General features: G+C 34.8%; 8 protein-coding genes, 1 long non-coding RNA gene, 3 other non-coding genes, 1 pseudogene and 6 gene segments (V, D, J or C); 12 read left to right on the top strand and 7 right to left on the bottom strand.

Annotated features, from left to right (window-relative positions):
• The window catches only part of LOC127180857 (SH3 and multiple ankyrin repeat domains protein 1), a 62,118-nt gene extending 54,680 nt beyond the window's left edge, over positions 1–7,438 (top strand). The window contains exons 25-27 of the mRNA XM_051135180.1: positions 1–2,160; positions 4,328–5,431; positions 6,268–7,438. The exon at positions 1–2,160 is cut by the window's left edge and continues 542 nt beyond it. Coding sequence (XP_050991137.1) covers positions 1–2,160; positions 4,328–5,431; positions 6,268–6,349 — 3,346 coding nt within the window. The 3' untranslated portion in view covers positions 6,350–7,438. The remainder of the gene's footprint in view (positions 2,161–4,327; positions 5,432–6,267) is intronic.
• Positions 7,439–8,777: 1,339 nt separating this feature from the next.
• zgc:91999 (uncharacterized protein LOC445104 homolog) lies at positions 8,778–23,023 on the top strand. The gene is made up of 10 exons (XM_051135807.1): positions 8,778–8,941; positions 12,414–12,482; positions 13,596–13,752; positions 14,097–14,332; positions 16,248–16,403; positions 16,474–16,649; positions 17,749–17,869; positions 18,054–18,127; positions 22,489–22,568; positions 22,651–23,023. The coding sequence occupies exons 2-10, from the start codon at positions 12,426–12,428 to the stop codon at positions 22,761–22,763; spliced, it is 1,170 nt and encodes a 389-aa protein (XP_050991764.1). The 5' UTR covers positions 8,778–8,941; positions 12,414–12,425; the 3' UTR covers positions 22,764–23,023.
• Positions 23,024–30,147: 7,124 nt separating this feature from the next.
• lrrc4bb (leucine rich repeat containing 4Bb) lies at positions 30,148–36,942 on the top strand. Of its 2 annotated transcripts, none has more exons than XM_051135585.1 (5): positions 30,148–30,615; positions 30,715–30,791; positions 33,428–33,558; positions 33,666–33,936; positions 34,515–36,942. In XM_051135585.1, exons 4-5 carry the CDS (start codon positions 33,694–33,696, stop codon positions 36,444–36,446), a joined length of 2,175 nt encoding a protein of 724 aa, XP_050991542.1. In that variant the 5' UTR covers positions 30,148–30,615; positions 30,715–30,791; positions 33,428–33,558; positions 33,666–33,693; the 3' UTR covers positions 36,447–36,942. The 2 variants fall into 2 exon arrangements, with proteins under 2 accessions (XP_050991542.1, XP_050991543.1); XM_051135586.1 differs by having other exon boundaries at positions 33,428–33,567.
• A 7,563-nt stretch (positions 36,943–44,505) lies between these two features.
• mybpc2b (myosin binding protein Cb) lies at positions 44,506–76,531 on the bottom strand. Of its 2 annotated transcripts, XM_051134940.1 has the most exons (29): positions 76,392–76,524; positions 65,059–65,073; positions 64,921–64,938; positions 64,323–64,382; positions 64,061–64,209; positions 63,369–63,486; positions 63,220–63,268; positions 62,901–62,960; positions 62,650–62,816; positions 62,433–62,565; positions 62,013–62,137; positions 60,330–60,435; positions 59,517–59,686; positions 59,238–59,403; positions 59,049–59,155; positions 58,940–58,969; positions 58,498–58,640; positions 56,831–56,990; positions 56,427–56,531; positions 56,103–56,291; positions 55,893–56,027; positions 54,251–54,418; positions 54,078–54,166; positions 53,801–53,996; positions 51,880–52,019; positions 51,410–51,569; positions 49,372–49,508; positions 49,041–49,227; positions 44,506–45,082 (listed from the first exon to the last, which is right to left on the bottom strand). In XM_051134940.1, the coding sequence occupies exons 1-29, from the start codon at positions 76,408–76,410 to the stop codon at positions 45,057–45,059; spliced, it is 3,327 nt and encodes a 1,108-aa protein (XP_050990897.1). In that variant the 5' UTR covers positions 76,411–76,524; the 3' UTR covers positions 44,506–45,056. The 2 variants fall into 2 exon arrangements, with proteins under 2 accessions (XP_050990897.1, XP_050990898.1); XM_051134941.1 differs by lacking the exon at positions 64,921–64,938 and having other exon boundaries at positions 76,392–76,531.
• A 3,781-nt stretch (positions 76,532–80,312) lies between these two features.
• Positions 80,313–80,384, top strand: trnaw-cca (transfer RNA tryptophan (anticodon CCA)). The gene has a single exon. It is a non-coding gene; the product is annotated as a tRNA-Trp (tRNA).
• Positions 80,385–80,681: 297 nt separating this feature from the next.
• Positions 80,682–80,753, top strand: trnaw-cca (transfer RNA tryptophan (anticodon CCA)). The gene has a single exon. It is a non-coding gene; the product is annotated as a tRNA-Trp (tRNA).
• A 163-nt stretch (positions 80,754–80,916) lies between these two features.
• trnay-gua (transfer RNA tyrosine (anticodon GUA)) lies at positions 80,917–81,003 on the bottom strand. The gene is given in 2 exon segments: positions 80,917–80,952; positions 80,967–81,003. It is a non-coding gene; the product is annotated as a tRNA-Tyr (tRNA).
• Positions 81,004–90,476: 9,473 nt separating this feature from the next.
• On the top strand, positions 90,477–94,473 carry LOC127181091 (tripartite motif-containing protein 16-like protein). The gene is made up of 5 exons (XM_051135606.1): positions 90,477–90,599; positions 91,945–91,971; positions 92,070–92,132; positions 92,208–92,347; positions 93,402–94,473. The coding sequence occupies exons 1-5, from the start codon at positions 90,554–90,556 to the stop codon at positions 93,816–93,818; spliced, it is 693 nt and encodes a 230-aa protein (XP_050991563.1). The 5' UTR covers positions 90,477–90,553; the 3' UTR covers positions 93,819–94,473.
• Positions 94,474–98,550: 4,077 nt separating this feature from the next.
• LOC127181131 (immunoglobulin kappa variable 3-15-like) lies at positions 98,551–99,272 on the bottom strand. The segment is given in 2 exon segments: positions 98,551–99,089; positions 99,187–99,272. Coding segments are annotated over 2 exon segments (405 nt in total).
• A 308-nt stretch (positions 99,273–99,580) lies between these two features.
• Positions 99,581–100,728, top strand: LOC127180556 (Ig lambda chain C region-like). The segment is given in 3 exon segments: positions 99,581–99,610; positions 99,652–99,715; positions 100,221–100,728. Coding segments are annotated over 3 exon segments (411 nt in total).
• Positions 100,729–101,988: 1,260 nt separating this feature from the next.
• On the bottom strand, positions 101,989–102,570 carry LOC127181134 (immunoglobulin kappa variable 4-1-like; annotated as a pseudogene).
• Positions 102,571–106,296: 3,726 nt separating this feature from the next.
• On the bottom strand, positions 106,297–106,936 carry LOC127181135 (Ig kappa chain V region S211-like). The segment is given in 3 exon segments: positions 106,297–106,533; positions 106,571–106,685; positions 106,772–106,936. Coding segments are annotated over 3 exon segments (372 nt in total).
• A 242-nt stretch (positions 106,937–107,178) lies between these two features.
• Positions 107,179–108,833, top strand: LOC127181136 (uncharacterized). The gene is made up of 2 exons (XR_007829734.1): positions 107,179–107,523; positions 108,397–108,833. It is a non-coding gene; the product is annotated as an uncharacterized LOC127181136 (long non-coding RNA).
• Positions 108,834–111,520: 2,687 nt separating this feature from the next.
• On the top strand, positions 111,521–113,031 carry LOC127180555 (Ig lambda chain C region-like). The segment is given in 3 exon segments: positions 111,521–111,526; positions 111,615–111,666; positions 112,523–113,031. Coding segments are annotated over 3 exon segments (375 nt in total).
• A 317-nt stretch (positions 113,032–113,348) lies between these two features.
• Positions 113,349–113,952, bottom strand: LOC127181133 (Ig kappa chain V region 3368-like). The segment is given in 2 exon segments: positions 113,349–113,683; positions 113,771–113,952. Coding segments are annotated over 2 exon segments (378 nt in total).
• Positions 113,953–114,398: 446 nt separating this feature from the next.
• On the bottom strand, positions 114,399–115,600 carry LOC127180979 (immunoglobulin kappa variable 1-8-like). The segment is given in 2 exon segments: positions 114,399–115,326; positions 115,429–115,600. Coding segments are annotated over 2 exon segments (384 nt in total).
• A 9,724-nt stretch (positions 115,601–125,324) lies between these two features.
• Positions 125,325–129,878, top strand: LOC127180616 (integumentary mucin C.1-like). The gene is made up of 2 exons (XM_051134777.1): positions 125,325–125,651; positions 129,139–129,878. The coding sequence occupies exons 1-2, from the start codon at positions 125,621–125,623 to the stop codon at positions 129,864–129,866; spliced, it is 759 nt and encodes a 252-aa protein (XP_050990734.1). The 5' UTR covers positions 125,325–125,620; the 3' UTR covers positions 129,867–129,878.
• Positions 129,879–130,258: 380 nt separating this feature from the next.
• Positions 130,259–139,128, top strand: LOC127180554 (receptor-type tyrosine-protein phosphatase eta-like). Its single transcript, XM_051134683.1, has 10 exons — positions 130,259–130,269; positions 130,320–130,843; positions 131,816–132,100; positions 132,190–132,447; positions 133,532–133,891; positions 137,070–137,321; positions 137,431–137,697; positions 137,815–137,912; positions 138,208–138,275; positions 138,374–139,128. The coding sequence occupies exons 1-10, from the start codon at positions 130,259–130,261 to the stop codon at positions 138,387–138,389; spliced, it is 2,139 nt and encodes a 712-aa protein (XP_050990640.1). The 3' UTR covers positions 138,390–139,128.
• A 4,449-nt stretch (positions 139,129–143,577) lies between these two features.
• Positions 143,578–144,179, top strand: part of LOC127180614 (receptor-type tyrosine-protein phosphatase eta-like) — a 14,103-nt gene continuing 13,501 nt past the window's right edge. For both annotated transcript variants that reach the window (XM_051134774.1, XM_051134775.1), the window contains exons 1-2: positions 143,578–143,625; positions 143,731–143,816. In XM_051134774.1, coding sequence (XP_050990731.1) covers positions 143,786–143,816 — 31 coding nt within the window. In that variant the 5' untranslated portion in view covers positions 143,578–143,625; positions 143,731–143,785. The remainder of the gene's footprint in view (positions 143,626–143,730; positions 143,817–144,179) is intronic.

Raw genomic sequence — 144,179 nt, 5'->3', positions numbered from 1 at the left:
ATTGGAGGCCAACACCTCGGCTCGTTTGCGCTCTTCTAAGTCTATCGATGAGGGATTGATCTCCGGTGATGCCTTAAGCATGCCGCCTGCGTTTGGGTTGCCACAATACGCATCAGCTACACCTCATCAAGCCACTACCTTCATCCACCCATTGACGGGGAAGGTTCTAGACCCAACAAGCCCACTTGGACTCGCTCTGGCAGCACGTGAGCGTGCGCTGAAAGATGACCGGCGTACACGTAGAGAGGAACGCCACTTCGGGCGGCAGCTGTCCAGCACTGGAGCCTTTCCGTCCGCCGTCTCCCCTGCAAACCAAAAACCTGTTCCTCCATTCTATATTTACCAGTCACACACCTCTCTCTATCTTAGTGGTGCCTCTCCAACAACAAGTGGGCCTGTCCCACAGAGTCGCCCCCAGTCGCCTCGAATGCTTCGGTTGAGTGGTGGTGGGACGGGAAGCTTGGAATGGAGTGAACAGAATGTTGTGGACAGAGAGGAAAGAGGAGCACCAAAGGTGCGGTTTACAGAAAATCAAGCCGGTCAGTACCAGGCCCACCTTCAGGACAGAGACAACAGAGCCAATCAGTACCACACTTACATGCGGGACCGAGAAAGGGAAGGGCACAAGCGGATACCGCCCAAGCCTCCTCCCCGCAGGCCTTCATTTATAGGTAAGGAGAATGAACTTGGCACATCTGACAAAAATCCCACCAGTAATTCCCAGGATGATAGGGGAGGACATAAGATGGGAGAAGGTGGGATAGAAAAGGAGGGAGAGAAAGATGCAAAGAGAGGGCAGAATCTAGGGGTTGGAGAGGGTGGCGATGTGATGATGCTTCCACCCCCTGCTCCATCTGTGGATGTGGACGACGAGTTTGTGTTTGCAGAGCCCCTACCTCCCCCTATACAGTTTGCAAACGGAATAGAAATAGACACCCATGGAACAACAGAATATAATCAACAACAACAACAGAAGGAGCTGTCAGGATCTCAGCCACCCAAGGAGCAACAGTCTCTGCAAACGCTGTCCAAACCCCCGCAAGACACCATGTCCTTAGCAGACAACACGCAAGCTGACTCACAGCAGACACCCGTCCATCCTTCTGCTGTGGTTCATCCATTTCTTTTCCCACCATCTCCTCTAATCCCCCCTCCACAGCTGTGTCCCAAAATACCTCCCGCGAACCCGCCCCAGTCCCAACCCTCAAGCTATTCCCAGCACCCAAACACCAGTCAACCCCAACCTTTACCCTCGCCACAAGCGGGAGACTCTGCCGCTTCTAGTCTTACATCTTACGACAGTGAGGTGGCCAATCTGACCCAGTCTGCTCTTTCCCCATCTCTTCCGTCTCCTCAGATATTCCCTTCAACGAGTTCCCCTTCCGCCTCAACCGCCTCATCTGACCCTATGTCCTTACATCGGCCTCTCCCGCTTTTCTACCCGCAGCAAGGCCACGCTAACATTTCTATGTCATACTCCACTGTGGCTGCGACTGCAGCTGTAATGACTGTCACCACAACAATGCCTTTGGAAAGTACATCAGTTATCACAGGTGACAGACTTCCTCCGGCACTTAAAGGGCGTGACTGGTCAGAAGCTGTGGTCGATTCTGGAATCGAAGAACTGGATAGTCACAGCAGCAGCGATCACCACATGGAAAACTTTGGAGAAAGAAGAGAACATGAAGGCAGCCGGGAGAAGGAGAGGGGAGGAGGGCGTAGAGAAAGCATGGAGAGTGGAATAGTAGGGGACGGATTAAAAGGAGACCGAAGAGTGTCCCTGGATTTGTCTCTTTCACACACCGATAAATTCGCTCAAAAACCACACAAACCGCACATACATAGATCGAAACCGCCAAACCCGCCACTTGCAAAAACACACACTCAGAATATGTCAAAATATCACGTGCACACAGAAAACGGACGACCCGGACCGCTACAGCGGCAGGTTAGCACCGCTCCCAACATGTACAGGTCAAGGGAAGAGGACGAGCAGGAACAGGGAAGAGGAGGCGACGCTGCAGTGAAGATGCCAACGTTTATGGATCGTCGTCTCAACTCGCCTCTCTCCAATGTGAAGGCCAGCATCATAAATGAACTCAGCAGTAAACTACAACAGCTCGGTGGCTGGCAGAGTCAGGCACCGCCGTCAAATCATAGGTGAGACATCTTGTGAAAATAAAAAGACACTTATGTTCTTACTGATATATAGTACAGTTGCAAGAAAAAGTTTGTGAACCTTTCAAGAATTATATGAATTTATGCATTCTCCAACTGTATTTCAAATGGAGTGTAGGTAATCTCTCTCTCTCTCTATTTATATATATATATATATATATATATAGTATATAGTATATAGTATATAGTATTTTCTAGTACTAGTATGTTTACCAACAAATTTTTTTTTTTATTTCTATCTTTTCCTGTAGTGTTTCAGTAGGAAATATCATTTCACATTTGACAGACAGACTTGAATAAATCCTGAAGTGATTGACTAAATCCCCAACATCCTCAAGACACTTCAAGAAACCATAATGCAAAGCTACAGTACTGTGAAATGTTTTTAGGCACTTGTATAAATATGTATAAATAATGTCATAAATAGATTTTATCTACCAGTTAATTAATCAACTAAATCAAATCAACATTTGATGAGACCATCCTTTGCATTTAAAACAGCTTTTGTCCGAGGTACAATTAAGCATAGTTTTTCAGGTAGCTTTGCAGGTAGGTTTCTTGAAGCGTCTTGCTACAGTTCTTCTGGATTTAGTCTGTCTCAGTTTTTTCTGAATTTTTATGGAATCCCAGACAGATGGATGATGATCAGATCTCCGTATGGAGCACTGGCTGTTGTCAGACTCCTTGTGCATACAATAATCTCAATAAACACACTACAGCAAAAGATAGAAATAACTGACCTTAAACCATTTTTTGTTGGTGAAAATAGTGGTCTATATACAGCGCGTGCATCATTATTAGGCACATTGATATTCTGGTCATATTTTTTTTTCCAAGCACATTTTACCAATTCCAAACCACATCAATCTTAATATCTACTATTAATTTTGTATTTAATCATTTATAAGTGATAGATAATTGTCCATGAAGGCTGGAAGTTAAAAATTTCTTATATTCAGGTGTGCATAATTATTAGGCATGGTTTCGTTTACAGATAAAATGAGCCAAAAAAAGAGATTTAACTCAAGACTGAAACATCAAAAAATTATTAAACGCCTATGAGAAGGATGCAATACTAATGCAATAATACTCTTGAGGGACTAGCACCACATCCTGTTGTACCACTCTTTTAAGAATTTATCTTCAAGAATCTGGCAGTAAGTTTTGGGAGTTAATTTTTGGTCCATCCGCTCTGCTGAAAAGTCTGTCTTAACGAGATAACCTAAAAATGAATTATAGTAATGATAAATTCTTGAAAGAGTGGTACAAGAAGATGTGGTGCTGGCCTTTCAGGAGTCACTCTCTACGTATCTGTCTATAAAGCCTATAAAAAATAGCCTTCATGTATTTCACAACATTTCAGCATGTTATTCTTATGAAGTGAGGGTAATTTTTTAGGATTTTTTTACCCAAGCAAAGTCTCCTGACACATTGCACTTCTGGAGACTCCAGGTACTGTAGGTTGCCGTTTTTTCAAAAATTGTGGCACTGGAGACTAAATGGTTCCTGATGGTTTCACACCTAATTCTTTGCCTTAATTCCTAAGTCTTTTGCAGTTAACATGTGTCTTTTCTTCTCCACCTGTTTTTTTTTTTTTTTTTACTGTGCTGACCCAATGAGCATTTTGCTGTCCAGTTGTCATGCCCCAACATTGCAATTTATATATTGCATTAGTTTTGAATATTTCTCGTGGGGATTTAATAATTTTTGACTTTCAGTCTGAGTTTAATCTCTTTTTTTTGGCTTATTTTATCTATAAAAGATTATAGAATATAAGACGTTTTTCACTTCCAGCCTTCGTGGACAATTATATATCACTTACAAAAGATTAATAAAAAATTAGTAGTAGTTATTAAGATTGATGTGGTTGAAATTGGTAAAATGTGCTATCTATCTATCTATCTATCTATCTATCTATCTATCTATCTATCTGTCTATATAATCTTATCCTGTTTGTGCTATAGACATGAATGACACCTCAAACCCAAAAAGTTAAATTCTCATAATATATATTTTTAGGAACCGCATAGCAATCCCTAGCAAATACTCACAACACTTTTTCTCCTCTAATTTTATAGCCGTTTTTCTGATTTAAATGGGCAATACTGTTATTTTTCTGCTTTACACACTTTCATTTACTCGTTCACAGGTTTCCAGGCGATCCCTCTGGCTGTGCGCCTCTCCTCCCTGCTTCTGCGGCGTCTCTCCAGCGCTCCTTCTCTCCAAACCTTCCCCCTAACTCTCTAACATCCAACTGCCCCACTATGGCTCTGAACCCTAACCCAGTACCTTCATCTCCTCTTCCCGTAACGTCTCTAACCCCAGCGTTAACCCCGACCCCGTTACCTCTCACCCCAACCCCGGCTCCACCTCCTCTCAAAGACTGGACGCCGTCCAATTCTCCCATTTCTTTTCCACATGGGATTTTATCCCCTCCGTCGCTGCCCCACGCCCCCCTCTCTCCTCTTTCCCTGGCTCATGCACCCCTCTCTCCTCCATCGTTACCTCATCCTCCCATCTCCCCGATTTCTCTCTCTCACGCACCTCTTTCTCCTTCCTCTGTTTCTCATCCACCTCTTTCTCCATCCTACTCCCCCTATCCCTTGTCTCCAAAACATCGCTCAAAGTATCGCGGTAAAGTGTCAGAGTTTCAATTCTCCGGACCGGAATTGCGCCGTTCCGAATCTCATTCGTACACCCAGCGTCGGCGAGCGCCCAGTCCCCTCATTTCCTGCTCGGACCATCCGCAACCTGGACCTCCACGTCCATCCTCGCTCCCTCTCTTTCCGTCTACGCCGCTCTACGGCTCTCCGTATGAAATACAACCCCCTTTAACGCCCCCGTTGGGAGTCGCCCATCAATATTCAGACCAGTTTTTCCCCCAAACTTCTCCTCTCTTCCCGCTCCCGTCACCTGTGGCTCCTCCCAACCCCGCGCTGGTCTCCAGCTCTCTCTCTCCTACCAACTTCCTGTCCGGAGGCTCCTCCCCCTCTTGTATGAGCTACCCGCCTTTAACTCCTCCTCCACCCAATCAGCCTTTTGTGTCTAAGCCCCTCCCCTACTGGAGCAAATATGACGTTGCTGATTGGCTGACTTACCTGAATCTGGCAGAGCACCGGGAGCGCTTTCTCGACAACGAGATTGACGGCTCCCACCTGCCGTCTCTGACAAAAGAGGACTTCCTGGATCTGGGCGTGAGTCGGGTCGGACACCGCATGAACATTGAGCGTGCGCTTAAGAGACTTACAGACAGGTGAGATAGAAAGAGGAGGGGAAATTTAGACGAGGGCCTGACGAACAAGCAAAAGAACATCAGAAAGCAAAGTAGACAGAAGTAGTGAGGGGGCCGTTTATATTTGTTTTCTAAAAATGGTCCACCATTTCATAAAAATTTAGCTCTGCATGGATAATTCTGCCTGCAGCTTTACTCAACAATGAATAAATATCCTGCCCTTGATGTTTTTGTATGCTTTAGATGATGTTTATTAAAAGAAGTTTAGTTAAGGAAGACTTCATTTGATCACAAAACCCATTTCCTCTTTAGGTCATGTATGCGTATTTTATTTTGCACTGCCAGTCAGAGGTTTGGACATGTCTATTTATTCTTTATTATTAACATTTTCCACATTTCAGAATTAAAGCATGTTAAATCCCAGTTTTATGACACTACCTGAAGGAGTTCATGTCTCATGTCCTTTCATTTTGTAGTTTTAGAAATGTAAATGCACAAGCCTTTAGATCAAAAAGATCAGGAGGATTCAGTCGTGTGACCAAACCCTTTGACTAGTAGTGTATATTATAACATAAACGCATTAAGTTACGATTTTTCATATTCCATGTAAGACCACAAAAATCATCTAATCAGTCGAATTACAGCTCATTCCTTTCATTAAACATGGCATTTATTTGTATTCGCACAACTGACACGTGCCCTGTAATTACATACTGCTCATTTATATAACCTTAATTGCTTTTGAATGCCAAATTCATTCGAATTCATTTTAGTTTGTAGATGATCTTGAGCACTTTGGTTTCTTACCTCATGCTCTGCCTCCTTTCTGTTTCTTTCCCCCCTTCCATGTTTTCTAGGCTCTCCTCTGCTTTCTCTGTCTCCACTGTTTCTTCTGAAGGGCAGAACGAACGCATGAGAGATGAGGCGACTCAGAGCTAGAGGAGAGAATTAGAGAGAACCAGTTAGAGGATAGAAAGAGAGAATGGGGTTAGACAAAAAGCACTTGGGATGAGAGGGAAAGACTTCCACTCAAGGACAGAGGTGGGAATGATTGCAATGGAGAAGCGCTATGAAATATTCGAACACTCGCGGAGTGAACGATAAGGTCATCATGAGCAAATGTTTGTCGTCTCAGCTGAAGCCGGACGGCCAAACGTCTTCAGGCAATCAGAGACAGAGAGAATGTACTTCTTTCATTGTTTTTTGGGATGACGAGATCAAGAGGTGTATTGAATTTTAGTAATATGATATTATTATATTAATACAAATGAGGCTACTGTGCATATTTTAGCATCTTGACGTGCAGGCTTTAATTCATCTGATAATATGATGATTAAAGTCAACATGAAACCTGAATGATCCCTTTTACTTTTTAATACACACTTTTAATGCTTATCGAATAGAATTTGCCAGTGACAGTTTTCACCATCCAGTCGATTTGCAATCAAGTCCTGCCGTACATTTTTAGCTTTTAGCATCCTCAGATACATTGGATTTATGAAAGTAAAATGGGTTGCAGACTTCCATGTTGACTTTAAGCAGTAAAAGAAGTCATCATAATGCCAATAATAACCATATAAGGATTAAGTATGTAAGCGTTTTAATACCGTAAGCAGAATCAGTCTTCCAAAGATCAGAACACAATGAAAGAACCCATCGTTTATATTGCTTAAGTGCGCTCTTGTTAACCTACACAAACACGCACGCATGCACACTAACACAGACTCTGTGTTTATGCGTGTGTGTGTGTGTGTATGTGTGTTTTGTTATGGCGGTGGTGGTTGTTTTATAGGAGTAAAGCGTAACTCCATTTCATTTGAAAATATATTTAAGGAAATAGGAACAAAGGAAATATATATATATATATGTATGTATGTGTGAGTGTGTGTATGGAAATGTATGCAGAATTAAAGTATATATATATATAAATATCAGATATTTCTATTGTTCTGTACAATAATTGATGAATATGATGATACATAAGCTCTGCTTAAGAGGTTTGAATAAATTATTCTCTTGTTGAATTTATTCTCATCTCTTTTTGACCAAAATTTTTGCAGCTTTTTAAAGACTGTTTTTACTGTATGCTTTACTAGTTCACCCAAAACGGCCATCCAATATGTCGTTGAGTTTGTTTCTACATTAGATTTGGAGAAATGACGCATTGCATCACTTGCTCACCAATGGATACTCTACAGTGAATGGGTGCCGTCAGAATGAACAGCTGATAAAAACATCATCATAATACATAAGTGATCCACACCACTCCAGTCCATCAGTTAACATCTTATGAAGCTGAAAGCTGCATGTTTCTAAGAAACAAATCCGTCCTTAAGACGTTTTTAACTTAAAACCGTTGCTTCTGACTAAAATACGAGTCCATAATTCATAATACCACCTCCTCCAGTGAAAATGTCCATCTCCTTTTGCCTATCACCATCACATTTAGAGCTTTTTGGTGCTTGATCTGAGCAAATTTCTCTCCTGGTTCAGACCAGACGGCCTTTTTGTTATTATGGATTATAGACTCGTATTTTAACTGGAAGCAATAGTTTGAAGTTAAAATCTTAACAATGGATTTATTTCCTACAAACAGACAGTTTTTCACTTTTCAAGATGTTAACTGATGGATAGGAGTGGTGTGGATTACTTGTGGATTATTGTGATGTTTTTATCAGCTGTTGGGACTGTCATTCTGACGGCACCCATTCACTAAGCAAGTGATGGAATGCTACATTTCTCTGTTCAAATGAAGAAACAAACTTATCTACATCTTGGATGAACTAATCTCTCTTTTTTTTTTTAGCAAATATTCATTTTTGGTTGAACTATTCCTTTAATTGTATGCTTGAACACTTCCATGAAGGTACGACCAACCATGAAGGTGAGTAAATAATGACTTTTTCATTTTAGGATGAGCTATTCCTTAAACTCCCACAGGCCACGATTGCCTGCGTATGATGCAGTAGAGATCACATGACACTGGCCACTGTCCTGCTGCTGTTGCCGAGGTGATGAACTCTGATAATAAACAATCGTCAACATTCACGTTACTATACTAAGTTGAGTGCTTAAACACGTCATATGTTTTGATTATAGAAATGTTAAACTGCATTATGTTAATAGTAGGCTATTTTTTGTTTACTTTTGAACTTACAAACTTGCTCTGTGAACACTGATACAGTACATACTAATTGCTTCACATGTTGGCAGTTTTTCGCTCTGAGCTGTGATTGGCAGTGAGCTGAAATAACTCTCACATTCTACAACACACTTAAATTTCACACCTGACAACTCATTTGCACTGAGATGAGAGAGAATGTCTCTGTGTGTGTGTTTGTGTGTGTGTGTGTGAGAGAGAGAGAGAGTGAGAGAAGGAAAACACACTTGCATGTACATATGCACCTCCGCAACAGCTGACTGAGTGCACAGACACGGAGGAACGACAGACAGACATGGGAGAGAAGTGAGAGAAACTGAAGGAAGGCAGAACAAGCCAAAGAGGCAAAGAAAAAAGCCTTGGAGTGACAGGTCAGTTTTGCTTTTTATTTTGCTATTCAGTTTGACTTGCGTTCAGAAAGTGTGTATGAAAAAAGTATATTTTTAGGTGCTGCAATATCATTTTTATTGTTTGAAAACACTTTTTGCACCCCACTTAGACTTACTGGTTGTACTGACACAATGTATTTTTTAAAAAACAAATAGATTGTTCATTATCAGTTATTATGATAAAATTAGCATGCATAAATTAGAAAACTAAAAGTTTTGATGTCAACTATCCATATAGTATGAAGAGTGTTACCCTGATTGATTGGATAGTGTTGTATGTGAATTAGTTTTACAAACGAAGGAAATTAGCAATTAATAAGTTAAGCAACTTTGGCACATGTAGTCATGGCATTTTGCATGCACAACTTTGCAAAAATAAATAGCTTTATAGTGTATATTTAGCTCACACAGAGAGCTTAATCAATAAATCAGTGCTCAAATAACCTGTAGAAATGTTATCCATTATGTTTTTGGACTTTATTAAAAATGTATTAATATTCATAGTAACAAAAATGCTATATTTTTTGAGGTTTATGAGTTTATTTTTGATATATGTAATTTTAATTATGTTTTTATTCCCATGCGATTCGTTTATATTTTAGGGATTGTAATTGTGATGTTGTATGTATTGAATATAATATGTTTCATGGTCAGAAATTAACAGTATTAGTCATTTACCATATGTGACCCTGGACCACAAAACAAGTCGTAAGTAGCACAGGTATATTTGTAGCAACAGCCAACAATACACTGAATGGGTCAAAATGATCAATTTTTCTTTTATGCCAAAAATCATTAGGATATTAAGTAAAGATCATGTTCCATGAAGATATTTTGTACATTTCTACCGTAAAAATATCAAAACGTAATTTTTGATTAGTAATATGCATTGCTAAGAACTTCATTTGGACAACTTTAAAGGTGATTTTCTCTTTTTTTTTTCTCTCTCTTTTTTTTTTTTTTTTTTTTTTTTTTTTGCACCCTCAGATTACAGATTTTCAAATAGTTGTATCTCAGCCAAATATTGCCCTATCCTAATAAACCATACATCAGTGGAAAGCTTATTTATTCAGCTTTCACTGTCAAAAAAATGACCCTTATGACTGGTTTTGTGATCCGTGGTCACATATATAAATTTATGGGCAAAAATTATGGTTCTCTACAATTTCAAAATATTTGATTCTAGGTTGTATTTATGAGTTTTCGGTTCATGATTCATACTTAAATAAATAAATAAAAGGTACATCCGTATTTGCCCCTTACATGCCTTATTTACCCCTAAATAGTAAATATTAGTACCTTAATGGTACAACAGTACTTTAAAACTACATATTAGCTTTTGTACTTTATAGTGGCACCCCAATGACAGCTTAGTACCTTTTTTCTAAGAGTGTTGTAAGTATTTGACAAAGTGTTAGAACAACACATGCTCTCATAAATAAAAAATCACTTTCAGGGAGCAAATATCAGCCATCAAAAGTACATTTCTGACTCTGTTATGTATTTTGCACAGAGTGTGTGTGTTATAAAGCGTGTGTGTAAGACGACCCACCAGCTCGTGTTTATTTGGAGTCTCTCGGCTGCTGGATGGAATTCTGGGGTGGGGGTGAATTCTATTTCTGATCCCGGATTCCAGTAGCATCACACACATACACAGACACACACATAGACACGCCCTTACAGTACGCTCATAAACATGCGCATTAATACATGCAGATACAATGACGTCCATTAATTATTTCACCTAGTTTGCATGATTTTGCGTAATTCTTATGAACACTATCACCTTTAGTTTCTGGATTTCTGTCAGTGTTAATCATGTCAATTGACAGCACATTTCACAGATGTTTAACATCAGAAGTGTCTATATCCAGTTGCAGTCTTGCATGCAACGAGTCCCCAGAGTGATTCACACAGACAGTTGCATGCTCTGGATTACGGCCAGAAACTCACCCAGGACATTTTTATAGCCGGACATTTTTTTTAAGCAGTGCAAATACGTGATTTAGGCATAAGTCATATTATGCAAAAATAAATGTGTGTAGTCTTAATAGCGGCTGTCATCATATCATTTGAAATGACCACACTTTTACAGCCCAAAAATTTGTAGAGCTATTTAGGTCTGTTTTAATTGCAGGGATTTGTGGACTACAGTTTGACTCTTTAGGGATTTTTATCAAACAGGCTGCAGGACTTGTTGCTGTTGTCATTTACTATTTTGCATCCTGTTGCCAAGTGTTTAGGCATTAAACCACAGCAGGTGCAATTCCTCATCTTTTTAGTCTTTGTTACCTTGTGAAAAAGAAGTGTGTTTATTGTACCTGATGAGCACTTATAGTGCAATTCAAATTGAAATTGTAAAGTACTGTGCTTGCAGGTGCACTTTGTAAAGTTTTACTTTAAAGTACACCTTATATAAATATATTTTAATAGTTTTTCATGTTTTAAAGACACACTTATTTTGATATGTTGACTAATAAAGCACAAGAGCCTGATTATAGGTATCACCGATATTTGCTAAATTTCAACATTGTTATAAATCCATTTTAAATCAATGATATACAAGCTTCAGTTGCATTAAAATATTTAAGTTTACAATAAACACTTGTCAGTACATTCAGCAGTACACTTTAACTATATTTACAAGACATTATGTTATAAAAATTACATATAAAGATGCGCTTATATCCTACTTGAGCGTGTACAGAATAACTGTAATGCATTTGCAAATTACATGCAATTAAGTTTTCGCACTGTTTTAAAGCATGTCATTTTTATAAGCATACTCTTTTTATAAGTATGCTGAAGTGTGCTTCAGTTTTCACAAGGGTATTCATCTGTTTAGATTGTGAAGTCTCCTTTTTAAGTAACATGACTAAAATTTTGGCTATTGTTATACGGCACAAGGCCAAACAAAGAAAGTAGCTTGTCAGGTGAAGTGTTTTCTTTTCAAGAGCATCTACATTTGTTAGTGCTGTTTGCCAAGTCTAGCATCACTAACACTATTGCTCATAGTAATTTGAACAAACGCTGCAGATTTGAACAATCCTGCAGTATGTCAAAATGAAAAGATGTAAACATCCGGCCTGGGGTAACGCAAATGTGCAGAAGGTTCAAAAGCTTGTGAAACGCTGCAGCCGAAAGGCCGTCTGTTTGCCGTGAAGCCTCTTGGAGGATTGTGGGAACAAATGAGCAAACAAACCCAGATGCCCCTGAATAAATGTCACTCGACGTGTCAAGACGGGTTCTGAATGGTTCGGGGGGTGACGAGAAGTAAAAGTAGGGCAACAGCGGCTTGAGGCTGGTGCAACAAGCAGAAACTGGACTTGACGGACAACTTTGGATGTTTACTGATGTATTGAGTAGTGCACTGCATTTATAGTCAATGAAATGAAGCATGCAGATCCCTCCTTTCTTACATGTAATCAGTCTGGTTTAACTGTCTCTTTTGCAGCCAGCTGCAACCATGGCGGACTCTCCAACGGGCCCACCTGAGGATATCAACAAAATCAGCTTCTGGATGGTAAGATTAAGGCCGTTTCAAAGCCTAGTGAGCTGCTTTGCTGTCTGTTCCCTACATACAACCTCAAAAGTGACTGATCTGGAATGCACTATAGGCTTGCTTCACAGGTTAAGATTACCAAATATATAATAACTCAATTTAATTAATGAATTAATAATTTATGAATTATATAACTACACTGTAAAAAAACAATTTTTTTGTTTAGTCAACTCAAATATCTATTTTAAGTTGACTAAACTTATTTGAGCTGACTGAACTTAAAAGTTTAAGGCAGCAGGGTAACAAATTATTTTAAGTTGACTCAACAAATTGTGTTTTTTTTTTTTTACAGTGTACTATAACTGTATATATTATGGAAGCCCGTTTCCACCACTGAATAAAAACTAAATAAGGTAGTTGCGACTTTTTATCTCACGATTCTGCCTTTTTTTCTCGCTATTTTGAGTTAACATCTCGCAAGTCTCACTTTTTTTCTCAGAATTGTGAGATGTAAACGCACAATTACGAGTTCTAAAGTCAGAATTGCGGGATATAAAAAAAGTCTGTATCCATACTGACTTTTTTTCTCCGAATTATGAGATACAAACTGGCAATTGCGAGTTATAAAGTCCAATTCTGAGGAGAAAAAAGACTGATATGTTCACAGAACTGTGAGTTTAAATCTCACAATTCGGACTTCTTAACTCTTAAAGGTTAAAGTTAACAACAAAACTATTATATTCAATGCTATTTATTTTCAGATATAAAAATCACATTCAAATAAAACCATTTCCAATTGCACAACTCACTTGCACATATGGTAGTTTTCATTTAAAAAAAACTTTGCAACATTAACACTGTTATTGAACTCAGTTAAAACAACTGATGCTCAATTAAACTCAGACACAATTATCTGTAGAGCTAATTTACAGCTGAAATTGAATTTCACAATTGATTAATTTTACAATATTTTTGTTATTTTTCTGTTTATTACTGTGAAGCTGCTTTGAATTGATCTGTATTGTATAAACGCTATATAAAAAATGCAACTTGACTTGGAACTGAGCAAAAATACTATATGTAGTTCAGCATTTACATGAAAATAAAATAATTTTCCATATTCTTGTCTGTTAGCCAGGAAATTACATGCGGACGGTACAGAGGACATCAGAGTCGTACCAGGCTTGTAAAGACATCATCGCATGTATGAAGGACCGGGCTCATGTGGAGCGACAGTACGCCCGTCAGCTGACCGAGTGGAGCAACAAGTGGAAATCAGTCACTGAGACTCGTGAGTGTCAAAAAACGTATCCTCAATACCTCATTCTGAGTTTTTACACTGACCAGCGGCATTAAACATTACCACATTAGCACTGAGTAGCTCCGCCCACATTTTAATCTCATTGGTCCAAAATGCTGCTCCACATAGTGTTTTTAGAGGCATCTCATTATGGAAGCTCTTTTCCGCCACTGAATAAAATTTTTATCTCACAATTCTGACTTTTTTGCAAAGTTGCTCTTTTACATACAACTCATATTTGCTGGCTGTCAAGTGCAGTTGTGGTTGTGTTCAGTGTAATGTAATTGAATAAAAGTCTGTAACTGAGCTGATTTTCACTGCTGCATGTCTCCCAGGGCCGCTGTACGGGTCTCTCATGCGGACCTGGCAGTGCTTTTTCTCGTCCACCGAGCGTCTGTCTACCCTTCACACGTCAATCTCCCAGTCTCTGGTTTCTGAAGATGGAGAGCGCATTCACTCGTGGCAGAAGGAGACGTTCCCGCGGAAAATGTTCTGCGGATTCAAAGAGTCGCATGACCTCGCGGTGGCTTTCTCACGCGCTCAGAGGCCATGGGAGAAACGATTAAAGAAGGTGATAGTAGACATACACCGACGGTGATTTAATCGCTGGTTAATAGGTGTTAATCAACTGTACTGTTTTCATTACTATTATTATATTAAAGGAAAACTCTACAGGAAACACCACTGGACAGTTCTGAAATTTAACTTCAGAAATACACATTTAAAGGTGCAGTGTGCAATTTCTGAGAAACGCTGTTGAAAGTGGATTGGGATGAGCACCAAAACACACTTCTAGCCAATCAGCAGTAAGAGGCGTGTCCAATCATGATGGGGGAGGTGCCTGTTGCATGTTTGGACATTTGGTGGCGGAGCTATTAAGATAGTGGGTGTGGCCATTTTGGTTAGGGGTGTGTTTTAGTTATTTCAAATATCAAGAAATCATTTACTGCACCTTTAAGTTTTCATTTTTATTATCTTATCTGTTTGCATCTGTAGATTGCAATTTATTTATTAAATATTTATGCATATATTAATTTTTTTTTTTTTTCCTAGACAGAAATATTAAAGTATCTATATTTTTTTAAATTTTACAGAGGGGTTTGTTTGTTCATGTAATATTCGCTTGTAACATTTGTAACATTTTTACATTTTATTTTTACAGATACATGTAACATTTTATTTCTAAAAGCATGATACAAAAAAGTTTATGGAGTGATACAAAATAGATTCTCCAAAATCCCCACTTTAAAAACTGTAATATGTCAACAAAAATCAGAATTTAAAAATAAGAATTTTGAACCTGGTTTTATACAATGCACAGATTTTTGATCTGGAAATGTATGCAAATAATTTGTGCATATTTAATTAAATAATCCATCACTGGCATATTTAAACATAACATTTAAGAAAACTTATCTATATAGATATATCTATATTAGGGCTGTCAAACAATGAATTGCGATTAATTGCATGCAAAATAAATGTTTGTGTTTATATAATGTTTTTTTATGCATGCAATTAATCTTGATTAATTGTTTTACAGCCCTATATATATATATATATAATAAGTTGTAAATAAACTAAATTTTTTTTAACAATAAAATATTATTATTATTATTATATTTTTTTCTGGCTTTCTACTTTAAGGTGAGACACTGCAGGCAAAAATGCTGTTTTTTCATGCACCTGTCAAGTTTGAGATTTTGGGCTTTTTGGTGTTTCATAAAGTGTTTTTTCAGACTAGTGGAAGGAAAGCATCCAAACGACACTGTTAAGTGTCACAGTTAAGTGTTATAGCACTTTATCTATTTGTGTCAATAAATTTCAATTACAATGCATATTTTTAAAGGCTGTTTCCTCAAAATGAGTTTTTTCACCTACACTGAGTCATAAATCTCCACTTCAGTAGCACTTACACACACCAAACTTTACGTTTATATTCCTGTCTATATCCTGAAGGTTTTTACAAAGGGATTGGTTCATATATAATTTGCTTGATTTTATACAACATTTTATTATATAATATATTATATAATTGTATTAAATAATGCATCATTTGCATATTTAAACTTAACATTTTAGAAAACTTGTAATACAAAAAATGTTTGCAATTATAAGCAATCAACCAACAGCTGGGTAAGTAAGGTGATAACTATTAGTTAATTTTTGCACCTACAGTGTCTCGCCTTTAATTTAATTCTTTAACTCGCCTTTTCAGTTCTTAATTTTTACTTCAGTGTGTTACCTGCCATTTTTTGTAATTAAATGTGAAATTTACCAGTGGTTTCTCTGTGAAAAATAGTTTCTAAACCCTTTTTTTTATTATTATTATAATATAAAATACATTGGAAACTTCAATGAGAAACTTTAAGAGAGAATATAAAATAGTATTTCCAGTGCATAACATTCAGCAGCATAACTGAGAGCTGAACAGAATATGAAAAGCACTACATGATACTAAAAATAAATCTTTGTGTCTCCATTAGCTGGAAAAGGCTCGTGCGGCGTATCATAAGTCATGTCAGAGAGAGCAGAGCGCTCAGGAAAAAGAGAATCAAGCCAAACACAACGCCAAACTGAGTGAGAGCAAACTGTCCAAGATCCAGCAGGCCAGAGAGAAAGCCACGCAGGAGCGCAGCAAGGTCAGTCAGCAGTCAGGCTTCATAAAGAAACACACTTACTTAGACTTAATGAATTTATGTGTTTTTGCAGGCACGTGATCGTTACGAGAAGGTTCTAGAGGATGTCACTGGATTCGCGCCACGATACATGGAAGAAATGGAGTCTGTGTTTGACCAGTCACAGGAGGAGGAGAGGAAGAGGATCAGCTTCCTGAAGCAGGCCTTCCTGTCCATTCACAGACACCTTGACATTACCAACAACGAGAGGTTTAAAACCCAAACAAGCATTTGATTCAAATATTATGTCAGCAGCCTTATAAAGGTCATGTAGACCTTTACAATTGCACTTCATATGACATGAAAGCATTTAGTACATTTTGAAAGAAAACAAAATATTTGTTAGTGTTGTTGTTTTCAGCTATTTCAACTGCAGTAGATGATATGTGTACATATAGAGGGTTATTATAGTTACTAAAACCATAAGACTTCATTACTTTGAGTAAAATAAGCATTAAAGGAGAAGTCTATAAGCTACATTTTAGTAAATCATTACTCCAGTCCTCAGTGTCATGATCCTTTAGAAATCATTTTAATATGGCGATATTTAAAACCTTTGAGTACATTTTTTAGGATTCTTTGATGAATAGAAAGATCCAAAGATCAGCATTTATCTGAAATAAAAACCTTGGAGAAATTATAGAAATTAATACTTTTATTTAGCTAGGATGCTTGAAATTGATAAAAAGTGATGAAAATGACATTTATGTTGTTACAAAAGATTTCTGTTACAGATAAATGCTATTCCTCCGAATTCATCAAAGAAACTTGACAAAATTCTACATAATAATAATTCATGTTTTTTAAGCAGCAAATCCAAATATTAGAATGATTTCTGAAGGATCATGTGACTGGAGTGATGATGCTAAAAATTCAGCTTTTTAATCAAAGAAATAAATTGCATTTTAAAATATATTCAAATAGAAAACATTTATTTTAAATAGTAAAAAAAAATTAAAATTTGACTGTTTTTGCTGAACTTTACATCAAATAAATGCAGGCTTGGTGAGCAGAAGAGACTTTAAAAAAAAACATTACAAATCTTACTGTTCAAAAACTTTTTGACTGGTAGCGTAGTACTAAAACTTAAAGTCAAATTGAAAACAGAAAATGTAAAAATAAAATTATTTTGTCTAATTCAAAATATTACCAGTATGTATTCTTAAGATGCAAACAGCAACATGCAAAGATGCAAGTTTGCTGGAAAAGCATAATTAAAAAAAATCTAAATTTTAGTTTTGAACATTTTTATTAGCTGCAGTTTTGTTTACTGTCATGTCTTTTTATGTGTATTGTGTGTGTGTTTCAGTATTAAAGCAGTGTACAGTGAGCTGCATCACACACTCATGTCCATCAGTGAGCCGGATGATCTCCGCTGGTGGAAGAACAACCATGGGCCGGGCATGCCGACGGACTGGCCCAAAATAGAGGTGCGTGCGTGCGATCATATGCATTGAGATATTATGAGCAAAACTATCCTTATTGCATTTTTGTGCCACAAAGAGTCGTAATTTAGTGTTGCTCTGAGCTTTAAAAAAAACTACACAACCCATTTGTTGCATTTGTGTGTTTTTGTTTTGTAATCTCGGCTGTGTGTGTTTGTTTTTGGTGCAGGAATGGCACCCACCAATTAAAAAGCAGAAACCAGGAAAGAAACCAAAAACACACAGAGGAACTGAGGAGAAAACGTAAGCTCGCACACATGCAATAAAGTGCTTATACATGTATATTAAGACACAAATTTTTTTCATGCACGAATTTGTTTTTGATCTTTAAACTTTTTTTGAACTATATCAATGTATTTTACTTCCGTAAATTGTCTGCTTCCAGACTAGTGAAAGAAAACATCCAAAATACACTTTTAAGTGTTGATTTCTATTTGCATCTATAGATTCCAATTACAATACGTACTGTATATTTAAAGTCAGAAATCTCCACTTATATACACCAGGCTTTAGTTTTATTCCTCCTCATGCTCTGAATGTTTTGACACAGGGGTGATTTATACTTTTTATCCCTAAAAACAGTGTAAACTCATTGTTTTCTGGCTGTTGATATTATTTTCTGATTTATGAAGTGATAAAAACAGATCCTGAACACTAAGTGAAACAGAATTTTAAACCTGGCTCTGAAAATGCATGCACATTTGTGCATATTTAATTAGATAATGGCTATTTAAATTTGAGAAAACTTGTAATACAAAGTAATTGCATTAATGTATGTGATTAATCAAGTGGAAAAGTGTACATATTAGTTAAAACGTCTGTCCTATTCACCTGTTTTTGCACACAAAGTGCTCTATTTAAATGTCAAAGGTAATATTAATTAAATCAAGTTAATTAGAAAATAATTAGAAGGAATCAGATTAGGAAATGAAATGTGTAAGTATTGAGCAGCGGCTCAATTAGAGCGGCGAGTCTCTTCGGGTTTCCTTCTGTCGGCGTCTCGGCTGAGCTGATTGAGGCTGGATGAGGACTGATTGTGAGCTGCAGTCACAGAGGTGAAGTGTGTCATTTGACAAAATGTGCCGTCTACGCCGTTCAGTCCTGTGGCGTGTGATGCAGACCTTTATTTCCACTCTGATGAATGACCTGGAGGTGATTTCATCTGGACTAGGCAGAGAGGTTGTTGCACAAAATGCATTAAAAATGCAAAGTTAGAACATTGGTTTCTGTTTCTTTAGCATACTACTGTTTAAAATGCTTACTGCATAATGCATGCTTGTTTTAAAAATAGTAGGCAGTATTCAGTGCATGTTGGAACAGTCTATGAATAGTGCAGTCTTTTTTTTTGTAACATTAGTTAATAAATTTGTTCATATTTGTTAATATGAATCAAAATGTAGTCAATGTTAGCTCAGGTCCATTAAAAATATTGATATATACTACTTATAATAAAATACAGAACTATATTATACATTTACCCACATCTGAATTTAATGCAGAATCAATCAATCAATCACTTGATTAATTAAAGTAAATACAAAAAGGAATCAGTTAAAATTAATAAGAAATGTAACTGCATTTACAATTACATATAATCACTTATATATGTATGGTTAATATTTATGTATGAGTTTAATGTACATAGTGTATGTCGAAAGGTTAATAAAGATTAAGATTAATAAATCCTTTAGAAATAATTTTTATTGTTTATGTTAACGAATGTCAACAAATAGAGCTTTGCTGAAACAATAATGTTTAGAAGGAAATATTTAATTATTTTATATTAATAATAATAATATTTGTTTATATTTTCATTTATTTATTTAATATTTGTATTTATTTATATTAAAAATAATGTTTAGATTCTAAAAATCGAATTGAATACTCCATTGTAAGCATTATTATTATTATTTAATTATATTTATTTATTTTATATTTTTATTAATTTATTATTTATTTATATTTCCATTTATTTATTTATGATGTACTATTGTATATATTTTATTATTTATTTATTTATGTTATGATTTATTTATTTTATATTTATTTATTTATTTTATATGTTCATTTGTTTATTTATATGTTTGTTTATTTATTTTAGATTTTATTTGTTTATTTGCTGGAATTTCAGCACTAAAAAATGGTATCTAAATTAAAAGGCTTTATTCAAAAAGTCAAAAGTATAATTTCATATCATTGAATTTACCTAAATACATGAATTTATACCAACAAAACTCATTTTAATGAGTTTAAATCAAGTTAGATCAGGTAGAAATAGTTCTTTAACAATTGTAGGTTACATTCATCTTTGGGTTTCAATTATTATTATTATTATTAAATTAGATTTATTTTATATTTTTGTTAATTTATTATTTATTTATATTTTCATTTATTTATTTATGTGCTGGAATTTCAGCACTAAAAATAGTATCTGAATTAAAAGGCTTTATTTAAAAAGTCAAAAGTATAATTTCATATCATTTAATTTACCTAAATACATGAATTTATACCAGCCAAACTCATTTTAATGAGTTTAAATCAAGTTAAATCAGGTGGAAATTAGGTTAACAATTGTAGGTTACATTCATCTTTGGGTTTCAGACCTGTCTAGTTTATGTATTTTGTTTCAGCTCATTGCCCTGTTGCAAAACAGAATATTTTAAATCTGAGTGCTTTTGTGTTTTTCCTCCAAGTTTCACTAATTAATGAGTTTTGTAGAGATGCATGTATAAAACATGTTTCTTCCACTGCCGTGTTCATTGTGATGCTGGGACGGTTTTCTGACGATCTTTACCGCATAATCATGAAGGCCCAAAGTTGGTTTAGTTGTCTTCCTCCGGCGTGTTTCTGGTTGAGCTCCAGGTGTGATCTCTTCCAGTGTTTTTCTGTTGTCTGGCGCGGTTTAAGGCCTGTAACTGCTTTAGGCATCATGGACTTCCTTAAAACAGTTTCTCTTACACGGACACTTGGTTTTGGAGGACAGCCAGTCCTGGACAGATTCACATTCGTGAATGTCACCTTTTTAATGAAGGTCTAAACTGTGCTTCAAGGTATAGTCAATGCCAGCGGCTGTAAGTGGTTTTTAGTGGGTTGAATGAACGCTGTTGAGGAAGAACTAATCAGGGTTTGTGAGGGTTTTGTTTGATGCATTTTTAGTAGCAAGAAAAACAAGTTTCCTGGTTCTCAGGTGTTTCTGCTGATCGAAAAACCCTCCGGTGTCTCCACTAGAGCGCCAAGAGATATATATATATAGATAGATAGATAGAGATATATAAACATAGTTTATTAAAACATTAAATAGTAAATTAGGAAATTAAAAGTAATTTTAAAACTATAATGTAATATGAAAATATGTAATTTTTATAACTAAAAAAAGAAAATGCCCAGATGCATTTACATAATAAGCATTTTAATTATATTTTGAGGTCAGATGTGTTTAATTGTTACAAAAATAAAGTTGGAGTAATTTTTGATTTAAATTCTATTTACACCTTCATACACATATTGACATTGCAGTGTTGTTGTTTTGACTGAAACTAAAACAATTAAAAAGTAATTTTATCTAACTGAAATTAAAAAAAAATATATATATACATATAAACAAAATAAAAATAGAAATATATAGCTTGGAAAACAAAAAATTTTAGTAGGTTTTTTTTTTTTTTTTTAGAATAATAAAAAAGTAGTAAAAGTCTATACTATATATTAGTTGTCCAGGTTCATGCTTTTTTAATGTAACATTTATATTTTATTCAAAGTTTATTTCAGTTAACAACATTTTTAAATTAATTTATTTATACACAATTTTATTTAATTTTTAATTTTTTTTTTTGGAAAAAAAGTGTCTTTTGCTCACCAAGGCTGCATTTATTTTCCCAAAAATACGTAAAACAGTAATATTCTGAAATATTATTAAAATTCAAAATAGCTGTATTTTATTTATATATATTTAAAAATAAAATTTATTCTTGGGATGCAAATCTGAATTTTCAGCATCATTACTGCAGCCTTCAGTGTCACATGATCCTTCACAAATCATTCCTGAAATCTTTAGAAACATTATACTCTCACTTTTAATCAATTTAATGCATCCTTGCTGAATAAAAGTAATGGTTTCTTACAAAAATAATTTTTAAAAATCTTACCAACCTTTTTAAATGTTAGATATAATGTAAAGTAAATATGTTAATTCCTGAATATGCAAATATGCTTCTGCTTTTTTATTTGTGTATAAATAAATTATTTTTTAAAAACTGTTAATTGAAATAAAGCTTGAATAAAATATAGATATTACATGGAAAAACATAAACGTAGAAAACTAATATGAACATTTTTGGTTTTATTTTAATTAAGCATTTTTTAACCAACTGAACTAGTAACTATTTAACTAAAACTCTGAAATAAAGCTGAAATAAAATATAAATATTAGATGGAAACAAATGTAGAAAATGTTCAAACTTTAAAAAAATTAAATATGTATATATTTAAAGATAATGCAAAGAATAATAAATATTATAATAGTATATAAATAATACAACTCTTTTTGCATGCATCAGGATTTAAGCAGAAGTGTAATCTCCTCAGATGTGTCTGTTCTGGCGCAGGGTGATGATCGGAGGAGTGCGTGTTCGAGCGCTGTACAACTACACTGGAGAGGAGCCTGATGAACTCTCCTTCAAAGCAGGTGATCATGTGGAGCTTCTGCAGTTCACCTGTAACCCTGAGTGTGGAGCTGTGGAGCTAACAGGTGTGAATCTGTCTCACAGGTGAGGAGTTCCTCAAGGTGGAGGAAGAGGACGATCAGGGCTGGTGCTGGGGCGTGAAGGAGGGCGGAGTCGAGGGGTTTTATCCGGCCAATTACGTGCTGCCTGTCAAATGATGTCATCAATCATCAATGTCATTGCATTAGAAATCACCAAGAGCTTTTCTCACAACTAACTTTTTCACTTTTCTTTAACTTTTTCAAAAACATCTATTGGTTTATCATTTAATAAAAAATATTTTCCTTTAAAATTGTTTAAGTTACACTTAGTTTGATATTTTATCTAATGCAATGACATAAAAGATTTTTACAACTACAACCGGTGTTTCAACAGACCAAACTGAAAATAAAACATGAATTCTCTTTCATGAATCAAACCTTTAGCTCTTTTTTTAATAATATAGGATGTCATTCATTTTAATTAACACATTTTTCCCTCCTGTGCTTTTGGAAAACTTCCAAGAGAGCAGCAAATGATTCAAGCTGAGTCAAGAAACGCCCTCTTTGTAATTTATATATTGCCTAATGAGGGGTTGTACAAAAACCAGTAGGAGCTTGTTAGAAAGATTACGGAGCACTGGAGAAACAGCTTCCATTATCATCGGAGCCAAATCCATATTATAGTTCACCTAGAGAAATCAGCACCTGGACTGTAAATAATGTTTCTGTGCACTGACCATTTGATTATCAACTCTGACACACAATACCGCAGCGTCCAGGACCCGAACCGGCAAAGGAGGAATTTTAACAGGTATCTGGATAAACAACAAGGAGCAGGTGCGTAACTATAGCAACCAGTCATTAATCCTGGAATGACAGGGACCTCTGGTGGTGGATCCGAAATCACATCTCTCCATCTGTTTTAATGCTGTTTTCCACTCGAGAGAAGACGCAAAGCTTGTCTGTTTAACTGTATGCATGAGATATTATTTCGAATATTTCATGCATTTGAAAAATACGTAGTTCAGTTACACTGCCATTCAAAAGCATGGGGTCGGAAAGATTTTAAAGTATTTTTTTTTTTGAGAAAAAAACTGTTCTGCTCACCAAGGCTGCATTTATTTGACCAAAAATACAGTAAAAACAGTAATATTCTGAAATATTATTACAATTCAGAATAACTGCTTTGTTTTTGAATATATTTTAAATTTTAATTTATTCCTGGGATGCAAAGCATCATTACTCCAGTCTTCAATGTCACACGATCCTCCGAAAATCATTCCAGAATTTTTAGAGACATTATAAATGTCTTTACTCTCACTTGTAATCAGTTTAATGCATCCTTGCTTTATAAGTATTAATTTCTTCCAATGAAATAAAATAAAATTTTACAGACCACAAACCTTTAACTATTAGTGTTTAAAAATGTTCATTCATGATGCTAGTTTACTTCTACATTTTATTTGTATGTGTATAAATATATTATTAAATCTGCAACTTTTAAAAAAATACACAATTTTGAGGCATCATTAATTCACTAACAGACTGCTTTTAATTGCAAATCATTTATTAGTCTCATGTAGCAGCATTAACCACAGCATTCACCAACCACAACGATGAAATGGCTAATAGTTTGCATCTGCACTCACGTACTTGTGTCGAATATGTTCCTGGCCTTACACTATGGAGTAAAAGTTCATAATATGGCTAGTAATGAGAAAGTTTTGAGCATCTAGCTAAATTCATTATTAGCCTACTTAACGGCTATGTTAAATCTCTTCTGAACCATTTGAAATGAGAAATAGTATATTTTGAGATTATTTTCAACATATTATGATTTAGGATACATTCATTCTAGTGCTGTCAAACGATTAATCGTGATTAATTGCATCCAAAATAAAAGTTTTTATTTAAAAAATACATATTTGCACAATATTACATGTATATATTTATAAATATATTCAATATATAAACTTATTTTTCATAAATACATGCATGCATGTTTAATAGTCCTGTCAAAAAATTAATTGTGATTAATCGCATTAAAATTTAACGCTTTTATTTATATAACACATGTTTGCACAATATTACATGTATGTATTTATATTTATATAATTTATATAATATATGAACATATTCAATATGTAAACTTATTTTTCATAAATATATACATGCATGTGTTTAATAGTGCTGTCAAGTGGTTAATCGCAATTAATCGCATCTAAATTAAGTTATTTACATAATACATATTTGCACAATATTACATGTATATATTTATATTCATATCATTTATATAATATATAAATATTTAATATATAAACTTATTTTTCATAAATATATGCATACATGTGTTTCAAACGATTAATCGTGATTTATTGCATCCAAATTAAACGTTTTAGTTTACATAAGGTATGTGTATGTACTGTGTATATTTATATATATAAACATATTTAATATGTAAACATAACATATTTTCCTTAAATATATACATGCATGTGGGTGTATTTATATATACATAATAAATGTACACAGTACACACACATACATTGTGTAAACAAAAACTTTTATTTTGGATCTGATTAATCGCGATTAATCGTTTGACAGCACTATAAATATACACAGTACACACACATTTTATATAAACAAAAACGTATTTTGGATGTGATTAATCATGATTAATCGTTTGACAGCACAAAACAAAAACTTTTATTTTGGATATGATTAATCGTGAATAATCGTTTGACAGCACTATAAATATACACAGTACACACATATTATATAAACAAAAACTTGTTTTGGATGTGGTTAATCGTGATTAATCGTTTGACAGCACGAAACAAAAACTTATTTTGGATATGACAAATTGTGATTAATCGTTTGACAGCACTTTAAATATACACAGTATACGCACATATTATATAAACAAAAACTTTTATTTTGAATGTGAATAATCGTTTGACAGCACTATAAATATAAACAGTACACACACATATTTTATAAACAAAAACTTATTTTGGATTTGATTAATCATGATTAATCGTTTGACAGCATGAAACAAAAACTTTTATTTTGGATCTGATTAATCGTGATTAATCGTTTGACAGCACTATAAATATACATAGTACATGCACATATAAACAAAAACTTTTATTTTGAACGCGATTAATGGTGATTAATCATTTGACAGCACTGAACATAAAAATACACAATACACACATAGCCTATTATGTAAACAAAAACGTTTATTTTGGATGTGATTAACAGCACTAATAAATACATAATAAATATACACAGTACACATACATATTATGTAAAGAAAAACTTTTATTTTGGATCCAATTAATTGCAATTAATGGATTGACAGATTATTTAAGACGTGAAGGAAGTCAACTGGCTGGGATGAACAAACTGGTTTGTAATTTTGATATAATTTTTTACAGCAATAAGATGTGCAAAACAGGTTCTGGAGATAATAATGCTTAATAATACCAGTGCCAAACTAAGCTAAACATGTCCGTATGTAGCAGGCCATCGCGTTGGTATTAGTAACAGAAGCACATCGCGTTTCGGTGAGGGAGATACAGAGAACTCATTCACAACACACAAACACAGTCCTCCACATGAACGCACATACATACATGAAACCCACATCAGCAGCCTCAGTGAGAAGAAAACATACACGATACGCCTCAAGATATTGGCGTACAAATGCACGGGAAGAAAAATGAACACGCGGAAATACTGAGGAACACATCTGCGTGGCCGTGACATTGTGAGAGCAGAAACCCGACGCACGACAGATGCGTAAAAAACGTCAACAGAACTGATGACACAGCTCAAGTTTGGCCTTAAACGAGAGGGAGTGATGTAGACCACGCAGAACGGGGGAGTCTTTTATTGTTTGTTTGTTTATATTTGTGTGCACGCATCTGTGCGTGTTGTACGGAACGAGTGAGGTGAGGGAAGGCAGAATATCCACTGCACCACTGTGTGACTGGATTCTTAATGGGAGGGGGATGGAGAGAAAGAGAGAGAGAGAGAGAGAGAGGTAGATGGCTTATCATTAAGTCATAATACATACTGGAGGACACAAGTGTGTGGGACGCAGACAGAGTTCAACATAGAACCGGAGGAGAGATCAAACAGGGCCGCTAATATGAACTAACTACCACAAGCATGTTCAACATGCAGGCCAAGCACCATTACGACAGTTGAAGACGCCCTGTTTATTCATTAATTCATTTACTGAGAGAATCAGCATTACTAGCGGTCATCAAACTTTAGTAGGGACCACAAAGCTACCACCAAAAAGAAAAAGCTTACTGAAATTTTAATTTTAAAATAAATTGGTGTTTGAAACTGAGCTTCCATAGCAAAAACATACCTGTGAGTGTTTTTAGGCCTGCCTGTGTGAATTCAAATTATGCATTTTGCATTCCTGGCAGTGTTTTAAATAAACTAAATGAATTAATAACATACATATTGTGTCCTCTATTAAGGCATAGTTCACCCAAACAAGAACATTTCCTGAATATGTACTCACCCTCAGGGCATCCAAGATGCCGATGAGTTTGTTTCCTCATCAGATTTGGAGAAATGTAGCATCCTGTCACTTGCTCACAAATGGATGCTCTGCAGTGGATGGGTGCTGTCAGAATGAGAGTCCAAACAGCTGATAAAAACTGCACAATAATCCACAAGTAATCCACACTACTCCAATCTATCAGTTAACGTCTTGAGAAGAGGAAAGCTACATGTTTCTAAGAAATAAATCCATCATTAAGATGTTTTAAGGGGTATGAGTCCATACCCTGCTGAAAAATCCAGCATGCTGGTATAGTGCTGATCTAGGCTGGTTTATGCTGGTATATTGCTGGTCCAGGCTGGTTTATGCTGGTATAGTGCTAGTTTGTGGTCCATGCTGGTTTATGCTGGTATAGTCCTGGTCCAGGCTTGTCTATGGCGGTAAAATGCTGGTCCAGGCTGGTTTATGCTGGTATAGTGCAAGTTTGTGCTGGTCCAGGCTGGTTTATGCTGGTATATTGCTGGTCCAGACTGGTTTATACTGGCATAGTGCTGGTCCAGGCTGGTTTATGCTGGTATAGCGCTGGTGCAGACTGGTTTATGCTGGTATAGTGCTAGTTTGTGCTGGTATAGTGCTGGTCCAGGCTGGTTTATGCTGGTATAGTGCTGGTATAGTGCTGGTCCAGACTGGTTTATGTTGGTATAGTGCTAGTTAGTGCTGGTATAGTGCTGGTCTAGCTGGTGGACCAGCATATCCATGCTGTTCTCAAGCAAAATGGAGCTGGTGATGCTGGTTCACCAGCATGGTCTTGCAGGATTGAGTTTCAGTAGGCCAGTTATCTGTATGCAAGTAGTATTTTGGGGACAAAAATGTAAACAGCAATGTGTTTTTCTTTATTAAATCATTTATTTAAATGATTTTGGAAAATTGTGTTGGTCTTTAACTACAAACACAAACCATTTTCAAAAAAAATGTGATGCGTAACACATACACAAGTTTTGTTGTGGTCTTGCTGGGATTATACCAGCACCCAAAACACAACAAATGCTGGTCCACCAGCACACCGGCATCCCAAGCTGGTCCCAGCATGTAAAACATACCTTATGCTAGTCCACCGGCACACCTGCTTACCATGCTGGGGACCAGCAAAACAGCATCCCATGGGACCAGCATAAACCAGTCTGGACTAACACTATACCGGCAACAAAGTAGCACTATACCAGCATAAAACAGCCTGGACCAATACTATACCAGCACTATACCATCATAAACCAGTCTGGACCAGCACTATACCAGCATAAATCAGCCTGGACCAGCACTATACCAGCACTAACTAGCACTATACCATCATAAACCAGTCTGGACCAGCACTATATCAGCATAAACCAGCCTGGACCAGTACTATACCAGCACTAACTAGCACTATACCATCATAAACCAGTCTGGACCAGCACTATATCAGCATAAACCAGCACTATATCAGCATAAAAAATCAGCCTGGACCAGTACTATACCAGCACTATACCATCATAAACCAGTCTGGACCAGCACTATGCCAGCATAAACCAGCCTGGACCAGCACTATACCAGCACTAACTAGCACTATACCATCATAAACCAGTCTGGACCAGCACTATATCAGCATAAACCAGCCTGGACAAGTACCATACCAGCACTAACTAGCACTATACCATCATAAACTAGTCTGGACCAGCACTATACCAGCATAAACCAGCCTGGACCAGCACTAATTAGCACTATACCAGCAACCACCATCCCATGCCAGCACATAAAACATACCTTATGCTGGTGACCAGCCATGCTGGATTTTTCAGCAGGGTAAATCCAGTGAAAACGTCCATCTTCCGTTGTCTCTCACATCAAAATCCACCAGCATATTTGTTTAGAGCTGTTTTGGCATGTAAACAATGCTTGATCTGTGCAGACTTCTCTCCTAATTCAGATGAGGCATCGTTTTCACTGGACAAAGCAATATTATGGACTTTAAAATGTCTTAATGATATATTTGTTTCTTACAAACACACTTTTGGCTTCACAAGATGTTAATTGATGTACTGGAGTGGTGTGGATTACTTGCATTTCTCCAAATCTGATGAAGAACCAAGAAAGAAAATGACCAGTTTTTATGTCTGTCCACAGGCGGGACCTTCACAGACCCCTGATTGAAAACCCTGGAGCTGAACTTTGAACAAGTAACTTAAATAACTTACTCCATCATGGTTGTCATCTCTGGCAAACATTTAGTGTCTATTACAAACATATAGATATCAATTAACAAATATAAATGTTGTTTATATGTAGCTCAAGATACAAAACTAGCAATTTAAACATCATTTAGATAAGTGCTTTTCGAAGGGTGGATCGTTATGGAGCCTAAAATTAATTTGTATTTCATGTCAAAATGCTGTTACTTACTAAAGCCATTTTGTGAACTAAATATTCATCCAATGAAAGTGAAATTTATTATATTCTGGATCACAAAATTCATTTAGCCCACAAAGTCCAATGGCCGGGTCACTCTTAACAGGTTGCTACATCAGTGTCATGGGTTCGATTCCTACAGAATGCATGAAAAACAGTGTGCACCTTGAAATGCAATGCAAATCGCTTCAGATGAAAGCATCTCCCAGATGCATACATGTCATGTAAAATACAATAGAGTTGCTAACTCTGAATCATAAAATGCCTATAATCATTCACACATTCAAACACTGTTTTGTTGCAGATATTAGCTGTTATTTGGTAGAATCAACCCAATTTCACTGGAAATGTAACGTTGTCAGTTTCATATTTGTTTGATTTTTAGGAAAAATGTATGCATGAAAGTCCACCGTGAAACCAAAACCGACTGACATTTAGTTGTCATTTAATCATTTATTTTGTTTAGGCACTTCAAGTTAATACTAACAATTTTCAAAACGCAAAAGCAGCTCAGAAGCACTGGTTTAGACAACCAGCTTTGCCATTTTAAACACACATGTTAAGCTTCAGTAGGTGTAGAATTAGAATCTCCAAGCCTGAGTGAGGTGCCGAGATGAAACCGAGGATGAATTCACGGACTGATGTGTGAATGCATGGATGTATGGAAACAGGCTACAGCAGGTGTGTTTTGTGCATGTCTCAGTGGTCCGTTCTTCAGCTGGTCGCTGTATTCAGGACCGTCGCTACGGACTTTACGTAAGATGTTGCGCTGGGTGCAGCATCCGTCCCTCTGTACGGCCACGACGCACACGATCTGCCTGCATACACTTAGAAAAATGCGCCAGTAGGTTTGTGCGCCTCATACCCCGGATAATCAAATTACATTCGATTTTCACACTTTACAGCGAGCGATTGCATCGTTTTTGTTCCAGCGGTGGTATGATCTGTTAACTATATATTCACCGTGTCCGCGCACACTGACGCGCGCCGGATCTGTGAGAGACGCCGAATCAACGGGGGGAAAAATCATTAGAAGAAGATCCGTCGAGGAGAAAGGAAAAGGTACGATATGCATTTGATCTGATGCACGATATCGAATGATGTCAAATGGATTAGCAGCTTCATGCTGAATGATTGACGGACGTTGATTTGATTTAATAGGTTTCCACATGGTTATGATGTGTATGATTCATTAGAAGAGGATCCGGATGATGTGATGGATGCATGAGAGGAGAACGGTAAGATCTTTCATTCAGCGTTCGTTTTATTTATTTATTTGCTATTCCGTTTGTTTATTTATTTATTTCGATCTTTATTTATAGAAATGAATCTGGCCGTTTGGAACACATCGACGATGTAAATGACGGCTCGACTCGATTTGCATTTTTCTTTCTCATTATCCGTGAATTACACAGACACCCGTGTGCCATTTTGTTGCGCGTCTTCGAGCGAGCGAGCCTGTGTGTGTGTGTGTGTGTCTGTGTGTGTGTCGGGGCCTCACTTGTGTATTTCACGCGCGTACGACGGTCTCCGTTAAGACGCCGCAGTCACTAACGCATTCAGATGCACCGATTTTCTCTCATATAAGAGCAAGAGACCCACTGCGGACTCTGTCCGTCATGATGGAGATCGCCGCATCTGATGTCTTATGAAGGTTAATTAATAATCAATACAACGGCTTATGAAACAGACGTTTAATTTGTGCATTCGACTCGTTTTCTTTGGCCTGTGGCTGCTTTTAACGAAGCCGTAGTGCAAACAGAGCGCCGCCACCCAACCGGATTCCGACACCCAGCATCTGCAAATCAATTTAGCGTTGTCATGGTTACAGTGAAGCTGCACCACCGCACCTGTGACACACACACGCACACACACATACACTCACACAAACGAGATGCGCCTGCGTGTGATGGACAAAGATGTTAAAGCCATATTATGACACGATGTTATATTAAAATCTTATTTTGAAATGGTAAGATTTTCTTGCGTTACTTTGAAATAGATGATTCCTGTTTATACGCACAATCATACTCTGGTTTTACTCAGTAGGTGTTCTGTTATCAGCTAAAGGTCATACATTTTAAAGCCGTTTGGCATTCATTTGGAGTTTTTTTGTCATTACCTCGATCTGCATGTAAACACACTTACCGGTGTTCTGAAGGCTTATGCGCTTTGCGCATGCCTGTTTAGGCTTTGATGTAAAAATGGATAAAAACCTGATCATTTCTCATGAAAACGCTTTTCTTGTGCTTACGGGTTTGTAGGATGTTTTAGATGATTATGCGTATGGTTATTTAAGTGCCTTAGTGTTTTTATTTTATTAGATAAATGCAATAAATAGTTAAAGAAAAAAATAAATCTGCAAACCTACCCTATTTTTTGCTTTGCATGTTTTACTTGTTCCAAAAATTTCCATTATAACATCAAAACCAAAGAAATTTAATTTCAGATATTGCCCTAGTGAAAAACAAATGTACTAAAATGTATTTAAAATACATTTATTTCATGCTAAGTGTAGTACAAATACATTTAAATATTATGTACTTAATAAAAATGTACTTTTAGCATACTAAACTGGTGTATTTAAAGTCTGCTAAGTCTGCACTTTAATTGTGTCTAACTAAAGATACACTTCAGTACATTTGATTGTGCTAAAGTGGAACGATTGCAAGGATACTTTAGGTACAGTTTAAATATTATTTAAAGATCATACAGTCCTCATCAATAGTGACATTAAAACATGTTTTAGGCTTAATATTAAAAAATGTGCATTGTGCACAAGTAGTACTCCAAATAAAGTTTAATTACTATTTTTATATCAGTAAATTTTGAGCAATATGTCAGTAAATACAGGCATGTTAATGGACTTAAACTATACTTAGCATAAAACAAATGCATTTTAAATCTATTACTTTTTTTTACTAAAGTGTGTTTACTTGATTTGTCGGGTTTGTGGGATGAGGGTAGAAAAATGAACAGCACCAGGTCTTACCCTATAATAAGAGTATTTTTACTAATCTGACATCTTCTAACACGTTTTTGTAGAATTTATTAAATTTTTTTTTTTAAATAAGCAGCATTTACTGACATTCTTGCATATTTATTGTCTGTTAGGATATGCTAAAACACCATTTTGCCTAAATGTTTAGTTGTAAGGCTGTTTATACAAACATATTCTGCTGCTATTGCATTACTGTCATCCAACATTCGTCATGGGTCATTTAAATGAGCATTATTCTGTATTTATTCATAGTAAACATCAGTGTTCAGACATGGGAGTTGTTTACCTCTTCAATTGTAGAGCTCAGTGGTTGCACATACATTTCTTTATACTGAATGCCTGTTTCCAAGTAACCATGTGAATGTTGAATTATTCTATATTAACATTTTTCTCCTCAATAATCTATTGTTATGTGTACAGAACCATACATCTATGCACATTTAATAAACTAATTCGCAAAGACAGTTTTATAGTGAGATATAGTTCCGACAGGACAACCTGTAGCCTTCAACCAGTCTGAAGCACTAGTTAAATTAAACATTAAACCGCAAAGTTTTTCAGTGAAGGCCAGACCATTCCAAGTCTGGAAGTTTTTTTTTCACGTTTGAGAAAAAATGAAAGCGTTTTGTGTTACAAGGTTTAAAAATAATAAAAAACAAAGCATTAAAAAATGAACTGAAATTAAATTCTACTCTGGTTGAGCTAGAGGTCACAACATTTAATTGCACAGGTCAGAGTTTTTAGTTTGCTGATGTATTGACCCTCACACCCTTAGCTATATGAAATACGATAAGCTGTACATATATGCAGGTTTTGACCTCTCTCGTCCTCTTTCTCTCTCTCTCTCGTTCACCCTCCTGTATTTTCTTCCAGTAAGCAAGGCCAGTGCTGACTGTGATGATTCTGATGGCAAGCAGAAGACTCCCGTAGCAGCGTCCAGTGCTGTTGACAACTGTGTGGATTACACGTTGATGCCACAAGATACCTGATTCCACCAGTTAATCGTAAAAAAAGTTAATTCTCTCTCTTGTTTTGTGGATGTCGTTTGTCCATTTCCGTTTAAGAAGTTTTGAGGCTTTTTGGCACTCACTGTTTGCCTTTTTTGTTTTAGGAAAGGGGCAGGACATGACTCAGTTGCCATGCAGGCTGCTATGGTAACAGGCTTTTTCAGCCCCTCCCCCCTCATCTGGTTGGTCCAACTGTTGTTGTGGCCACACCTCCTCGGACCTAGATTGGCCGAAGCCAGTCCCGCCTGCCCTGCTCCCTGTAGCTGTTCCAATCAAGCCAGCCGAGTGATTTGTACTAGAAAAGGCTTAAATGAAGTTCCTCAGAGTATCTCGTCCAATACTCGATACCTCAACCTCCAGGAGAACTCCATACAGGTAACCTCCTTGATACCCTGAACCGGTGTATAGGGTGTTTTCCGACTACATCCGAAATTAGGTACATCCAAAAGCACGTAAAACCTTGCTGGACTTTCAATGTTAGGAAAGATTAAAATGGAAAGAGAATCAATTATGGACTAGTTTACTCCAGGTGTCTCACTAAAAAAGTTGCTCAGATTTTAATGCAGAACATAAACCGTTTCATTGCTGTGCTGCTCCTAAAACTTCAAACAAATCAACCAGTCGTGACTATTGCAAGCACCCAAGATATTCATTAAACTGCCATATTGCCATTTCTAATGGAACACAAATTTTCATTACTTGCTAAAGATACTTGGTCAACAAGCTCTGTTAAATCTTCCAGGCATTGTAAACCAGTCATCTTTGATCACAGAGTGACAGATGGTCACGCATACGCACATACTGAAATAGCAACAAAACAACAAAGATGCAACTTTCATGTGCATGCATACTAGCACAAAGGCATACGGTGATTTAGATCAATCAACCTGCTAACCTGTAAGAGTAGCCGGCTGTTATAACTCACTATATTCTCTTTGTCTTTTTCTCTGCAGGTGATCAGGTCAGACACCTTCAAGCACCTAAACCATCTGGAAATTTTACAGCTGTCTAAGAACCAGATTCGTCAGATAGAAGTGGGAGCTTTCAATGGCCTTCCCAATCTTATCACCCTGGAGCTTTTTGACAACAGACTACCACTGGTACCATCACAGGCGTTTGAGTACCTGAGCAAGCTGCGTGAACTCTGGTTAAGGAACAACCCCATAGAGACACTCCCAGCGTACGCCTTCCACCGCGTGCCGTCGCTGCGGCGGTTAGACCTCGGTGAGCTGCGCAAGCTCAGTTTCATCTCGGAGGCTGCGTTCGAAGGGTTGCTGAACCTACGTTTCCTGAATCTGGGGATGTGCGGGCTTAAGGATGTACCCAACTTGACCCCTCTCGTGCGGCTAGAGGAACTGGAGCTGTCGGGAAACCAACTGGGAGTGGTGCGTCCTGGATCTTTCCAAGGCCTAGTGTCTCTACGCAAGCTGTGGCTCATGCACTCTCGGATCTCTGTCATTGAGAGGAACGCCTTCGATGACCTCAAGAACCTGGAGGAGCTCAACCTGTCCCATAACTCTCTGCATTCGCTGCCTCACGATCTCTTCACCCCGCTGCAGCAGTTAGAGCGGGTCCATCTGAACCATAACCCTTGGGTTTGCAACTGTGACGTTCTGTGGTTGAGCTGGTGGCTTAAAGAAACTGTTCCAGATAACTCCACTTGCTGTGCACGCTGCCATGCCCCACCGGGGACTAAGGGAAGGTACATCGGTGACCTCGACCAGCGAGACTTCACCTGCTACGCACCTGTGATTGTAGAGCCACCCACCGACCTGAACGTGACCGAGGGAATGGCGGCGGAGCTCAAATGCCGCACCGGGACGTCCATGACGTCCGTTAACTGGTTGACCCCCAACGGAACCTTGATGACCCATGGAGCGTACAAAGTCCGAATCTCGGTCCTGCATGACGGAACCCTGAATTTCACTAACGTGACCATGCAAGATACAGGACCCTACACTTGTATGGTCACTAACTCCGCTGGAAACACCACAGCAACTGCTGTGCTGAACGTTTCCGCGTCTGACCCAGGCAACGGCTACAGCTACTTCACAACCGTCACCGTTGAAACCGTAGAGCCCGGGCAAGAAAGCCACGGTTCGGCACGGCAGTTCGTCAACGAGACGTTAATTAGTTTTCCAGCGCCGACGGCCGCATCCACGTCAGCGGGTCCAACTGGTTCGATGCTGTCCTCCTTGTCGCCCAGAGCCACTCGTGCACCCGACCGCCCATTCACGGTCTCCATCACGGACGTCGCCAACATGACAGGTCTTGAGGACGTAATGAAGACGACCAAGATCATCATCGGCTGCTTTGTGGCCATCACTTTCATGGCGGCCGTGATGCTGGTCGTCTTCTACAAGCTTCGCAAGCAGCACCAACTGCACAAACACCACGGGCCGGCACGCGCCATCGAGATCATCAACGTGGAAGATGAGATTGGATCTGCCGGCGGAGCTAGCGGCATCACGGGAGGGGGCACCGTCCACACGGGAGCAGGGTCTGGCGGAGGAGGCGGACAGAGTCCGCGGAATCACGACCCCGAGATCATGACGCTCCCGAGCGTCGGGCAAGCGGACCACCTGAACCACTACTATAAAGCGCACCACTTTAACAACAACGTGTTGGGCTTGAACATGGCCTCCGGAATGCTCAACAACAAACCCAACCCTTCCTCGCAAAATCAGGCTTCGACCTTGAAAATGGGGACTTCCGGCGACCCCTCCAACCCTGGCTCGATCTCGCCTCCCCTGCCAATTCCCATCCCAATGGCGATGACTTTCCACGGGACTCTGAAAGGCCTTAGCCACGTTCCCAACGTGCAGACTGAGCCACTGTTGCTATCGAACGGCTCCAAGGAGAGCGTTCAGGAGACCCAGATCTGATTACCCTCGCACACACGTGCACACGCTGGAAGGGAAGTGGACTGGTTTTTACGCCAGTGTGACTGTCTTTGACTTTTCGGAACTCCGTCCCTTTCCGACAGATTCTATGGAATATTCTGTTCAGTGAACCGAGAGACAGGCTTTTACTGACGAAGTGGACATGGCGCTATTGAGTACATACGTGCCAAAGCAAGCGTCTTTTTTGCAGTTCTTATGAGTTGTGTCCGCGTATAAAAAAATATAGTCTATATTAAAAGTAGTGTAATTACTTAAGTGTTGGTTTGCCACAGTCCAGCGACACCGAGTACACACACCGATGTACAGCAGCTAACAGACCTGTATAAAAGCATACACACATTTACACTTCCCGGAGGTTGACATCATTCTTCATAGTACTCGCCTCGGTAGGTAGTGTACCTGTGTGTGTGTGTATGTGTGTGTGTGTAAGGGACAAGACGAATTCAAAAATAAAGACTTAAACTGCTGTGATCCAGAACACATGCTCATGTTCACTCTGCGTCATGATGACATTCTGAATCTAGCACAAGTGAGGATCAGTTCATAAGCTCAGAAGTCTGAACTCCAAAAGACACCAGTTTCAGGGTGACATACACTTTCATCATACCTAGAGGAGAGGGCAGAGAGAAGAAGCCTTTCCACGCGAACAATAAGAGTACTTGGCTGCCGTCCTGCCGCCGTAGTGCAAAGTATCTGCGTTTGAAGAGCGTCATGTGTTTGTCTTTTCGCCTGAAGAGTAACAGCAGTGCGTAAGGGCTATTTGGGAACGTGTCTGGACTTAAAGTCAACATGAAACGCCATTCGCAACCCATTTAACGTCTGTAGTATTTCTGTGTGAAACAGGATATGCGACGGACGCAGGGCGGGACTTGACTTTATCCATCAGGAATTGATTGGATGGTGAAAAGCGGGCGTGCCGGAACGGAGTCAAGAGGGATCGGTTGTGACGGTTACATTTTGATAAAAGATTCTGAAGATATTTTTCTTTTCGTAATGTGCACCGACGACTCGTGCACAATAAGGAATGTGTGTTAACGTAAACGCCGTCCATTTTGAGTTCATGTTGACTTTAAAAACAAGCTGTATCAAAGCTTTGAAATACACTGGGATATACACGCAGCACAGGAGAATTTCGCCGACGTGAAAATTTTAGATTTTTAACAGAGAGAGAATGAAAGACATTGTGAAAATGTCCAGATTTTTCTGACGAAAGATTTTGCAATATGACATGTAATCTAATGTAAAGATTTTCCAGTATACTGTTTATAGACCAAATCGCCGGGTTTGGGAATCAGGGTTCAGGGAGTGGGAATAACAGCGCTCTTGGGCCGCTACGAAAAATTGAACGTTAGCCATCCATTTGGGGAAACTTGTATGCCTCGCTTTCGGAGAGTATTTTCTTTGACGAGATTCGCCGAGGTCCTTCGTGGGAGCCATACGACAACTGCTGACTACATAAAGCGTTCTATTCATCCTTGAATGGCTTTGAAGTTGTATAATAACGATGTGCAATGTGCCATTAATTGGAGTAGAGTACACATGCGTGTATTATTGTAATTGCTGCATTAAACTTTATTCGGTTTTTAATTTCCAATTCATCATCCTTGATCAGATTCTTGGTGTTCTTCATCCTTTTTTTAAAATGCTGGGACCTTTTGAGTTTGATTCAGGACACCTTTGTGTTGAAGTGCTATACATAGTTTCACAATGTATCCCACCAGTCCTTCAAACGTCTCCTTGCTATTCTTCATAATGCAATTATAGGGCAAACTATATATATATATATATTTTTTTTTTTTCTGCGTCTTTCATTGCTGTCCACATTTCTCCCTACAGTACGAAAGCTGATTGTGTTTTGAATATCCAGTGGAGTTGCTTAGCAACAACATCATTGCCAGGAAATGCTCTTAAAAGCTTATTGTAGCACCTGACCCTCATCTGCTGATGCGGAACATAGGTAGATCAGAATTACGTCAGTATCACATAAGTAAAAGGTTAGTTAATGTGAGGAACGTGCTCTCCGTGCCTCGCTTTGTGTCCCACCCACATCTTGAGGTGTACGTGATCTCATAAGAGAACAAATACACAGACAGGTATATTAGCAATGACCTCAGATCTAATATTTGAACATTTTATCCTATTTAACGCCAGAACACATCTATGTAATTCACAAACAAGTCTTGTGCTCAGCCTAGAGGGAGGAGAAAGTCTGTTTAAATGCATATTTACCTGATCATTTTGTTGTTTTTTTTATGAGTACACCAGCATATAGCTACCACACGTCGACTAAAAGCCACAAGTGGAGTCTTTGCTTGAGTCAGGCTTGCATTTGAGCCTTTCCATACCTCTTTTTTATTGTATAAACAAACATAAAACGGCCAAACGCTTACCTGCCCGAGATCACGAGGCAGCGAATCAGTACGTCGGCGTTCAGATGTGTGTCGTCCTGTAGCAGGTTGTTCTTCTCATCTATGCATCCTCTCTGCGGCCAGCAAAATCACATTACCCTTATGGCTACTGAGAGACAATTCATCTCAAGCTTTCCCCATTTTAGAAAGCTGCTCTAAGCTGATTTCACTGGCTGTGAGACGAAGACACTGGGGCTGAGACCCGTTTCTGAATCAGCACAGAAAGATTGTATTATGACTACTATATGAAGCGGTTATCATCACTGTAGACTCTTAATGTGGTGGTGGGTCTCTCTCTCTCCGTCTCTCGCTCTCTATCACCTTCTCACACTGACCATGTGTTCATGTATTGCCATGTATATAATCTAAAGATGTAAATATTCTCTATTTTTTGACTTACCATTAGCAGAACACGTGTTCTTCAGGATTTGAAACAGAACGAAGCTTTTTGGAAACGGATCTGCATTTCTCTCTTACTTATGTGTGAATCTCATGAAAAAAGGCCTTATTTCACCACAGCATCAAATGAATAGAATTGCGTTGTGCATATAGAAAAATATTTTTTTCTTTGCAACATTTTATGATTAATTGTAGGATATTTTATATTATATTTTGATTTTGTAGATTCTCATTAATAATTCTAAAAAATTATATAATTTTTTATATATAAATTAGCATAAAGCAGTGCATACAACAAACATTTTTATTTATTTTTGCAATTTTGGGAATTATTTTTTGCTGCTTTTTTTCTGCTTAAATGTTACATTGAAAAAAAATAGGCTACATATTTACATAATTTAATCAGTTTTTGGCAAAAAATTTTTTATGAGATTCACTCATATATTTCTCTGTATCTCTATCTTTAGAACAACACTCCTCAAAAAAATCCCCAAAAAACAAAACAAAAAAAGTAATCTTTTTGCATAAAAAAAAAAATAGTACCGCTGATATCGGCTCTGTTCCATTTAGCTCTGTTCATTTGTTTACCTATTTATTTGTACTGAGTATTTTGAGTTCTTTTGCTTTTTTTTCCTATGTTGATGCTGTGGAGAGCTAGTTGATTGGCCGTCAATTTCGGGTCAAAGGTCGTGGCAAATGCTTAGCTGTGCGTGTGAGCCTCTGCACTATGCCATTCGCTACACAGATGCTCTTTACCAATAAAACATGGACATTTTTGGCTTTAGAACTCTGACTGCGTGTCTTTATGCTTTAAATAATCCATTTACAGAAATATTTAAAAAATACTGTAGCTCAAGACTCTGCAAACAGCAAAAAGGGGATGTGGCCTGTGCATTTTTTTTCATAGCCAATCAGTGCTGTCTGCATGTGACTTGTGTTTGTTGTGGGTGGAGTTTTGGAGAGGGGCGTGGTTCGATTTAAAATAGGTGATATTCAGTCTTTCTGCAGTTTCTAAAAGATTAAATCAGTGGTTCCTAAATGTTTTATTCAATAGCTAGATTATATGTTAGACTTTGAGCTCAATTATTTATCATGCGAGTAAAAATAAGTCCTTAAAATCAACATTTAATTTTTTAAATATAACAAACCAGGCTGACTGTGCATGTTTATAGTTAGGTTAGTTGCTTTTAATTACTTGCATTCAGCAAATGTCGTTGTGACCTTGCAACCAGGCAGTTGGGAACCACGTCAAGCCGTTTCGATTTTTAGTCACGCACATAATGTACAATCAGTCGGTCATTACAGCAAAACACACCTGACAGCGTGATTGGGTCTTGTTTGTGATAATGACCGGATGACTGTACATCATCCCACTTATTGCACAGCTACTGAAGAAAATAAGTAAATAAATCTATACAAACCACTGATGCAAGTGTAAATAACGCTATGCGAGAAGAAACATAAAGCGCTGGGAAATACACAGTTAAGCATCATTATTTGAGAACATCTGGTGGCAGAATGCAGTGACTGACCAATCAGAAACAAGTAATATGGAACATGAGGTGCATTACAGGTCAACATGTTTCTGAAAACAGGCTTCTCTTAGGCTCACCAAGCCTGCATTTATTTAATTAAAAATATGGGAAAATTGTTAAATATTATTGCAATTTAAAACAACAGTTTTCTATTGTAATATATTTTAGAATGGAATTTATTTCTGTGATCAAAGCTGAATTTTCAGCATCATTACTCCAGTCTTCAGTGTCACAGGATCCTTCAGAAATCCTCTAATATGCTGATTTGCAGCTCAAAAAACATTTCTGATTATTTGAAATGTTAAAAACAGTTGCGCTGCTTCATATTTTTGTGGAAACTGTGATAAATTTTATTTTTCAGGATTCCTTGATGAATAAAAAGCATTTATTTGAAATATAATGTCACTTTTGATCAATTTAATGCATCCTTGCTGAAGTATTTTTTATTTACAATTTTATTATTTTATTAAATCTTAGTGTTTTTCAACATTGCTAATAATCAGAAATGTTTCTTGAGCAGCAAATCAGCATATTAGAATGATTCCTGACGGATCATGTGAGACTGATGACTGGAGTAATGATGCTGAAAATTCAGCTTTGATCACAGATATAAATTACATTTTAAATTACATTCAAACTGAAAACAGTTATTTTAAATTGCAATAAATTTTCATATTAATACTAATTTTACTGCATTTTTCATCAAATAAATGCAGACTTGGTGAGCCGTTCAGAAACATTAAAAAACTCCAAACTTGCAACCGGTAGCTCCTAAAAAACTGTATATGGGAGATCTTGGTTTGGTCCCGCTCTTCCTGCGGCCTCACCTATACGCCACACACACTTCCTGCATACACTCCCTGTTCTCGTTGCAGCGTTTCCATAGCAACTGTGAAATGTGGGAAACCCTCTGTCCTTCAGAGAGGAGCGAGTGAGGGGGAGCTGCTAATCAAGTGATTGAAAACAGTGATCGAGCATCAGCATATAGTGCTTTCGCTCTTGGAAATCATCTGCATCGATGCCGCTCGCCGAGCGACTGTATGCGTTACTGTATTTTTCCACAGTCTTATTTCCCGCGCACACCGTTGACTGACGGACGCACGCGTTCGGCCGCATCCACATGCGTCTCTGCGATGCTTTATTTGATCCGTAGTGAGCGTGTGGTATTTATCTGAAGCTCTGTAGGTTAAGGTCACAGTCTTTACGTTGGCTTGGCAGTGCTGACTTGTTATATTTGATATATATGGGATAGTTAATCGCCAGTTGTTGTTAATCAGATTCAAGTGCCGAGCATCTGTGAGCATTGAACGTCTGCATCAGTAGCGAGGCCTCTGTTTCCATGACAACCACGGGCTGAAAATAGCCTGCGCTCTCTCTCTCTCCCTCTCTTTCTAACATGCATGTATTTATTGTCTCTGAAGACATGCCAGTGTTTTTTTTTCCTCCTTTTCCCTGCTGTCTGACTCTCCCCTCCGCTCCCCTCATTGGCTTTCCCCTCCCCTTTGCTTTCCAGAGCTCACCTCTCTGCTCCCCTCCTCTCCTCTCTTCTCCTCCGCTGTTCTCCCCTCCATCTCGGCTGATATATAGTGGCTCAGTTGCCATGGAAACCTGTAGAAACTATGGTGATGGTCTTACAGCATTGCCTCAGCAGCACCAAGTGGCTGAGCACAACTGCATGCAATGATTTATGCAAATTAATACAGTAAATTGGCCAAGTCAAACTGAAAGGTTTGTTTTTATTATGATTATGATTTTTTGCTGTCAATACTTGGCTAGTAATAATAATAATAATAATAATATATATAATATATATATATATATATATATATATACATACACAAATATATAAAATAAATGTCCCTAAATGTCAAATAATTTATTAACAAAAATATATTTGTGTATGTATTTGTTTTGTCATTTTAAAATAAATATTTTTCATTTCATTTTGAGAAAAAAGTAAAGAGAATGACAATAAACTTAAATATATATAAACTTAAATGTCTTGAAAATAATGTACAAAAACCCCTGTAAAATATGCTAAATATAATACATATTTAAATATTTTATTGATTCCTTAAATGTCATGAAAGTCATTTTTAACAAAAATATATTGGTGTATGTATTTGTTTTGTCATTTTAAAATAAAAATAAATATTTTTCTTTTAATTTTGAGAAAAAAGTAACGAGAATGACAATAAACGTAAATATATATAAACTTAAATATCATGAAAATAATGTTAAAAGCCTCCAAAATAGGCTGACTATAATACATATTTAAATGTTTAAAAATAAATGTCCTTGGATGCTATGTTTTGTCATTTAATAAAGTTTTTGTTTTAATTTTGAGAAAAAAAATTTAAGAATGACAATAAACTTAAATATATACAAACTTAAATGTCTTGAAAATAATGTAAAAAATCCCTGTAAAATATGCAAAATATAATACATATTTAAATATTTTTGGGGAATAAATGTCCTTAAATGCAATCGACAAAATTTAAAAATAGCATAAAATATGCTAAATAGAATAAATATTTAAATATTTTATTGAGTCCTTAAATGTCATGAAAGTAATTTTTTTAACAAAAAATATATTTCTATATAAATATATAAATGTGTTTGTTTTTTTTAAATAAAAATAAATATTTTTTCTTTTAATTTTGAGAAAAAAGTAACAAGAATGACAATAAACTCAAATATATACAAAAATATCATGAAAGTAATTTTAAAAGGTTGAATAAAATGTATATTAAAATAAAATGTATGTCCTTTTATTTTTATAGATAAATGTCCTTAAATGCAATTGCAGAAATGTAAAAATGCCCTAAAATAGGCTAAAACATAATATATATTTAAATATTTGGGACAATTGTTCATAAATGTCATGAAAAATATGTAAACATGCCCTAAAATAGGCTAAAATATTATTCTTATGTACATATTATAGGAATAAATGTCCTTAAAAGCCATGAAAGTAAAGTAAAAATCCCTAATACAGGCTAAATATAATACATTTTTAAATATTTTTAGGGATAAATGTCCTTAAAATATCATTAATGTAATTTAAAAATGTCCCAAAATAGACCAAATATAATGCATATTTAGGGATACATGTTCTTAAATATCATGACAATAATGATGCCCAAAAATAGGCTAAAATATAATTTATATTTAATTAATTTTAGGAAAAAATATAAATATAATAGATATTAAATTTATCCTTAAATGTCATGAAAGTAATGTAAGAATACCCTAAAATATGCAAAATATAATACATACACACAAAGTAATGTACAAATATTCTAAATTAGCCTAAATATAATACATATTTAAATGTTTCAGGGATAAATGTCCTTAAATATTCAACATTTCAATTTCGAGAATAAATACGACCCGAACCTGTGAGATTCAACAACATTTGTCAAAACCCATATCCCAATCAATACTTATTTTCACATCATCAGATTTAACACATGTTGTCTTGGCCATTAAAACACCAGTTGAGTAAACTGTTTATATTATAAACCGATAATGGATCTATGATCTATGATAAGTTCAGCCATTTAGGCTTTAGACATCTAACTGTAGAAAAATTGTGAAGATGAATGGATCGAATGAACAGAAAATAGATGAAATATCTTTTTTGGTGTGTGCTTTATCTTCACCTGCAGATGTGTTGTGAAATCGGTGATGGTGCAGTTGTCATAAAAGTAGTTTATTTTCTGCTCTGCAACACAACAAATACAGATACAAGTTACACAGACAATGCAGTTTGGGGTGCAAGTATTCTAGCAAAATAAAAGCAATTTAATCATTTCAGACAGCATTAAGATAAGAGATCCGTTTACATAATGTACTCAGATCAGTGTAATCGATCACAACTTTGATTCTAGGATAGATGTCGACTACATGTTGAAAGGACGGATCTGTATTTTCAGATCCTATTAAAGCCATTGTTTTTGAACATGCATAATTGTTCGTAGCACAACGTCATCGGTTGCTATAGTTTTGATAAAAATACTTCTCACTGGGGCTTAATGCAGTCAACCGAGCGTTTATTCAAAGCCTTCAAAAGCTACAAAACCAGAGCGAGAGTATGAGAACGCGTAAGCCGCCGTCAGTTATTTCATTCACACCGAGAGCCTGGCAAACACGAGTGACTTTAAAACATAAGTTTATGACGGATCATACTCAGTCGATGTCATTTCCCATCCGTTTCATCTCTGCTGTTGACGCTGCTTTCATGCATCCTAGTCCTTCTTCTCTATCGGTGCGGCTGCGTTCAGGAGAGAGAGAGAGAGAGAAAGTATTTGTGAGAAGACATGAGATAGGATATGCTGTGTATTCATATTGCTCATAAAACAATAATGATATAATGAAATACTTCATGGGAGTATCTGTTGTACTCAAACTATGCTGATGTTAAGACTATAATGAGAATAGATGTTTTTTGCATTACCGTGATTAGAATTTGAGGGATACATATCGTAAAAATGTAGTAAAAACAGGCTAAATGTAATGCATATTTAAATATTTTATTGATAAATTACCTTAAATGGGATTACAGGAAATAAAAATGGCCAAAAATAGGCTCTAAATATAATAAAGATTTTAATTTTTGTAGGGATGAGTGTTCTTAAGTGTCATGATAAAATGGAAAAATGGCTAAAAATAGGTGAAAATATAATACATATTAAAATATATATATATATATATATATATATATATATATTTTTAGAGACAATTGTCCTTAAATGCCACAAATGTAATTTAAAAATACCTTAAATATGGCTAAATATAATACATATTTAAATATTTTATGGATAAATTACCTTAAATGGCATTACAGGAATGTAAAAATGGCCAAAAACAGGCTAAATATAATAGATATTTTAATTTTTGTAGGGATGAGTGTTCTTAAATGTCATGAAAAAATGGAAAAATGCCTAAAAATAAGTGAAAATATAACACATATTAAAATATATATATTTTAGAGATAACTGTCCTTAAATGCCACAAAACTAATTTAAAAATACCTTAAATAAGGGTAAATATAACACACATTTAAATATTTTATGAATAAGTGTTCAGAAATGTAATTAATATAATAAAAATGCCCCAAAATAGGCTGAAATATAATTTATATTCAAATAATTTAGGGAAAAATGTCCTTAAATGCTATGAAAATTATGTAAAAATGCCCAAAAATAGGCTGAAATATAATTCATATTTAAATATTTTACAGAAAAATGTCCTTAAATGCCATGAAAGTAAAGTAAAATTCACATAATACAGGCTAAATATAATACATTTTTAAATATTTTGGGATAAATGTCAATAAATATCATTAAAATAAATTTAAAAATACCTTAAATAAGGCTAAATATAATACATATTTACACATTTTTGGGATATATGTTCTTGAATGTCATGACAATAATGTAAATAATGTAAAAATACTAGTAAAATATAATACTAGTAAAAATAAAGTAATTTAAAAATACCTTAAACAAGGCTAAATTTAATACACATTTAAATATGTTCAGGGATAAATGTGCTTAAATATCATGAAAGTAATGTAAATGCCCAAAATATGCTAAATATAGTACATATTTAAAATTTTTTAGGGATAAATGTTCATAAATGTCATGAAAATGAAATAAAATAGGCTAAAATATAATTTATTTTTACAAATTTAGGATAATTGTTTTTAAATGTAATGTAAAGTATGTAAAAATGTCAAAAATTAGGCTAAAATATAATTTATTTTAAAATATTTTTAGGGATAAATGTTCTTACAGGCTACATATAATACATACAATACAATACAGGGTAACTATAATAGATTATTAAATATTTCTAGGGATAAATGTCCATAAATATCATTACCGTAATTTAAAAATGCCCCAGAATAGGCTAATTTACATATTTTTAGGGATAAATGCTCTTAAATGTCATTAAAGTAATTTAAAAATACCTTAAATAAGGCTAAATTTAAAACATATTTAAATACTTTTAGGGATAAATGTCCTTAAATATCATGATAGTAATGTAAAAAATATGCTATTAATATATATATATGCTAAAAATATGCTAAATCTAATACATATTTAAATGTTTTTAGGCATAAATGTTCTTAATTGTCATAAATAAAAAAAAAAAAAAAAAAAAAAAAAAAAAGGCTAAAATATAATTCATATTTAAATATTTAAAGGATAAATGTCCTTAAATGCCATGAAAGACATGTCCTAAAAATGCCCTAAAAACGCCTAAATGTAATACATATTTAAATATTTTTAGGGATAAATGTCCTTAAATATAGGCTATAATGCATACATACAATATACATTATTATAACCAGATTGACAGATCTATAAATTGCGGAAAATATGAACAAGCAAGCGGGCTTTGGATATCTAACTGTAAATTGTGAAGATTAGTGAATCGAATGAGCAGAAAATGTGCATAATATCTACTTTATATGTTCTGCGCACAGAATTCAAATGCAGCACTATGATAATGTGCTATTTTAAATGCCAGCCACTGGCATTACTAAAAAGAGAAATGTGAAATTAAGTATGACTTTCCTGCTTTAATTATCTTTCTGTAACATGTTGCACAGTTGGAAACCCATAAAGCATCCAGTTGTTTCCTGCATCTTAAGCTTGTGTGCTGTCAGTATGACACATATACATTAAATCGCCTTAAATGTATTCATCCTCCTCCAGCAATGATTTGCCTAAGAGACGATCGCTTGCATAACTTTGTTTGCTCATATTCTTTGTCTGTGTCGAGCAAGTTTCCAGCTGGATGTTGTCTGATGATAGACTCTAATGTTATACAGAGGTTTTCCTGGTAATAGTGTTTAACTTGCGACACAAGCATGTCAGAAAACATGACACAGCAGTTTAATTAAGGAAACACTGAAGGCGCCACTGTACTGCATGCACCCTCTAGTGAATCACTGAAGTACTGCGTCGAAAACAATGAACTCTTGTTCCCACACAGGACTATATGGGTTTCATAGTGAGCTAATAATATTTTCTAGCACCTAAAACTACCCATGAACCTTTAGATTTTTATTAAAGAATTATTTACTATTTATTAAGACGTTTGCCTCATAATACACAGATATTCTGAAGTTGTAAATAAATATGGAAAGATGTTCTACCTCAAATCCTTTTTAGGGATAAATGTTCTTAAATGTCATTAAATAATGACTAAATGCCCAAAATAGGCTAAAAATAATTAATAATTAACATTTTTAGAATAAATGTCCTTAAATGCCATGAAAATAATGTAAAAATACCCACAAATAGGCTATATATAATGCATGTTTACATATTTTTAAATAAACGACAAAATGACAAAATCTAATGCATATTTAAATATTTTTAGGGATAAATATTTTTAATTGTCATGAAAATAAAGAAAAAGTCCCCAAAACAGGCAAATATATAATTCATTTTAAAATATTTTTAGGGATAAATGTCCTTAAATTTCATTAAAATAATGTAAATTTCCCCAAAATAGTTAAATCTAATGCATATTTAAATAGTTTTAGGGATAAATAATTTTTAATTAACAGACTAAAATATAATTAATTTTTAAATATTTTTAGGGATGTCCTTAAATGGCATAAAAATAATAAATATACCAAAATAGGCTATATATAATGGATGTTTAAATATTTTTAAATAAATGGCAAAATGCTAAAAAAAATGCTAAATATAACACATTTTAAATATTTTTAGGGATAAATATTCTTAATTGTGATTAAAATAACGAAAAAATGCCCCAAAATAAGCTAAAATATAATTCATATTGAAAATGTTTTAGGGATAAATGTCCTTAAATGCCATTAAAGTAATTTACAAATACCTTAAGCAAGGCTAAGCTTAATACATATTTAAACATTTTAGGGACAAATGTCCTGAAATATCATGATTCATTTATAAATTATTTAATAAATTATTTAATAATATTTTCTAGCACGTAAAACTCCCCATGAACCTTTAGATTTTTATTAAGGAATTATTTATTATTTATTAAGATGTTTGCCTCATAAAATATAGATAGTTGTAAATAAAGATGTAAAAATGTTCCACCTCAAAATTTCACATTTAATTCAATGCATTTCTTGCATTTTCTTTATAATCATTTGTGAAAATTACTAGCGTTTTCTCCTTCAAATTTGTTTCCAACGATTTCTTTCCAGTGTACATGTACTTTACCTCTGATTTCCAATTTGCACTCCACCTCATCTTCTCCGAGCTCATTTACAGCCTTGCAAGAGTACTTTCCGCTGTCGAAGGTGCTGGGTTTGCGGATGTTCAGAGTCAAAACCCCCTGGTTATTTTGCATCAGGAACTTTGGATTGTCACCTATTATCATCTTGTTTTTCATCCAGATGATCTTCGGCTGCACGGAAACACAAAGAGGTCAAACTGCTCTGCTCAGAGGCATTTATTTATTAACTAAATAGATCTCATGCTAATGACTCTGTCCTTGTGTTCGATAGAGTATGTTGACTGTATGTCTGCTGAGATGATCGTTGTCTCTTACTTTTGGTAAGCCTCTGACGGCGCAGCTGATGGCCATGCTGTAGCCGATAGTCACAGATCGATCAACGAGGGGCGTGGTGAACTTAGGAGCACAGTTCATGTCCTTCTCCTTGTAGGGAGCTCGTTTCAATGCCAAATCTGACAGTGTGACATTGAGAAATTGATAATCATTTGTGTGCTAAAATGATATCTAGCAAACACAGTCCAATGTAACATGTTTGTGTGAATATACTATAGTATTAGTTATAGGGCTGCATGAATACTGAGATTATCAAATTACAAAGGCTAGATTTAAGTCAATAAATATTTACATTGCATGTTCAGAGTGATTGAGTTTGGGTTGCTTCTAATGTACATTTGGAAACGCACATGCATAATTTTCTTATAAAATAAAAGTGTGAAGGTTTAACATTTGTAAGACTTTAAGCAATACATATTTGTGACCCTGGACCACAAAACCAGCTGGGGTTTATTTGTAGCAATAGCCAAAAATACATTGTATGGGTTAAAATTATTGATTTTTCTTTTATGGCAAAAATCATTAGGATATTAAGTAAAGATCATGTTCCATAAAGATATTTTGTAAAATTCCTACTGTAAATGTATGAAAACTTAATTTTTGATTAGTTAAGAACATTATTTGAAGAACTTTAAAGGCAATTTTCTCAATATTTTGATTTTTTTGCACCCTCAGATTCCTCATTTTTAAATAGTTGTATCTTGGCCAAATATTGTCCTATCCTAACAAACCATACATCAACGGAAAGCTTATTTATTCAGCTTTAATATAATGTATAAATCTCAATTTTGAAAAAATGACCCTTATGACTGGTTTTGTGATCCAAACCATAAATATTAGACTTTTACACTTGTAATGAAGAAAATATTTTCTTATTTTTCTTATTTACACATTTTTTTATTTAACAGTGAAATATTACAAGAGTAATATTTAATATTTATATACAAGCCCTACAAACACAATAATACTACTACTAATAAAAATAATAATTAGTTGATTTTTACACATTTTTGTATTTTGCTGTGAAATTTTGTTTTTCTGTATTTTATGTTTAGTAATAAAACAGTATTTTATTAATTATAAAATTACGTTTTTTATCAATGTTTTAAAATGTAATTTATTCCTGTGATTTCAATTTTTAGAATCATTACTCCAGTCACATGATCCTTCAGAAATCATTCTAATATTCTGATTTGCTGCTCAAAAAAACATTTATTATTATTATTATTATTATTATTATTATCCTAAAAACAGCCACATAGAATTTTTCCAGGTTTCTGTGATGAATAAAAAGTTCAGAAGGACAGAATTGATCTAAAACAGAAATCTTTAAATGTCTTAAATAATAAATGTCTTTATTGTCACTTTTGATCAATTAAAACATCCTTGCTAAATAAAAGTATTAATTTCTATAATTTCTTTCTTGTAATGACTCCAAGCTTTTACAAAAGCTTTTCATTTCAGATAAATGCTGATCTTTTGGATCATTCTTTTAATCAAAGACATACTGAAAAAATGTACTTGACTGTTTTAAATATTGATAATAATAATAAATGTTTCTTGAACAGCAAATCAGCATATTAGAATGATTCTGAAGGATCTTGTGACACTGAAGACTGGAGTAATGATGCTGAAAATTCAGCATTTTAAAATATATTCAAATAGAAAACAGTTCTACTGTTTTTGCTGTACTTTGTATCAAATAAACGCAGGCTTGATGACCGGAAGAAACTTCTTTAAAAACATTACAAATCTTACTGTTCAAAACTTTTGACTGGCAGTGTAATATTAATAATAATATATATATATTTTATTATATATTAATAACAATGACTATTTTAAAGCCATAATGATATAATATCCTAAAATGCAGCTCTAATTAGTTTGCCAGTCAACAACAGTAACCATAATTGATCTGCTTTTAATACGTTTTGTTCTGCTTTTTGCAGTGCAGTGGAACATCTAAGTTTCATTATTATAGTGCCATTTTCCCGACATGTATGGAGTTCACCACACTGACCGGTCTTGGCAATGACAGCGGTGTTCTTGCTCATGCAGGGATCTTCACTGAGTCCGCAGAGGTTCTCGCTGTAGATGCGGAACATGTACTCGTTTCCCATGACGAGGTCAGAGACGGTGCAGTTAGTGCGGCGATTGTGCTCATACACCGTAAACCACTCCTACGGGTGAGAGCATTACATGTGATAAAGTGCTGGATAAAGAGAGTCATTCACCCAAAAAATAAAAGTTCTGTCATCATTTATTCACCCTCATGTTGTTCCAAACACCCTACGGTAAATGGATGGATGCTGTAGAGATCAAAAAATGATGATAAATCACTAAAACAGTAGACTATATGACTATATTACTAGTCATCTGAAGTCATACTGAAGTCTGAGAAAGATATGAGGGTGAGTAAATGATGACAGACTTATTTTTGGTCAACAATCCAAAGTGGTTTTGTGGATAAATGGAGATCAAATCTCTCACCTTGGTTTTCTTGTCTGCTTTCTGGATCGTGTACCCGGTGATCTCACAGTTGCCGTCATCTTTGGGTGGTTTCCATTCCAACGCGGCGTTGAAACCCCAGACGTCAGTCACTTGCACTTGACATGGAGGGCTGGGTTTATCTGGGAAGAGAGTTGAAGTGACAGATGAACTTGATGAACGTCTCTGGAGTAAATCAGCGTTCAGCATGTGAGTGATAAGACAGAGGGAGATTTTATGGCTGTCAATTCAAGTTTTGCAAAACTGGGATTCGTGAGGGAACTGGAGGAAGTTTGGGAGTTAACAGGATTATGAATGATTAAATAAATAATAGTAAGATTTAATTAAGCATTAAATCTTAAAAATGTAAAATTAAATTATGTATTTTCCATAATTAAATGAATAATAATTAAATCCAAAATATATACTTTTAAAATGATTGATATTAACATAAATAATGAAATAAACTAAATAAATGAATAATAATTACATTCAAAATATAAAATGAGAATCTTTTTTAAATGCTTTATATATTTACATAAAACTTTAATAATTTTAAGATTTCATTGAGAATTAAATCTTAAAAATGTACTATATTGTGTAATATTTACATATATTACACAATGAAGTGCCCCTCCCGCTACGTTTCACGTACACGTATGAAAATTGGTACACACATGTAACACACCAATACCCACAAAAAAGTCTCTTGGAGCAAAATCTGAAACCCAACAGGAAGTCGGTTATTTTTTTTTTTTATTTTTGCCATTTCCAGGTGTCGTATTAAAATGAACTCCTCCTAGAGATTTATTCAGATCAACACCAAATTTGGTCAGTCTAATCTAAAGCCCTTTGTGATGTTAAATTGCGAAGATCTAGAGTTTTCGTTGGAGGGCGTGTCCGTGGCGGCCTGTCAAATTTCGACGATTCGCCATGAAAAAGGAAGTTGTTATAACTCAGCCATACAAAGTCTGATCTGCCCCAAACTTCACATGTTTAATAAGAGTCCGGTCCTGAACACATACGTATGATCATATTCAGTTATAGTCATAGCGTCACCTGCTGACAACAGGAAGTGACAAGTTTTACTCTGTAACGGACTCGTCCTAGAGATTTATTCAGAACAACACCAAATTTGGTCAGTCTACTCTAAAGGCCTTTGCCATGTTAAATTGTGAAGATCTTAAGTTTTCGTTGGAGGGCGTGTCCGTGGCGGCCAGACAAAGTTTGATGTTGCACTTCAATATTACATATATAATATGTAATATTTCCACATTTAAATGAATAATCCAAAATGTAAAATTAAAATTAATAAATACATTTACAATTTTTTATATTCACATCAATATCTAAATGTCTAATAATCTAAATATTTTTAATGATTTATATTTAGAAAGAAAAAAAAAACTAAATAAATCTAATAAATTAATAATAATTAAAAATGTAAAATTATTAATTTATTTAAATAACTGTCAAATAAAAACATTCAAAATAACTAAAAAGATGAAATATTTTGTTAACCTGCATTTCATGTGATCATATTCTGACATCAGACATGCATAAACTTGGAAATGTATTTATTAAATGTAAAAGTAAATATTATATTATTATATTATTTGTCATCAAAGTGTTTCGACTGACAAAAATAGATTGTTTAAAAAAACAAAACAAAATATATATTTTTTTTTACAGAAATTTGTAAAATAATTTTAAATATTGTGTAAAAAATATTTGTTATTATTTGTTTAATTGCATTACATATCACTATTATTTCAGATAACATGCTTTCTGTATATCAGAATCCCCATTGTCTATTGTAAAGTCCTTATTTAGTCAACCACTATTTTTAATGATATTCATAAATAATAATGTAAGATGGTTAAAACCATATCTACATGTCTTTAAACAGTCTATGCCATCTTACCTACAATTCGGATGTCTAACGTGGCTGAGTCCTCCATGTTTTCAATTTGCAACTTAAGTGTGTATTTTCCAGAGTGCTCTCTCTCAGCAGAGCGGATGAAAAGGATGGAGTCGACATTTGAGTTCCTGACACCCACTTTCTTTTCATCCACCGGCTGGCCATCCTTCAGCCATGTAGCAACAGGTCGAGGTTTGCCCTGAAAAACACATACACTTGTTAATATGTGAAACAATGTGCTTTATCATAGATGTGGTTTATATGTATTTCACATACACACCTGGAAGGGGATAACAAGATTGATTTTCTCTCCGACTCTTTTGATGTACTTGGTTCTGAGTTCACGAGGCAGACGGATCTTAGGATGCTCTGAAATGAGAGGAGAACACCACTATGAAGGAATAGGTTTGCAAGAAATGAATATTATATTCCTGAATCTTGTTTTCTCCTCACCCATAATCTCTCTGACGGTGACGGGCTGCCCGAGCAGTGCAGGAGGGCTGCGGCCTGCCACATTGACTGCAACCACACGGAAATTCACCTTCTCTCCGGTGGGAAGGTTTCTCACCACGTAACTCTGACGCTCAACGAGATCCGTGTTTGCAGGATGCCACTCCGTTTCTGACACGCAGAGACAGAGAAAGAATTATAAAAAGCATTGCTAATAATAATTAAAACCAAAATAACAAGAATTATTTTTTATATTTACATATGTGTCTGACATCAGACAACCATAAACTTGCAAATGTGAAATATTATAATATTATTTATATCAAAGTGGTTCGACTGACAAAAAAAAGACAGCGAATGGCTAATTTTGAGCTTATTAAAAAAAAAAAAAAAAAAATTGTGTAAAATAATTCTAAATATTGTTATTATAATTCTAAAAAATTGTTATTATTTGTTACTTCATTTGGATAACTTTAAAGGTGATTTTTTTGCACCCTCAGATTCCAGACTTTCAAATCGGGCCAAATATTGTCCTATCCTAACAAACCATACATCAACGGAAAGCTTATTTATTCAGCTTTCAGAAGATGATTTCAAGAAATTGACCCTTACGACTGGTTTTGTGGTCCAGGGTCACATATTTATAATAATTAAATAAAAAATTACAAATTAAAATAAAAAAAATATATATTGAAAACATTATATGTTTAATAATTACAAAATAAAAATAAATAAACAAAAAATAAACAATTGCATTATTAATTAAAAAAAAAAGGATCAGGGCATGTTATTGAGCTGGATGATATATTAAATATGCACCATATATTTGCAATGATTTTGGTAGCCAAAGAAAATTAAGCAATATTGTCCTCGTCATAAGATTAATGAGAAATGAATGAATGTTAAAAACTCCCATTTGAAATTCAGTAGAAAAAACTGGTACAGTAAGTTATAATTTTTTTTATTTAAATGAGCTGATTCAAAAATTTGATTCAATGATTCATTCACATTATATATTTCTGTGGCATTTTAGTGTTTTAGTTGCGTGTGTATGTGTATACACACACACACACACAATTATTGTCATTTATAAAATATGCAACTATATATCAAAATGTTGTTATATTGTTGCATAGAAATAAAAAATGATGACATTTATTACTAAATTAAGTGTTCATTTAAAGAAAACATTGACTTTTATTATTTTTACATTTTTTTTTTTTTTTTTTACATATTTTTACATTTTTATTATTTTTTACATTGATTTTTATTATTTTACTCTCAGTGTTAAACACTTGCTAGCAAACAAAATAATGACTCCGGTTTTAAATGTAAATCATTTTTAAATTTAAAAGTTAAATAACCTTTTAAAGCAAAAACATAAATATCAATACGTATAAGATGTATAACCAAAACACTGACTACTATAAACATTTTTTATTTTATTAATTTAATTATTTAATTTATTTGAATTTATTATTATTATTATTATTATTATTATTTATTTTACTTTAAGATTTATTTTATTATTTTGTTGTATTTTTTTTTTAAATGTCTGTGTGTTTTAGTTTTAGTTCTTTAAATAAAAAGTGACAAATTTTGCCTTGGACACTAAATATACACATATAGCCTTGGAGAAACTCACCTCCTTCCTTGCAGAATTCAATGATGTATCCATCCAGCCCTCCAGCTCCAATCCTCTCAGGAGCCAGCCACTTCAGTGAGCACGTAGTGTCTGTTACATCATCAACAATCAGCTTTGTGGGCTCGCTGGTGGGGGCTAAGAGAGAGAAATCAAGAGTTAAAACAGGAGACATCAAAGATTCATAAGAAAGCAATAGCACAACCTTCTCACCAATTGGCATGAATGGTTTAGAGTTGAGGCTGGGAGCCGACATTCCGATTCCATTGATTGCGAAAACTCTCATCTCATACAGAATGCCTTCAATCATGCGCTTGGCCTCGTATGTTGTGCCCTCATAGACTTCAAAGTTAAGTTTCGTCCATCTGGATGATCCTTTCTTCTTCCTCTCCATCAGATAGCCTAGGAAACAGAAGCAGAACAGATTGTGATGATGCACTGATTACTTCTAAATGTGTCAAATGCTGGGTTTGTACCTAAATGGGTAGGACTGAGTTACCTGTACCAGTATTTACAGTTGTGTGAGTGTTGTGTTACCTTTCAGAGGTGCTCCTCCATCAAACTTTGGAGGCTCCCAGATAATAGTGGCACAGTCTTCTCCTACTCCAGTGCACTTCACGTTCTCAGGAGGATCAGGAACGTCTGCAACACAGGAGAGACTTCAGACGGCATGGGTTTGATTATCAGGGATTGCATGAGCTGATAAGATGTTTACCTTGAGTGCAATGTAAGTCACTTTGGATAAAAGCATTTGGCCAGTGCATAAATGTAATGTGCATGTGCATTTGCATTTAGACCCTAAAGGTGCATTCACACTAACAGTGATTCACTCCTCAGAGGTCGCTGTAGGGTTCGTAGCCAGAAAAACTACTTTTATTGACATTACTGGTCAGAATCACAGTGCCATCTGCAGGAAGAAAGAGGCAGTGCTGAAAACACACCTACGATTTTGATGAATAGGTTGGCTTTGTCCTCGCCGGCGGGGTTGGTGACAGTGATATTGTAGTTGCCCTCATCATCTCGCTCTGCTCCTTCAATGACGAAACAGCTGAGGTCTTTCCTGTTTTCCACACGCACACGTCCCTCTGCTTCTGTCACTGGCTGTAAAACACAGGGATAGAGGTTTTATTTATTCATGGCAAACACTAATACTATTATTTTAGCTTTTTCATATACATTACAAACAGAGCATATTTAATAAATACGGCAACATTTTGTTATATGGTTTTTAAAATGTATTTATTAATTTCACATAAATACACCACCATTTCCAAGTCTCTTCTGCTCTCCAATGCTGCATTTATTTGATCACAAATTTACAGAAAATTGTTCAACACAAATAAAAGAAAATAAAAAAAAAATTCAGTCAAGTCTTTATCCATGGAATGCACCCATTGTTTCTTTATGTTATATTTGTGAAAATTACATTTCCATTTTAAAACCCTGGCTAAAAACATGTATATTTTCATTATTTAATTTGTTCACAGAAGGCCTACATTTAATTTTAACTGCAGTCATATTTGTGTAAATAACATAAAAATTAAATTCAATTAAAAGCATTCTATATTAGGTTGTGTCATTTGAAGCATGTAGAAATGAGTGTTATTTAAGTATTATTTATATAATATACATTTTTTCTTAATATCTGAATTATCTTTTATTTTTATATAGTTTTTTAATTTAAATGTTTAGTAATTTTGCTCTATGGTTTTGTTATTGTTATTAGTTTGTTCTTGTTTAGAAGTATTGTTCTTTTTAAATATTACTATTTAGGTTTAATTTGTTTTTATTTCAGTTTTAAATATTTTTCAAGTCTCTTCTGCTCACCAAAGCTGCATTTATTTGATCAAAATTACACAAAACATTGTTTAACACAAATAAAATAAAATAAGACAAGTCAGTTTTTTATCCATGGCATGCATGCATTTTGTTTCTTTATGTTATATTTGTGCATATTATATTTTCTATTTAAAACCCTGGCTATAAGCATATATAATTAATTTTGATTTCAATTGAAGTTATACCTGTGCAAATAAAAGTAAAAATATATTTAATTAAAAGCATTTTCCCACTCTGTATTCATTTTGTTTCATATGAAGAATTTAGAAATAAGTGTTATTTAATTATTATTTATATACTATTAATTTTTCCTTAGTATCTGAATTATGTTTTATTTTTTTTATATAATTTTATTTACATTTTTTATTTACATTTTTTGTCATTTTGCTCTATGGTTTTGTTATTTTTATTAGTTTGTTCTTGTTTGTTTGTTCAGAGTTAGTTTAGAAGTATTGTTCTTACTAAATATTAAATATTACTATTTAGGTTTAACCTATTTTTTTTATTTCAGTGTTAGTTTTAGTTTAATTCAGTTTTAGTGCTTAAATGCAAATTTATTTCCAGTTTTATTTTAGGTATGTCATCTAATATTTATATTTTGTTTATTTAGTTAACGATAACCCTTGTAGAGATGCCATATCGGTGCATCCATATTTGAAGCATGTATATTACCCACTAGGCCACTAGGTCTCTTAATAAAGTAATTTATAAAACTGTTTATTAGTTATTTAAATGATCGCGACTGGTTATGCGACATCATTTTGTGTACCTTGTCTCCCTTCATCCAGGAGACGGTGGGAGCGGGTTCTCCTGTGATCTCCACATCCAGACGCAACTTGTTACCAGCAACAACGATGATGGTGTTCTGAGAAACCATGTTACCAGCCACATCCAAATGGATCTTAGGAGGATCTTAAAGGAGCAAGACAAAGTAAGTGGATAAAAGCAAGTGGGGTTAGAGAGTCAGTTGCATAACCTTAGCGTCTATGTTAAGATTATGTCTTTAGAACTATCAATCTACCAACCTACATTTTTATGGAACAATCTTAAAAAAGTTATGACCTGTCTTGACTAACTTGTTTAGACAAGTCCAAGCATTTTGTGCAAGCAGCCACTGGTCTGCTGGCAAACTTCTGATAATGCTAGTTCAATGTAAGACTGTTGGAAAAAGAAATTAAGAAGTCTGGCTGAAGGTCTGATCTTTGTCCTACCTTGTCTGGGAACGTAGTCGATCTTGATTTCTGAAAGAAAAAGAATGATCTGATTATGTTCGGTCATAACAAATCTGAGATAGTTTTGGTCACAGAATTTCCTTCTCACCCAGGAAGTTGAGTTTAGCAGAGATCGAGAGCGCATAACCATCTGGGACAAACGAGTAATCTCCAGCATCCTGAGGCTTGACGTCATCAATGGTTAAACGATGAATCCTGAAGTCACACGCACACATATTTTAAACCTGTACAGTAACATCTGAGCCAAGTAAACGTGTGCATGTGTCTGAATTCTCACCTGCCGATATGGGAAATCTTGATACGGTCACTGGGCTGAACTTCCACACCATCCTTAAACCATTTTCCTGTAACTTTCTCGTCAGACACCTCACACTTGAACATTGCTTGCTCTGCCGATTTGACTGTAAGATCTGCGATACTTTGCAACACCTCCAGTTCCTTCTCTGGGGTTGAGTTTGACAAAGAGAAGAATAACCAATTGAAGCTTTTTAACTTTAGTCTGGAGAACCACTAGTTAAACAACTGGTGAGGACTGTATGAACAGATCAGATTTTACCTTCAACGATGAGCTCTCCCTTCGATTGGCCTCCGTTGGTGTAAACAAAGTACATCCCATTGTCCTCTAAGGATGCCTCCTGAATAATAAGCCAGTGGCGTTTCCCGTCCTTTTTAAAACGATACTTCACATTTTTGTCATCTCGAGACAACTCCTTATCCTCAAACATCCTGCGGTTACACATACATTCATGGCCGGTCAAAAATGTGGGATAAATACGATTTTTTTTGGTAATACTTTACAATAAGGTTCATTAGTTAACATGAGTTGACATGAACTAAGAATAAACAATACTTCTACAGCATTTATTATTCTTAGTTAATGTTAATTCCAGCATGTACTAATGCATTATTAAATTGTTCATGTTAGTTAATACATTAACTAATGTTAAGAAATGAGATCTTACTGTAAAGTGTTACTGATTTAAAAAAAAGGGTTTTTAAAAGAAGTCTCTTATGCTCACCAAGGATCCATTTATTTAATTAAAAATACAGTAAAAATGTGAAATATTACTTTTAAATTAACGGTTTTCAATGTGAATATATGTTAAAATGTAATTGATTGCTGTGATCAAAGATGAATTTTCAGCATCATGACTCCAGGCTTTAGAGCCACATGATCCTTCACAAATCAGTCTAATATGCTGATTCTGTTGCTCGAGAAACATTTCTCTTTGTTTCTTTTTTTTAATTGATTTTGAAAACAGTTATGATCCTTTGTATTATATATATTGTGTAACTAACAAAAGCATTATTGATATCTTGATGATGTAAACGATTGCCTGTTTGTAGTTTAGGTTTGTAGTTTGTTTACCAAATGACGTGTGCTCCCTCCTCAGACACTTCAATCTCAAACTCCACTCTTTCTCCAACCACAACATGGTAGTCATCCAGCAGTTTAGTGATGGTGATTGGTGGTTCTGTAACGCAAATTGAAAAGGTAATCTTAAGCATTGTAGGAAATAAAGGCAGTGTTGCATTGTATACGTTGGACTATAATAGTGCCTTCTGAATGCTAGAGTGAGCTGACAGTTTTATGCTTTACTTTCACATTCCTTCGTAAAATTCCAAAGTGATTCTTAGATAGTAAATTTAATGCTAATTAAATTTTACTTCGCAATGATCAGCTGTTTGCTTTAAAAAATCCATTGTAAGAGGGCTGATTTTTTAAGGTCACCTCCTATTGACAAAGTACATGATAAACTGATAGAAAACAGGTAGACTCTGCCTTTCCTTTACTTCTTCGAAAAGATGATGGTGTCATTATGATAGTGTTTTTGATGAATGGAATAGTTCATTACAAGGGTTCGTACAGATACTGTAAAATGAAATTCCAGGACTTTCAAGGACATTTCAAGCACTACTTTATGGATTTTCTCACTTGATTGATCTCACATATGGCTTCATGTTTTCTACTGTTTAAGAAAAAAATCTGAAAAAAAAAAGATTCACGAAACCACAACAAAATCCTGATCTGAAATTAATGATTTGTGATGCGCACTTTGAAATCCCGACCTGAATCAAATGATTCGCGATTCATGCTCCTAGGTTCCGATCTAAAGCAAAAGATTCACAAACCCACTCTGAAGTCCCGAACTGAATAATGATTCGTGAACCATCATTTCAGTTTAGGACTCGGAGCGTGGATCGCGAATCACTCACTTGGATATTCAAGATTCTTGGTCTGAAGTTCCAATCTAAATCAACTGATTTGTGATATGCAAAGTTCCAATCTAAGTCAAATGATTTGCGAACCCGCTCTGAAGTCCCAATTTAAATCAAATGATTCGCAATACACGATTTTTAAGGCCCGATCTGAATCAAATTATTCGTGATATGCTTCGAAACAGTGAATCATTTTGTGACGCACTAGTTTAATTGATTCAGTTTAGAAATTCTCAGTTTCCCCCATCATTTATGTGCTTTTTAAAATCATTACAAGCGATGTCAAAATTCAAAAATGAGTTGCTCTTTTAATTTGATCTGGTTTTTCCTAGTGAATCACTTAATAAGAAAGATCGAAGTCATGAGTTTGAATCAATTGGAGCGGTTCCAGTGTAAATGACTCACTCAATTGATTTGGTTCATCTGTTCCTCTTTTCACGTCTTCAGCCATGTTTACACAACACTGTCAGTACTACTACTGGCTTAGCTTGCTAGTTTTATGACATTAACTGAAAAAAGGCAAAAAAAAAGTTGTTGTTTTTTATTGAGTGAATTTTGCATGAAAAGATATGTTCTTATTGAAAAAATTAAACACTTATTTCATAGATACATTGTCTTTCAATAGTTCAAGCACTCGTCAAGTACCTCTTCAGGAATATTGCTATTTTCAAGAGTTTTCCAGGCTTTAAATTTCAAAAAGTCAAATTCAAGTACTTCAAGCACTTTAAGCATCTTGTACGAACCCCCTATTTAAAATAGGAAAATTATGATGGTGAGCTGCAGCTTTCCAGGTCAGATAAATTTGATGAGAAAAAATAATTAATTTACACACCTTTAACAAAGACTTCCGTGAAGCATTTATCAGTTCCGACCACACATTCATATGCAGCATCATCTGCCAGAGTACATCTGTTAATCGTGAGGGTTCGAATGTTTCCATCGGACTCCATGATATATCTGTGATACAAAGACACTGTTAAACCAAATAAATGTGTGATGCTTCCTTACAATATTAAACATGAGAGAAACTGACAGAGGCCTTAAAATAAGTTTGGATCACCAGGCATCTCATCGCCTTTGTATAGTTGGAAAATATTGTTACTTTTGCCATTTTTGTGCATGACACACTTTTAACACATTTAAAGTTCAAAATATTAAAAAATGGATCATCTTAGTAATGTTTTCTCCAAATGAGCAAGTGAAAGTATCTTTGAAACTGCGTGTATGTATGATTATTTTTCTGGATTCTCACTTGGCAGAGGGTTTGATCTCTTGGCCGTTCTTGAGCCATTTGATCTCAGCGTTAGGGTCAGCCACTTCCACAGACAGGACGATCTTCTTTCCTTTGTTAACGGAGTACGCTGACTCCAGTCGTCTCAGGAACGCTGCGGAAACATCCCACACACAAACACACAGTCACAAACAGAAGATCAGAGACTTTCATTTTGACTGATCTCTCTTTCTCGTACCCTCGCTGGCTTTGGGCTCCACGACCTTCATCTTCTTGAGTCGTTTCAACATGCCACGCAGGTCAGTGATGCCGTACTGAAACGCGATCTTCTCGTACTCGCTGGGATGAGCGTTCTTCAAAAGCTCCCAAACGTCGACCTCCAGCTCAGGCTCTGGCTTCTTTTTCCTGTGAAAGTGAGTGATGTGATAAATAAGAGTAAGCGGTTAGAGGAGACAGAGTGTGGTTTTAAAGGATAGAGAGGACACTTACTTTTTAACAGCTTTGAGAAGAGCACTGAAGTCCAGTTCACCCTCATCCTCCCCAGCATCACTGTACAAGAGCATATGTTATATATACACACACATATGTATATATTTCAAACATTTAATTGTCAAAAATGTAGGAGAACAAGTGAACACTCATTTGTGAATCATAAATGATTCATGTAAATACATGACATATATACATATAAAATATACATTATATGTATTTTTTTAAATGGTTGATGCAATTATTCAGTTTTTGCCTTTAATCCTGTCCAGTCCTAAATATGTTGTTGCATACTTGTGAGAAATATACTTAGACTCACGCTCTTTTGAAGGCAGACAAAATATCTGCTTGGTCCTCTTGTTCCGCAGCTGCAGACAAGGATGAAAGATAAATATAGAACAGTCATTTACAGATTTATACTAAGTGTTATTTTTGTTGTGTCTGACTGTGTGTGAAAGACACACTAACCCTCCACAGTGATCTCAAAGGTACAGCTGTCACATTTGTCTTTAGCAGACACTTCACACCTGTATCCACCTGCGTCTCCTGGGACCACCTTGACAATCTTCATCTCGTACGTGTACATCTGAGAGGGAACGAGTGAAAGAAATGTGCTACATTTAAGGATGATGTGTAATAAGTACATCTCACAAAATAATTCGAATCAAAATAATTGCAACTTTTTATCTCACAGTTCTGACTTTTGTTTATATTGTGATATAAACTCAGAGTTCAGACTATTTTCTTAATGTTTACGTGTTGCAATCATGACCTTTTCTTTGAATTCTGAGTTTATATCTGGCAATTTTGTTTTTTGTTTGTTTCTGCCACAAAAAAAAAAAAAAGGTTATTGTTATCATCAAAAGCTCAAGTTACCATCTAGCAAATCTGACTTTTTTTCTCACAACTGCAAGTTTATACCTTCTATTATGAATTTGTATCTTGCAATTCTTGAGAAAAACGTTAAACCGTGAGATTAAAATGTGCAATTACACTGCAATTTCTCTTATTACTATTATTTTACTCCATGGCAGAACAAGCTTCCATACAATAGACCACACATTTTAGGACATGCATTTAGAAATCCTGTTATGATTAATATTTTTCTTTACATTATGTGGAGAATTAATATTATATATGACAACACACTCCCCTCTAACCTTAGTGTTTCTGTCATAGGTCTCTTTTAACTGGATGTGTTTTCCCGCTTTACTGCCGAGGTCCATCCACTTCCCTTTCAACCACTTCATGGTGGGTTTACGTGTGAGGTTGGTGGAGTCCACCTTAACCACAAATGTTACATCTTTACCTGTGTCACAAAAAACAAAAACAAAAACACAACATTCAACCTGTAATGATGGTTGTTTTGTTATGGCATCTGTTTGGAGCTTTAACAATATGTTTGCATCCGTGTTTTTATACCTGCGATGGCTACCACACTTTCTGGCTTCTCTACAAAAAGTCCTGTCAGCTCTTGTGGTTCTGCAAGCGTGGAACAAGTATGTTACATAAATACAAAAATACACACATGCATGCAGACAGACTTGGATATTCACAAATAAGGTTCCTGTAAATGACAACTCATGGTGTCAACAAGAAGCACTATGTTTCCATTTTAAATATTCCTTGCAAATATTTAAAACGAGCAAAAAACAATAATAGGTTGGGTTGTTTTCTTAAATGAACAATTAATGGCATTAATAATAGTTTCACTAAAATAACTGAATTCTGTGTGAGCTTCATGCACAAGGAAAGAGACAATTCTTTCCTCTTCTCACTTTTTGCAATCATTCATTTTAATTTTACATTCATTTTCACAATAAGGCAGGCCAATTATATTTATATACACCTTACTGTAAGTATAATAGGAATTATTGCACATATGCCATACAGTCCTTTCATGCACACCAACTTAGAACTCTTAAAGAAATTCTAAGTGACTCATTTTTATAGTTAGTATGTGGTTGAAATAATACAAGAAGGTTGCTAAAGGATTTTCATAACCATTCAGATTTATTACCATCCTCCTCTTGAGCTTCTGCAGGTGAAAGAACAATGTTAAACTAAAGAAACCTACTGTATTCATAACTTCACATGTTTAATATTCAAAGGCCTTTTAGTTTGGAAACAGTCAGTGCAAGCTAATGTTGTCACTTACCCTCTGGCTTCACCTCTGTGGGAAGAAATCAGAAAAAGTGACATTAGACAGCAAATTAAGTAAAAATATAGTTAATGTGTGATGTACAGCATATATTTAACTATATATTTATGATTTTACCGATAAGTTCTTCTGCAAAGTTCTCATTTCTAGCTAACGTTAACTAACAAGCTATGGACACTGAATGGCTTTTCTGAGGTAAATTTATAGTCAGGTGATGCTGTTTTGTTTATAAGCTTTATAAGTCTTTCCGCCGATGAGATGATCGATTTTAGTAAGTACTTTTTATTTCAACATACCTCCCGATGTTTATTTCCTGTTATAATTAAAAATAAAGAGGAAGATCGGTTCACTCGCGCTTTCGCTGAAGTTTGTCCATCAACTTATTTGATCATATTTTGATAAAATAAATATGATATAAATTCATATATCCTAAGTTACATTTTTGTGATGTATTGATCTGTAAATTGGGTCTATAGTTACTAAATAAATAAAACTATTTTGATCATAGCACATTTGTCTGTGCACTCCTTTTCTCTCAGCTCAAATACACAAATAAGTGCCAATATGTGACTCTGGATAACAAAACCAGTCATAAGGGTCAATTTTTTTTTTTTTTTTTTTTTTAAATTGAGATTTATACATCTTCTGAACGCTGAATAAATAAGCACTGATGTATGGTTTGTTAGGATAGGACAATATTTGGCTGAGATATTTGAAAATCTAGAAAAAAAAAATCAAAATATTGAGAAAATCACCTTTAGAGTTGTCCAACAATGCATATTACTAATCAAAAATTAAGTTTTAAAATGTATATGGTAGGAAATTTACAAAATATCTTCATGGAACATGATCTTAACTTAATATTCTAATGACTTTTGGCATAAAAGAAAAATCGATAATTTTGACCCATACAATGTATTTTTGGCTATTGCTACAAATATTCACGTGGTACTTAAGACTGGTTTTGTGGTCCAGGGTCACATATTTGGATTTATGGTTAACTAATATGTGTTTTTAGACTTGATTCTTATATTATTAGCCTACACCCAGCTAATGTTTTCACAACTTACTTAAGATTATGAACAAAATTTCTTCCACTGACGTTAATAGAGCATTTGGAACATTCATCTAACATTTTCAAACAATACTACTGGTTTCGGAATGTTCAGAGAATATTTAAAAGTAACGTTCTCACAATGTTTGCAAAATGATAAAATGGAATGTTCCATTGATGTCTGCATAACCAAAAAAAAAAAAAAAAAAGTTTTTAAAACATTTTAAAAACTGGATGTTTTGAATATTCAGAAATATCATTTTCATTACTTAATGGAAACATTAACAAGAACATATTTTTGTCAGCGGTCCATTTGGTCCTGCTCAATCCTGAATATGTGGTTACGTATTTGTGAGAAATATATTTGAAGTAGAAAAAGTGAAATAATATTTTATTGTAAAATTTACTCCAATAATCATCAAAATAATCATTTTGTACAGTATTTTCTGTATTTCAGTAAACAGAAATATGTCTATTTTTCTGATACATTCATTTAATAATGTTCACACTGCAGCCCTGACCATAAATGTTTGTGAATCATGACTGATGACCATCACCTCAGTTACTATGTAACCATTCTGACATCATCCGCCCTGTTGATATATATATTCCAGAGCTCTGAGCAGTAAGCTGATATGTTGTAGGAATCCTCAGGCACTCGGCCACACGGATGCTCTACAATCCTATAAATACGATACCAGAAAAATATAGGTGGCAAAAACTGAGCACACCCTTTTAGACTTTCTTCTGTATATTTTTACACGCATTTTATGCGTGCACATAAAATCTTTGACTAAGCTGTCTGCTCAAAATCTAAAAATATAGCTGTAAATTCGATTAAACATCATTGTTTGCTTGTTAGAATCTGCTTGTTCTCAGGTAAATATATTTTGATTAAAAACTGCAGAAACCCTGATATATATTTCCTAGTTTCACCATCTGCAATTGAAAAAACAGGTTGAGTTTTAATTTCTGGTTTTGGATTTGGAGGTGTCGATGCAACTTTGTCAAGATGTTTCCACTGTGATGATAAGAAACTCTCTCTGATCATGTGGTCTGAAATAGCAGCATGCCTAACATCCGCCTCGTTCTCTGGAGGGCACGTTGTTGCCATGGCACTTGTTAAAAGGCCACGGTAACATCGTAACCTCTCTAATGTCAGGCCAGGAATCTACCCGCCGACCACACCGATATCAGATAGCAAGCATCTTACAGTCCGGCTCTTATGGTCAGGAAAATAACTGTCAAAAATGACTGACATCAAAGTATAATGAGCTGTAACCACAGATATGCTGCGATTTGTTTTAGGTTAAGCGAGGGGATGTGCCACATGCAATGATTTTGTGTTTGCACTTCAGATTGAGTAAAACAGGCGACTCAGATATGTTTTTCAGTGCCCATAATCTTTAAAGAGTAAGTAGGATGGATCAGGAAAGCTTTGCTTCCTTTTGTAGGATGTTGTTACTCTTTTAGGTTTGTAGAAAATATGAGCCGTCAACCCATGATGTCATTTGTCTGTCTTCACCACTGTCTTTTTTAAAGTTGCGTATCACATTTCAAACCAGACATTTAACTTTACTTGGCAATTAAAAATAGTTTGAAAATTGAATTTCAATCCTTAAAGCAACTCAAAAGGACTTTCAATTAATCCCATTTGAATTTAATTTATGTATGTTATAATTTGCTTATATATACTTCAGTATTTATATCTAAAAGTAATTATCTTGTTTAACTAAATCTGAAAAAGGACTGTCCTTAAACTGAAAAAGGACTTTCTTTAAATTATTGCAATAAATATTAATTAACCCCATTTAAAATTAATTTATGTATGTTAGAATTTGCTTTTGTGTACTTCAGTATTTATATTTCTAAGTAATTATTTTGTTTAATTAATTTTTTGTTTGCTAAATTTGTTCAAAGTTTTGTGGGATTTAAATTTTATTTAAATCCTTAAAGCAATGGAAAAATGACTCCATTTAAATTTAATGTATGTTATAATTTGCTTTTATATAATTAATTATTTTAATTAATTAATTAATTAATTAATTAATTATTAAATTGTTTGTTTGTAAAATTTGCTCAACGTTTTCTGGCATTAAAATTTTATTTAAAACTCTTTTAGTTATTGCAAAAAATATTAATTAACCCTATTTAAATAAAAGTTATAACTTGCTTTTATATACTTCAGTATTTATATTTATAAGTAATTATTTTTTAATTAATTAATTAATTAATTAGTTACATTTGCTCAAAGTTTTGTGGCATAAAAATTTTATTTAAAAATCTTTAAAAAAATGAAAAAGGGACTGCCTTAAAACACTTTAAATTACTTGCAATAAATATTAAATAAATATTAACCCGCTTTAAATTTAATTTATGTATGTTATAATTTGTTTTCATATACTTCAGTATGTATATCTATAAGTAATTATTTTGTTTAATTAATTAATTAGTTTGTGGCATTAAAATTTTATTTATTTATTTGCATTTATTTATGCATTTATTTTTCCTTTTCAGTGTATGCTGCTTGGACTTATGTTTTTTTTTTTTTTTTTTTATTTGAAAAAGTCTAATAAATGAGTTTGTTTGCAAAAAAGATAACTCAGGTTTTTTTAATTTTTAAAAAAAAAAAAAAAAAAAAAGTTTTTTTTATGTTATCATGTTTTTATTGTGTTTTATTGTCAGCTGTATTTTTGTAGTTATTTTTACTTAATCAAAATACTTAATCTGCAGTTTGACAAAACATGACTTTTGAAAATTGTAAAAAGCATCTTTCAAACAGCGAAGAGCAATTCATTTATTTAGGATTTATGTCTAATGTTTATGGTTTATATGTACAAACACCTCACTAGTGTAAAAGTTTGTCTTATTGATTCACTAAAGATGAATGTGCATGTATGTGTGTGTGTTTCAGAGGGATTGAGGCGATACTCAACACAGTGTACTGCACGCTGGATTTAACACATTAGGAGGGTAAGCTCCCTGTCTTAGCACAATTCCACACACACACAAACACACATATAAAAAACGCTGGCTCCTGCAGAGCTGCTAAAGCTCCATCTATCACTCAGGCAATTCAGATGCTATGCAGATTGTGTTATAAAAGCACCTGGTCACACTTTACCAAATCAGTGAATCTGGGTGGCAGATAATGCGGCACGTAATGAAACCGATGCCGAGGCAGCTGTCTATATTTGTGCACGTAAGTGACTGATGCGGTGTAGTGGCTACAGGTCTGATACACAGTCTGTCAGCATTGTGCCCCTGAGCCAAGCACTTGATCCCGGGTCACCCCAGGGGAATGTAATTACTAATTTAATTCATTAGCATTGCGACTAGCTTCTAATTAAGCAATTTATGGCAAATTTTGTACTGATTAGACATGCTCCTTCCTTTTAAAAGTTTGTAATCCTATTGATTTTGCTATTACATAGTTGCATTTTATTCATTTATTTATTTATTCATTGATTTATTTGCACTTAGTGCTGTCTGTGACATAAATAGACTTAAGTACTAAGTGCTCATGAGGTGTACGGACTTTTGACCTGTAGGGCAGATTGTTGTTGGTAATATAATGTACTGGCAGCTGCAGAGTCTTATTAAATATCTGGATAGATACAGTTTCTCAGTCATAGGCTGTTGACATATGCAAATTGTTCTTAAGTTTCAAGCATGCATTACGTGCATGTTTTTATGTGCATTTTGTTTATTTGTAATGGGCATTACTGCCAGAGGCCGCATTAAAAATTTTAAACTGTGCTGATTAATAATGTCAGTGTTTGGTTTTGGATTAAATGCAAAATATTAGCATTTTTACTACACTGTAAAAACAGTTTGTTGATTTAACTTAACATAATTTGTTACCTGGCTGCTTTAAAATTTCAAAATATTTTAGTCAACTTGAAATGTTAAGTTGTACTAAGTGACAACTTAGATATTTGAGTTCATTCAACTTAAAATTAAAGGCAGCTGGGTAACAAGTCCATTTTTTTTAAGTTTAACAAACCAAATTGTTTGTTTAGTCAAATATCTAAGTTTTCACTTAGTACCATTTAACATTTCAAGTTGACTGAACTTAATTTTTTTAATCTGGTAACAAATTATTTTAAGTTGACTCAACAACTTTTGTAAGAAATTTTAATTGATTTTACATGTGCACTTTATGCTTCACATTTGCACTGGTTATTACAGCAATTGTCTTGTACTTTATATTGATGCCTACCATTGTGAATATGCACTACTATTGAAAAGTTTGAGCTCAACAAGGCTTTTGTTTTTATTATTAATTAATTAATTTTTTAAAGAAATTTGGGAAGAACGCATTAAATTGATCAAAACTGATGTTAACATGGTTACCGTTAACATCAATAGAATAGAATACTTTCTATTCATCAAAGAATCCTGAAAAATAAAATGTTTTATGATTTTCACAAAAATATGAAGCAGCACAACTGTTTTTAACATTAATAATATTAATAAATGTTTCTTTAGCTGCATATTAGACTGATTTCTGAATGATCATGTGACACTGAAGACTGGAGTAATGATGGTGAAAATTCAGCTTTGATCACAGGAATAAATTACATTTTACAATATATTTACACAGAAAACAACTATTCAAAATTCTAATAATATATTCATTTTACTGTATTTTTTAATCAAATAAATGCAGTCTTGGTAAGCACAAAAAAAAATAAAAATTCATTTAAAAAAAAAAAAATCAAATGGAACATTTTAAAGTTCAAATGGTTTTAAATGTTTAAATGTTTATTCACATGTTTATGCATGCAACTTTTTTATTTCAGTTGGAAAAACAACCAAGGGCAGCTTTAAATAGAATAGCCTGAGTTTGTGCTAACTTTGCATTTGGATAGTAACAAACCCTGTTAAATCAGCTTTCCAGAGTGTTCTTTCACACTAGTAAAGTCTCTGAAACTGAAGTGGTGATTATCAGAATATGATGGTATTTTTAGAGCCCGTCTCTCCTCAGGGCTTCTGTGGCATTACCATATCGGACAACAGCATCTGGAAGAACCCTTATAAGAGCACGACGGTGTGTAAATCAACGCTCCTGACAGGCCGCTGATCGGATTTACTGCCGTTCATTCAAAAGGTGGGGCAAGGTAGCAGAGGTTAAACTGAGAAACGAAGCGGTTCGAGGGATTGATTTGCCATGGGAAAAGATGACGTGATTTTCTATTGCTAGATTATGTGCTACGTCTAGAAATATCTTTCTTAACAGTTGACCTCTCTTGTTTTCTACTCAATCCACGGTGAATACAGTTGTCTAATAGACTGTGATTTACAAACCGGATGGTGAGATGAAAATAGAAATGGCAAAGGTCATCATGAGATATTTATATCTTTCTGTGGAGTGTGGAAGAGAAGAACAGGTCAACGATTCGAGATCTTCATCAAAATGTGTTTAGGTTTTGTGGCATATGATATACGGTCTAGTCTGTCATGTGGCCGTAGGCTTGGATTTAGTGAAGGTCTTGAGGGTCACGCTTTTATTAGCATCTGAACTGTTAATTGGATCCCGGTAGGGACTTACACTCTCGCAGAAAGAGCGCACATAAAATGTGTCTCCACCAATGTGGCTCAAGGTTTCAGATTCTGCTCGTCTTAAATTAGGCGTCGCCTTTTCCAATATCTCAAAATCATTTGGCAAGTGTGTAGGGTTTAAGATTCATGCAAAACAAACGAATAAACTTAATGTGATGCATATTTGTCAATCATACATCAGTGATTTGTGTAATATAAATGGAATGTGTTTAAAACACACAGCAAATAGGTTTAGTTTATATATTTATTATCAATAAATCCAGTCGAATTGTTTTGATCGCAAGCATTTGAACTAACGTAGTATTATAGTATTTATATCTCCTAATTCTTACTTTTTCCTCACAATTCTGACTTTATATCTTGCAATCGAGAATTTTTTCTTGTAATTCTGAGATTATACCTCACAATTGACTTTTCCCCTCACAATTTCCCCCCAAACCCCCAAAATCTTCAAATTCTGACTTTTTTTCTTGCAATTCTGACTTTTTCCATACAATTTTGACTTTATATCTCACAATCCAGAATTTTTCTTGTAATTCTGAGTTTATATCTTGCAATTCTGTCTTTTTTCTTACAATTACAAGTTTATACCTCCCAATTCTGACTTTATATCTCGCAATCCAGACTTTTTTCTTACAATTTTGAGTTTATATCTTTCATTTCTGATTTTTATATCTCACAATTCTTTTTTCTTGCAATTCTGACTCTTACAATTATGAGTTTATATCTCACAATTCTGACTTAATATGTCCCAATCCAGACTTCTTGTATTTCTGAGTTTATATCTTGCAATTCTATCTTTTTTTTCTTACAATTACAAGTTTATATGTCATAATTTTGACTTTACATCTCACAATTATTTTTTCTTGCAATATGTTGCAATCCAGATTTTTTCTTGTATTTCTGAGTTTATATCTCACAATTCTGACTTTTTTCTTGCAATTCTGAGTTTATATCTCTCAATTCTGAATTTTTATCTCACAATTCTTTTTTCTTGCAATTCTGATTTTTTTCCTCACAATCCAGACTTTCTTGTAATTCTGAGTTTATATCTTAAAATTCTGTATTTTTTTCCACAATTTTGAGTTTATATCTCACAATTCAGACTTTATCCCCCAGTTTCACAGACAAGGCTTAAGCCTAGTTCTAAACTAAAATGTAAGTCTGAGCTGTTTTAATGGAAAGGAACTTGCACTGACTGATCTTAAAATATATCAGTGCCTTTGTTTTTGTCTCAAGATGCACAGCAGTAATGTTTTTTTCTGAGCATATTCATAAAAATTACTTAAATGTCCTAAATGAACTATGAGCTAATCCTGGCTTTGTCTAAGCCCTGTCTGTGAAACCAGGCCTATATCTCGCAATCCAGACTTTCTTGTAATTCTGAGTTTGTTGCAATTCTGACTTTTTTTCCCCTCACAATTGAGTTCATATCTCACAATTCTAAATTTACATCTTGCAATTCTGACTTCTTCTTCTTCTTCTTCTTCTTTTTTTTTTTTTTTTTTTTTTTTTTTTGCAATTATGAGTTTACTGTATATCGTATAATTCTGACTTTATATCTTGCAATCCAGACTTTCTTGTAATTCTGAGTTTATATGTTGCAATTCTGACTTTTTTCTTCATAATTATTAGTTCATATCTCACAAATTCTAAATTTATATCTTGAAATTTTGATTTTTTTTCTTGCAATTCTGACTTTTTTTCCTCACAATTATAAGTTCATATCTCACAGTTCTGACTTTATATCTTGCAATCCAGACTTTCTTGTAATTTTGAGTTTGTATGTTGCAATTCTGACTTTTTTCCCTCACAATTATGAGTTCATATCTCACAATTCTGACTTTATATCTTGCAATTCTGACTTTTTTCATCTAAGTTATGAGTTTTTATCTCACAATTCTAAATTTATATCTTGGAATTCTTATTTTTATGCAATTCTGACTTTGTTTCTCACAATTATGAGTTTATATCTCACAATCCAGACTTTCTTGTAATTCTTTAAATGTTGCAATTCTGACTTTTCCTCAAAATTACAAGTTTTTATCTCGCAATTCTAAATTTATATCTTGCAATTCTGACTTTTTTCTTGCAATTCTGACTTTTTTCTTCGCTATTCTGAGTTTATATCTTGCAATTCTGAGTATGAGATAAAAAGTCACAACTACCTTACCATTTTTTATCCTGTGACAGAAACAAACTTCTGTATATCACTTGTTCCACATTTTAACTGTTCATACTTTATAATTGAATAAACTGAATTGTTTTCGCAATGAACTGATTCTAAACATGCATTTTAAATCTTATTTTGAAAATATATTATTTAAATAAAATCAATTAGTTAAATAATGAAGAGTACTAATAAAATATGCCATGATGTTTCTGAGTGCAGAAATCTGACTTACCAATATGCATCACATTAAATGTGTTAGTTATGTTAATACTGTTTAATCTAAATAGGTGGCAATTTGATATGCAGTTCAAACACATTTTAAATTTAGGTCTAACTATTTTTTGAGTGCACGTTAAGCTTTTAAAGTTTCATGTGACAAACTTGATGGAGACATTATCAGGCCTGTGGTGCGAATGATCTGTAAGCCGTTGGTCAGTGTGGAATTGTGCTAAGACCCACAGATGAGCGCCGGACACGTTCATCCTATGTGCTTCATCTCGCCCCGTTCTCACACTGTCACACAGTTTCTCGTTTTACGTACTCAGTAGAATGGGATGGATAAAGAAGATAAACTACTATGACAGGAGGAAGATATATATTTCATGAGCATATACCTGCAAATCACCGTCTGTCTGACAGAGCGTTAGGTTTTATGAGCACCAATTTAGCTTTATGTTAAACTGTTAATGGATAGTGTAGATTGCAGACAAACAGTCCTCATTATTTACATCCACATTTTTATGAAATTATGTTACATTATATATAGACATTATATCTATCTACTGTATATGTCTTTCTATCATAACGTGATATTGACATGGTAAAAAGACTTTAAATTGCTAAAGCATTGGTAGTATGTTGTTAGCATAATTAACATGTTGTTAACATGTTGCTAGCATGTTTCTAGAATGATTAGCATGTTGGCATGTTTTTAACATGATTAGCATGTTATTAAAATATTGCTAGCATTTTGATAACATGCAAGTTAACATGTTTCTAGAATGATTAACATGTTAGCAGGATTAGCATGTTTTTAACAAATTAGCATGCTGCTAGCATGTTTTTAGAATTATTAACATTGTTTTAGCATGCATTAGCATGTTGCTAGCAAGATTTAATATGTTCAGTATATTTACATGAATTAAACATGATTTAGCATGTTGTTAACATTATATAAAACGCTGCTAACATGTTTTAACATGGATTAAGGTGTTAGCATGATTTAGCATTTTGCTAACATGACTTAGCATGCTTTAACATGTTGTTAGCATGATTACCATTAATTAGCATGCTGCTAGCATGTTGCTAAGATGAATTAGCATGTTTTTAACATGACTTATTATGTTGGTAGCATGTTTTAACATGTTGCTAGCATCAATTAACATGTTGTTAGTATGATATAACAAACTAGCATGCTGCTAACATGAATTAGTAGCATGTTGATAGCAGTATTTAGCAAAAACAACACGATTTAACATGCTGCTAACATGGGTTTACATGTTGTTAACATGGCTTAGCATGAATTTGCATTACATTAGTAACACGTTTTAACAAGTTGCTAGCATTATTTAAAAAAAACAAAAAAAAAAAAACAAAACCTAAAACCAGCCGGTTTCCTGGTCTTAGCTGGAAGTAGCTGGTCTAACATGGTCGGCCAGGATGGTCATTGCCAATGCACACACATTTACACAAAACTAAAAACAATAAAAAAATTAAAACCCTAAAAAAAAAAAAGCTAAAATAAAAAGTAAAAAATAATAATAACAATTTACATAAATAAAATTACATAAATGAATAAAAAAATAAATAACTAAATATACTGAAAATAAAGTAAAACATAAAAATAAAATAAAATTAAGATAAAATAATCTGGGTGTCTGGGTTCATCTGTGCCATGCAGATGAAAGTTATGCAACTATACAGACTAATAAACCATGTGAGATCATTAATACAGTCATATAGTAATGAGAAAGTGCATGCAGGTTTTGTTCCCTCCATTCATTATCACTGGTGTGTGTTCACACAGGAGAAGTGTGTGGTTCAGCGCCGCTCGGAAAGCTTTTAATTTTACCATCTGTGCGACTGTATCTTTTCACCCTGACACATCTGCTGCGCTCTTTCTCTTCACACTGACCCTTCCTCATTCATGAGCAACCTCTCCTCCTCAGTTTACATCCTCCTGCATTGCTTCTACTATTAATTATAACATTAATTTGAGCTGTTTGCATATGTTTGGAGACCTCAGAAAGCTTGCAAACTAAAGAAAGTGCATGTAAAAATATTAAAGCAACGACAAGCACAAGAAAAAGTTATAAATGTTTTGTTCAAAAGAGTTGATAAATAATCAATAGCACAATGCGCAAATTTAACCATCAGAGCAAGTCAGCAAATCTTTTAGTATCATTTCTAAATTAGTCATGTTTCTGTTACTGGCACTACTAAACATACTGCCAGTAAATAAGCAGCAAGAGCAGCACAAATAGTTTTAAAAAGTCAGAAAAGAAGCTGATTAAGGTTGAAGGAATTGGAGAGAGGTACCTTCTGTGGGCTCAGGCATGGCTGTGGCTGTGGTTGCGTCTTGCTCGTCTTCCTTCGACTGACAGCTTGTGTCACTTTTTTTTTTCTTTTTATTTCACAGTCCCTCTGTTATTCAAAGCGTTCAGGGAACTCAAATTACCCACCAAGCAAGGAGAGAGCGGGAAGGAGGGAGACAAACCAGGGGGAGAGAGGGAGAGGAGCACTGACACTCGAAACCCTCCTGGATTCTTCAAGTCTGAGAAGAAAGTTTTGAAGGATGGAGAGCGCGCCAGATATGAGGGACGGGACACGAGTGTTTGCTGACAGACGTGTTAAGGTGTTGTTATTTTACAGAGAGGTTTACACTGGCTAAACAGAATACCGTGAGACCGCTCTTTCAACACCCGTTCTCACAAGAACATCACAGCATGACTCTGTTTTTTTTCTTTGTATTTTGTTGCTTTTTATGCATTTTCTGCTATTTTAAAATAATACATTTATTTTTTAAACATTTTTTATATATTTGAAATATTAAAATATACAATTTACCTTTATTTATAAATACCTTTATATATAATTTTATTTAAGTAATATTAATAAAATATGCTGTATAATATGTATTAACATACTAAATATAAGTATTACTTTAAAGTCATGTTTTTAATTTTTTATACATTTTTGTAAAATTTTTTAAGTATATAAAAGTTTAATTTAGAACATGTATGAAAACAAATATATATATAGTTATATTTAGCATATCATTTTTATGTGTAATTTATTTACATATACAATTTTATTTATATATTTATAATATAAAATGTCATAATAATAATAATAATAATAATAATAATTTACCATATATATATATATATATATATATATATTTTATATATATATATCTGTTTTTGTGTGTTTAAAATAAGGGTTATTTTACACACAAGGCATTTATTACAAATTAATGTTTTTTTTTTGTACATTTTTTTAACATATATAAAATATTAAAAAAAACCATTTACATGTATTTATAAATATTTACCTTTATTTATATTATCATTTAAGAAGTAATATTAATAAAATTTACTGTATAATATATATATATATATATATATTAAAGTATTGTTTTACTTTTTTTAAAATATTGAAAACTGTATAATTTAAAAAATGTATTAAAACAAATGTTATATATATATATATATACACATACATACATGCATATGTATATATGATAAGGAAAAAGAATGTTTTTATATTTAGTATGTAATTTTTCTTTTTAATATGTTATATATGCGTGTTACATGTGAGTACATATATACATATACACACACAATATATATCTTGTTTTTTGTGTATATATATATATATATATATATATATATATTTTGTATAATTACACACACACACACACACACACACACACACACACACACACATATATATTTTATTTAAAATATATATATATATATATATTTTTTTTTTTTGTATGAATATATTATGATGAAGTGTGTTATCAGCAAGTAAGTGACACTGCAAAAACACTGGCTGATTTCAGACAGGTTTTCTAATGTTTCCTCCATCAGTTCAGATAAACCGGTAATCCTAAACTCATGACATGTGAATCTTGCCTTTCTGGATGCAGATACTTAGTTTAGATGCTGAACTGATCTTTAACTACTATTTTGGCTTTTGCTGCTTCATTCCTCCATAATCCCTTGGGAGTTTGATACTCCACTCAGATTGCCAGGCTCATGCTGATTTTATTAATAGAGCCTCGTCCCATATCTGGTGTGTGTTTGTGATCTGTACACTTCGACTCAAGACGGCATGTGAACAGAGACAATCTGAACTATCTGTCTAATGACATCACGGTTGTTCAGTTCTCTTGTACACACCATGCGGATCTGAGTGACAATCGTATTTAGTTGCAACATGTGACATATGGTTATTTTTGTGAATTAACAGATGGTTATTTTTTTCTTTTACATTGTTGACAGATTACATCAACATGCAATTATTAAATGTCATGTTCGTTTGTTTTTTATTTCATCATTTTTTAATGTATTTTTTCCACTGACAATAAATATTACACCATTAAAGACTGCCTGTGTTTATATTACTTATTTGACATGTTTTGTTATTATTTTATATATTTTATTTTCACACTCATATTTATGTATTCAAGTATTTATTTTGATTTTTATTGTATTTAATAATTATATTCATAGTTGAAATTTGTGTTTTGCTTTAAAATTTTATAAACAGCATTTTATGCATTAATAAAAACATTTTGTTTAGCGTCTGACTCCAGATCAGAAGGTTGCGTGTTCAAATCACGTCGGGGTCAGTTAGTCTCTTCTTGACCTCAAATCTGAGGTTGAATGTGAGATGCAGCCCTGTCTTAGTGTACTCTGACAGATCTGCATCTTGAACGGTTTCTTTTTTATATCTTGCCATACAAACTCTGAGGAAATTGAGGACATTTCTGGGTGCCAAATTCAAAAGCAAGCTCCTTCGAGCCCAATCGAACCAGCGACCTAAGGATAACTAATGCATCAACTACAGTCCTCCGCTCTACCAGCTGAGCTATCGATGGAAGAACAATCCTGCCCCCACAACAACGCTCCAGGAAACTGAGAAAGCTTCACCGCTCCGAGCCTCACCGCTTGAGCCTGTGGGCGTGGAGGGGAAACAAGGCTGCTCTTTGTTGTGAATTATATGGAGGTGGCTTAAGTACTCAAGTGTTGCTTGAGTACTGTATATTTACCGATTAGCATTTTGTATCAAGGCAATGAAGCAAAACACAGCAACTTTTCTTTACAGGACCTCGCGGCGCAACAGTTGCGTTTTCAAGTCACGTCGGGGTCAGTTGATGTCTTCTTGACATCAAGTCTGAGGTCAGATGTGAGAAGCAGCCCTGTCTTTGTGTACTGTGACAGATCTGCGTCTTGAACTGTTTCTCTTTTATACCTTGCAATACAAACTCTGAAGAAATTGAGGAAACTGAGAAAGCTTTGAAAAGATAACCAATGCCTCACCGCTTGAGCCTGTGGGCCGCCAGGGAAAGAGCTTGGTGGGCGAGGAGGGGAAAAAGCTGCTCTTTGTTGTGAATTATATGGAGGAGTTGTGAATTATATGGAGGTGACATCAAGTAAGTACTAAGTCTTTGTTGCTGACAGTATCTTGATTTATTTACCGATTAGCATTTTGTATCAAGGCAATGAAGCAAAACACAGCAACTTTTCTTTACAGGACTTCGCGGCGCAACAGTTGCATTTTCAAGTCACGTCGGGGTCAGCTGATCTCTTCTTGACATCAAGTCTGGGGGTGGAGGGGAAACAAGGCTGCTCTTTGTTGTGAATATATGGAGGCTGCTTAAAACAAGCTGACTCAGTGAATCCTGTGTTAAGTACTCTGAGTGTTCCTGCAGTACTATATATGATTAGGATATAGTGTCAAGACAGAGAAGAAAATACAGAAACTTTCCTTTACAGCCTCTTTCCTTTTCAGGACCTTGCCAGCCTCGTGGCGGGGAACAAGCTGCTCTTTGCGTGAATTATGAGATCAGAAGGTTGCGTGTTTAAATCACGTCGGGGTCAGGCGATCTGTTCTTGACCTGAGTATGAAGGCTGACGTCATAAGTGTTCTTTCAGCTGTGCAAAATGACTGGTTTACATAGTGTATCAAGGCACTCTTGACTTCAAACAGAGGTTGAAAGAAAGCCCTTCTTAGTGTAATCTGACAGATCTGCATGGTGCAATGGTAGATTTTTAATTGCTTGCTGGTGCAATTGAGGAGTTGAGCCAATAAAGCAAGAGTCCTGTTTCTGACCTGCTGTTGTCCTGTAAGGATAACTAATGTCAAAAGTGTTCCTTGAACACTATATAGTTAGTGATTTGCATTTTGAATCAAGGCAATGAAGAAAAACACAGCAGCAATTGGTTTCAGGACCTCGTGGCGCAACGGTAGCGCGTCTGACTCCAGATCAGAAGGTTGCGTGTTCAAATCACGTCGGGGTCAGTTAGTCTCTTCTTGACCTCAAATCTGAGGTTGAGGTTGAATGAGATGCAGCCCTGTCTTAGTGTACTCTGACAGATCTGCATCTTGAACGGTTTCTTTTTTATATCTTGCCATACAAACTCTGAGGAAATTGAGGACACTTCTGGGTGCCAAATTCAAAAGCAAGCTCCTTCGAGCCGGAATCGAACCAGCGACCTAAGGATAACCAATGGCAATAACCAATTTGAATCAAGGCAATGAAGCAAAACACAGCAACATCAAGGCAATGAAGCAAAACACAGCAACATTTGGGTCCAGGACCTCGTGGCGCAACGGTAGCGCGTTTGACTCCAGATCAGAAGGTTGCGTGTTCAAATCACGTCGGGGTCAGTTAGTCTCTTCTTGACCTCAAATCTGAGGTTGAATGTGAGATGCAGCCCTGTCTTAGTGTACTCTGACAGATCTGCATCTTGAACGGTTTCTTTTTTATATCTTGCCATACAAACTCTGAGGAAATTGAGGACAATTCTGGGTGCCAAATTGAAAAGAAAGCTCCTTCGAGCCGGAATCGAACCAGCGACCTAAGGATAACAAATGCATCATCTACAGTCCTCCGCTCTACCAGCTGAGCTATCGAAGGAAGAACGACCTTGCCCTCACAACAACGGTCCAGGAAACTGAGAAAGCTTCACCGCTCCGAGCCTCACCGCTTGAGCCTGTGGGAGTGGAGGGGAAACAAGGCTGCTCTTTGTTGTGAATTATATGGAGGTGGCTTAAGTACTCAAGTGTTGCTTGAGTACTATATATTTACCGATTAGCATTTTGTATCAGGACAGTGAAGCAAAACACAGCAACTTTTCTTTAGAGGACCTCGCGGCGCAACAGTTGCGTTTTCAAGTCACGTTGTATCAGGACAATGTCAGCAAAACACATGTCTTCTTGACATCAAGTCTGAGGTCAGAGTGAGAAGCAGCCCTGTCTTTGTGTCTTCTTGACATCAAGTCTGAGGTCAGTGAGAAGCAGCCCTGTCTTTGTGTACTCTGATCTGCATCTTGAACGGTTTCTTTTTTATATCTTGCCATACAAACTCTGAGGAAATTGAGGACAATTCTGGGTGCCAAATTGAAAAGATAACCAATGCATCATCTACAGTCCTCCGCTCTACCAGCTGACCTTGGGCCCACCACAACGCTCCAGGAAATTGAGAAAGCTTCACCGCTCCGAGCCTCACCGCTTGAGCCTGTGGGCGTGGAGGGGAACAAGGCTGCTCTTTGTTGTGAATATATGGAGGCCGCTTAAGTACTCAAGTGTTCCTGCAGTACTATATATTTACTGATTAGGATATAGTGTCAAGACAGTGAAGCAAAATACAGCAACTTTCCTTTTCAGGACCTCGTGGCGCAACGGTAACGCGTCTGACTCCAGATCAGAAAGTTAAGGAGTGGACAGTTGATCCTGCAGCTCCAAAGAGACTTTTAAGAATATTTATTTGGGTCTCTTTCTTATTTATTTATTTGATTGATTGAAATAGACCGATAATAATTGGATCAAACAACTGATGGTTATTTTCTGTTGCCCTTAAACTCGATCAAACTCCTGCAATAATATAATACTAACACGAGGGGTCAGTGTATGTCAGGCTTTCTGGTTTACATGGACGGGACGATCTTCAGGTTTTGTGGCCTTCATTTATGTCCATCATTAGTCGCATTTGGACCCCAAATTCTGTTTATATCTGAATGACGATGCACACTATACATGGCAATCAGATGCGCCTAGAATATGAACGATATTTGGACATTTAAGCCACATTTGTTGAAAATAAGACAGGATTTAACATGCACATGGTAAAAAAATAAAATAAAATAAAATAAAATAAAAATAAATAAATAAATAAATAAATAAATAAATAAATAAATAAAATAAATAAATAAATAAATAAATAAATAAATAAATAATAAAATAAAATTACCTGAAGAAAAAAAATACTTAAATATGTGTACATTCTTATATTTATAATTTATATTTGTAACGTCTAAATGTCAGTCACAGCATATGGTTACTTAAAAAAATACATAAAATCATAATAATAATAATAATAATAATAATAATAATAAAATTAAATACTGATTTCAAGCTTTTGAATGGTATAGTGTATAATGTTACAAAAGCTTTTTATTTGAGATAAATGCTGATCTTTGGGTCTTTCTATTCAAACAATCCTGAAAAAAAAATTGTACTTAAATGTTTTAAATATTGATGATAATAATAATAATAATGAATATTTATTGAACAGCAAATCCTAATATTAGAATGATTTCTGAAGGATCGTGTGACACTGAAGACTGGAGTAATGATGCTGAAAATTCAGCTTTGATCACAGGAATAAATTACATTTTAAAATATTTCCAAATAGAAAACAGTTGTTTTAAATGGTAAAAATATTTTAAAATTTTACTGTTTTAGCTTTACTTTGGATCAAATAAATGCAGGCTTGGTGAGCAGAAGGGACTTCAAAAACATTTGACTGGTAGTTTCAAAACTGTAGACTGTATATATACATACAGTACATATAGTATATAATGTAGATATAGTGTTCATGCTGCCTTAAAGTTTTAGATTTAGTCAAGCTAAAGTGTAAAAAAAATAATCTAAATAATTTTCTGAAATGTTCAACTTTTTAAAATGAGATTCAACTGATGTTTTTTCAAGTCAATTTAATGTAATTTAAGTTGAAATGACTTACACAGCAAGTGAATTGTACTTAAAAATTTAAGGCAGCAACTTTTTTTTTCAGTGTGACTGTATACTGACATGTGTGAGGCTGACAAGCAGGTGATGCTAATGTCCTTGACTCTCTCTCCGTCTCTCACTCTCACACATGCTCTGCGCTCAGCACCTGATTTCAAAGGCAGGTGTTATTGCATTACACACAGAACACAAGCACGCGAGCCATGTGCCAGAGATTGACCTCATTTAGACTGGAACAGCTATACACTGATCTATTGCTTCAGACTCTTTATATACTGCAAGTGAAGCATCACATCCATAACACTGTCAATGGGTGTAATAATTTATATCTATGTGTTGTCTTGTATATAAACTGCTTGAATTAGGTCATGCCATGACATCGGAGTTAAAATTACTTATTTGATGGTCTGAAAAACGATTGTAAAAAAAAAAAAAAAAAAAAAAAAAAATCTACACAAAATATCTTTAAAATGTGATTTAAAATGACAGGATTTGGTGTTCTGATTGTATATATATATATATATATATATATATTGCTATAAACAATGAATAAATAAATAAAATAAGAACAACAACAACTTATTATTCATTATTTAGTAATTTGTATATATTTATTTAGTTATAATAAAAGTAATATTTTTTAGTTTTTAACTGTACTTAAAAATCATTGTAATTATTATTATTTTATATTATTATTATATGAATATTATAACTATATATATCATTTATATATTTTTATTTAATGACAGAAATATTTTTAATAAATAAACAAGTATATTTAAATAAAATTTATAAAATTTATATAAAATGATAAAATTTTGCATTTGCAATATTTCACTGTAAAATAAATTATATATAATTTTTTTACATTACAACTGTAAAATAACAATACTAATATTCACAGCTGTCTTAAACAGCAGATGATAGACACATATACTTAATATATACAGTGCATATATTTAACTAAATTGCACTAAGCTATATCAGTATTTTGGTTTTATTAACTTTAAATATTAATCATGCAACCCTACTGTTTTTTTTTTTTTTTTTTTTTTTGTCAGATATGTTTAGAATATCATACTATCATATTACTACTATTATATCTGCAGTACACTGAACATAATATATACGGTATGTGAATGTCTAGGTGAAATACCTGGAGTATTTACTGGACACATTTGTGGTGGGATAATGTATGAAGTTGCACTTACTATTTTTAAACCATAGGAGGCAGTGCAGTGTACAGTATTCAGCCAGAGTTTCATTCTGAACATAGTGATCTTGTTTTTGATTTTCTCTTGGCACATGCATTTAAAGGAGAAGTCCACTTCCAAAACAAAGATTCACATATAATGTACTCACCCCCTTGTCATCCAAGATGTTCATGTCTTTCTTTCTTCAGTTGTAAAGAAATTATGTTTTTTTGAGGAAAACATTTCAGCATTCAAATGATTTTTGAAGTTGAGGGAGAAAATACGATGGGAGTTTTTCAACATACACTAACTGTCTTGAGCCAGAATACACAGAGTTCAGGGAGAGTAAGACAAGAAGAGCATTTAAGATTAAAAAGTATTTAAATTGTATTTTTTTAAAATGAAAATAACCAATCGTTTCGCTAGATAAGACCCTTCTTTCTTGGCTGGGATCATTTACAACCGTATTTGGGATCGTTTGAAGCCGCATTTTGAAAGTTCAAACTCGGGGCACCATATCAGTCAATTATATGGAGAAAAGTGCTGAAATGTTTTTCTTCAAAAACATAATTTCTTTACGATTCTCATCTTCAAATCAATTGTTACTCTATTTTGATCCCTCACTTTGTGTTTTAACAAAACACTGGCAGTACATTTATATTTATGCAGGAATAAAGATAAATCCTTGTTTCACATTCTGTCACTACTGTACACACACATGCATATCACACACACACACACACACACACAAGTTTGTTTTTGTGTACTTGCTTTTGCTACATTGTGGGGACCAAATGTCCCCACAAGGATAGTAAAACCTGAAATTTTTGAAACATTTGACATTTAATAACACAAATTATTAAAAATATTACAAATTATTAAAAATAGTAAATGATGTTTATCTGAAAGTAACGATGAAAACTTGTTTCCTGTGAGGGCTAGGTTTAGGGTTAGGGTTGGGTTAGGGGATAGACAATATCGTTTGGTCAGTATAAAATCTATACTAGTCTATGGAAAGTCCCCACAATTCACACACACACACACACACACACACACACACACACACACACACAGTGTTGAGGAAAGTTACTTTCTTTCTAAAATAACGCATTAAAAAATATTTTTTATTAGCTTTAAAAATATTTTTATTATTATTAGTAGTGCTATATTTACATTAAGTAATATTAATATATTTCTAGCTGTGAAGTTAAACCGAACTTTTATTTTGACGGGTTGCTGTGAAGACCTTTAGGGTCTCCATTATGTGACGATAGTTTTCCGCAAAAGAAATGGTGAAATGCTCATGAAGTGATTCAGAGCAGTTCTAGAGATTATGTTCATGTGTTCATGTACTCATATATTGGGGCAGCAGAGGCTGAAAACACCGCGAGCGTCACGCGTATGTGTGGAGAAAACAAAACTGCGTGCCTACGCCATTCACTAACACAGACATACAGAAGTACGGCTCTTATTAAAATGCATTCTTAAAGTACCGGTACTAGTAAAATGCAGAATCGTACTGTTTTTAAAAGCAAGGTATCGCGGTACTTTTTAAGTACCGGTATATTGTGCAACACTACTCCCTAAGAAGTAACTAAATGCATTACTTAGTTACTTTTTATGGAAAGTAATGTTACTTTATTTTTGCGTTACTTTTTCTCATTTGAGCTGGGCTTCCTTGTTTGTTTTTAATATATAAAATTCTATTTTTGGCAAATGTAAAAGTGTTTTATTTTTTTATAAGTGTTACAGTTTTTGGGTGAACTATTCCTTAAATCCCGATTTCTTTCAACATGCAGACAGGAGAGCTGTCAGTCAATAAATGGGAAAACAAAGTGTTACTTATTTGAAAATGTAACTTGTAAATTAAAAAAGTAATTACTAGTTACTTGAAAAAGTAATCTGATTACATAACTTGCATTACTTGTAACGCATTACCCCAACACTGCACACACACACACTCGTTTTTTTTTTAATTGTGGGGACTTTCCATAGACTTCTATAGTTTTTATCTTGACCAAACAATATTGTCTATCCCCTAACCCAACCCTAACCCTAAACCTACCCCTCACAGAAAACATGTTTGCATCATTACACTTTTAGATTACATCATTTACAATGTCGAAAATTTCAGGTTTTACTATCCTTGTGGGGACATTTGGTCCCCACAATGTAGCAAAAACAAGTACACACACAAACACTCATGCACACACACTTACATATACACACACACAAACATTAAGTAGGTCAGAGAAGGTCATTTTGGCTTTGAGACATTGTATCACTTTGGCTTTTCAACACGTTTGCGTGCACACACACACACCAGACACATGCATGAAGGATTTATGTGCTGTCAGATGGCTGCTCTGTTTCAGTAACGACAGCTCAATGACAGCCATATACATACCAAACACACACACTGTACTGCATCTCACTTCTCTCAACTTGTTCTGCGTATTTATATTTTTAGAAAAGACTGACAGTCTGGCGCAATCATGAAACCTCAACTAAATTCACAGAATGAGATGAAACAGAATGATAAATAAAGACATTAATCACAAACACATCTGTTGACAATTAAATAAAGAAGCTGATTTAAAAGCATGGAAACGTAAATATAAAAACTATTAATAACATAAAGAGTGAAAACTTGGCTTGAACACTACAATGTGACCTGATGATGGTCATAGCTACAAAAAGCATCTGTTTAACTGTACCACACTAAAGACAAACGCAGAACGGCTCAGTTTTATGGTCCTGGCTGTCATAAACATTGTAAACGTGTTTCCCTCCAGTCCTCTTTACGAGAGAGGAAAACCCTGGCGTCTCGCCAGCAGGAGCATCACTATCATGTCAGCCTATCAAAGGTGAACACACTGCAAAGTGACCAGTAATAATGCTTTTATACATAAAATAAATTAGTTATAATCATATTAGTTATAATACAAAACTGTTGACTGGCTGCAGGAAATGTTGGGAAGGTTGTTTTGAAACTGCAGAGGTATATATACACACTACCAGTCACCAAGCCTGCATTTATTTGATCCAAAATACAGCAAAAGCAGTAATATTGTGAAATATTTTTGTTATTTAAAATAACCTGTGATCCTGTGATCAAAACTAAATTTTAAGCATCATTACTCCAGTCTTCAGCATCACACGATCCTTCAGAAATCATTCTAATATGCTGATTTGCTGCTCAATAAACATTAATTATTATTATTATTATTATTATTATTATCAATATTTAAAACAGCTGAGTACATTTTTTTAGGATTATTTGATGAGATTCAAGATTCAAAGATCAGCATTTATCTGAAATAAAAAGCTTTTTTTATATATTAAATAAAATACTAGATATATATGTGTGTCTATTTAATATACAAATATTTGTAATTTATAAATAATTTACACAATTATTATATATTTATTTAATAATTATATTACTATATATAATTCTAAATATATAAATGACAAATATTATATATATATATATATATATATATATATATTATATATAATTAATACAATTATTATTATTTTTAGATTAAATTACATATTATAAATAACATTTTATATACATTACCGTTCAAAAGTTTGGGGTCAGTAAGACTTGTAATAGTCTTTAAAGAAGTCTCTTATGCTCATCAAGGCTGCATTTATTTGATTAAAAATATAGAAAAAAACCCAGTAATATTGCAAAATGTTTTTACAATATAAAATAATGTTTTTTATTTTAACATACTTTAAAATAGAATTTATTACTGTGATGAAAAAAGCTGAATTTTTATCAGCTGTTATTCCAGTCTTAAGTGTCACATGATCCTTCAGAAATCATTCTAATATGCAGATTTATTATTAGAATGATCAATGTTGGATAATATCAACAGTTGTGCTGCCAAATATTTTTTGGAACCTGTGATTTTTTTTTCCAGGATTCTTTCATGAATAACAAGTTTAAAAAGTACAGTGTTTATTCAAAATATAAATATTTTATAACAATGTAAATTATTTATTATTAACTTTTAATAAACTTTTAATTATTAACTTAATACATCCTTGGTGAATAAAAGTATTAATTTCTTAAAAAAAAAAAAGAAACAATAAAAATGTACTGACCCCAAACTTTTGAACGGTAGTGTAGTTTTTAATATTATTCTACTTACTTATATATTAAGTAGACTAATAATAAAAACCAGTCATAAGTAGCATGGGTATGTTTGTAACAATAGCCAAATATAAAATGAATGGGTCAAAATTATAGATTTTTCTTTTATGCCAAAAATCATTAGGATATTAAGTAAAGATCATGTTTCATGAAGATATTTTGTAAATTTCCTACTGTAAATAGCCTATATCAACACGTAATTTCTGATTAGTAATATGCATTACTAAGAACTTCATTTGGACAACTTTAAAGGTGAATTTACTCAATATTTTGATTTTTTTTGCACCCTCAGATTCCAGATTTTCAGATTTGACCCTTATGACTGGTTTTGTGGTCCAAGGTCATATATATATATATATAATTCAAGTAAAAAAAAAAAAAAAAAAAAAAAAAAAAACTGCTATAAAGTTAAATATTAAAAATATTGATATTAGACTGCTGGGTTTATTTCAATTTTTATTTTATTTTTTATTAACCACAACATACTGTTGCAATTCACGGATGTTGACTAGTTTACATTAGGGCGCTGTGTGAAGGATAAGTGCTCTGCGGGTGGGTTAAAGTTTCAGGGGAGACATCACTTGCATTCTGTGCCATGCATGTATGTATTTTAGACCTGCTAATCTCTGGATCATATATCTTATAAAAGTGTTTGAGTGGAATTAGTCTGTGGAATTTAATCTGTCAATTCTGAAATGAACCGCACAGTTGTGCCAGCTGCATCACACACACACACACACACACACAAAACACACATATGCGCACACACTCCTTTGTCTTCTTTACTCCATGGTACTTTCTCAATGTCACTTTGCCATTAGAGACATTCACATGCGCACAAATGTAAGCTTTGGCGATTTGTTCTCTCAGGTGGTCAACAATCCCTACAATGAAATCAATTACATCTTAGGGGAAAGACATAAGGGTTTCTGTGACAATTTAGCGTAGTACAAAATTTAAATGGATAGTCCCTACCATGATAAAAACAAACCAACAAATAAACGTGTATCTAACCAAGTTAAAATATAAGGTAAAATGCTGTAAACTGTCACAGGTCAGATAAATATAAAAAATCTATTTAAACAGAAATTTGGTTTATAAATAAGCAAAAAAAAAAAAAAAAAAAAAAAAAAAGCATTTTTACTAATTTAAGCATATTAATAGTAATATATTTTATATAATGTACTTAATTAAATTATGTTATATTTTATTATACAATTAATTTAAAATTTCACGTATTACAGCTTTTATTAACATTTTGATTTTTTGTTTCGGTTTTCATTTTTATTTTAGTTAACGTTTTAGTAATATTGTGCTTTTGTCCTTTTCTTCCTGTTATTTTAGTACATTAAGTGAAAATAATAAATAAATAAATAAATGTTTCTATTTTAGGATTAGGTGTGGAAATCTTTACTAATTAGCATAATAAATATATTTTATAAGTTATTTATATTATAACATTTTTTAAACAGATTTTGTTTCTGATTTAATTTAAATTTCTCAAATTTCTTTACATTTTAATTTTAAAATTTTAAAATAATTTCCTGTGTTTAATATATGTATTTTTAAATGTGTATATAGTTTTAATTTTTCACTTCCATCTTCGTAGTAATTTTAGTACATTAAGTGAAAATGTGCTTCATAAATGTAACTTTTTTATTTCTATTTTAAACTTTATTTTATTTTCAGTAATAAAAATGTTTATTTATTTATTTATTATTATTATTATTATTATTTTTTTTTTTAATGGTTTTAGTTAACTATAACAACCTTGGTGTCCAGCCCCCATTTAGATTGGCAGGTAAAATGCATGTATGTGTGTGTGTGTCATTTGACCCAGTTTGTGGTCCGTTACTCCGCTCCAGTGATGTGTCTGTCTGTGCATTTGTCTTTCTGATGTGCTGCCTTTATTTGGCCAAAGTGTGACACTGGAAACGCCCTCCTTACGGTTTCTAGTGGCCATGTGCCCATCTCTCTGCACTATATGTTGGCTATAAAAGAGCCACTGCATCTTACACACAACGCAGTCCATATCCAGACACATTACATACGGACAAACTCAAAAATCAACCATCAAAATGCCTTCAAGCACAAGAATTATGGCGCCTCAAATCAAGAAAACAGGTAAAGCATTACTATCACAATTAAGAACTAACCCATGAATAAATCTAATGATATTTCTTCTGTAGTCAAATAAGCTTGTAATGTACAGGATTTGTTTTATACATTTTAAATGTGGCATTTTTTGGTTTTTGTGTTACTGTTAGATTATTTAATTTTAAAATATAGACATATGTAGCCTACTAAAATAACTAAACCCAGTACAGTAACACTAACTAAAATAACACAATGGTCTGCAATAAATCTTAATAATAAGCAATAGTTTCCAAGGCATGCATGAAGCCATTATGTCACACTTATTCATTATCAAATCAATGCATGTCACTTAATTATAACAAAGGTGTCAAGAATGTCAATGCAACAGGGAGTACAAAACATGGGGGATAATTAAGCCAAAGCATGATGTGAATTATCCAAATGCATATGCATTAGTTTTGGGGTCGGGTGTATCAGGTGCTTGACTGTACTGTAAGTATCGGGTTGCCACATTATCAGAAGTCTGAACAAATGTTATGAATTATTTCATACTGGGCTATTGGGTCAGTGGGTTACACTCACTCACATTCGTACACACAGTACATTGCCACATGTTCGAAACGGCTGGCAGAGATGTGTCCTCGATGGCTTAACTAGACACATATCAGAGAGACACACATTCAGACAGCTCAACTTGACAAGATAAGTCATGCCCCATATTTATAAGGTTCATCTACTAGCACAAACAAGGTCGATGTCCTGATTTTTATAAAGTATAAGACATGGAATAGGGAGGGAATTTCTAGTTGGGAAGTAAAAAATTTGAACTACTTGCAAATAACATTCAAATAATATTTCAAAACATGCACATTTTTGTATGCCTAACGTGCCTACAACGCAAAACGTGTTATGTCTCCTCACGTTCAATTAGGAATTACACGAATGGCGTAAACGATACCGTATTTCAATTCAAAACTGACGGTATTTGAGAACAAAGTCGAGTAGTTTTTATCTCCGGATATAATTGTATGCCGTTTAACATTTCTATCGTAAAACAGTTGACATATATTAAATATTTTGCTACTTTCATCTTACCTCACTCTCTTTCACGTTAAAACTAAGGACGCTGACGCTTCGCGCTCTCCTTGCGTCAACCGTAAACCCCGCCTACTTTGATTTCATTGGCTAGTTACATTCTTTTGACATTGACGAGCGTTGTTAGACCCATAAAGAATATCAGGGAAAATTTTTTAAATATTTTTATAAATATAAAAACATTTAAATATTTTTGTCATCCTAACAACAAATATATTAACAGCGTACATAATAAAAATAATATATTGATTAAATAACTGTTTTTCTTTTCTTTCAGGAAGGAAAATCAAAGCCGGAAATACTGGTATGATAGGCTAAACCTCTGTCTGCACGATATTAATCAGTATTATCATTAAGATTATTCCGAAATCTAAATCTATACTGATATTTTTCCATCTTCAGAAAAACTTCCGATTTACGAGCCGAACATCCCAGAGCCGACATCTCGGGAGGAGCTACTCAAATGTAAGTCACTTACACAGTATAACAATCAAACACTAGTTAAAAAGTGGGTTACTGACCTGTTTTTTTCCCTCTTAGACTGGCTCAATATTTCATTGGACGAACGAACTGCCAATAAAGTGCTGTGGCTGACAGAGGGCGGGGCTAAAGTGTCCCGCTTGACAGATGAGGTGTGTCCTTACCTGGACAGGCCAGAGAGATTTGACCACAGTCCTCAGGTAACAAACACACACACACCTTACGTAGCAGAAAGGCACTGTGAATAAAAATAATTATAATTCACAGTGCACTAGTTTTTTTTAAACTGATAATAAATTAATAATTTGCAAATAAAATAAAAAATTGAAATTACATATTTGGAAATATTTTCAGACTAATTGAGATTATATATATATATATATATGTGTGTGTGTGTCTAAAACATCTAGTTTTGCATAACTTCTGGATTAAAAAAAGGAGATAATTTTACCTAATTACAATTACTTTTATTTTAATTACATGTACTTTCAATTTAGTGAGAAAAAAAAAAAAAAAAAAAAAAAAAAAGGTTGAACAAATAATGCACACAATAATAATAATAATTAATATTATTATTACTTACAGTATAATAAAACATTTACAAAATGAATGCATTGTCATTTTTTTAACAATGATAATTTTAAACTAATAACATTTAAAATAGTGAGCGAAATATATAAAAATGTACATAATAATAATAATTCATTATGTGAAGATTTTTCTGTAATAATAATAATAATAATAATAATAATAATAATTATTATTATTATTATTATTATTAATAATAATAATATATTATTATTATTATTATTATTATTATTATTATTTACCAACACCGAAAACCTTCACATAATGAATGCATTGTTAATTTACTATTATTATTAATGATAATTTTAAAATAATTACATTTAATAACTTTGAATATAGTGAGCAACAACATATTATTATTATTACTTGCCAGTACAGAAAAAACTTCCACAAAATAAATGCATTGTAAAATATTATTATTGATTATTATTAACAATAATAATTTACAGTGCATTTATTTAGTGAGGGTCTCTCTGCTAAGTGAAATGACATAATGTCAACTATCATTACATCAAAATAAATAAAAACAAAACATATCAGAAAGTCATATGTTCTGACTTGTGGCCCATTCAGCATCTGAGAATGCATAAAAACACAAATGCCAGTTTCTCCCTTCATTTCTCTCATGCATTATTTCCATAACAATAACGCACATTATGTTTACAGGTGCTGTGTAAGGAGTCTATCTGGGCGTCACGCTGTTATTGGGAGGTGCAGTACTCTGGCTGGGTGGTTATAGGAGCGGCATATGAGGGTGCTGGGAGGAAGGCAGGCGACGGTCCCTGCGGCCTCGGGGAGAACGAGGAATCGTGGGGTCTGGGTTGGGCCGGATCCTGTTATGACGCCTGGCATAAAGGAATCAGCAGCAGGGTCACAGATGTGCCTCAGTGCTGCACTATAGGGGTGTATGTGGATCAGCCCGCGGGTCTGCTCTGCTTCTACACCGTGGAGACAGAGGAGGATTCAAAGAAAAAGGAAGTCAAACTTCTTCACAGGTTTAAAAGTCCTATAAAGGAGAAAATTCTGCCAGGTTTTTGGGTGGGAAGACAGTCCTCTTGCTTAATACTCAAGAAAGAGGAATGAGGTAGAGGGAGACCAAATAATACTGTGCTTGTATTTTATTTTACACTGTAAAACCTCATATCATCAATTTATACTGTATGTAAAATTATTGCTTATCTGTTTTTCATTATATAGTCTGCTAATGCCTTTTTGTAATCATGCATTTGCAGTTTCACTGATTTTATTTTAAAAACACATCTTGCTTCTGTGACTCTGGCTATGACACAGTAAACAGCATATTTTGTGCAGCATTTATTTGTTATTGTTATTAGTAATATTGTCACTCTTTTTGATCAATAAATCCCTTGTAAACACAAGCAGATCACTGTGTTTAGTCTGTACATAAATGCATTTACAAATCAGCTTCAAGTATGAAATTAAAAATTTCTTTCAGCTGCTGCTGATGGATTGTAATAGTTGAGAACAGCTGCATTTAGCAGTAAATGTGAACTGAAGCTCTTGGGGTTTGAACATGGTCACTGGAGACGGAGCTGCTCTATTCTGAGACGATCAGAATCACTAAAGCTGCCAATGCAAATCTGATTTTCACCTCAAACTCACAGTTTCACTGTTTGATTGGTTCAACGCTCTGAAATGGAACAGTTTCACTTCTGTTGTTGGAGTTGTTGAGTTTACTGTAATGTCATCTTTATAAAAGTTACACACATTATATAAGTCCATACTATATTCCCTTACTTTGCATTTCACATGCATAAAATAAAACAAACTTCATATTTCTATAATATAAATAAACAATTTATAAATATAAATAAATATATTTTCACTAAACTTGGATGTGATAAAATGCACTAAAGAAACATCTGCAAGAAATATTTAGAGAGCTGAAAAGTTGATAGTGATCTGACAAGTATAAAATACATTAAAAAAAAAAAAAACAAATTGTGATATGCATATACTTTTTATGCTGGACAGCACCTAATCTGGTGTTTAAACTAAATTGTTTATTTGTCCATTTCGAAGATATTTATGTAATTTTATTAATGATCATCTGCTCTGAAATTGAGCAATGTGAAGGATGAAATTAATAAATGAATACTGCACATGCAGAAAGTAGTTAAGATGCTGGTGGTCAGATGTGGCCTTGCAATTTCCAAATTGGATAACATAACTAAGTTTAATGAATTATTGTTGCAGTATAAGCAGTTTAAATCAGACAATAACCTTAGTGTTCAAAGTGTGTGTGTGTGTGTGTGTGTTAGAGAGAAAAATTTGCAGACAGTATTACACACTTTGTGGATTTCACATCAGTGATGTGAGTTAGGTAATGTAACTGTATCTAATGGGGCAATTAATTGAGCAACATTTTTGATTTGAAACATGTATCTTGTCAAGTCAAGTCAAGTCAAGTCAAGTCAAGTCACCTTTATTTATATACCGCCTTTAACAATACAGAATTGTGACAAGGCGGCTGTACAGTATTAAATAGGAAACAGTACATCAACAATGCCAAAGGCAACATTAAACACTCACATTATAGGTAAAGGTAGTTAATCAAAAACAATAAAATAAAATGCAAAATTGTGTTAAGAGAAAGTGTCCCCAACTAAGCAAGCCAGAGGCGACAGCGGCAAGGAACCAAAACTCCATCGGTGACAAATGGAGAAAAAAACCTTGGGAGAAACCAGGCTCAGTCGGGGGGCCAGTTCTCCTCTGGCCAAAGTTCCCGTGGTCTTGTGCCGACAGCCGTCTAGGTGATGTGGTCTTTAATGTGGATCCGTCTCTGGGGCTCATCTAGTTGATGTGGACTCCGCTGACATTCAGGGCTGTAGAGGTCGTCTCTAGGTGCTGATCCACCGTCTGGGCTGGGTTCGGACTGGATCCGGGGGACTGCAGTGACCATCTGATCAGGATACGGACTGGATCTGGTGGTTAATGTGACCTCGGAATAAGAGAGAAACAGACTAATATTAGCGTAGATGCCATTCTTCTGACGATGCACCGAGTACATCGGGTGTTATGGGAAGTGTTCCCGGTTCCGGTTGACCTAATTAGTGCAGCCTAACAATCCTTTAACGGATTTGAATTATAAGAATGTGGATTTGTTATGTGTAAGCAAGGTTAAAGAGATGGGTCTTTAATCTAGATTTAAACTGACAGAGTGTGTCTGCGTCCCGAACATTGTAGGGTAGATTGTTCCAGAGTTTGGGCGCTAAATAAGAAAAAGATCTACCGCCCGCGGTTGATTTTGATATTCTCGGTATTATCAAATTGCCAGAGTTTTGAGAACGCAGCGGACGTGAGGGACTATAATGCGATAAGAGCTCACTCAGGTACTGGGGAGCTAAACCGTTCAGGGCTTTATAAGTAATTAGCAAGATTTTAAAATCTATACGATGTTTAATAGGGAGCCAGTGCAGTGTAGACAGAACCGGGCTAATATGATCATACTTTTTGGTTCTAGTAAGAACTCTAGCTGCTGCATTTTGGACCAGCTGGAGTTTGTTTATTAAGCGAGCAGAACAACCACCCAATAAAGCATTACAATAATCTAACCGTGAGGTCATAAACGCATGAATTAATGTTTCAGCATTTGACATTGATAGCATAGGTCGTAGTTTAGATATATTTTTGAGATGGAAAAATGCGGTTTTGCAAATACTAGAGATGTGGTTTTCAAAGGAAAGATTACCATCAAACAGCACACCTAGGTTCCTAACTGATGACGAAGAATTGACAGAACAGCCATCAAGTATTAGACAGTGTTTTAGGTTATTACACGCTGAGGTTTTAGGCCCAATAACTAACACCTCTGTTTTTTCAGAATTTAGCAGTAAGAAATTACTTGTCATCCAATTTTTTAACTCAACTACACAATCCATTAGTTTTTCAAATTGGTACGTTTCGCCAGGCCGCGAAGAAATATAGAGCTGGGTATCATCAGCATAGCAGTGAAAGCTAACACCATATTTCCTGATGATATCACCCAAGGGTAACATGTAAAGCGTAAAGAGTAACGGCCCTAGTACTGAGCCTTGTGGTACTCCATACTGCACTTGAGATCGATATGATACCTCATCATTTACTGCCACGAATTGATGGCGGTCAGATAGATACGATTTGAACCATGCCAATGCACTACCACTAATGCCAACATAGTTCTCAAGTCTATTCAAGAGAATGTTGTGGTCAACAGTATCAAACGCAGCACTAAGATCCAGTAGCACTAACAGAGAGATACAACCACGATCGGATGATAAGAGTAGATCATTTGTAACTCTAATAAGAGCAGTCTCAGTACTATGGTACGGTCTAAAACCTGACTGAAAATCCTCACAGATATCATATTTCTGTAGGAAGGAAGATAACTGTGAGGATACAACCTTACAACCTTGTGCTATTGTTTGCTGTTAAATGAACCGATTGTTAAAGGAACACTCCACTTTTTTTTTGAAAATAGGCTCATTGTCCAACTCCCCTAGAGGTAAACAGTTGAGTTCTGCCATGTTCGAATCCATTCAGCCGATCTCCGGGTCTGGTGGTAGCACTTTTAGCATAGCTTAGCATAGATCATTGAATCTGATTAGACCGATAGCATCTTGCACAAAAATGACCATATAATGACAATATTTTTCCCATTTAAAACTTGACTGTTCTGTAGTTCCATTGTGTACTAAGACTGACGGGAAATGAAAAGTTGCGATTTTATAGGCTGATATGGCTAGGAACTATACTCTCATTCCAGCGTAATAATCAAGGAACTTTGCTGCCGTACCATGGGTGCAATGATATTACGCAGCACCTGAAAGATGCGGAGTTGCAGCCGGCTGTGTAATATCGTTGTGCCTGCTGCACCCACAGTACGGCAGCAAAGTTCCTTGATTATTACGCCGAAATGAGAGTATACAGTAGTCAACATTTGAAGTGGATCAAAAAAAAAGTTCATCAAAGCTGTCTAAGACAAGAATGGGTATTGTTTTGGTTTTAGGACAACTGGATGAAAGGTTTTGATCCACTTCAAATGTTGACTACTGTAGTTCCTAGCCATATCGACCTAAAAAATTGCAACTTTTCATTTTCCGTCGGTCTTAGTACATGATGTAACTACAGGAGAGTTAAGTTTTAAGCAGGAAAAATATTGAAACTCGTTGGTCATTTTTGAGCGAGATGCTAGCGGTCTAATCGGATTCAATGATCTATGCTAAGCTATGCTAAAAGTGCTACCGCCAGACCCGGAGATCGGCTGAATGGATTAGAAAACGGTAAAACTAAACTGTTTAACTCTACACTGTAAAAAATAAAAAAACAATTTGTTGAGTCAGCTTAAAATAATTTGTTACCTTGCTGCCTTAAAATTTTAAGTTCAGTCAACTATAATAAGTTTAGTCAACTTGAAATGCTAAATGCTTGAAATGCTTTGCTAAACTTAACAGTTGGGTAAGTAACCCAGCTGCCTTAAAATTTAAAGTTGATTCAACTCAAATATCTAAGTTGTCACTTAGTATAATTTAACATTTCAAGTTGAATAAACTTTTTTGTTGACTGAACTTAAAATTTTAAGGCAGCCAGGTTACAAATTATTTTAAGTTGACTCAACAAATTTTGTTTTTTACAGTGTACAGGAGTTGGACAATGAGCCTATTTTCAAAAAAAGTGGGGTGTTCCTTTAAGATCATACTGTTGATTTTCAATGATTAAACCAAATCTCATTACATATTGCAAAGATCTTTTAAAACAATAATTATGTGCACTGTCTGTAAAGTTTTAAAACTGTAACGAAATAGATAGTCTGGTGAGTAAGCAAAAAATTTTAGTAGCCAATGTTGATTCTATTGCCAAAGTGTGCCAAAAGGTTTTACTAATAAAGCTCAACAAAAATTATGTTCTGTAAAATCATATTATGTTCAGTGTTTGAGCAGCTGCAGTATCAGTTCAGTCACTGTGACTCTGACTGACAAAGTTTTTGTACGACTCTTTATCACTGTGCGTATGCACGATCACCCAAACAAGAACCACCACTTGTTCTGCAATGAAAACTGAGACAGTAATAATGTCCAGCATCTTCAGTCTGGACTCCACTGATGGTCAGAGTGAAATCAGTCCTAGATGATCCACTGCCACTGAATCTAGATGGAGTTCCTTTCTGATGCCAGCTTGTGTAATAAATCAGGAGTTTAGGAGCTTCTTCAGGTTTCTGTAAGTACCATGCAAAATTATCCCCATGACTATCCCTGTGCACAACGCTGTTGGTTCTACAGCTGATTTTGACTGTTTCTCCTGGTTGAGCTGCTGTCATTGAGGGACTCTGAGTGACGGTGATCTGTCCTCTACACTCTGAAACACAACAAGAAGAAAATCAGTAGATGAAATCAATGATCTTTGCCAAAACAAGCAGATGTAATGTATTAAATGCAGTAAAAGTGAGTCTGACCTTTGAGGAGCAGCAGCAGAGAGCAGATGATCAGAGCGAGTGTCGTCATCTTTACTGGGAATGAATGAGAACTGAAGGACAGTGATGTTGATTTACAGTCTGACTGACAGACGCTCTGATATTGTGCTCAATCACAGGGGTGGGACACAAATTCAAAGCCGTTTCCTCTCAAAAGTGTCATAGTCACTTACAGGAGAGCAGAAATTACAAATAGTACAATTAAAAAACTTTTCTCTTGTCAACACTGAGCAGATACTTATGAATTTTCTTAGATATCTCATAAGCAGTCAGTTGTGCATCATAGGGTATTTCTAAGTTTGCTTTACTTTTATAATGAATGGTAAATAACCATGAAATAAAATATATTATGTGCTGCATGAATGTGTGTGTAAAGATGTGTTTGTTGGAGACTCAGCTGATGTGTGTTTGTGCAGTTAGTGAAGCGTTCAGGAGGTTTTTGTTCAGCTGCTCTATTGGTTTGTATCACTGTGGTACAGAATTGGCAGCGGCACCAAACTGGATGTTGGCAGTAAGTAAATAATCAAATAATAATTTTTAAAGTAATTGCAGCTTTTTAAACAATTTTTATATGAGGATGATTATGGTGCATAATACTATATTACTTCTGGACTATGATTTTATCTATAGTCCAAAAATAAATAGCCAAATAGCCTAAACGGAAATAGTCCAAAAGTGATGTATTGCCTTTTTCAGTAGATTCTTGTATACCTGACGCACAATGATTTTTTGGAGTCCTGCTTCTTTTTTTTTTCAACTTAATTTTAATTATTCAAATTGGCTGTTGGTTGAGAGTTTTAAAGATTTTAATTTTTGTGGCGGTTCAAAATTAAGTGATATTTTCTTATTTCATGTCTAAGAATTATTAATATGTTAGCTAAAGAATGCTTTCATTTTCTTGCACTGTTTTCTTCTTCAGTGAGCAACATGTTCTTTCTCTTGCTGTTGGTGAATTTCTCTTAGTTTTCTCTTTAACACATGAAGGAAATACACTGATTTTGCTGTGCTTCTCTCAGGCGTCACTCGTCCTAAATTGAGCGTCCTGCCGCCCTCCAGTGCAGAGATCTCCTCAAAGAAGACAGCGACACTGGTGTGTGTGGCCAACAAGGGCTTCCCGTCAGACTGGAGCCTGAGCTGGAAGGTGGACGGGAGCAGCAGGTCTCAGGAGAGCAGCGCTGGGCTCCTGGAGAAGGACGGTCTGTACAGCTGGAGCAGCAGCCTGACTCTCTCTGAGCAGGAGTGGATGGAGAGCGTCTCAGTGAGCTGTGAGGCCACACGGAGCGGCCAGCCTGCGCTCACTGGACACGTGACCAGACATCAGTGTTCAGAGTAGATCTGCTGCTCTTCTCACTCATGTCTCACATGGAGACTAACAGCACATGAGCGACTCCTTCATTCTCCACATCCAGCTTCAGTCGCTCTCATCTGCATCTGCTCTGCTTTGTGTGTTTCATACAAGACTATATGTGTGCTTTATCATTCAGTTATGATTTTATTACAGTTCAGTCAATAAATAGAATAAAATAAAATAGTGTCTTTGAGTCCTTTTGTGTCATTTTTTTTTTTTTTTTTTTTTTTTTGATACATTTATATGTGAACTTCACTCAGTGGACCATGAAAACAAGAACATGCAGCAAAATTTTGAATATAGAATATTTTGATATAGAGTTAGATCATTTTAATAAGATAAAGAGTGTTTAATTAACACATTTAGCAAGTGGAAAACTCAGTGAATGCTTTAGTTTATGTTTATTTATGAATTTATATTTGAATTAATAGCCTTAAAATCTTCACTGTTGAGTGAGTGATAGTGTTTGAGCAGCTGCAGAATCAGTTCAGTCACTGTGACTCTGACTGACGGAGGTTTTTGTACGACTCTTTATCACTGTGTGAACACCCAGTTACTGTTGATGTAGTGTGCACTCTGACAGTAATAATGTCCTGCATCTTCAGTCTGGACTCCACTGATGGTCATAGTGAAATCTCTTGCAGATGAACTTGTGCCACTGAATCTAGATGGAGTTCCACTGTAACAGTCTGTTACTTGATATATGAGGAGTTTAGGAGGTTTTTGTAAGTACCAGCTTAAATAGTAAGTAACTGAAGTAGTTATAAATGCAAACCCGCCTGCAACATCACTGCTGGTTTTACAGCTGATTTTGACTGTTTCTCCTGGTTGAGCTGCTGTCATTGAGGGGCTCTGAGTGACGGTGATCTGTCTTCTACACTCTGAAACACAACAAGAAGAAAATCAACTCAAAACTTTGACAATATACTTGAAGCTCTTGGGGTTTGAACATGGTCACTGGAGACGGAGCTGCTCTATTCTGAGACGATCAGAATCACTAAAGCTGCCAATGCAAATCTGATTTTCACCTCAAACTCACAGTTTCACTGTTTGATTGGTTCAACGCTCTGAACTGGAACAGTTTCACTTCTGCTTATGGAGTGATGAGACGGAGTTTGAGTGTTAGTTTCATAAGGCAAGTTTATCATGATTGTAGTAGAATCTACAAAAACAAAATGCAAAAACTACAACATTTGAACTGAAAAAATTTTTGTGTTTTTTGTATGATTTGATGTCAATTCATCAAAATCAGAACATAACCCATCTGTCACAGGACAGATCACAGTCTAATAGAGCTGATTTGACTCCTAACTCAGTTTTGAACATGTGTAGTTCCTGTGTTTGGTCTCTGTGTGTCAGTAGTGAGTGATAGTGTTTGAGCAGCTGCAGAATCAGTTCAGTCACTGTGACTCTGACTGACGGAGGTTTTTGTACGACTCTTTATTACTGTGTCACACATAGCCACTGATGTAGTGGTAACTCTGACAGTAATAATGTCCAGCATCTTCAGTCTGGACTCCACTGATGGTCAGAGTAAAATCACTGTTAGATCCACTGCCACTGAATCTAGAAGGAGTTCCTGACTGGAGCTTGCTTTGCATAATAAATCAGGAGTTTAGGAGCTTCTCCAGGTTTCTGTAAGTACCAGAATAAATAATCATCCCCATCATTATTCCTGTACACATCTCTGCTGGTTTTACAGTTGATTTTGACTGTTTCTCCTGGTTGAGCTGCTGTCATTGAGGGACTCTGAGTGACGGTGATCTGTCCTCTACACTCTGAAACACACAACAAGAAGAAAATCAACTCAAAACTTTGACAATATACTTGAAGAAATGAATTCATATCAAACTTGTGCTGCACAAACCTTGAGCAAACGCTGTGAGAGTCCAGATGAAGATGATGATGAAGGTCATGTTGATGAAGATTGTTGTGTGTGTCAGTGATGAAGTGTTAAACTCACAGCACTATAAACACTCTCAGAGCACTGAAGCATCTGATCAATATGCAAACACACTCCAGATCATTTACATGAAGGCAGCAGTTTTGTCATTTAGTATCTTTGCCAATAAATTCCATTTACAGTTTTCAAAAAAGCTCATGATTTACTGCATGTTATTTTAGGTGAAGCTTTTCCCTCCAATCACTGTTTTAATGATTAGTTTCATTCAGACTATGATGCTCTGAGAGCAATTAATATCTATGTTACTGATTTGGTATCATCCATAACCAGTATAGATCAAAGCTTATCCAATAGAGAATGACTAAAAGTGATGAAAGTATTTTGGGACAAAACAAGACAAAACCTCACATTTTGTACACACCACATGTTTTATTGTAGTAATACTACATGTCATCCCGTAACAGACCAATTTTAGGTAGGTGTCTCATCCTGACAAGTGGCAGAGGATGCTCCAAAATATTTTAGAAGTGCCCCTGAAACAGGACGCAGTTGAAATTGACATCAAAAGACTGTTGGCTACAATATTACTCTTAAAAATTGCAAATTTAAATAAACATGCCCTAACATGCTAAATGTCTGTCATTAGACACTTTATTAATCTAATATAATCTAATCTAAGGGAGGAACAATTAGCTCCTTGGTTAATTTACTGCCTAAATTAGCCAACATTAACATAAACAATGGAAATAAATAACTGTACTTGCAACAGTTTTGTTGCAAAGCATAATTTTGTGGTTAAATTTAATTAGATCTCATGTTGTATACACTGCTGAAAAAAACAATAGAACCCTGCCCAAAAATAATAGAAAATGTAATGGATTTAATGGTTATAATCGGAATTGTATTGGTTTTAATGGTAAGTATAACTGTGTCTGCTGATATATAATGGATTCTATTGGTGGGTGGGATGGTAAATCCTATTGGAAAAGTGTCCAAAACACACTACGATAAGGAATTTTGTAATAGTTTCACTGGAAAAAGTTAATGGTTCATAATGCTATTTAATAGAAACCATTAGAATTTCTGTGATGGTTTGTATATTAGGCTTTTATTGTGTTTTTTTAGCAAGGTAAGCATAGCAAGCATCATAAGCAAGAAGGCTAACAAACCTAAGAGTTAACGTTATACCACTAATTAACATAATGACATGAATACCTTAATCATACAGAGAGAACATTGTTGGATACCTTTATCTTTTGCCCGTTTCTCCTCATCTTCTTTTCTTTTTTATCTAAATTGGGCACCTGACAGCTTTGTCTTTTTTCTCTCCATCGCTGTGTTACTTTGTAATCGACAATCAACAGACTTCCCAACGCTGTCACTCACGACCAGAAGTCAAGACTAAACCAATTCACCTCCACATCATAATCGTTTTTTATTACCTATTTTTATTAGCAATTTCACACAATTAAATAAATAAAAAAAGTGCAACTTATTGGTCTGTGTTTATAATTTTTTTTCTCAAAGTAATATTTTGAATGAAATGTGCGTTATTTGTAATAAAGTCAGGTGTCACTGACATAGTTTAGCCCACCTCCTTGTCCGCTTCATTTGGGAGAGGTGAACTGTACTCTGCGATATGCGAATGTGGGTGGGACAGGACCCACACACTTTTAAAGACCAATGATATCGGACCCACCCACTTTTACCGTCTCTAATTCGGCGAAAATGTCTGCGCACTTTTTAGAGCGCCATTAGTCAAATCCATTCCACATGACGAATGCGGCAATGGATTAAGCTCCATGATCACGCATTTAAACAGGCAGCTTCAGGGGTGGAGGAGTGGACGGAGCAGGCGCGGGCGCATCAGGCGCAATCATCAAACATATTTCAAAGGAAGCGGGCGCCACGGTCCTGGCCGCTTCGCTGTCTTTACTAGGTGTGTTTAGGGAATATTCGCGCCTGCTGCACTTCTATAACACAGCAAAGTAAATAAAGCATCTGAGTGTATCTGCAGCTCAGATACACTTAACCCTACCCGATACTTTATTCAAACATTTAGATTAGTTCCTTCATTTTTATGCTTATTAAAAAACAAATGCCTTTCCGATGTAAAATGAGATGTGAAAAGGCAGAGGAAAGATTTCGGCAACAGGTGGACGCGAACTCGGGTCGTTTGCGTCAAAAAACACTGATTATTCGCGTTACCGCTTACGCCCCTGCAAACACATTTAAGTTGCAGTAGTTTGTAGTGTTGTCACGTTAGTGCGCAGAGGTAATATACATAATAAAAGGCACCACACTACAGAAAATGGCATATACTCCCCACCCCCATTTATTTTGCTTCCGACGCGCATGCTTTTACTGCATGTGATAATTCATACTCAGAAAGTAGAACAGAACATAGTTAAAACGCCGAAGAGATCAACACTAATCTCTGTGCCCGCCACAATCTACTCTGCTCTCCTCCTTCACATTATACGCAACACCAAAATAAAAGTCCTTGACAGAAACATGCAAAAATAGAATACAATTAATATCAAACAAACAACTTCACAATAGCCTACATACTAATAACATCTTAAATATGTTATGTAGCCTAATTTGCACGCATTGGGGAGTCGCGCTCTAAACGCAGGGTATTAGAATTGCTTTTGAAGGCGCGTGCGCGTTTTACTTTCGGTTTTGTTTGAACGATCGCGCGACCTCTCGGCGGTGCTGAACGGGATTTTGAAAAGTGCCCAGTGGAAATTCGCCCCTGGTACATCGTATGCTATATTAATTGTCTTTTTAAAACACTATTTTTATGCATTAAGTCACGTTATGAGTTTTAAAATGCCCCGGCTTCTGGAGATTCCGCCGGAAGTGCCGCTGCTTCCGTTTACACTGAAAAGTTCACGCACAAAAATGTAATATATGATATATGTTGCTCTATATTAAAAGTGATATTCTCATATGTTACCTATAAAGTGATGCATAATTTTCACATACATACATTCTCTGGGTAGATGAAGGTATACACGTATAACATAAATCCACAGCAAAAGCTGAACATCTGCAAATTTATTAAAACAACATACAAAACATTAAAACACCATACAAAATGTATATGTTTATATATGGTTTGTAATATATATATATATATATATATATATATATATATATATATATATATATATATATTTTTTTAAATACATGTCTAATATTTGCTTATATAATAATATGCATGTTTTTAGGATGGTCCAGAAGTGTTTTACACATACATACATATGTGTATAGGATACACAAAAATATATGATGTTAATATAGTAAATTGTTCCAATTTATAATAAATTTCATATATGTTGTAAAATACGTAATATATAAAAACTTATTTTTGTATGAGTGATCTCAAACGTTTCAACAGTAGTGGACAGTAACTGAGATCGACCGCTGGTTTTACAATCAATGGTAGAAACTGGGACACACAATATGCCGGTTTTAGTATCATAAATCAGCAAAGTCACCATCTGGTCTTTATGTGAAGCATTTGCTGAACCGACTGGAAATGGACAGTTTGAAAAGATGTGAAACAATGTTCATGGTCTCATTCATGGCAGATTTTATTGCTGATCTGTAATATATGATTGAACTGTGAGTGTTTATAAGATGGCCGATGAGCTCCAAACTTAATCATGTGACGGATCTATAAGAGCCCAATGAATCAAATTAAAACCAGTTTCCAGCATTACTCGTCTCCCTACAGAGTGTAAGAATATGAGACAAAAGAGGGAGAAAAACAACAGAGTTATTTCAGATCCTCCTTTGAGCAGCTGCAGAATCAGTTCAGTCACTGTGTCTGACTGACAGAGGTTTTTGTACGACTCTTTATCACTGTGTGAACACCCAGTTACTGTTGATTTCATGTACACTCTGACAGTAATAATGTCCAGCATCTTCAGTCTGGACTCCACTGATGGTCAGAGTGAAATCACTGTTAGATCCACTGCCACTGAATCTAGATGGAGTTCCTGACTGGAACGTTGTTACATGATATATGAGGAGTTTAGGAGCTTCTCCAGGTTTCTGTAAGTACCAGCTACCATAGTAAGTAATAAGTAGTTATAAATGCAAACCCTCCTGCAAAATAGTGAACATCACTGCTGGTTTTACAGTTGATTTTGACTGTTTTTCCTGGTTGAGCTGCTGTCATTGAGGGACTCTGAGTGACGGTGATCTGTCCTCTACACTCTGAAACACACAACAAGAAAATCTAATAAAAAAATTTATAATATACTTGAAGAAATGTATTCATATCAAACTTGTGCTCCACAAACCTTGAGCAAACGCTGTGAGAGTCCAGATGAAGATGATGATGAAGGTCATGTTGATGAAGATTGTTGTGTGTGTCAGTGATGAAGTGTTAAACTCACAGCACTATAAACACTCTCAGAGCACTGAAGCATCTGATCAATATGCAAACACACTCCAGATCATTTACCTGAAGACAGCAGATACGCCATTTTGGCATTTAGTATCTTTACTATAATAAATTTATTTTTTTTTCCCCCCATTTTCTGAATCAAGCACTCATGATTTACTACATTTTGTTTAATTATTAATTTCAGCTTCTCCTTCCAAACACTTTTTTAATGATCAGTTTCATTGAGACTTTGATACTGAGAGCATTTAATACCTGTATTACAGATTTGATATCATCCATGATACTGTATAACAGGTCAAAGGTCATCCAATAAGGAATCACCATCTAAATCTTGCTAAAGATTTCATTATAAAGCAGGTAAAAAGAATTTGTGTAAAAGTGAGGAAAGTATTTTGGCGCTGATTATAAAACATATGATTTTAGTCTTCATGCAAGTATTAAGAATTAAAGAAGAACATTTTGTGATTCTTTTTTATAATAATCCATCACTAATATTGAGTCTCATATCAGTGTGTGTGAGTGTCGTTGTCTCTTTCTCTGCTGGAGTTTGTGTTCATTTGAGTGTGACGGAGGTTTTTGTACGACGCTTTCACTAGAATGAAGCACTGTGGTGGACTTTTGGTGGAGGAACTAAACTGACGATCGGTAAGTCTCTTCAATTGTATTTTGAAAAGTGTTTATTTTATTTTTTAAATTAGTTAATCAGGAATTTATCAACATGATTTTAAAATAAAAAATAATAAAGTGTTAAAAAATTATGAATTGCAATATTTCAGGGTGAATTTAATTTTCATTATTTTATTTAATTTATCTACTATTTTACAAATACATTTGGTGACATTTATGATCTTGACATTTTGAATAATTTTTCATTTTAAATGAGTGATTATAGATATTATTATTCCTAATATTTCATTCATTTTTAATATATAGATTGCAGTATTTTCTGATATATTCAATGACTTCTAAAAATACATACATTTTCAACAGTTCTTGGCAAATTTAACAATTAATAGTTTCTGAAATTATGACACAAAAGTTTAATGTTATGGACAAATTTTAATTTTTTAGGCGTCATTATCAGAGAACGAGAAAAAATGAATAATTTACCATTTGAGCATATTTTTATTAATATTTATGATTGTGAGTCTTATGATATCTTCAAAATACAATATTTAAATTTGTTTTCTAAATACATAAATCAGCAATTTGCATGTGGACAATGTTTTTTTAAAATCAGCTTGTGATTAAATTGTACCTTAATCAGAAAATATCACATTACCGTAAGATGGATTTAAGGAAGTACATGATACATTTAATAGTAGTGAATATTGATTTAACTAAGAATATTTTCATACTTAATTCATGATATCTGTGTTATATGAATGACAGCAGTGATGTGGAATTACAGTAAAGATGAACTGATTGTGATTTTGACTGCATTATCACATCTGCTCCAGTGAAGATTGTAGCTGCAGATGTGAATAATTGAGTTTTGTGTGTGTTTGTGTGTTTCAGCTGGTCCCGCAGTGAAGCCCTCCGTGTCTCTGCTGCCGCCCTCTTCTCTGCAGATCTCTGGAGACTCAGCCGCACTGCTCTGCCTGCTCAGCTCTTACTCTCCACAGGGGGCGCAGGTGAGCTGGACGCTGGACGGGTCAGAGGTCACCGAGGGGGTTCAGACCAGCGCAGAGAGCGAGCGGGACGGACGCTACAGCCGCAGCAGCGTCCTGAGCCTCAGCAAAGCACGCTGGGAAGGTGCAGATCGCTTCGTCTGCAGAGTAACACATGACGGAGCTGATCAAGACGCCTTATTCGTCAAGAGCTCCGAGTGCTGATGTTTCTCCAGTGAAGAGCAGCAGGATTCACAACAGTCACGTGATTTACAGCTCAATACTGAAACAGTCTTTCAATGTGCTGCCATTGATGTTCATTCAATAAAGCTTCTGAACGCCTTACATTTGTGTTCGACTGCATCATTGATCAGTGTGTCGTTCCTTCACTAAAGTTTGAGCTGCTGTTGATGATTGTAATAGTTGAGAACAGCTGCATTTAGCAGTAAATGTGAACTGAAGCTCTTGGGGTTTGAACATGGTCACTGGAGATGGAGCTGCTCTATTCTGAGACGATCAGAATCACTAAAGCTGCCAATGCAAATCTGATTTTCACCTCAAACTCACAGTTTCACTGTTTGATTGGTTCAACGCTCTGAACTGGAACAGTTTCACTTCTGCTCATGGAGTGATGAGACAGTTATGGAGTTTGAGTGTTAGTTTCATAAGGCAAGTTTATCATGATTGTAGTAGAATCTACAAAAATAAAACAAAAACTACATCACTGGAACTGTGAAAAATGTGTGTTTTTTGTTTGATTTGTCATAAACTTGGCTCAGAATCAGAGCCTATTTAACTAATGCACATCTGTCACAGAGCAGATCACAGTCTAGGAGAGCTGATTTGATTCATAACTCAGTTTTCCTGTGTTTGGTCTCTGTGTGTCAGTAGTGAGTGATAGTGTCTGAGCAGCTGCATCATATCAAACTTGTGCTGCACAAACCTTGAGCAAACGCTGTGAGAGTCTAGACGAAGATGATGATGAAGGTCATGTTGATGAAGATTGTTGTGTGTGTCAGTGATGAAGTGTTAAACTCACAGCACTATAAACACTCTCAGATCTGATCAATATGCAAATCTTATCCTGTATTTAAATGAGCATTTGTCATTAAGATGCTACTTTTATGTAAAAAAATATAAACATGTTGCCATATATGTTATCTACAAGGTGATATATAATTTTCACATACATACATTCACTGGGTAGATATAAAATCCCCATATTAAAATTTATGCACATATTTTAATAATATCTATATGATCATTTTTATATGGTACTGTATGTAGTAACTATACTGCATGTCAACAATATTGTATTCATATATAAAACTTTTTTTTAAAACATACAAAAAATCTGCATGTTTATGTATGTTTTTGTAATAGTTATTTTAAATACATGTCTTTCTTTTATATTTCCTTATATAATATCAGCAATTATTGATTGAGGTTTTAGGATGGATAAACATACATGTACATGATATACATGTCCATTGTTTTACATATACATAAACACAAATTTGAATGGGTTGGATATACATGTTAATATATGAAATCGTTTCAATTTGTAATATAATTTTCATATGTTTTTACTTAATATGACAATGTACTTAATATATGGAAGTTTAATATATGTGCTGATATTACATTTGTGTATGTTTGACCCCAAATGTTTCAACAGTAGTGTACAGTAACTGAGACTGACCACTGGTTTTACAATTGATGGGAGAAACTGGGACACACAATATGGCGGTTGTTTCAGTATCATAAACCAGCAGCGCCACCATCTGGTCTTTAAGTGAATCATTTACTGGACCGACCTGAAAGCGACATGAAAAAACGATTACTGTATCATTCATGTGAGATTTTATTGCTATAAATTGAACTTTTAGTTTCTATTATTGAATGGAAGTTTACTCATTCATTGCAGGAGCTGTAGCTGCATGACTGAAAACAAAGTAAGACGGCTGCTGAGCTCCAATCTCCATCATGTGAGATCTAGAAGAGCACAATGAATCAAATCAAAACCTCAAAGTGCAGATTCATTTTTCAGATTACTCCTTTGAGCAGCTGCAGAAAAACAACAGTTCAGTCACTGTGACTCTGACTGACTGGAGGTTTTTGTACGACTCTTTATCACTGTGTGAACACATAATCACCCGCACTAAGCTGATCTGCAGTGGAAACTCTGACAGTAATAATGTCCAGCATCTTCAGTCTGGACTCCACTGATGGTCAGAGTGAAATCACTGTTAGATCCACTGCCACTGAATCTAGATGGAGTTCCTGACTGGAGGTTGTTTGGAGTTTCTCCAGGTTTCTGTATAAATCAGAACTATGATAATACACATTTAGTTGATTTTGACTTCTCCTGGTTTCTGTCATTGAGGGACCAGTGACTAACACTCTGAAACACACAACAAGAAGAAAATCAACTCAACCTTTGACAATATACTTGAAGAAATGAATTCATATCAAACTTGTGCAGAGCAAACTGGTTTGAAGATGACATGAAGGTCATGTTGATGAAGATTGTTGTGTGTCAGTGATGAAGTGAAACTCACAGCACTATAAACACTCTCAGAGCACTGAAGCATCTGATCAATATGCAAACACACTCCAGATCATTTACCTGAACACAGTCACTCATTAACAGATACAATTACTGAAATTAGAAAAGCTTAATCTTTTTCATAATATTAATGTCTTCTAATAACAAATTTGTTATAAATTATATCAGATCATTCACTTCTGAATGCATATTCAATGCCAACTTATTATATTAACCTGACTGTCTCCTGTGAGACTGAGAATATTTTTGACTGTAGTTGAATAGAAACATGACTGTTAATTCCTTAATTTTATGTCAAATTCCTGGATGTTCCTGCAGGTTTTTAACAGACATGAGGATCATCACACACGTGTCTCTGTCAATCACTGAATCAACTGAGTTTGTTTGTGAGTCTCATCACACATGATATTCATTTTTACAGTGCTTTAGTAATAATGCAGACTGCATAAAGCAGATGAAGTAAATGAAGGTAATTTGTGCTGTGAGTGGATGTGTTTGTTGGAGACTCAGTTCATTAGTGAAGTGTTCAGGAGGTTTTTGTTCAGCTGCTCTATTAGTTTGTATCACTGTGGGTCACTTTCGGCAGCGGCACCAAACTGGATGTTGGCAGTAAGTAAATCATCATTTAATATTATTAATACAACAACTGACTGATAAACACTTTCTTGCTCTATAGAAAAGATGCACTTTTCTGCTTATGTATATATTTTAATTTTATTTTTAGTTCACATTGAATGTTTGGCAGTCAACATTAAAGATGGTTTTCATTGTCATGGCATCTTAGTTTTTTATCCAGTGAATTATAATCATTTGTGTTATTTCTTAATAACTTGATTTTATGAGTTTTTAGAGCTTCAGCTCTTTTTTTCTTCAATGATAATTAAATTCTAAATGTTATAAACATGTGCTGAAATCAAATGTACATTAGTTTTTCATTTTGGCACCACTTTGATTTTATTTGAAAATATAAGATGATAATTAAACTTACATTTTCAGATTAGTGTGTTGATTTTTAAGTAAAGCCTGCAGATATTTTCAAACTGGAAATTATGGTTGCTTAATCGTATTTTTGTTAATATTTGAAAGGTTAATAATTTATAGTAGACATGCTAAACAAAAGTTATATTTTTGATATTTTAAAACAAACGTTTGCACCTAATTTTGTCATGCTGCCACCAAAAATTGTTATAAACTCCTGTAGTTTATTGTGTTTATTCACATCTGATCTTTGATGCTTTAAATAAACGTGACTAACATTGAAGTTGATAATGTCTCTTCCAATCAATATATTTCACCAAATTTCCATTGCATTGCTGATCACAGGCCTTGTAAAAATTCATTAAGGTGACTTGCGGTTTAATGTATTACACTTTAATCACTGTATTAATTGTTCATGTATTTATAATGAACCTGAAAGGAGAAAAATGCTTTTTTTTCACTGAGTTGACTATTGTGTGTTTGTCAGGTGTCACTCGTCCTAAATTGAGCGTCCTGCCGCCCTCCAGTGCAGAGATCTCCTCAAAGAAGACAGCGACACTGGTGTGTGTGGCCAACAAGGGCTTCCCGTCAGACTGGAGCCTGAGCTGGAAGGTGGACGGGAGCAGCAGGTCTCAGGAGAGCAGCGCTGGGCTCCTGGAGAAGGACGGTCTGTACAGCTGGAGCAGCAGCCTGACTCTCTCTGAGCAGGAGTGGATGGAGAGCGTCTCAGTGAGCTGTGAGGCCACACGGAGCGGCCAGCCTGCGCTCACTGGACACGTGACCAGACATCAGTGTTCAGAGTAGATCTGCTGCTCTTCTCACTCATGTCTCACATGGAGACTAACAGCACATGAGCGACTCCTTCATTCTCCACATCCAGCTTCAGTCGCTCTCATCTGCATCTGCTCTGCTTTGTGTGCTTCATACAAGACTATATGTGTGCTTTATCATTCAGTCATGATTTTATTATAATTCAGTCAATAAATAGAATAAAATAAAATAGTGTCTTTGAGTTCTTTGTGTCATTTTTGTTTTTTTTTTTATGATACATTTATATGTGAACTTCACTCAGTGGACCAAGAAAACACCTGCAGATTCATGATAAAACAAGAACATGCAGCCAAATTTTGAACCTCACAGATATAGTGTTAGATCATTTTAATAAGATAAAGAATGTTTGATTACTATATTTAGCAAGTGGGAAACTTTAATTAATATTCCTAAAATCTTCACTGTTGATTTAGTGATTGCTTGAGCAGCTGCAGAATCAGTTCAGTCACTGTGACTCTGACTGACGGAGGTTTTTGTACGACTCTTTATCACTGTGTGGACACACCACCAGTGTGTTCACTCTGACAGTAATAATATCCAGCATCTTCAGTCTGGACTCCACTGATGGTCAGAGTGAAATCACTGTTAGATCCACTGCCACTGAATCTAGATGGAGTTCCTGACTGGAGCTTTTTGACAAAATGAATCAGGAGTTTAGGAGATTCTCCAGATTTTTGGAAATACCAAGCTAAAGCTTCATCCCCCAAACTATATCTGCGCACATCTCTGCTGGTTCTACAGTTGATTTTGACTGTTTCTCCTGGTTGAGCTGCTGTCATTGAGGGACTCTGAGTGACGGTGATCTGTCCTCTACACTCTGAAACACACAACAAGAAGAAAATCAACTCAAAACTTTAACAATACTCAAAGAAATGAATTCATATCAAACTTGTGCTCCACAAACCTTGAACAAACACTGTGAGAGTCCAGATGAAGATGATGATGAAGGTCATGTTGATGAAGATTGTTGTGTGTGTCAGTGATGAAGTGTTAAACTCACAGCACTATAAACACTCTCAGAGCACTGAAGCATCTGATCAATATGCAAACACACTCCAGATCATTTACCTGAAGACAGCAGATGCACCATTTTCCCAGCTAGAAATGTATAACGTTCTGGGAATGTTTTCAGTGGCAAGTTATATTTTAGTTCCCAGAATGTCTGGGAATGTCAGAAAATCTGACTTTTGTTTCTTTGCTTATTTTTAACTGCTGTTATTGTGTTTGTTATGGCAAAAGCAACAAGAGAAAATGCGATCAGATTATATTAGATACTTGCTAATGCTAACAATATCATCATGTAGTGATCTGATCAACTGATCTCACCTAGAGTCTTTAAAAAGAATTAATTTTATATTGACTGCAGGAATGCACTGCAAAATTTGACATCTGAGCATCATTAGAGTCTGCATCCAATGTCCAATTTAAAGGTTCCTGATTAAATCTTTATTAGAATGTTATTAATATATAATATTCTTGGAATATTTTTAGAACAAAAACATTTCTAACTGGGTTGCCATTTTGTTTGTGCAACGGCTCCACTAGTAAAGCACTAGATGTTTGTGATTTGTGGCATTATTTTGAACTCAGCTAAAATGCTGTTTTAATGACCAATTTCATTAAGACTTGGTGAAATTATTTTGATGGACTGTAATAGTTGAGAACAGCTGCATTTAGCAGTAAATGTAAACTGAAGCTCTTGGGGTTTGAACATGGTCACTGGAGACGGAGCTGCTCTATTCTGAGACGATCAGAATCATTAAAGCTGCCAATGCAAATCTGATTTTCACCTCAAACTCACAGTTTCACTGTTTGATTGGTTCAACGCTCTGAACTGGAACAGTTTCACTTCTGCTCATGAATAAATGAGTTATAAAGAAATAAATTCATTATCAGCTTGAGATGAAGGGGGTGCTTGAGAATCTGCTTGTTGGTGATTCATGATTTTACAGTGTAGTCTAATGTATAAAAACAAAATAACATGGAGCTTTTATTTGATTGAGCACATGTGTAGTTCCTGTGTTTGGTCTCTGTGTGTCAGTAGTGAGTGATAGTGTTTGAGCAGCTGCAGAATCAGTTCAGTCACTGTGACTCTGACTGACGGAGGTATTTGTACGACTCTTTATCAGTGTGTGAACACATAGCCACTGATGTAGTGGTAACTCTGACAGTAATAATGTCCAGCATCTTCAGTCTGGACTCCACTGATGGTCAGAGTGAAATCACTGTTAGATCCACTGCCACTGAATCTAGATGGAGTTCCTGACTGGAGGCTGCTTGTACCATAAATGAGGAGTTTAGGAGCTTCTCCAGGTTTCTGCAAATACCAGCTTAGACAGTGTTTCCCACTGCAACAGCATTCCACATTACGGCTAAATTTACAGGTTACAGTGACCGATTGTCCAGTTTGAGCAACCAGCTCTGATGGAGTTTGAGTCACTGTCACCTGCCCAACAGATTCTGTCAAAAAGATTAGAAATCACAAACACATTTACAAACATATATCTTCACAACACACATAAAATCAAGTAAATAACATACGTAATCATCACAGACACAAACCTTGACATAAAACTGCCAATGTCCAAAACAATATGGTGATAAAAGTCATTTTTGTTGGTTGTAGATTCAGTTACAGTGAAAAACAGCTGTTACTCATGTTTTATGTTTGACAGAGTTATAAACACTTGCAAAGCACTGAAGCATGTGTTGATCATGTAAAACAGACTCTCTATGCAAATGCTGCAGTAGTGAACAGTTTTAAGGTGGTTTAATGATCTGTTTCATTAAACAGGACAATAAACTGAGGTCACAGGAAACCTCACTGACAGATGTTTTGATAGTTTTTTTTTTTTTTTTTTTAATGAAACTCCCAATATCTGAATCAAGCAATCATCAAAATCCTATGAAAAGCACAGACTGATTCAATAATGCATGACAATATGTGACCCTGGACCACAAAACCAGTTTTATGTAACATATTTGTAGCAATAGCCAAAAAAACATTGCAATGGTCAAAATTATCCAAATATCATTAGGATATTAAGTAAAGATGTTTCATGAAGATATTTTGTAAATTCCCTACTGTAAATATATCAAAACTTAATTATTGGTTAGTAATATGCATTTCTAAGAACTTCATTTGGACAACTTTGAAGGTGATTTTCTCAATATTTTGATTTTTTTGCACCCTCAGATTCCAGATTTTCAAATAGTTGTATCTTAGCCAAATATCGTCCTATCCTAACAAACCATACATCAATGGAAAGCTTAATTATTTAGCTTCAGATGATGTACAAATCTCAATTAAAAAAAAAAAAATGGACCCTTATAACTGGTTTTGTGCTCCAGGGTCACATACATTCAAAATATGAGTGTGTGAACTGAAGAGAGAAACAAGGCTTTTCAAACCTTTTTTTCAAATGTTGTAAGTGCAAGAAATACATGCATAAAAAATGCTTTACAAACCAACTGCAAGTGTTTTATTAGAAGTAGTGATAGGGGAAACCAACTTTTTCGAAGCTTTAAACCAATGGACCTTTATCTCACTTCCTATATCCGGTAAGCGAAGCAGTGTATCCCCACTTCCGGTCCCATCGCAACGCAATGAAAACTAATGGGAGAATCCTCTCTTTCGCTGGTGTTACTGCAGTGTACCTGGCTGCTTTTATCCTAAACAATGACACACTGTCTCAGTTTTCACGATTTCCTGACACAACACGGATGAGATGCGTGGGATGAATTAAGGTTATTATTCATTATTAAATATTACGCAGGAGCATGTTCGCATGGAGTATGCATTTCAAACTGAGGATGTTTAGGCCTACATCTCATATCACCTGCTGAAATGTTCCTATTAACACCCTGGGGTCGGCTAACCCGCAGGCGGGAGCACTTGCATATTTTCCAGATGTGAGCAAAAAGAACTTGAATTGCTCCCTCAATTTTAATTGGACATATAAAAGTAATACATCACCTGAATCTGTAGAAAGTTTACTTTTATTTGTGTACGCTCAACATATCAACAAATGTTTGTGGTTTTTGTAAATAAAGAAAATATACAGGGTGTCATTTCAGTCTTCTCAGTCTCCGTGCTTAATAATGTGTCTTTGACCTTCATAATGCATGTTTATATTATACTGTGTTGTAAATAAAATACAGATAATCTAAAACCCCAATCTCTGAATCTTCTCACATTGTTTCTTACCTGACAGTCACAGTCTCATTGATGGGCCATTAGGGGAGGGCCTTTTGTCTCTCAGGTGTGAATCACTAAATATTCAATGGCCATTGTCACTCCCTCGCATATTCCCTTTCGATCACAAAACACGTCTTAAAAAATTTAAATAAGTATATTGTTTTTTGTAAATGACTGAATGAGATGATTTACACATCATTTTGTAGAAAAAACTCTAGCCTACCACATCCAGTTCTCAAAAGTCTTGTGCACAAATGTTCTGCATGTGTTTCTTGGTCTTATTTCAGTGACAAAAAAAAATAGATTTTCACTAACCACGCATAAACATTGTTTTCTCAAAAACACAAACATGTACATTCATGTTGCTTACATATTATTGTAGCCCAGTTTGTGCTGATTACGGTGTAACCAGACTTTAGCCATTATTGTGTTTTTAAGATACTGAAAAAAGCACAAAAGTCAGGGCATGTCAAAACTTCTCCAGGGCCCCAAAACACCCTCAGACCCCAGAGGGTTAATATATTTCTCTTTCAAATGTGCATTCTGAACAATAAATAAATTTAACCTGCTGCAGTCAATTTCGTCTTCTCCTTAACAATGTTTTTCTCATCATATTTTATACCCGTTTACATTAAAATACATTTTAAATAAACACCCTTACAAAATTAACCATGGATTTACTATAGTTAATGTAGTAACCATGTTATATTTTATTTATTTAATTTTTTTCCATTTGTATTGCCATAGTTTTACTACACATACCATTAATTTTTGTAAGGGCGGTATTAAAATAGATGAATGAATGCACGGGCATTGCCTTAAAGAAATAACAATGTTGAACATTTTAGCTAATTAATCTTAGACAGTATAACCCGTTGACAGCGTGATTTGAGTATTACTTAAGAATTTTAACATAACAAACATTTGAATTACATACAGTGAAATGACTGTGAATGAAAAATGACAGAATAAAGACTAAAATTTAATACAAATGAATAAACATGTTGATTCTGATCTTATTCATCAGGTCTCACACACACTGAAGCATTGACGCAGTTTGGTGAAATCACGCATGTTTATGAGCCATGGGTTTCTCAGATCAGTACATTGGATTAAAACTACATGTGCACGTAATCATCAGAATATTTCTTCGCCTGTCTCTGAAAATGTCCAGAGTTTGAAATCATCCTGCAGATGCTCATTTTAACAGGCCTTTATTCAACTAGTGATTACAGCATATTGAAAAATATACATAACCGGAAGAATCGATACACTGCTACGACAAGCGCTTCCGGTGTTTAATTCCGGTGCGAAAAAAGGTCCATTGCTTCGCAAAGTGATTAACATCACACGCTAGTGACACCTGTTGGTCAAAAGTGTGTAAATGCAACACAAACTTAGGCTAAAATATGCATAAAACAGCTTTTTATTGAAAGTATAATACATTAAATGCAATAAAAACAATAGCAATACCATTAAATATGAAGTGTCTGTATAGCATAGTTTTTGTATAGCTTTTTTTAAAAATACATTTTATATTAATTTGCAAGGATTGCTTTCTTTGTTTTATGGACAGCTTCTACATAAAGGCTAAGTTCAGTTTAGTTTAGCCTTTTAATTTAAATTTTACCTTTTTTTAATTAAGCCATGCTCATAACTATGGGAGGAAAATGCTTACCATGAAACTTTATGCATTTCTTTCATATTCTGGGGCACCTCTGCTTGCAAACTTAGTACACTGATGATGCAAACTATATGCAAGCAAGCAGCCCTGGATATGAATGCAAAGTGCATGCATGTTAAAGTGCATATTCCAGGTTAGCGACCCCAGTGAGTTGATGTATAGAAAAATAATGTAGGAGCTAGATTTTCTTGAAACTACACTTTAAAACACGATATTAAGGCTTCTTGAGTCATTTTTGTGAGAGAATTTTAGTTTTAAATCGCCAAACCCGGAAGTGACGTAACGAGAGGGAGTGCGGTCAATGTAAACAATAGAAAAACAATGGATCGCAATGATTGTTCGGACACGGAGGAAATTTTAAATGTTTATTTACACTCGTATGACGGACCACACATACAATTATGAGTCTGCTATGAGGCCAAGAGAGCAGGGACAGCCCAGGATTAGACAGAACAACGGTCAGATGAGACGAATTGAGTTGTGGTGTGAGGAGAACAGAGAAGAGACCAGTGTTAGCTTAAATATAACGTTACACACGTTAACAAACGATATATAATCAGGCTAAAGCAAAGCTAATATTGCTCATCTACAAGTATTCATACTACTTACCCGTAACAGAAACTAATAATCGTTAATCAAGCGCGTGAAACTCGTTAATATCCGACACTAACGTGACGTGATATGGCGGTTTCTCATCAAAGAGAGAGAGGGAGATAAACACGTTTGTGTTTCATTACATTCTTGTGTGAGAAATCCTCACCTTCATGTGTTGTGTCAGTCATGAGTAGACAGTTTACAGAGGAAGAGTGACTTTATAAAGGTTTTGAATGGCCCCATTTTGGTGACAATTAATAAACAATAATCACAATCACAAACTGTCTTACTGTATAAAAACTTGTTTATGAAATTTACATCACATATATATCAAGCAGATCTGCACTTATGGTTAATTCAATTCAGCTTTATTTATACAGCACTAAATCAAACTCAAAACACAACATTGCAACTGTTTATATACATATATATATATATATATATATATATATATATACACACACACACACACATATATATAACAAATGTAGATGTACCAAACATTTACTACTGAATCAAAAATATACCATCTGACCCATTTAAAAACATTTAACAATCTTTCAGTGTGGGTATCACACTAATGTGTTGTTAAATTGTGTATGCTGTGCTAGATACACGCCAACAGCTTCATGTTGTTGATCCTCTGGAGGGATCTGGAACGGGGATCAGTGTAGTGGAAAACAAGAAAGTGTTGCGTTCTCATAGAGCCTTTCGTGACCTGCAGTATTCCACTATCATTCATTGCTGACCAAGCTTTTTCACTTGGCCTCCATCACATCTGCATCTCCATTAGGAGTGGAAGCTGAAGTCCAGAGGTGGTTAATAACAGCTGACCTCTACTGCTTCAGATCTTTACACACCCTCATGTCTTGCAATGTCTCCCAAAGCCTTATAAACACACCACATGAGAATAAATTACCAATTAGTTGTGCAAACAATGTCACTAAGCTGTAACTAGACCTGATGGTTACAATATTAACAAACTGAGGTTAACTTACCAGATTTGCCTTCTCAAATGTTTTACGTTTTTACACGGTTTTATTGTATTGCTAATGCTTACAAGCTAAGACGGTGTGTGAACCGAAGGAACCGCACCAGCTCTGAGCTGCTTTGGCATCCCATGTTGAACTCCAACATACAGCCGGGACAATAATCATCCGGTGTAAATTGAACGCTACACACCACCGCGTTTTTCAAAGCAAATGCATTAGTAAAGGCCTGTCTCTTCAGCTGCACAATCGCACGCAGGCACGGACAATAGCGCCGTCCTTTTTCTTGTTAGCAAACCTGTGGACTGGATGTCCTGACAGGTTGGAGTTTGTGCAACCTCCAAAAACACAATAATTTACCATGACGATAATCAATTGAAATAAAGAAATAACTACAGAAAACACACTGACTCAAGACCGCTCCTACTGAAAGCCAATAGACCGCAGCAAACGACTCCCTCTCGTGACGTCATATGACGCGATGTTAAAAAAAAAAGCGCTTTTTGAGAACAGTCAAGGAAATCGTCATTTTTTCTTCTAAATTTGTGCCCTTGCGTCTTGTAAAACATTTTCATATCCTGCATTAACGATTCATATGGTATTTTTATATAAGGATATATGTTTATTTGAAAAACATTTTTAACCTGCAATATGCACTTTAAGTGTTTTCCTTTGATAGAAAACCATTATGAAGAAAACATTTATCGTGGCTTAATAGTTGAAGACAGTGATACTGTATAAAAAGGCAAAATTCTGTAAATATAATGGGTCTGGCTAATTTTAATGTATTGTCTTAATTATAAAAGTTGTTTATTGCACTTTTCTCATTTTTCTCACAATATCCATACCGTGGCTAATGAAGCCTCGCACATTCACAGAAAAAAAGCTTACTTTTGCAATAAGGTACATAAGTTGTTGCCACAGTAGCAGATTTCTACCGATCCATCTCGTTGTAGCCAAAAGTATCTGCTTGCGCTTGGAGCCGCTGAGTCATATGATAGCATGACAACAAAACAGCAGGAAAGGAGCAGCAATTTTTGCATATGAGACATAAAAGAACTGCAGATACATACACAGACATGTCTACTCTTTGTTGAATGTATTAAGTAACGTATTAAGTGTAGAGGAGCGAAATTTAACCTAAAGTATTAATCTCATACCAATACCAATGTTGGTATCGATCCGCCGGTATTGAAGCATTATGGAAGCAATTGTTTAATAAGACTTATTTTACTGCAGTTTAGTAATAGCTGAACATCAGTCAATAAACCAAAGAGAGGCCGATGCTCATTCATCATGAATTATAAACAGAAAATACAAGTTAATCTGCTACTTTTAAGTTTGATTCAGCAATGCACAAATGTTTGCTGTAAAAACAATATTATTGTTTAAAAGCAAATTACTTTGAATTAGTAAAAGGGTCAAGAAACATTTTTTTCCCCAATTGATTTCATCCAAGGCTGTGGCTGGACTGTAATTCTGTTTCTTTTCTTCAAATGATGTTGATTGTTAACAGCAGGTGTTCATCACTAATGCACAATCATCATTTAATTAGTCACTTAATTATCTCATTAACTTTAACTCTTTGCAGACTTGGGATTGGACTTGTTACTTGCTTGTGACTTGAAAGTCCCATCTCTGTGAAATAAAATAAAAGTTGTTTAATCATTCTCTGCTAAGATTCTGAGAGATTTAATGTCTTCTTTTACGTCAGTTGTTTTCCAAGACTGTGGCTGGAAGTCAGTTGTTGTTTTTCTCTTTTTACTGTTCTTGTTGATTCTCTTTCAGTAATTCTGCTGATTAACAGCAGGTGTTTTTCACTAATCATTCAATGTATCCTTTAATTATTGCATTTACTTTGGTCTTGACTTCATCTCTGGTTTCCATGCAAAAATTTCTGAACAAAGCCCCAGGTCTTATGATGTTGAATGCAAATAATATGCACTACAATGAGCTTTATGTTACCTCATGCGATAAGATGTGATAAAAGTTCCTGTTTGTATTTCTGGAGAAAGGTTATACTGAATACTGGAAAACAAAGCAAACAATAAAGTATGATCCCCGTAAAACATTAGTACAGAATTCATTTTTCGATGCTACAACGTCATTTAAAACTGGGCATTTGAGACACATTTAGACACCAATATTCAACAACGATCAAAAACAGATAAACTCTGAACATCAGAAAACAAGCTACTAAAAGTCACAAAGGAAACAATAGCAAAAGTAAAAGCAAATGTTTAGAATTCAAGAAAATATTAGGATAATTCAGCTGTGAGTTTTGTCCCATGCTGGGACCGAGCAGACATTGCAGCATGAACTTTTTTAATGGTCACCATTGTTGAGATTCATATGCTTATTGTTTATGTTGGTGTAGGTTTTTTTTTTTTTTTTTAATTAAGTGATTATTGTGTATTAGTGATGAACACCTGCTGTTTTTGAGAATTACAGAGGATCAGATGTTGACGTTTTATTTGTTAAAATGATGCCACCGTCATGGAGATCAGTGTTTGCTGTGTTGCTCTAATAATTATAGAGAATGGATTTTAAAAACTATGCAATACATACTAAAAAAAAAGAAAGAAAGAAAAGCCTAAAAGCCTGAGCCAACACTTTTTTTTTTCTCTCCTCCTCTAATATTAAAGCATTACAGTGACATTTGTTTCATAGGATTTTTTTTTAGTCATAATAACTGAATGTCAGTCAATAAACCAAACAGAGAAGCCACTTTATGATGTTCATTCATCATGTGTTATAAGTAGAAACATAAATTAATCTGCTTCTTTTAGGTTTGATTCAACAATGCTGTGAAACAACATTCCAATTGTTTAAAAGCAAATTAGTTTAAATTAGCAAAAGGAGAAAGACCTTTTGCTTTTTACTGTTCTTGCTGATTCTCTTTTAGTAATTCTACTGATTAACAGCAGGTGTTTTTCACTAATCATTCAATGTATTATTGCATTAACTTTGGTCTTGACGACTACTCTGGTTTCCATGCAAAAATTTCTGAACAAAGCCTCAGGTCTTATGATGTTGAATGCAAATAATATGCACTACAATGAGCTTTATGTTACCTCATGCGATAAGATGTGATAAAAGTTCCTGTTTGTATTTCTGGAGAAAGGTTATACTGAATACTGAAAAAACAAAGCAAACAATAAAGTATGATAAAAGTGTCCCCGTAAAACATTAGTACAGAATTCTTTTCTCGATGATACAATGTCATTTAAAACTGGGCATTTGAGACACATTTAGACACCAATATTCAACAACGATCAAAAACAGATCAACTCTGAACATCAGAAAACAAGCTACTAAAAGTCACAAAGGAAACAATAGCAAAAGTAAAAGCAAATGTTTAGAATTCAAGAAAATATTATGATAATTCAGCTGCATCTTTTATTCATGCCACAATGCATGCTTCTTTCAAATTAAGTGATGATTGTACATTAGTGATGAATGCCTGCTGTTTTTGAGAATTACAGAGGATCAGATGTTGATGTTTTGTTTGTTAAAATGGTGCCACCATCATGGAGATCAGTGTTTGCTTTAGTTGGGCTCTGGACCCTTGACTTCATGCATTAGATCTCTTTTTGTAGTGATGCATGTGGTGTAGTACAGTGAGGTGATAATTGCCGTTTTTATATGATGAGACTGTCATCATGAGCTGGATGATTTAAAATCAAAAATTTTTTTTTTTCTTTTTTACTTTCTAGTACTTTTAGGTTTTGCATAATCAACCCGGTGAAACTACAGCATGCAAAAGTTGTGTTTCTCTAATAATTATAGAGAATGGATTTTAAAACTATGCAATACATACTAAAAAAAAAAAAAAAAAAAAGAAAAGCCTAAAATACTGAGCCAACACATTTCTCCTCTAATATTTAAGCATTACAGTGACATTTGTTTCATAGGACTTTTTTTTAGCCATAATAACTGAATGTCAGTCAATAAACCAAAGAGAGAAGCCACTTTATGATGTTCATTCATCATGTGCAGAAACATAAATTAATCAGCTTCTTTTAGGTTTGATTCAACAATGTGCAAATGTTTGCTGTGAAACAATATTTCAATTGTTTAAAAGCAAATTAGTTTAAATTAGCAAAAGGAGAAAGACCTTTTGCTTTTTACTGTTCTTGTTGATTCTCTTTCAGTAATTCTGTTGAATAACAGCAGGTGTTTATCACTGATCACTCAATTAATCATTTAATTATTGCATTAACTTCAGTCTTGACTACATCTCTGACTTGTAAGCAAAATTTTCTAAACAAAGCTACAGGTCTCATGATGTTGAATGCAAATAATATGCACTACAATGAGCGATAATGCGATAAGATATGATGAAAGTTTCTGCTTGTATTTCTGGAGAAAGGTTAAACTGAATACTGGAAAACAGAACAAAAAAAATTGCAAACACTCAAGTATAATAAAAGTGTCCCTGCAAAATATGAGCACAGAATTTATCTCTACAGATAAATGCTACAACATCATTTAAAACTGGGTATTGAGACACATTTAGACACAAATAATCAACAATGGTAACAATCAGCAAAATATTCAGCTAAACAGATCAACTCTGAACATCAGGATAATTCAGATGCATCTTTTATTCATGCCACAATGCAGGCTGGGAGATTTGTACCATGCTGGGACCCAGCAGGCATTGCAGCTTTTGAAGCTTTTTTTTAATAGTCACCATTGTTGAGACTCATATGCTGATTGTTTATGTCGGCGTGTGTCTAAAGCGTACAACACAAATAAGTATTAGCTAGATTTCTGATGGAATAGTTACTATTAACTTGTCAGATCTCCCAATATTATCCAGTTTTGTTTTATCTTAGCTTTTGTTGTTCCAAAGGCATTTTAAAAAAACACTGCTAACAGCAGCCAAATGACAAAAAACATTAAGGGTCAAGAGCCACAGTGGTGTCTAAAAATGAAAAACATTATAGTTAGATCAAATTTAATTCTTAATAAGATAAACTGTTCCACAAAACAAAATGACAAAGCATCTTTTAATTAATTCAGTTATTTGTCCTGTTATTTGGAAACAATGGAAATGTTGAGGGTTTCTATGCAAAGTCATACTGTAAATAGGCTATTGTAGGAGATCAGACTGTAGAGCTCAGGATCAGATCTAGATGATCAGTGGACAGGAGAGTATTGTGAGCAGAGTGAGTATTTACCTTCAGTTCCTTTCAGGTTGTTAATTGTTGTTTTTGTTACTCCAAAAGGTTTTGATCTGACCTGAGATTGACAACCAGAGAATCAACAAGAAGCAGATGTGAGATGAATTCACTGTGGCTGCCGCTTCTTCTGAGTAAGTTTGTAAACTGACAGAGGTTTATTTGCTGCATACTTTAGTAGAAACCATGATACGCTACCATTCAAAAGTTTAGAGTAAGACTTTTTTTATTCTAAAGAAAAGAATTTAATACTTCTGTTCGGCAAGGATGCATTAAACCGATTAATGAGCGTTCATCAAAGAATCTTTAAGACAAAACTATCATGGTTTCCACAACAATATGAAGCAGCGCAACCGTTTTCAACATTACAAAATAATCAGAAATGTTTCTTGAGCAGCAAATCAGCATATTAGAATGATTTCTGAAGGGTCATATGACACTGAAGACTGGAGTAATGTTGCTGAAAATTCAGCTTTCAACACAGAAATATATTACATTTTGCAATATATTACAATAGAAACCAACTCTTGGATTGACTGTATTTTATATATATATATATAAACGCAGCCTTAGTGAGCAGAAGAGACTTTCAAAAACATGAACAAATCTTAATTATTCTAAACTTTTTACTGGTTGTCTAAAAGATTTACAGTCATTAAAAATGTTTACTTAATTTCCAGTGATGAGTGGACAATTGTATAACTGCTCCTCTTTTATTTCTCTCTCATATAATTTGCATTTACATTCTCAAAATGTTCTTTAAAAACTCCTTGGCCCACCTGATACTTGCATAAACTGGCATAAATGATGAGCAATATTCCATATATTTGCACTGATTTTGTTTACAGTAACATCTTTAAATAGTGAACCATTAACAGTTCTGTAAGACACAAATGTGCTCTGATGGAACTGTCTAATGTCAGTGCACTTGAAAGTTTATGAAGTATTTCTAGATATTTTAACATACTTAACCCTCTGGTGCTATTCTGTCACTTTTGACGAAAATATATAAGGTTTTTATTTTTATTTTTTGTCAATGGATTGGTATGTGAACAAAAAAAAAAAAAGTTGGAAACATGATTCAAAAAGGTTAAACAGACCTAAGCAACAGCAAGAAAAACTCACGTGTCCATGGTTTAATAAATGCATGCTCAAACAGAAACTATTTTAACAACCAACATGACAGAACATTGACAAGTCTGCCCCCTACTTTAACCTCAGAAAGTCAGAAAGAGTTTATTAAAAAATATACACTACCGTTCAAAAGTTTGGGGTCAGTACATTTTTATTGTTTATTGTTTATGTATTTATTTTTTTTTTAAGAAATTAATACTTTTATTCACCAAGGATGTATTAAGTTAATAATTAAAAGTTTATTAAAAGTTAATAATAAATAATTTACATTGTTATAAAATATTTATATTTTGAATAAACACTGTACTTTTTAAACTTGTTATTCATGAAAGAATCCTGAAAAAAAAAAAAAAAAAAAAATTACAGGTTCCAAAAAATATTTGGCAGCACAACTGTTGATATTATCCAACATTGATCATTCTAATAATAAATCTGCATATTAGAATGATTTCTGAAGGATCATGTGACACTTAAGACTGGAGTAACAGCTATTAAAAAGCTATTATTATTAAAAACAGTTATATTTGAGGTGTTCAGTCACTTTTAAAGCTCGGTTAGGCAGTTTCTGCACCACCAGCGTCACCTAGCGGAACTACGCAAATAAGGCATGCTTTCAAACAACCTTTGCAAATGCCACCTTTGCACGTCAGGCTTCCCCAACATCACAGCTCTTATAAATATAAAAGCATGACTCAACATTTAAAAGTAAACTACGTTCAATAAAAGGTCCAACATATTAGGAAAACTTTTAACTAATGATGGGAGAAATTAATCTTTTTAAAGCTTTGAATCAATTGCATCACAAAATGATTCACTGTTTCGAAGCATTTGAAATGCCACAACCTGGTGAAATCATCTAATCATCATCTAATCATCTAATACCTTAAATATTAAGTGCCTATAAAATACATGTGACCCTGGTCCACAAAATCAGTCATAAGTAGCCAACAATGCATTGCACAGGTCAAAATGACCGATTTTTCTTTTATGTCAAAAATCACTAGGGTATTAAGTAAATATCATGTTTAATAAAGATATTTTGTATCGATATTCTCTTTATTTTATTTTTTTTTTTTTTTGCACCCTCAGATTCCAGATTTTCAAATAGCTGTAGGATATTGTCCTATCCTAGCAAACCATACATCAATGGAAAGCTTATTTATTAAGTTTTCAGAAAATCTCAGTTGGAAAAAAAAAAAGAAAAGATCCCTATGACTGGTTTTGTGGTCCAGGGTCACATATGTTCTTTTATCAATTTGCAGGGCTTGTTTTGTTTGTTCTATGGATCAGCTAAACAGGACTATTAACTAGTATTATTTCTTTTTATTATACAAATGTCTTACAAATGTCTCTTTAATTATACAAAACATCTACATATTTATAAAACTGATCCTAGATCAGGTAAAAACTACAGTATAGACGCTTGTTCAATGGTTTGCCACTGGGGACTATTTTAGTGAATCCTCATGGTTCACAGATTCACAGAGATCATCGCCCCCAGTGGTAAACCAATGAAACTTCAGTTATGATGTAACAAAGCCTCATTTACTGAAACCACAACTTTATCAGTTTGATACATGCTCCGAACCACTGATTCGCAAAGGTTTCCATGCTTCACGAAGCAGTGTTTCAAAACCAGCCATCACTATTTTTAACTTTAAGTCTAGTTTACCTGTCGAGAAGAAACTCTGCAAGTTTGTTGTATCAACTACAACCCAAACATTCCATCAAATTATTCCATCTTGTAAAAACACCGCCAGTGCTTACTTATGTTTTACCCTGTTGGCTCTCTGTATTTTGGCAAGTCTCCGAATTTTGGCTTTAACTAATGATGGGAGAAATTAAGCTTTTTAAAGCTTTGAATCAATTGCATCACAAAATGATTCACTGTTTCGAAGCATTTGAAATGCCACAACCTGGTGACGCCTGCTGGTCAAACAATGTAAATGCAACGAAAACTCAAACCAAACGTCCATAAAACAGCTTTTACAAACCCACTGCTAATGTTTCATTGAAAGTGTAATGTATTAAATGCAATTAACAAATCATCTAATACCCTTAAATATGAAGTGCCTATATAATACAACCCAAACATTCCATCAAATTATTCCATCTTGTAAAAACACCACCAGTGCTTACTTATGTTTTACCCTGTTGTCTCTCTGTATTTTGGCAAGTCTCCGAATTTTGGCATGCACTTCTTTAACAGAAACTGAATTTCTTTTTCCACACTGAACAAAAACACCTTCTGGCTTCGCCTGTTACAGTATCTATGCCCCCAAAGCCTTGCTATTAGCTGTGTGAAACTATGCAAACATGTAGATTGACAGGCAGGTAGGATACCCTGTCAATGCATTTGGACCGTTGAGATAGATATATAGTATATGTGTGACCCCTAAATAAGAAGAGCACCAGAGCGTTAAGAGAAGTATTAATTTTGAGGTGTATGCAAACATTACGACTTGTTTCTCAAATGATCACATTCAGGCTCAGTCATATGGGCAGAGGAGCAGTATTTTCTTCAGTCACCCAATGCCACATGGGATGAGGCCAGACTCTACTGTCAGTCCTGTTTCAAAGAACTGACGACCATCACCAGCAGGAACGTCCACCTCATTGTGCAGAACCTCTCTTCAGACTACTGGGTTGGACTCCGCAAGAGTTACAATGGCTCCTTCTCGTGGGCCAAATGGTCCAAATGGTCCAATGGGGATCCTGTTACATATCAGAATTGGTACCCTGGTCATCCTGTCCCAAATAAAGAAAAGAAACTGATTCCTGTATGTTCCTCAACTACACAAAGTCCATTGAGCACCCACCTTAGCACAACTACCCCAACGTCTACCACTGTGATCCCAACGTCTACCACTGTGATCCCACCACAAACCACTACAGTTACAGCTGCTCCAATGACTTCCACAATATTTAAAAATTCCACATCAGTCAAAACGTGTCCTTTACTGGCCGATATGCTTTTTTGCTTAAATATAACATGTTATGAACTTGAAAGTGCCATGAGTGATTGTAATAAAATACCAACTACTACCCCTAAGACCACATCATACACCACCACTACCTTTAATCCTGCAACAAACGGCACCACAACCGGGAGGGCCACAACCGGGAGCAACACAACCAGGAGCAACAAAACCGGGAGCACCACAACAGGAGAGAGCCGCAATCGGGAGCACCACAACTGGGAGCGACGCAACTGAGAGCGACGCAACTGTAAGCAACACAATTGAAAGCGCCACAACCGGGAGCGCCACAACCGGGAGCGCCACAACTGGGAGCGACGCAACCGAGAGCGACGCAACTGTAAGCAACACAATTGAAAGCGCCACAACCGGGAGCGCCACAACCGGGAGCGCCACAACAGGGAGCAACGCAACAGAGAGCGCCACAACAGAGAGCGCCACAACAGAGAGCGCCACAACCGGGAGAGCCACAACCGGGAGCGCCACAACCGGGAGTGCCACAACCGTGAGCGTCACAACCGGGAGTGCCACAACAGGGAGCAACGCAACTGGGAGTGCCACAACAGAGAGCGCCACAACCGGGAGAGCCACAACAGAGAGCGCCACAACCGGGAGCGCCACAACCGGGGATGCCACAACCGTGAGCGTCACAACCGGGAGTGCCACAACAGGGAGCAACGCAACTGGGAGTGCCACAACAGAGAGCGCCACAACCGGGAGAGCCACAACAGAGAGTGCCACAACCGGGAGCGCCACAACCGGGAGTGCCACAACCGTGAGCGTCACAACCGGGAGTGCCACAACAGGGAGCAACGCAACTGGGAGTGCCACAACAGAGAGCGCCACAACCGGGTGCGCCACAACCGAGAGCGCCACAACCAGTTGCACCACAACAAGGAGCACCACAACAAAGAGCGCCACAACCGGGAGCAACACAACCGAGAATGCCACAACCAAGAGCACCACAGCTGGGAGCTCCACAACTGGGAGCACCACAACTGGGAGCACCACAACCAAGAGCACCACAGCTGGGAGCTCCACAACTGGGAGCACCACAACCAAGAGCACCACAACCGGGAGCACCAGCAACTGCATCTCTGAACCCGAGCCAGATCCTGAACAGTACATCGAGGACGCTTGTGTGGTCCTGCTCAGCTTTGGCATGTGGAAGGAAGAAGTCTGCAATAAAAGGCTACCCTTCATCTGTTATGATGGTAAGGATTTAGTTTTAGAACATAGTGTTGTATGGTTAGATTCGTTTTGTTGGTGTTCTGACAAACTTGAAAATAAAGGTACTAAAATAAGGCTTTTATCCAACTGTATTATATTAAAATGTCTTTCAATTTTATTTTTATTTTTTATAAAATTATTTGTAATTAAAAAATACATATTTGAATGTTTTAATTATTTTTAATCAATTTTATTTTTAACATTTCATTGCATAAAAAAAAGTTTAAAATAAGAATAAGAAGGGACGATATGCTTCATTGGCATTTTTTTGTAAAATTGTGATCAAAAAGCTCAACCATTCTTAGTTTAAGAAGTTTAAGAACATTTTTAAAAATTTAAAGAACCTTTAAAGAACCTTTAGTGAAAGTTTTCATGGATGTTAAAGGTTCTTCATGGAGAACCATTGTTACCAAAAAACAACTTTTATTTTTGAATGAGATTTGCAATTATTGGATGGTTTTAGTTTTAATTCTGCTTTGATTTATTTATTTAGTTTTAAATCATTTTTAATTTTAATTAACTTAAATATTCTGAATTAATCAGCTTGTAAACATATTTAATCAGTAGAAAAAAATAAAAAACCAGTTAAAATGAAAATCATTCAAGTCATTTTCCTTATATACAGGGTCAGCCCTGACCAGTTTGACGCTATTTTGGACATTTTTTTATTTTATTTTATTTTTATTTTATTTATTTATTTTTAGTAGTCACTCTTATAAAAAATGGTTTATTTAAAAAAAAAGTGAAAGATTCTTTAGGGAACCCAAAATGGCTCTTTATGGGAAAACGCTTCTTTATAAAGGTTCTTTAAGCAAAAATGGTTCTTATATAAAGGGTTGACTAAAAGGTTCTTTGGGGAACCCAAAATCAAACCTCCTTTTTAAGCTTTCTTTTTAAGAGTGTGATTAATTTGTACTTTTCTGCCGACAAACATCACTGCATCTATCTGTCCGTAGAGCGCTTTTTTGGCCAGATATATGTTTCCGACGTGAACACAAGTGCAGCCAATCTGAGCTGGACTGAGGGACCTGGTGCTGAGAACATCAGTCACTACAGAGTGGAGATCACTAAGCACCAGCCATTTAACCAAACATTTAACCAGACATTTAACCAGATATTTAACCAGACTGATCTGTTCGAACACATACAGAATCTGACAGCAGGGACTCTGTACACAGTTCAGGTGTTTCCTGTGAAATGTGGCAGGGATCTCAATCCGCAGAACATCTCCTTCTACACCCGTAAGTAGACTCGGACTTGACTTCATTGTGTGCAACATGGTTTCAGCATGACTAATGAGCAAAATGACCCATGTCGTCCCCTTTTTTAGAGCCCTCTGATGTGCAAAATCTGACAGTAGTGAATGTGACATCTGTTAGCGTCAACCTCAAGTGGAGTAAACCAGAAGGAAACCGTCATTTCTACTCAGTAACTTTCAGAAACGAATCAAAACCTGTGGAACAAAAGTGTGATAGTGAAGAGTGCAATATTACGGGTCTTATTCCAGGAACCGAGTATAAATTCACAGTTAAAGCTGTGGTAAATAAGACATTTGAAGGTGTGGGAAGCAACATTTCTGATTACACCAGTAAGTGCAGAAAGTTTCATACTTCATTCAATCACTCAAACCATGTTTCCACCCAAAGCTGCAAATGTAACTTTTGCACAAAATTTAAACATCACATTAAACATTTTAATCGTTTGAGTTTTAGTATAGTTTCACTGATAAATTAGCTTTTATTATAGTTTTCATGTTAATTGTAGTTTAATTTGTTGTGTGTTTTGCCATTTTATTCATTTTATCTATTTTGGTTTAAATTATTTGGTGGTTTATTCGCACAATTTTTACAATTCAACTTATACACAAAACTGAAATATCACATAAAACAATTGCGAATAAAGCAGCATCTCATCCCATATGACAGTGTTATTTTAGATTTCAGTATTAATATTTTTAGTTTTTGTGTTATTTATAATTACATTTTTAGTAATTCTATTATGTGCTTTTGTCATTTCATTAGTTGTATTACTTTTTTCAGTTTTAGATTTTATTTTGTTTCATTTTAGTTATTTATTTTCAGTTAATACTTTTAGCGCTTTATTTTTTTTTTTTACATTTTTATACTTTAAAATAACTTCACCATTTTTTTTAGTTTATTGGCAGGGCAACATTTAAATATTAGTTTAGTGTGTTTTTCCATCTAATATTTATATTTTATTTTAGTTTTATTTTCAATTAACAGACAAACATTTTGCTTCAGTTTTAGCTTTTGTTAACAACAGTGACTAGTTAAAAATAATAAAATTCACACTTCCTGGGAAACTGGCATAAAACTGGAATAAAAATGCAAGTTGCTGCATTAGGGGAAGCCACATTTTAACTTTAACTTTAAAAGTATAAACTTTATCAAATCAAATCAATATTAAATCATTTTAATGACTGATTTTGCTGCGTTATGTAATTATTCTGCAGGTTAGTCCAGTCATGCAATCACATCCTCCACTGCGCATCAAGGGATTTATTCAGTAAATGTGCTTTCGTTGTAACTTAACCTCAAATTCAGGAAACATAACTACACTATTGTCAGAGTAGCAAGCGTTCCTGTGGCCACAGCTATGGAAAGAAACTAATTTTCAGAGACTAACTGCTTTTGTTGCTATTTATTTTTTAGCACCTTCAACTGTCAGAAACCTAAGATCAGCAGACAATCAAAGCTTTGTCATAACAGTTCTTTGGGATCCGCCTGAGGGAGGACATTCAGGATACAGATACTGTCTTACAGAAGTCAATCACGACTATAATTGTACGGACTGCAGCTTCGCAACAAGTAGCAGCAGTACAACAAACTTCATCACGACCACAAGCAGCAGCAGTACGACAAACAACAACATTGTAGACTGTAACACTACAGCAGACGAGCTCATCAGAAAGAGTAATGTATCAGACGGCAGCAAGTTTTGTCTGTGTGTTGCAGCACTAACAAAGAATGGCGAACTATCAGGAAAAATGGTGGCAATCCCAGCATACACACGTGAGTCTCATGCTCAGTTTTTTACATTACTAAAGGCATTTCATGCTTTCACAATTTATACTTTTAAAATTCATATTGTTTTTTATTTATTCTTCGGCTTCCATAAGCTGCCGAAAGAGAGTTTATGAGTGTTGTCTAATGGCTCTTTTCCACCGAGCGGTACATTTCGGTATGCAATTATGTCCGTTTTCATTGTCAAATTTGTGAATGGTACCAAAATAGTGAACCGTACCGTACCACTTTTTTGGTACCCTTACGTTTGGGGTACCTAGCACAGCAAAGGGTACCAAAAGGGTGGAGCTAAACTCACTGCAGAACGTTGATTGGTTGAATAGAACCGTCACTTGTGCGTGCTACAAGGGGATAAAGCGTAGTGTCACCGACTCTGACCTTTGAGTCTCGTTCAGCAAAATGAATCTTTTTTCGAGTCATTTCGTTCATTTTAGCAAAATATCATTACAATAACATCTACTGCTTACAAAAACGTTGATCACACTACAAACAAGACTATAAAACTATAATGCTATAAGAAACAGAAATGTTTTATTCATTGTTTACCTTGTTCTTCAGTCTATGATTAGCTCACCTCACCTCTTATCTAACACGTCTTTGGTTCGAGTCGTTTGTTTATCATGTGACAGCTCCATAAGATGAATGAATGACTCGAAAAACCCAAAGACTCCAAACAGCTGGTCTCATGAATCTATTATTTGTTCCTGGTCATATTGTTTTGGTTGAGCACAAAGTTATGTTCAACTTTATATATTTATTTTGAACTTTACTGTAGTGCAGTGCTGACTTTGTAGCATACGTTTGACTGAATTGTAGGGCTGAAACGATTTCTTGAGTAGCTCGAATACAAAAAAATCATCAAGGCAAATTATTTGCCTTGAGGCTACACACGGAACACTGTGTTTCCCTACCGACCATTATTACATTATAAACGCCGGACATATTTAAGACCCTAAATTAATGGTGGTTAGTTAAGATGTCCCTAAGATAGCTATGTTTTGTTAAAGACTAAGTGCCATTTACGTTGATTGTCTCATTCGCACTCTGTGACGCACAGAAAGTTAGAAAGTTAGTGAATATCAAACGAAGAGTGCCTCAGCATGATTACAAATGTGATAATGATTTTATCCAACAGTTCATCAATAAACAAGAAGTTAATATTAAGAGACTTACATTTTAGACAGCATATTGCCTGTTTTTGCTCTGTTTCACCAACAAACTGTGTTGGGGAAAGTTACTTTTGGAAGTAATGCAATACAATATTGAGTTTCTCCCTAAAAAAGTAACTAATTACATTACTTATTTACTTTTTATGGAAAGTAATGCGTTACTTTATTTTTGCGTTACTTTTTAAATCTGGGCAGGGCTTGCTTGTTTGTTTTTAATATAAAAAGTTCTGTTTTTGGCAAATGTAAAAGCCTTTTCACACCAAAAGCCTCAGGCTTTGAGAAAAGTAAATTCATGTCTGTACAGTAGACCACAGAAGAAAAAAATATCAACTCTTCAGCAATAAAAAAATGTTAGATTATCTTGAGTAATTTCTGCTTATTAGTATGGTTGAATTGGGTCATCGAAGGTCGCAGCAATGCGGTATGAAATGCATAAAGGATATTTGTATTATTTAACATATTTAATTATTGCAGGTTTGCCTCATTTCTGAGTTGAATTTCACTGTTTTTATTCATTTTGAGGAATACTTAATCTATTTTTTGTGAGTGAGATGAATTAATGCATGTTCACATTTATTCTAGAACTAATATCTTACTCCCAATTTCTTTCAACATGTGGAAAGGAGAGAATTTAATCAATAAATGGGAGGAAAAGTAACTAGCTTTACATATTTGAAAAGAGTAACTCAAATATTTTTTTGTCAATTAAACAGTAATGTGTTACTTTACTAGTTACTTGGAAAAAGTAATAACATTACATAACTTGCATTACTTGTAATGCGTTACCCCCAACACTGCCAACAAATAACCATTCCAAACACAGCCACAGCACTGTTTTGCGTCTTTAAGCAACATGACAGTGTTTCATTCTTAAATGATTCAGTACTACTGCAAAGACTCACTTACTTAACAGTGACTTGCTGCCACCTACTGGTGGTATTGATGTAACATTTTCAAACTCCGGTCCTGGAGGGCCGCAGCCCTGCAGATTAGATACAACCCTAATTTAACACACCTGAACCAGCTAATCAAGTCCTTCAGGCTTCATTGAAAACTGCATAGTATGTGTGTTAGAGCAAGGTTGGAACAAAACTCTGCAGGGCTGCGGACCTCCAGGAACTGAGTTTGACACCCTTGATTTAAAGTATCTTCATTTTAGTATTCAGCATTTAGTGTTTTTTGTTTAAAATAACAAAATAATATTTATGCATTTGTAACTGCAAGTTAAATGCATTCATGTCCCTCTGAGCTGAATTAAATAGCAGGTAAATAGGCCTACATCTAACCTTTTTCTAAGTAATGTGAAATTGAGTGTTGTTGTTGTTTTTTTCATTTATTATATCTATCTCTCTCATATATATATATATATATATATATATAATCATTGAATGAAAATACATTATTGATAATTGATAGCTACAGCCATACTGAATTGTTTGCTTTTGTCTTTATTTCTTCATGTATAAGCCTCTTTGTACTTATACTTTTATAATGGCTTTTATTGTTCATTAAAACTGACATTTAACAAAAAGAGGCCGAGTTTGTTTAAAGGTGTTTCCTGTCACATTTAATCATCGATCACCACGGCCATCAAGTAAGGGTACTGTTGGTGGTGGAAATGCAAGCTGGGTCAGGGTGTTCGGTCCCGAATCATATAGTATTGTACTGTACTGACCCGTACCGCTCTGTGGAAATGAGCCATAAATGACTGCTTAGGTTTTGTTAAAGGTTTTTTAAGGTTTTGCATTTGCCAAAAACAGAACTTTTTATATTAAAAACAAACAAGCAAGCCCTGCCCAGATTTAAAAAGTAACGCAAAAATAAAGTAACGCATTACTTTCCATAAAAAGTAAATAAGTAATGTAATTAGTTACTTTTTTAGGGAGAAACTCAATATTGTATTGCATTACTTCCAAAAGTAACTTTCCCCAACGATTTTTAAAGGTTTTGTAGGCTCAACAAATTCTGACAAACTGCATATCCTTCTCTTCTCTTAGTCCCAAAATCTGTGATCCTCTCTTTGAGCCCCGGCTACCAAAACATGACCGCCAACTGGACAATAGTAGGAAAGTATGAAAAATTCAGTGTGACAATTACAACGGATGCATACACTTATACGTTTTCAGAGAATGTTACATTCTTGAATTACACTTTCCAAAGCCTAAAAGCAGGAGTGTATTACACTGTTTCTGTTGTCACTATCAATGGTAACCTGAGAAGTCACCCTACCAATAAATCAGACTACACCAGTGAGTAATTGCGATGGCTGTTTTTCAGATCATTTTTCCAGTAGCTTAACTTAATGTCTTCATCAGCTTTTCATTTCAGCTATAAAACATATCACAAATCAATTCACAGGACCTAAAAGCCCTGGAAATCCAGATGCCAAGGCTAAAAAAACTACCATAAATGTAAAATGGGCTCCTCCATCTGAGTCAGCAGATGCCCTGATTAGGTACATGGTGGAATATCGCACTGAATTTTGGGACCAATCTACAACAAACTATACAACTGAAACACAAATCACCTATCCTAATTTAAAACCAGGAACAAAATATACGTTCAAAATCCGTGTTGTGGCAGGAAATTTGACAAGTGATGACGTCAATACTACTGCAAAAACAGGTAAAGAGACATCTGGCTTTTGTTATTGCGTTTCATATTCTAACATGCTATAAAATGAGTATTTTGAGTATTTCTGCATACAGATTTCCTAGTGTTTAAAATGGTCTTTATTTTCAGAGCCTAACAGGAGGACACTGGTCCTCACAATGTTGTGTTCCTCTACAACGCCACTTCACTGTGACAAAAATGAAACTCGGAAAGAACTGATTGAAAAGGTGGGGAATTATTCAATCACTACATCAAGCTTGTTGCAACTTTACAGCAACAGAATTATTACCGAATGAATGCACATGAGAAATATAGATAACGATTAAAGAAATACATTGATAATTGTGGAAACAGTTACTGTGGATGTAGATGAATATCATGAAAGTAATTAAATTTGTACTGGTATGCACAATCGTTGTTTTTAAACAATAGTTATTTTTATTTAAACCTTCTAAAACAGCTTTGTGCAAATAGATGGAAAAGTTAATTGAAATAAATTAAAATTCCTGTTCTGTCTTTCAGCTGCAAAACAAAATGAATGACAAATTTCAAGATCAGGTCCACTGGAAGCTGAGATGGGCACCAAATAGGTTTGTAAAACCAGCTGAATATCCAAACAGTCACATTTGTTAATAATCCTTTAATCTTCACAAATTAGTATGGTTTATATCTACCTCTCTTTTCACAGAAATGATGTCCCTTGAATCCCTCTGACAGAATTTTGTGTGATTTCGTGCAAAACGAAAAAGGTTTTTTTGGTAGGCATGTGAATTCTGACTTAGTTTTCTTATTTACACTTATGCATTTAGCAGATGCTCTTATCCAAAGCGCCAGGCTTATTAGACTAAATTAGGAAACAAGCTAGAGAAGAGGAGAAATGCGTAGAAGAAATGTAAGGTTTTGGAAAACCCAGGATTTTGAAGACCAAATGTCCTCACAGGGATAGTAAAACCTGACATTTTTTACCTTGTGGGGACATTTTTTTGGTCCCCATGAGAAAAAGAGCTTATAAAGCATACTAGATGTTTTCTAAAAATGTACAAATGCAAAAAGTTTTCTGTGTGTGTTATGTTTAGGGTGAGGGTTTAGAATACAGTTAATATACAATATAAAAATCATTATGTCTTAGGAAAGTGCATTAGTTTAAGGACTTGTTAAGTGTTTGTTTTTAGCTTCTTGAAAGATGTTCACGGATTTGGGTTTTGATTCTCACTTGTTTTTGACCACTTTGGACCTGTTTTGAATTTTCTTTTTTTTGTTACAAATTGCATATTGACATATTGTGGTATATTGAGTGGTGTGATGATATTTGCTATAATTGAGGGAGCTATAATTCATCTTCATTTTTCTTAAAGACATTTGCCATAGCGTCATGTGAATTTCAATTTTAATTTGTGTAATAATTGATTAATGCATATAATTTTGGTGTTGGTTTGCTTCATTATAATTAAAGATACTATACACGGCTTTCTTTCTTTTAGACTTCTGATGTTCATTTACATCTCCATCCACGTCCTTCCTCATAATACACTCTGCAAAAAGGATTTTCTTAGCATTTCTGTCTTGGTTTCCAGTATAAATATCTATACATTCTTAGATTAAGATACATTTAAGAAGCAAATTGATTTAAGATATTAAGTTGTATTAAGTAACAAAAATGTGTCAACATTAAGTGAGTTCATGCTTAAATATATTTTTGGCCAGTTTTGTGTATTTTTGAAAATACAAATATATACTTATAAAAGCACTCACAGGTTTTGCAACATTTGCAATAATTTTAAGAGACCTACTGAATGCATTGGCGCTCACAGAAAATCACCCTCCCAGACTTTTTGCTGTGATACAACACTCCCACCTTGTGGTCTATTACATTAATGCATCATTAAAAGAGGCGTATCTACCGTCTGGCTCCAGGGTCATCTGCGTCCAGCAATTGTTAGCTGTTAGTTTTGCTGCTTAACATTGCATTCTGGTCTACGCAGCTAGAAACATTTCACGTTCTGGGAATGTTTTCAGCGGCAAGTTTTATTTTAGTTTCCAGAATGTTCTGCCAAACAGTAGGATAACATTCATCACTAATCACATTTAATTAGTCACTCAAATATCTCATTAACTTTAAATCCTTGAGGACTTGGGATCTGACCTGAGAATTGCTTGTGACTTGAAAGTCCCACCTCCGTCAAGAAACATTTCTGATTATTATCAATAATGAAAACAGTCATACTGCTTCATATTTTAATGCATCCTTGCATTTTTTTTTCTTGGAATAAAAAAATCGTACTGACCCCAAATTTTTGAATGGTAGTGAATCATGGTTTACACAAAAGTATGAAGCATATGAACCTCTGTCAGTTTACAAACTTACTCAGAAGAAGCGGCAGCCACGGTGAATTCATCTCACATCTGCTTCTTGTTGATTCGCTGGTTGTCAATCTCAGGTCAGATCAAAACCTTTCAAAGTAATGAAAACAACATCAATTAATAACCTGAAAAGAACCAGAACCTAAGACAAACTAGACTCTTTAGATAAATCAACTGAAGGTAAATACTCACTCTGCCTGCAATACTCTCCTGTCCACTGATCGTCCAGATCTGATCCTGAGCTCTACAGTCTGATCTCTAACAACAACCTATTCAAAGGGTGACTTTGCATAAAAACCCTCAACATTTTAATTAAGCCTGCATTTGCGAATAACTGGAACACAGCTGATTCATCTGAAGATGTAATAAATTATGCAGCTGAATTATCCTAATAGTTTCTTGAATTCTAAACATTTGCTTTTACTTTTGTTTCTGTTGTGACTTTAAGCAGCTTGTTTTCTGATGTTCAGAGTTGATCTGTTTAGCTGAATATTTTGTTGATTGACCCCATTGTTGATTATTGGTGTCTAAATGTGTCTCAATACCCAGTTTTAAATGATGTTGTAGTGTCATCGAGAGATGAATTCTGTATTAATATTTTATGGGAATGATTCTGTTATACCTGCATGTTTGCATTTTGTTTATTTATGTTTCAGTTTTCCATTCATCTTTTACCAGTAGTGCAAACTGGAACTTTTATCATATCTTATTACACGTGGTATCCGAGAACTCATTTTCGTGCATGTTATTTGCATTCAGCATCCTGTAAAATGAGACCTGTAAGACCTTCTATGCAACATTTATTCATGTTTGCATAGAAGTCAGAGATATAGTTAAGTCACAAGCAAGTCTCAAATCAAATCCCAAGTTCTCAAAGAGTTAAAGTTAATGAGATAATTAAGTGACTAATTAAATGATGATTGTGCATTAGTGATGAACACCTGCTGAATTACAGAGGATCAGATATTGATGTTTTATTGTTTAAAATGATGCAACCATCACAAAGATCAGTGTTTGCTTTAGTTGGGCCCTTGAATTCATTCATTAAATAGCAATGCATGTGATGTTGAAAAACAGAAAGATCAGTATTGTAGAGTAAACAACTATTAGCTGTTTTGGTTGGATGAGATATTCATCATGAGCTGGCCTGATTACAATCAAAACATGTATTTTGTTTATGTGTTTAGATCTTGCACAATTGATTTAAAAGCAAATTTCTTTAGCGATTCTATGAATTAGTTGTGGGTCATTCTTGAATGTGACTCAAGAAGAACGAGTCGTCTCGGGGAGTGATTCATTCAGTTGTGCATGCGCAACATCCTATTAGGTTCTGTACTGGAATTAGTTCACCTGTTTCGAGTCTTCGGGTTTTTTGAGTCATTTGTTCATCTTATGGGGCTGTCACGTGATGAACGAACGACTCAAACCCGAAGACTTGTCATATAGGAGGTGAGGTGAGCTAATCATAGACTAAAGACCCAGGTAAACAATGAATTAATCTTTTCTGTTTCTTATAGCATTATAGTTTTGTCTTGTTTGTAGTGTGATCAACATTGGTGTAAGCAGTAGATGCGTTAGGGAAGTAACATGTAACATTTTAATTATATTTTGCTAAAATGAACGAAATGACTCGAAAAAAGATTCGTTCATTTTACTGAACGAGACTCAGAGATCAGAGTTGGTAAAATGATCTGAACTTCCCATCACTACTATGAATCACATGTAAGTTCATTGTCTGTGTACTCCGGCTCAAAAAGGTAGAATATGGCAAAAAACTCCATCTTATTTTCTCCTACAACTTCAGAATTGTCCGACATCGTTGTACTTTTTTGTTTGTAAACAGCATTTGACTTACTTGCACTTTCTTAGTGTTTGCGCGTTCGCTTTATAAACACTGTAGATCCACTGGGTCTGTAGTTCCGCTTATGTTCGGCGTGACCTTTCGACACGATTCAATAGTACGTGAACGTGCATCCCAGAACCTGTGCTACATGAGCTTTTGTGCTTAAAAGAGTATACACATTTTTATTTTCTGAAAAAAATGACCGATAGTTTCGCTGCATTTAAACTATATTTTGGAAGTTCAAAATTGGGGCACCAATCAAGTCCAATATTTGAAGAAAAATCCTGAAATGCTTTCCTAAAAAAACAATTTCTTTACGACTAAAGACAAAAAGACATGAACATCTTAGATGAAAAGGGGGTGAGTAAGTTATTTGTGAATTGTTGTTCTGGAAGTGGAGTTCTCCTTTAACAGCAGGTGTTCGTTACCAATGCACAATCATCATTTAATTAGTCACTTAATTACCATGATTACAACGAGAAATGCACAGCCATCATCACCAGATCAAATGTTCCACTTGTTTTTTCTTGCCATAACTAATGTGAAGCTGTTTGTGGAGTTGTTTAATCATCCTGTGCTGAGATCTTGAGAGACTAATCGTTCTTTCGCTTCAGTTGATTTCTAACCTGTGGCTTGAAGTCATTTTGTTTTTCTCTTTTTACTTTTCTTCGTTTCCTCTTTCAATGATTCTGCTTGTTAACAGCAGTTGTTTGTCACTAATTACCCAATTTATCATTTAATTATTGCTTTAACTCTGGTCTTGACTTGGTCTCTATTCTATTTTATAAATGTTGCATAAGTCTCACAGGTCTCATCTTTCAGGATGCTCAATGCAAATGCACGAAAATTAGTTATGTGATACCACACGCAGTAAGATATCATAAAAGTTCCTGTTTGCATTTCTAGTAAAAGATTAAACTGAAAACTGAACAATAAAGTAAACAAAATGCAAATGTTCAAGTATGATAGAAGCATTCCTGTAAAATATTAACACAGAATTCATCTCTCAGTGATGCTAAAACATCATTTAAAACTGGGCACTGAGACACATTTAGACACCAATACTTAACAATGGTAACAATCAGCAAAATATTCAGCTAAACAGATCAACTCTGCAAAAGTAAAAGCAAATGTTTAGAATTCAAGAAAATAATAGGAAAATTCAGCTGCATTGCAGCATAAAGCTTTTTGTTAATGGTCACCATTGTTGAGATTCATATGCTGATTGTTTATGTTGGTGTGTGTCTAAAATATGTATTTTTTTTGTTTGTTTTTTTTTCCAAATCTTATTTTATGTATTGCACTAACTACTGAAAAATTGCAGAAGGTTAATACTGGGAATTAAAAGTGTGCAACACAAATAAGAAGTGAAACAGGCCATTGATAGTTATCATAACTCACCAGATTTCCCAGTATTATCTGGTCATGTTTTATCTTAGCTTTTGTTGCTCAACATGCATTTTATAAACAGCCAAAAAAGTTCAAGGGTCAAGAGCCTAACTATGGTGATCAAACACTGAGGAAAAAAAAATTCTCAATTACTGCTTAAAAAAAAAAACATAAAACATCTTCAGATGATTCAGCTGTGCTCCAGTTATTTGCAAATGCAGGCTTAATTAAAATGTTGAGGGTTTCTATGCAAAGTCACCCTTTGAATAGGTTGTTGTTAGAGATCAGACTGTAGAGCTCAGGATCAGATCTGGACGATCAGTGGACAGGAGAGTATTGCGGGCAGAGTGAGTATTTACCTTCAGTTGATTTATCTAAAGAGTCTAGTTTGTCTTAGGTTTTGGTTCCTTTCAGGCTGTTAATTGATTACGTTGTTTTCATTACTTCGAAAGGTCTTGATCTAACCTGAGATTGACAACCAGCGAATCAACAAGAAGCAGATGTGAGATGAATTCACTGTGGCTGCCGCTTCTTCTGAGTAAGTCTGTAAAGTGACAAAGGTTTATATGCTTCATACTTTTGTGTAAACCATGATTCACTACCTTTACAAAACCTGGGGTCAGTACAATTTATTAAACTTCTATTAAGCAAGGATGCAATAAAAAGATGAGTAAGTGCTGTTCTTTTAAAGTTTCTATTCATCAAAGAATGTATGGTTTCCACAAAAATATGAAGCAGCACAACTGTTTTTTCAACACTGATAATAATCAGAAATGTTTATTGACAATCAGCATATTATAATGATTTCTGAAGGATCATGTGACACTGAAGACTGAAGTAATGATACTAAAAATTCAGCTTTCATTACATTAATAAATTACATTTTACTATACATTACAAT

The sequence above is a fragment of the Labeo rohita genome, chromosome 18 (assembly GCF_022985175.1).
Source record: "Labeo rohita strain BAU-BD-2019 chromosome 18, IGBB_LRoh.1.0, whole genome shotgun sequence".
Classification (NCBI taxonomy): Eukaryota; Metazoa; Chordata; class Actinopteri; order Cypriniformes; family Cyprinidae; genus Labeo; species Labeo rohita.
The sequence above is the reverse complement of the archived record's forward strand: the minus strand, read 5'-3'. Positions and strand labels throughout refer to the sequence as shown.

Coding starts and splice junctions, on each gene's coding strand:
- zgc:91999 (XM_051135807.1), top strand. CDS start 12,426: ATGGCGGACTCTCCAACGGGCCCACCTGAGGATATCAACAAAATCAGC. Junction 14,333..16,247: donor GGGAGAAACGATTAAAGAAG/GTGATAGTAGAC, acceptor TGTCTCCATTAG/CTGGAAAAGGCTCGTGCGGC. Junction 22,569..22,650: donor TGAACTCTCCTTCAAAGCAG/GTGATCATGTGG, acceptor TCTGTCTCACAG/GTGAGGAGTTCCTCAAGGTG.
- lrrc4bb (XM_051135585.1), top strand. CDS start 33,694: ATGCAGGCTGCTATGGTAACAGGCTTTTTCAGCCCCTCCCCCCTCATC. Junction 33,937..34,514: donor TCCAGGAGAACTCCATACAG/GTAACCTCCTTG, acceptor TTTTCTCTGCAG/GTGATCAGGTCAGACACCTT.
- mybpc2b (XM_051134940.1), bottom strand. Junction 59,404..59,516: donor GGGAGAGCTCATCGTTGAAG/GTAAAATCTGAT, acceptor ACTCAACCCCAG/AGAAGGAACTGGAGGTGTTG. Junction 51,570..51,879: donor AAGCAGACAAGAAAACCAAG/GTGAGAGATTTG, acceptor TCTCACCCGTAG/GAGTGGTTTACGGTGTATGA.
- LOC127181091 (XM_051135606.1), top strand. CDS start 90,554: ATGCCTTCAAGCACAAGAATTATGGCGCCTCAAATCAAGAAAACAG. Junction 90,600..91,944: donor GCCTCAAATCAAGAAAACAG/GTAAAGCATTAC, acceptor CTTTTCTTTCAG/GAAGGAAAATCAAAGCCGGA. Junction 91,972..92,069: donor AATCAAAGCCGGAAATACTG/GTATGATAGGCT, acceptor TTCCATCTTCAG/AAAAACTTCCGATTTACGAG.
- LOC127180616 (XM_051134777.1), top strand. CDS start 125,621: ATGAATTCACTGTGGCTGCCGCTTCTTCTGA. Junction 125,652..129,138: donor GTGGCTGCCGCTTCTTCTGA/GTAAGTTTGTAA, acceptor GATCACATTCAG/GCTCAGTCATATGGGCAGAG.
- LOC127180554 (XM_051134683.1), top strand. Junction 130,844..131,815: donor ACCCTTCATCTGTTATGATG/GTAAGGATTTAG, acceptor ATCTGTCCGTAG/AGCGCTTTTTTGGCCAGATA. Junction 137,913..138,207: donor GGAAAGAACTGATTGAAAAG/GTGGGGAATTAT, acceptor TCTGTCTTTCAG/CTGCAAAACAAAATGAATGA.